This window comes from Crocodylus siamensis, chromosome 5, assembly GCF_052110815.1.
Source record: "Crocodylus siamensis isolate JL-2025a chromosome 5, ASM5211081v1, whole genome shotgun sequence".
NCBI lineage: Eukaryota > Metazoa > Chordata > Crocodylia > Crocodylidae > Crocodylus > Crocodylus siamensis.
This window is the reverse complement of record NC_143399.1, coordinates 16,812,202-16,956,380: the sequence shown is the minus strand read 5'-3', so window position 1 is coordinate 16,956,380 and position 144,179 is coordinate 16,812,202. Positions and strand designations below refer to the sequence as shown.

At 45.0% G+C, this 144,179-nt stretch overlaps 2 protein-coding genes and 1 non-coding gene across 9 annotated transcripts; all 3 read right to left on the bottom strand.

Moving 5' to 3' along the window:
* Nucleotides 1-24,169: 24,169 nt before the first annotated feature.
* LOC149863550 (small nucleolar RNA SNORA35) lies at nt 24,170-24,301 on the bottom strand. Its single transcript, XR_016442828.1, has one exon. It is a non-coding gene; the product is annotated as a small nucleolar RNA SNORA35 (small nucleolar RNA).
* A 2,596-nt stretch (nt 24,302-26,897) lies between these two features.
* On the bottom strand, nt 26,898-34,357 carry LEPROT (leptin receptor overlapping transcript). Of its 2 annotated transcripts, XM_090049640.1 has the most exons (4): nt 34,155-34,290; nt 33,972-34,047; nt 31,854-32,040; nt 26,898-30,708 (listed from the first exon to the last, which is right to left on the bottom strand). In XM_090049640.1, the coding sequence occupies exons 1-4, from the start codon at nt 34,168-34,170 to the stop codon at nt 30,592-30,594; spliced, it is 396 nt and encodes a 131-aa protein (XP_089905766.1). In that variant the 5' UTR covers nt 34,171-34,290; the 3' UTR covers nt 26,898-30,591. The 2 variants fall into 2 exon arrangements, with proteins under 2 accessions (XP_089905766.1, XP_089905764.1); XM_090049638.1 differs by having other exon boundaries at nt 33,972-34,357.
* Nucleotides 34,358-39,909: 5,552 nt separating this feature from the next.
* Nucleotides 39,910-141,503, bottom strand: DNAJC6 (DnaJ heat shock protein family (Hsp40) member C6). Of its 6 annotated transcripts, XM_090048644.1 has the most exons (20): nt 135,244-141,503; nt 101,949-102,132; nt 73,030-73,180; nt 72,092-72,141; nt 71,822-71,970; nt 69,724-69,846; nt 66,940-67,073; nt 65,728-65,922; nt 65,189-65,306; nt 63,595-63,674; nt 61,151-61,344; nt 60,959-61,039; nt 59,626-60,072; nt 54,413-54,565; nt 51,939-52,007; nt 50,882-51,016; nt 48,729-48,995; nt 48,122-48,267; nt 43,132-43,308; nt 39,910-42,150 (listed from the first exon to the last, which is right to left on the bottom strand). In XM_090048644.1, the coding sequence occupies exons 2-20, from the start codon at nt 101,959-101,961 to the stop codon at nt 42,049-42,051; spliced, it is 2,784 nt and encodes a 927-aa protein (XP_089904770.1). In that variant the 5' UTR covers nt 101,962-102,132; nt 135,244-141,503; the 3' UTR covers nt 39,910-42,048. The 6 variants fall into 6 exon arrangements, with proteins under 6 accessions (XP_089904770.1, XP_089904769.1, XP_089904768.1 ...); XM_090048643.1 differs by lacking the exon at nt 101,949-102,132; XM_090048642.1 differs by lacking the exon at nt 135,244-141,503 and having other exon boundaries at nt 101,949-102,192.
* Between the last annotated feature and the right edge of the window lie 2,676 nt (nt 141,504-144,179).

Genomic DNA, 144,179 nt, shown 5'->3' with positions numbered 1-144,179 from the left:
CAAAATAATTGCCCGCCCTGGACTAGATACGTCCCGGTCACTGCTGGGGTCCCGGCTCCGGTGCAAGACGTGTGGCTGTAAGCCCGCTGCGCCCCCGTGAGCCCAGGGACCCCAGCAGTGACCCCAGGACCCCTGACAAGCCCCAGCCTGCCGGCAGGTAAGCAGGGGCCCATGAAGGGAGGGATCTAGCCAGCTGGGAGCAGGCTAAAGTGGACAGAGGAGGGTCAAGCCCCCCCAGCTCCTACTTGGCCCAGCCCCCCAGGGAGCTGTGCGACTCCCCTGCAGGTGCACGTGCCAGGTTAGGGGGAAGTCACCCACCTGTTCCCTCCCTCGGTGGAGGGGAGGGACCCCCCTTAGCCCCCCAAAAGCACTGAGACGCCGGCCGGCCCTTCTGCACACGTGCGCAGTTTTAAAAGGGCCCGGCAATGGCATAAGCCTCATTAGTGTCCCAGCTCCTGTGCGAGACACACAGATGTAAGCCCGCTGCATCTCCATGAGCCCCAGGACCCCAGCAGTGACCCCAGGACCCCTGACAAGCCCCGGCCTGCCAGTAGGTAAGCACCAGCCCATGAAGGGAGGGACATAGCCAGCTGGGAGCGGGCTAAGTGGACCGAGGAGGGTCATGCCCCCCCCAGCTCCTACTTCGCCCAGCCCCCCAGGAAGCCATGCGACCAGAGCCTTGCGAACAGGCCACACAAAACAGGCACACTCCTGAGCCTGGCATGCGAGTTAGCACGGGAGTTTGCGCAGGAGGGCCCCCAGAGTAAGCAGTCTCAGCCGTAGCCAGCCCACCAGCAGCATGACACAGATGGGCATGTGCTGCACCCCAAGGGTCCCCTCAGGGTCTGCGACCCCTCCCCTGGCACCTCAGAGATGGCTACCCAGATGGAGCCCATCGTTCCGGGCTTCACGCAGACAGAGCCTTTGGCTCTCAGCTGCGGGGGCTGCCTGTCCCTTTTTCAGGCTCTGGGGCCTGGGAGCATGGCCACCTCCCCTTGCGGGGTCTGCTCCCTACTGGGGTCTCTGGTGTGCTTCAGGCCACTGCATGCCATCAGGGACTATAAGCAGGAGATAGATTCCTGCTGCCAGGCTCTTCTCCCCCAGGAGGCAGAGGGTAGACCACAGTCTCCCTCCAGGACAAGGGAGGGCTCAAGAACCTCCCCTTCTGTCCAGCCGTGGGGTTGAACCAAGGTGGTCAAAGGCCCCAGGGCCCGCCGCACCAAGGCCCTTGCCCCACTGGAGCTTTGCAACAGGTATGAGCCTCTTGCAGCCCCAGCAGAGCCTGCTGAGTTGCCAACTCCCACAGGCAACACAGAGGACATAGTAGCTACCATCCCTACTCTCTCCAAGACCAAACACAAAGTGTTTGTTGTGGGAGACTCCATCCTGAGGGGGACTGAGGGGGCAATCTGCCTCCCCGATCCCTTAGCCCGGGAAGTTTGCTGCTTCTCGGGGGCCCGCATCCATGACATTGCGGAGAACATATGATCCCTAAACTCCTCCAGCCCACAGACTGCTATCCCATGCTCCTCATCCACGTGGGCACCAATGACATGGCTCGGAGTGCTCCTAGCTGTGTCATGAGGGATTTGGGTGTGGGGCTAAAGGGTCTGGCGGCACAGGTGGTGTTTTCTTCAATCCTCCCAGTCTTGGGCTATGGGCTGAGGAGGGAGAGGAGGATCCACATAGCCAACCAAAGACTGCGGCGCTGCTGTCATCGGGAAGGCTTTGGCTTCCATGACCACAGTCCGCTCTTTGGAGAGAGAGGCAGCGAGCTGTTGGGAAGGGACGGCCTCCACCTCTCTCCGTTGGGAAGGAGGCTCTTCTTAGCTAGACTGGCTGAACTACTCCACCGGGCTTTAAACTAAGCCCACCGGGGGATGGGGGGACTACTGCCGCTGCTGGCCCACTGAGTGGCAAAGCCAGCAGGCCAAGGCACTTAAGGGATCCCACCCCAGCTCCAGCCCTGGAACAAAATGTAGGCAAGGCAAGAGCCCCTAAGGGGACACTTGCGTGTCTATACACAAATGCCAGGAGCCTGGGGAATAAACAGGAGGAACTTGTAGTTATTTGCATTTAGGAGGAGAACAATGTCATTGGGATAACAGAGACCTGGTAGGAGTCCACCCATGACTGGACCACGGGTATAGGCGGCTATACCCTGTACAGGAGGGATCAAGTGGATAAAACGGGTGGGGGCGTAGCTCTCTATGTCAAGAAAAGCTACACGACCCTGCAAGCTGACATTGGCACCCATGGTGGACGACTTGAGACCCTCTGGGTTAAAATCCGTGAGGAACACAGTGCAAGGGATACTATAGTGGGGGTCTACTACAGACCCCCTACCCAGAGTCAAGACCTCGACCAGGAGTTCACCAGGGAATTGGCTGAGGCCTCACAATCCCGGTGTATGGTTGTCATGGGAGACTTTCACTACCCAGATATCTCATGGGAGGAGCCCTCGGCCAAATCCGAGCAGTCACAAAGCTTTCTTTCATGTGTGGACGACCTCTATCTGATGCAGGAAGTCTACAGGCCGACAAGAGGTAAAGCACTGCTCGACCTCGTACTGGCAACTGGGGATGACCTAATTGGCACCCTAACAATCAAAGGGAAGCTGGGTGACAGTGATCATGAGCTGATCACCTTCACCATCTGCCATAAAGCTGGCAAGTCAGTCAGTTGTACAGAAGTCCTCGACTTCAGGAAAGCTGACTTTGACAAGCTAAGGAGGCTTGTCAGAGAGGCCCTAAAAGGCCACAACCCAATGGAGAGGGGAGTTCAGGATGCGTGGATATTCCTCAAGGGAGCAATCCTGGATGCGCAAGCAAAGTCCATCCCATGGAAAGGAAGCAGGAGGGCACAGAAGCCCCCTTGGCTCTCCAGGGAACTGGCAGACCTCCTGCATCTTAAAAGGAGGACCTATAAGGGATGGAGGACTGGAACTGCCATGAAGGAAGAATACCCTGCATTAGTCTGGACTTGCAGAGAGCAAACCAGGAAAGCCAAGGCTGCGATGGAACTCCAGCTAGCTACAAATATCAAGGAAAATAAAAAGTCCTTTTTTAGATATGTGGGGAGCTGAAGGAAAAGCAAGGGCAACACTGGACCCCTGCTAAACCAGATGGGGCAACTGACACCCAGGAAAAAGCAAACTTGCTAAATGGGTGCTTTACGTCAGTTTTCTATCAGCCCCATGGGACGGCCCTTCCCACTGTGGGTCAGGGAGGCCCAAGTGAGAGAAATTCCTTGCCCTCCATCGAAGCTGACCTCATGAAGGAACACCTCAACAGGCTGGATACCTTCAAGTCAGCCAGCCCTGATGGGTTGCATCCAAGGGTACTCAGGGAGCTGGCAAGCATCATAGCTCAGCCCCTGGCACAGATCTTTGAGAGCTCTTGGTGCTCTGGTAAAGTGCCCAATGATTGGAAGAGGGCCAATGTTGTGCCTATCTTCAAGAAAGGGAGGAAAGTAGATCTGGCCCACCAGCCTGACCTCTATCCTGGGGAAAGTCTTGGAAAAAGCTTATCAAGGAGGCCATCCTTAACAGACTAGCTGAAGCCAATATCCCGAGGAATACCCAGCATGGGTTTGTTGCGGGTAGGTCTTGCTTGACCAATCTCATTTCCTTTTATGACCAGGTGACTTATCACCTGGACAAAAGGGAAGAGATTGATGTCATATACCTCGACTCTAAAAAAGCCTTCAGTCTGGTATCCCATGATCACCTCTTGGTTAAACTGACTAACTGCAGCCTTGATGTCACCATGATCTGCCAGCTGGGGAACTGGCTCTGTAGTAGGACCCAGAGGGTGGTGGTTGACAGGAGCCAATCGTCTTGGTGTGCTGTGACCAGCGGGGTCCCACAAGGCTCTGTCCTAGGGCCTATACTGTTTAACATCTTCAAGGATGTGGACACTGGTGTCAGAAGTGGACTTGCCAAGTTTGCCGATGACACCAAACTCTGGGGTAAAGCATCCACACCTCAAGACAGGAGGGTGATCCAGGCAGATCTGGACAGACTCATGAAATGGGTGGATGAGAACCTGATGGTGTTCAACACCGAAAAATGCAAGGTTCTCTACCTTGGGAAGAAAAACCTGCACCATGCATATAGGCTCAGTAGTGCTGTGCTGGTTAGCTCTACAGATGAAAGGGACTTGGGGGTCATGGTTGATGAACATAAGCCTTCAGTGTGATACTGTGGCTAGTAAAGCGAGCAAAATGCTGGCTTGCGTCCATAGATGCTTCTCAAGCAGATCCCGGGACATCATTCTCCCATTGTACTCGGCCTTACTACTCCAGCTGCAGCCTCACAAAGTCCAGTTTTGGGATCCCCAATTCAAAAAGGATGTAGAGAAGCTTGAGAGGGTCCAGAGGAGAGCCACGCACATGATCAGAGGTCAGGAAAACAGATCTTATGATGAAAGGCTGAGAGCCATGGGGCTATTCAGCCTGGAAAAGTGCAGGCTCAGGGGTGATCTGGTGGCCACGTATAAGCTTATCAGGGGTGACCATCAGGATCTGGGGGAACGACTGTTTACCAGAGCCCCCCAAGGGATGACAAGATCGAACGGTCACAGACTCCACGGTGACCGATTCAGGCCAGACATAAGAAAGAACTTCTCTACTGTCCGAGCCCCCAAGGTTTGGAACAGCCTGCCACCTGAGGCAGTTCAAGCACCCACTTTGAATGCCTTCAAAACACATTTGGATGCTCATCTTGCTGGGATCCTATGATCCCTGCTGACTTCCTGCCCCTGGGGTGGGGGGCTGGACTCGATGATCCTCTGGGGTCCCTTCCAGCCCTAATGTCTACGAAATCTATGAGATACACAACACACTTACAGCAGAGCAGCTGACACAAAGTAAGCCCTCCCCTCAACACTAACTCAGTAGAATTTATTTGTCTGTTCATGCCCTAAAGAACTTAAGTTTAAAAAAAAAAAAAAATCAGGTCCTTCATTAAGAGGATAAAAGCTACAGAATTGCCGTAACTCCATATATTGTTCATTTTTTCAAACCAAAGAGAGAGTGCATTTTGAAGGATTGTTTTTAATCAAGATTCTCTGAATTATAAACTCCGTAGGCTAAATTAATCTTATCTGTACTTTACTAACAGTGGCATCTCTGAATGATTAGTTAATGATTCACCTTCTCCTCCTTGTATTACAACTAAGATGCCTGAGGGTACATATCTTATGACAATAATGTACCATAACTCTATGTTCTGGGCTGCCAACATTTATATTTCTACTTCGTTTATTATTTCTACAATTTGGTGTGATTCCAAAAAGAAGAGTATTTTTTTTAAATTGCAAATTGAAAGGTTTTTTCTTAATATTTTAAAACCAAATGAGGCAAAATCCTCCTCTAAGAACCACCTTCTTTTTCATAAACTCCTAGAAAATTTCAGACTCGTTTCATTATGTTTACCTACATGTTCTGTACCTTCTAGCCCTTGAAGGACAGGAAGTACACTTGAGTAGGATGAACAAGCTATTCAGGGGAAAGTACACATATGGCCCAATCTAAAGGTGCTCAGCAGGGTTTGAGCATTTAGGATTAGGCCCTCAGAGCCTTCAGTGGAGGCAGTGGCAAAATTCTAACTTTAATAGGATAGTGTATTTCCATGAGCCAGTGCGCTGCAACTACAACCACATTTATATTGCGCAAAAAATATTTTTATAAATTGAGGACTGGTAACAAAGGTTCCTACTGTGTTGTGAAATATCAAACTCAGGCAGAAATGAAATGAGTAATGAAATCACACCACCAATTTAAAAAGTCAAAACAAAGGGTAAATGAAACATAAATGTCACAATCAGTCCTCCAATTCCAAGCACAATATATACCCCTTAACTTCTCCCCAAATTCTCCAGCAAACAACATAAGAAAAACAAATGAATTGCTTTGCCTGGATTTTAATATTGACCAAGAAAATACCCTATAGGAGGAGTGAAATCCAAACAAAGCAATGCAAAACAAGATTTAATCATAGATTTCAATGTTAAAAGGGACCGTGTTGTGATAATCTCATTTGACCTGCAAACCAGACTATGATAATCTAGTTTGACCTAATAGGGCCCATAGAACCTCACCCAGAGATTTCTGCATCAAGCCAACAGCTTCTGCTTGAACTAGAGCATATATTTTAGGAAGATACCAGTCTCAGTATAAAGACTTCAAGTGAAAATGAACCCACTGCTTCAGCATCAAAATACTCTAATATCCCTACTGGTTATCAAACTGTAAGCATTCCCAAGAAAGTTAAACTAAAACTATGGTAATTTATACTATTAACTGAGAGACTCATTGCCATCCAGCCAATTAGTAAATAAACAGCTAACAAAAATAAGGCACATGTACCAATCATAAAATCACTGTGATTGCTGTAATATTAATTATTTGCTTTAAAATCATCATTCTAATTATGGTAATATTACATAGCTCCTTTGTCAGCATTCCTTTTCGTGTACTAGATTTACATGACACCCTCCCCAGAAAGGCTCAGGGCAGTTTACAATAAAAGATAAAACAGATAGGCTTTTCAAATAAAATAGTATATAAAGAGACAAAGTCCCCAAACAATGCCCTGAAACTTAACTCTGCCTGCTCAAAGCCTAGCCTTATATCACCTCTGGAAGAGGTCCAGGCTAGGCTCTCATGAGCTTCAAGGGGCAGAAGAAAGTACCAGGAACCTCCCCCGACTCCCATTTTAATTGTATAAATTTAGTGCACAGGTGGGACACGTAGGAAATTGCTCTGAGGCAACCGTAGGTATCACAGTGGGACACAAAGGAAGAGGCAGTCCCTGAGGTACATATTTTATTTATCATTAAAGAGACTATACACTGGGAGCTATGAATTCTGCAGCTAAGCAGTACCTCTGCTTCATTCTCCTTATATTTCTCACTGTCTACTCAAAATTTTCTGTTGAAATCAGTAATCCCTGCTGTCACCAGCCCCAGTCATCATACTTGTGGCAGATTCACAAATAGCCTGAGAAGTATTTGAATACTGAGGACCAGTAGACAGAGAAGATGAGAACCAATGGCCTTTGTGGAAAGAGATGTCTGGAAACTATATCTACAGCCAGGCATTAAGTGAGAGCAAGGTCTAGGGAGAGTTCAAGAGATTTGACTGGTGCCCAGAGTATTTGGCAAAATGTAGAACTGATCTCCAAATAAAATACCAGTGATGGGAAATAAGAAGCCACTGGTGACAGGCTGGGATAAAGGCACAACTGTGGGTGCTTGTACACATGATGCTCGTCACTATGTACACACGACGCAAACGTCATTTGTGTGGCTTAACTACATCAGGATGTAGTTTAGTTTGCAACAATGCATTGCAGCTATCAGTGCATCCCCAGCCGCAGGAGAGGCAGGAGGTTTCCTCAGAAAAAGGGATCAGGCCCCTCACTCCTCCTGCTTTCAGCAGGAGCCTGCTAAAGGGAGAAGTGGCAAGGGGCCCAATCCTTTTTTCGGCAGAGCCTGCCCACCTCTCCCACAGCCAGGAGGCAAGCTGCCGGTGGGCTGAGTGGCCCCTCAGCTGCAGGGGGCACCAATTCTTCCCTGCATGGCGGTGGCACCCACTGGGGCTGCCCAGGGGTGCTGCCAGCAGGCCAGGTACTGCCCCAGCTCAGAGGCAGCACCCAGTCCAATCCAACTGTTCCCTGAGCCCACCCACTGGAAGCCTACTGGGCACCGCTCCCCAGGCAGGCTCAGGGAACAGTTGAAAGTGGGCCAGGTGCTGCCTCCAAGCTGGGGCAGCACCCAGCCTGCTAGCAGCCCGCCTCGGCAGGCTTGGGGGGCACCGCTGCTGTGGAGGGAAGGACCGGGAACCCCCCGCAGCTCAGGGTTGCTTGGCCCACCAACAGCTTGTCCTCTGGCCACAGGCAGGCTCCTTCTCTGACAAAAAACAAAAGGAAAAGGATCAGGCTTCTCACCATAAAGTGCCAGAAAAAATGAAATGGTGGGTTTCAATTAAACCCACAATTTCAATTTAGGAGGCATAGAATAAAACCCTGAGGACTAAACCCCCATCACGCATACAACCACCCTGTGAAAATTATCCATCTTCAAAAGGACACTGTGGCAGGTCTGGTTTCAAGCAAAAGTTGGCTGCTTAGGATGTGATCAAGGAAAACTTGTGAAGACAGCTTGTTCTGAACGTCTCATAACAGCCGTATTGATCTCCCCAAGGAAGCAAATTGAGATTCTTTTCGTTAATCCAGGAGAGCAATACTGGGAATCTCCAGCTATTCCACGGAACCTACATGGAAGTGGCAAAATCTCAGAAAATCAAAGAATCGATGAGCATTTTTACGTTGGCTCCAGGGTAAGGGGGAGGGGGGCATGTTTTAATTAGGGTGGCTCCCGAAAGCCACTTTAATTAAAATGCCCTCAGCAACTCATGTATTCAGCTCATTCTGCAAGCCTTAGTTAAAGTGCCCCCCCATCACCATTCTGAAATGCGGGGATGCTGAATACCCGAGACACTGAAGAACGCAAGAGCACTCCACTTAGATACCTCGACCAGACTCGATTAATTGAGTCTGCTCCACTGCGTTCCTATCAGAACGTGGCTGAGCACACGTATAGGTAGGTGCCCCGTGGAACAGACTGTAAGTGGAAAGGGCTTCAGATTGCATAATATGTAAAGGAGTTGGCTTGATCTTATGCTTAGGCTCCTACTGCTGGTGGTTCATCAAGGAAGTGCACTCTTAACAACAGCTTAGTCTCTGCAGTAGATGCCGGGGGAGAGCCAGCCTAGAGTTCTTGAGGATCGTAATTCTGCCGCCAGTGCATGCAATCCTTTGTTCTCGAGTGTAAATGATCTTGAGCTCCCATAGTAAAAGTACTTTTATCTGTAGAGAAAAGGCAGAAGAAGGGGGCAGGGTCACACAACATCAGCCCAATAAGGGTGGATTTGGAAAAGCAATTTCTCTAGAAAAAACTCTGGAAAATCCTTGAATCAAAAGATGGCTGAAGGGAAACAGGAAAGGCAGAGATGAGACGGAAAAATACAAAACAGCCCATTTGACCCTAGAAGACTTTGGAGATATCAAAATCCTCCATGGAGGCACAATCTGACAGAAAGAAAAGTACAGAGAAGAAATTGGGGGCAGGGGTCACATACCTGGAGATAAAAGGTGAAGGGAAACCTGCAAGCAGCAGTAAATCTTCAAATTAAAACTAAAATGATTGAGGAAAAGAGAAGGAACTTGCAGAGAAAAAAAAATCGAGGTTATAGAAATTCATGAGGAAATAAACAATATACCAATACAAGGACTCCCAGAAGATGTGGAGAAGGGAGATCAAGCAGAAAATTTAAAGCAAGTCTTCCACTCCTTCCTACAGCTGAAAACAAAGGCAGTATCCTTGTTGGCAGAGTACAAAGAGCTCCTTACACTTACCCCAGTTGAAACAAAGCAAGAGACATAATGCTGCGTCTGCTCTGTTTTGAGCAAAAGCAGCAGCTTCTGAAGGTTAGAGAGACTTCTGATCCTGCTCAGAGTGGATATAAAATACAAGTATTTCAAGATGTTACAGGCACCACTAAAAGGAAGAAAGGAACCGAGTAAAATTAGTCTAAGAAGCAAGTATAAAAAACAAATGGGTCTTTCTTTTAAATTTTTCTATACACACCGAGAACAGCAGTACCTTAAATATAAGAAAAAAGAAGATCTTAAAATTAGAGGTGCATCAATACAACGGTCTGATATCAGATTGGTACCGATTATAAAGAAAATTTGCTGCATTGGATATTGGCCTGATGGGGCCATTACTTTGGCCGACAAATGCCCGTGCTGTGCGCAGCCCCCAGGCAGCGAGGAGCAGAGCCGGCACCAGCTGGTAAGTGTGTTGTAGTAAAAGGGGAGAGGGGAGGGGGATGGGAAGCGACGTGAGGGGAGCAGATCAATGCCCCCCATGGTGAGGGATGGGGCAGGGGCAGGCACTGCCCAGGCGGGGGAAGAGGAGTGTGGGACGGAGCCACAGCTCATGGGGCCTGGGCAGCTACCGCCACTGCTTGCACCCCAGGAGGGCAGGGGAGGGGGCGCAGGTGTCCCCGGATCTGTGCGGGGCAGGCTGCAGCCGGGGCTACATGGGGTTCATCTCAGCGGGAGCAGGGCTCAGAGGGGGCGCTGGCAGCACTGGGAGGATACTGCATCCACCACACATTATGCTGCAGCTCTGCTGTCAGCGCTGCTGCAACGTGCCCACCTGGCACAGCTCTGCTCTTCCCAGTGTGTGGGTGGAGGCGGGACACAGAGCCAGGACTTTGCTGGGCGGTTGGTGGCAGTGGTGCTGGGAGCGGAAATTTGGATGGCTGCAGCATCCTTGCAGTGCTGCTGACTTCCACTCCGAGCCCAGCCCCTGTTGAGAAAAGCCCTTTACAGCACCGGCTGTTGACCACCCTATGCAGATCTGGGGCACCCCCCCCCCCGCCATGCCCTCTGGGGTGCAAGCAGTGGTGGGAGCCACCCAGCCCCCCACAAGCCACGGCTCTGTACTGCACCCCCCACTCCCGCCCAGGCAGCACCTGCCCTTGCCCCCCCCACACCGCGTGAGGCGTTGATCTGCCCTCCCCCCCCACAAACACACTGACCACCCTGGAGGCAGCTGTATCGGCTGATATGCCTCCTTAAATATTGGCAATCAGTATCGGCCCCCAAAATCTCTATCAGTGCACCCCCACTTAAAATCCTTTCAAAACTAAACTTCATGGAAAACAGCCTGACATCTCAACCTGAGACTGACACAGACAGCAAGAAGCAACACCATCATAGTTAGTAGGATTGGAAGGGACCTGAACAGATCAAGTCTGAGCCCCTGCCATGGCAGGAACGAGTACTGGGGTCAAATGACCCTGGCAAGGTGTCTATCTAGCCTCCTTTTGAAGACTCCCAGAGTAGGAGCCAGCACCACTTCCCTTGGAAGTTGGTTCCAGATCCTAGCCGCCCTGACTGTGAAGTAGCACCTCCTGATATCTAGTCTGAATCTACTGTCCATCAACTTCTGGCCATTATTCCTTGTTACTCCCAGTAGTGCTCGGGGGAACAGGGACTCTCCCATTGACTGCTGGTCTTCCTTGGCCAGTTTACAGGTGGCCACCAGATCCCTTCTCAACCTCCTCTTGTGGAGGCTGAACAGGTTCAGGTCCCGTAGCCTCTCCTCGTAGGGCCTGCCCTGCTGCCCCCTGATCATGGGAGTGGCCTCCTCTGGACCGTCTCCATGCTGTCCACATCCCTCCTTAAGTGCAGCGCCCAGAACTGAACACAGTACTCCAGCTGTGGCTTGACCAATGTCATACAGAGGGGGAGGATCACCTGCTTGGACCCGCTCGAGATGCATCTGTGGATGCACAACAAGGTACGGTTAGCCTTCCTGACTGCATCCCCACATTGGCGGCCCATGTTCATCTTGGAGTCTATAATGACTCTAAGATCCCTTTTTGCCTCTGTGCTGATGAGAAGGGTGTTCCCCAGCCTGTAGGTATGGTGCTGGTTCTTCCTCCCCAGGTGCAGTACCCTGCACTTGTCAGTATTGAATCCCACCTTATTCTCCTCCACCCACCCACGTAACCTGTCCAGATCCAATTGCAGCCCGTCCCTCCCTTCTAGCATCCCCACTTCTCCCCATCTCTTAGTGTCATCTGCGATTTTGAACAAGGTGTTTTTCACCCCCTCATCCAAGTCACTGATGAAGATGTTGAACAGTGCGGGCCCGAGGACTGAGTCCTGGGGGACCCTACTGCCCCCACATCCCTCTGGGTGTGAAGGAAGATAAAAAGGAAGGATCAAAACACAAGTTACGAGTAGAAAAAACCAAGGAAGCAGTCTAAGGCAGCCTTGGAAGCGATGTCCTGAGAAAAGCCAAGAGAGAAAAAGCTGTTTGGGTTAATTGTTAGCTGAAAGGGGATGAAATTTTGATCAGATAACTTACCTCTGGTGGTTTAATTTGTCCTGCATTCAGGGGAAGGGAAATTTGAACATTGCAAATAAACCTGACTGCATTAGAGAAGCACTTGACACTAACAACAATTTCTCCCCACAGCTGACCTACAGGATCATGACTTGTGGTTTGCTGTCTGGGTCCTAAGTGGTAAACACTATCAATACAGCTGGCTGTTACATGGGAACACGTAGAGGGAGGTAGAACGTGCTGGCTTCCTGGTGTTTTAATGGATTATTTCTCTCTCTTGTATTAGCTGGCCATAAATTTGCATGCAATTACCTTAGCCAAGGGATTACACTTTTAATGTCTCTGACAACCTGCTGGAGAGTCACTGGACACAAATAAATATGCCAAAAAATCAGGATAGGCATCTAGGGGGATTTGCACAAGTGCCTATGGGAGTTAGGTGTTTTTGTAAAATCCCACTGGGGCCTGTCAACATCTCCAAGTCCATAAATGACTTGTAAGAATGGGCCATTGCCCACTGATCCTACTCTTTTCATTCTGCTTAATGTAAGCTGAAAATCAGAAAATGGATGCAACAGTCCCTCCAGTTGCCATCTGGAATGGCAAACTGTTAAGCCCAAGAGAAAGGTACCAAAGTACAAGGACAAAGAGACTGGGAAGTCACAAAACTAGGGGAATTCAAGAGGATTTGAGTGGGAATGAGTGCTAGTATAAGAGATAGAAAAGGAAAAAGATGGAAGGGGAACTATCACAAAGGGGAAAATAAAGGTAAAACAGCAACTTTGGAAACCACAATAATTAGGAAAATAGGGAAGTAAAGACATATTCTAAGACAAAGTAAGGGGGTAGGGAAGGAGAATAAATATAACATGGGAAGAGACTGAGGAGAGGCCTGCAATCTGATTCTGCACGACTCCCTCCAGAAAGCAATATCTGACTGTCACAGAGCGGGGACCTAGGAGCAGCCGTGATCTCTCCTAGCACCCCCTACCGTGCCAAATGGGTGTCCGTGCACCCTTGTTCTCACCCGCCACGTCTTTGATGACAAAAGTATTAAGGGAGGCTGCCTTTTGCCCGCTTGGACACGGTATCCCTGATGTATCCCAGTTTGTGTCCCGTCTTAGCGGACCCCATGAATTAAAGCCTCAAGGGCTATGCGTGGCTCCTACCACCCGATACCACGCCCCAAGCCTCTCAGATGTACTGGACATTGTCTTGTCAAAATCCCTTGCCGCACCCTCACGGCACCCCCTTGCTTGCCTACTATTGCCCGCGTCCTTGCGGACGCCCTTTGGGCTCGTCTTAATTGCCCACCCTGGGGCCTTTCTCCATGCTCCCCGTGGACGCTTTCCAGCCTTCGTCACGGCCGCACCCTCACCGGGGCTCTCTCTCTCTCGCCTGTGCCGGGGCCTTGCCCCACGATTCCTACCAGCACTGGGGCCTGTCTACGATTCCTGCAATCAAGGCTCAGGTGACCATAGCCATGCCTGGCCCCCAAATTCCCTCCCTGGGGCTTCTAGTCCTGTGTGCCCTCCCTGGGGCTTAACACAAGCACCTTCTGGGTTCCTTGCCGGTGCCCACTCTGGTGCTCCTCACAGTTGGGGCTCAGGTGGCCGTAGCCATGCCTGGCCCCTAAATCCCCTCCTCAGGTCTACGATTCCTATATGGCTCAGGTGGCCTCAGCCTTACCTGGCCCTCAATCCACTGGGCCCTTTCTCAGGGCTGGGGCCAGTGCACCCCTGACTACTGTGCCCTCTCTGGCACCAGGGTAGAGCCCCACTGAGGCCTCCTCCAACCCCTGTTAGCCTCACCCAGTCCTCCGGTGTAACCACAAGCAAAACCCTAAGCCAATCGGCTACAGCTCAAGAACGAAGCCACCTGGCTAAACGTAAACTCTAAGCCCTCTGGCTACTCATCAATCAAATCCCCTACCCGGGCTGTCTCCTCCCAGTATCCTCAGGCCTAACCTCTTCAGGCTATCAAGCTGCCTACTCCAGCAGAGCTCCTTCTCCCATGGATGTTAGTGGGGAACTGCCTGCTTAGCCTCAGCCTAGACTGTTTATATAGGCCAGGCCCTGCCCCCTTCCGGTCATCTGACCAAACTGCGGTTGCCCCGGCAACCGGCACCTGTAACTCTTTCTAGGAGCAGGCACTTCAGTGCCCTGCGACACTGACAAACTATAATAAAGCACCATGACTCCCCTAGGGTGGGAGTTAGACACCTCCCAGGAAGGAAGTCAGCACTCGGGTGTGTGGAGGGACTACATGGTCCTCTCCACCTGAGAGGTAGGGCGAATCTCCACATTTTAGGAAAGGAGTAAAAGGTACAGAAATAAGGATAATTTGGGATCCAAAAGGGAGGGAAACTGGACTGGGGAAATAATATGCGTGGGTCGGAAGCGAGGGCATCAGTAAATAAAGTGAACTTTAGGATAAGAATGTATAAAAGAATACACAGGGACCAAGGAAGTACTGCAGGTATGTCAAGTAGACCAAACAAACTAAGTGTGCTTTATTTCTTTTTTTTTTTTAATATTATAAAGAGATGAAGGCGATAGATACATTCACCAGCCAGTGTCTCTAACCAGACTATTTGAATGTTAACATCTTCTGTACCGTCAGCATATGGCATTTTAACATGTGCTCCGGGGATGGGATGCTTTAATTAAAGCAGCTCCAAACTGCTCTAAGTGCCTGCAGTGCATCCCCACACTTCAAAATGGCAGCGGAGTGCTTTAACAAAAGCTCATCAAACGAACTGCTGTACATTACTTTGTAAATACGTAATAGAACCCATGCAATTCCTACACAGTGCTCCAGTGTTGGGATTTCTTTTCTACAATGGCCTGAATAAAAACAAAAAGGTTAAAAGGAAAGGCAAGGCAAAGCAGAACATTTAAAGCAGCAAGATTGTAGGTAAAATATACCACCTTTCCAAGGCAGCAGATCCCCTGCCTCAAATGCCTCAGAGACTGCAACTAGCCTCAGCCGTGTTATCTAAGCCCAAAGGATGTTCACAGAATCACTGAGTGGGAAGGGACCTGGACAGATCATCGAGTCCAACCCCCTGCCATAGGCAGGAAGGAGCACTGGGGGTGGCAGGGGTCATAAGACCCCAGCCAGGTGCCTATCCAGTCTCCTCTTGAAGATTTGCAGGGAAGGTGAGAGCACAACCTCTCCTGCAGACTTATTCCAGGCTCTGGCCACCCTTACAGTGAAGTAGCTCTTCCCAATATCCAACCTAAACCTATCCTCCCTCAGCTTGTGGCCATTGTTCCTGGTGACTCCAAGGGAGGCCCTGGTGACCAGACTTTCCCCGAGTCCCTGCTGCTGGCCCCTGATAAGGTTGTAGGCAACCACAAGATCCCCCCTGAGCCTCCTCTTGCGGAGACTAAAGAGATTCAGGTCCCTCAGCCTCTCCCCACAGGGCTGGCCGCGGAGGCCCCCAACCATATGAGTGGCCTCCTCTGGGACCCTCACCAGGTTCCCCACGTCTTTCTTGAAGTGTGGCGCCCAGAACTGGACACAGTTCTCCAGCTGTGGCCTGACCAGCGCCCCATAGAGGGGGAGCAAGACCTCTCTGGACCTGTTAGTGATGTCCCTGTTGATGTATGACAGGGTATGGTTGGCTCTGCCTATTGCTTCACCACACTGGCAACTCATTTTCATCCTGGAGTCAATGCTGCTCCAAGATCCCTCTCTGCCTCTGTGCTGCTGAGAGGATCAGCCCCTAACCTATAACTGTAATGCTGGTTCCCTCTCCCCAGGTGCAGCACCCTGCACTTGTCCTTGTTGAACCTTATCCTGATCAGATCAGCCCACTTCTCCAACCTATCCAGGTCTGCCTGGATGCGGTCCCTGCCTGCTGGTGTATTCACTTTACCCCACAGCTTGGTGTTATCAGAGAACTTGAACAGGGTGCTCTCCACACCCTCGTCCAGGCCGCTAATGAAGATGTTGAACAGCACCGGCCCAAGGACTGAGCCCTGGGGGACTCCACTGCCCACACCCTCCCAGGTCGACATCGACCCATCCACCACCACCCTCTGGGTGCGCCCCTGGAGCCAGTTTGCCACCCGTGTGACCGTGCATTCATCAATGCTGCAGTCCCTCAGCTTGCCCACCAGAATTGGGTGGGACACTGTGTCGAAGGCCTTCTGGAAGTCCAAGAAGATGACATCGACTTCCTCCTTCACATCCAAGCTCTTTGTTACCTGGTCATAGAAAGAGACCAGGTTAGTCAGGCAGGATCGGCCTTGCACGAACCCGTGCTGATTACCCCTCAACATCACTTCCCCTGCAGGACACTCACAAATGTGGCCCTCGATAATTTTTTCAAAGTCCTTCCCCAGGATAGAAGTGAGGCTGACTGGCCTGTTTTCTAGACAGCACACTGAATATAAAGCGTATTTTCCTGTTGCTGCTCTGCCTTGGTGATTTCTATTGCGAAGCCTTTGCTGTTCTTTCTCCTTCCATGCCACCTCAATCTATCCAATATTCCTTGTGGACTGAGTGCACCTGATTTCCAAGAAGTCTATCTCTGCCCTCAAAGTCCATCCTCATTAGCTGCTTCTCATCTACCCCTTTTTACTGCTAAAGTGCACTTCAACAGAAATCAACAAGACAAAAAGCATAAAATGAAAATGCTGCTAGAAACCGCTTCCCTGAACTGTGCTTAATTAACTAGCTATGCCTTGTGTCAATGCAGCCACAATTCACTAGCCAACACTTCTTTTTCGTATTTTATCATGAGTGTGTCCCTATAATCCCCTCCTGTGTGAATTTGTCATGTATTTGCAGGGGCCATTTAAATTAATCAATTAACTATTAGTACCTGGTTTGCATCCAGATTAATAAAATAGTCTTTTCACCTACTATCTTAAATCAAAAACAATCCCTGCAGAGAAAACAACGCCGTATCCGAGTCCTGCTGGGTTAAGAACCGAGATCTCTAAAATGATCCCTGTAACATTTTACATAATTTTTAATTTAATATTAAATGTGTGTGCTGCTGACTGTTGGGGGGGGGAGTTGTTCACCATCATTTGCTTCTGTGTAAATTTACTGCTTTTCAAATATGAGACACTTGCAGCGTTTGGGGGCAGGATCTATGCAAGCTTTCTGCAGTCATGTCTAGATGCGAAAGTTGAATGGAGATTTACACTGGTTTAACTGTATCACTCTGAATAATATTCCATGTATATTACTGGAACGTTTTCAGTAACCACAAATCCCTGTGTGGTTACTCAGATTTAACACTGGAACAAGGTTGGTAAGGGAATACATTTATACTAAATTGAAACCTAAGCTCTCTTAAATCCAAGTATCTACACAAGGGATCACACTGATTTACCCATATCAGTAGGGAAGAAAATAAACTCAATTGGTGCAACTTTCCATGTAGACACCACTGCTAGCTCACCTTGGCCCAGACCTAGAGGACTTGGGTGCTTTGGGAATCTCCCAGCGTGTAATCCAGAACCAGAGTTAGGGAAGTGGTCTCCTAAAACACTATGGTGGGAAAAGCAAAGCGTGATTGGAAACAGCTCCCTGCTTGCCAAGTTGGCTCTCTCAGGTTTGCCAACAGGAAATGCTAAGCACAGGCTTGATTGATATCCTGCGCTGCACAGGACTTAAGTGCCTGAGCCTGGGCTTTGCGCAGGTGCCTCTATCTCCTCAAGGTCCAGAGAGCAGAGGCCGACAACTATGCTTTGAAAGAACTGAGTAGGGCCCCGTTTTCTTTTTCAAAAAGAAAAGTGCCAGCTCCTTCCAGCCCTGCACTGCAGTTAAGCCTACAGTCTCAGGACTGAAAGAAGCTATGCAGTTATCCAGGATATGCACTTACCTGAACCCTACATAAGCACTCAAATATACAGACCCGCCAGTGGACAAGAAGCCTTAACAGAACTGGGTTTAGGGAAAATGGTGCCCTGGGCAAACTTGTATTTTGGTGCCCCCCAACTCCCCCTCTCCCAAGTCAGCAGTGCTGCTGCAGACAAAGGCAGAGGCAGGTGGACAGGAGCACGGGGCACAGTCTAGCTGGGGAGATGGAGCAGCATGGTGATCCAGGCAGGTGGGTGAGTTATGCAGGAACAAGGCAAGCAAACTGGAGCAGGCACCACCCCACCCACATGTGCCCAGCTCCCTGGGAGCAGCTGGAGGCAGAGGGCAGGCTGGGCTGGGCACCACACCTGCTGCATGGGGCAGGGATTGGCTGGGGGAGATCACTGCTGTAAGCACGAGCTCTTCACATGTGTATGCATGTTTGACATCCCCATATACAAGAAGCCCACCGACCAACATACATATCTACACAGAACCAGCAACCACCCTAAATGCACCAAAAAAGCTGTAATTTACAGCCAAGCTCTCCAATACCACTGAATTTGCACCGAGAATGCCCTCAATTGTCACCTCACACATCTCAAAAGGGCTTTCACCCAACAAGAACACTCCTCCAGAGAGATGGATCGCAATTTCAAAAGAGCCACCTGGATACCACACAAAGAATTGCTGCAGTACAAAAAGAAAATTCCCATGAAATCGCACACATACCATCCTTCCCTGGAACCTATACAGAAAACACTAAAACAATTGCAACCCATATTAAGAAGACCCAATTCTTAAAGACATCTTTCCAGAACCACCCATCCTAGCCTTTAAAAAAGCACCAAGCCTTGCTAATCTCATCACAAAAAGCAAATACTCTGTGACCAAAACCACACCGAATGGATACAGACCATGCCAAGACATCTCTGCCAGTCCCACAATAATTACACCCCACAACAGAACCATCACCATTTCTGGGTCTTACACCTGTGCCTTTATAAATGTAATCTCTCTCATCCAGTGAACCAAATGCCCTGATGGAAAAACTGTAGGAAAAACCAAACAACAACCAAGTACCAGAATGAACACACACCAAAAATCCATCAAAGACAAAAATATCCAATTACCTGTGGGTGCCCACTTCTCACAAGACAATCACTCTCTCCCCAACCTCTCAGTTCTAATCCTCAAAGGGACCTTATAAAGCACCTTTCGCAGACAAGCCTATGAACTTCATTTCATAAATCTACTGAATATAAAAAATCATGGACTTAATATAGACATTGGATTTATGATACATTACAACCTGCCTGACATCTGATTTATGAGGTACCTGCCTGAAGCTGACCACTTGCATTCCTTCACACAATTGTTACCCTTTTCCCCTCCTATCTCTGTCCATTATCTTCCAAACTTCCACCCATTTACATTTTCACAGGCTTCTTGTCACACGTTTAGCTTCTTTCCTACCTTTGAGAACTCAGAACAACAGCAGAGTCTCTCAATGCCTGAAGAAGGGTGTTTGGTCCTGAAAGCTTGCAAAGAACTTTTTTCCAACTATTTAGTTGGTCTAATAAAAGATATCACATCTACCTAAAGAACCTTGACTGCCAACAACCCCGAAAAGAAATGCAAGTTTCATAAAATTGAAGAGACATTCCTGCTTCCTGCCTGGTGATGAGGACTTTCACCTGATAGGGGGAAGTCCTGGGTGCCAATCCTGTTCACAGGACTGATTATATTTAACATGGAAGTAGCCAGAAGTCCATCTTGTGAGCAGTACAACAGACCTGCCAGCTAGCCCTGCACCGGAGCACCCTCAAGCCCCACCAGCGCCTCCACAACATGTTGAGCTGGGTCACAGCAGCACCAGACTGGCAGGCTGACCCCAGGTCCTCTGCGAGCTGGGGCTACTCTGACCCAGCTCAGTGCGCAGTGCTGCTAGGCACACATATAAATGCAGTAAGCACTGGAATTGATTGCATCGTATTAATATGCAAGTGCAGATGCACTCTGTGAAAATCAGCCAGTACCTGGAAAAAGGTCTAGGTGATCTTTCCCTTTCAAAATGGTCTACAGGATGGAGTTGAACTTGTATTTTGGGTTTGCTTTAGTTAAATAATTAGATACGGTATAAGATACAAATATAATACAATATAAGAGAAAGCCAGTTACCTAGGAGTTTGTGTGTTGTTGTAATATTTCATTTTTACCTTATACAAAGGGGCACTTGGTCTGTAAAGTCAGAACTAGTGAAATTATAGATAACGTATTTAAATTCATTGCATTTCTGTCTGAAACAAAGCAGGCATATTTTATAATGGTACAATAAAAAGACTAAAACAGACCGCCAAAACCAAGCAACAGCCAGAGCTTAGTAGAGGAACAGAAAATCCCATTCCTGTTTGCCAACCCAACCTCCTTAACCCCCTTCCAGTCACGTCAAGACAAGGTTCCCTCATGGTGCATACATGCGCAGCTACCCACAAGTAAAAGCCTTGCCGCGCACAAACTTTTTAAGGCTGCTCACCTGCCAGGGGAGGAGCTGGGCTGCAGCGTGGGCACTTACTGAAGGTAAGCTCCTCCCCGGGGCGGGATGGAGGTGGGGATGGGGGCAAGGGCTGGGGCCCGGTGTGGGCTCTGCTGGCTCTGGGGAACTGCTCCACTCCCCCACTTCACCTTGGGGAGCAAGGAGCCACGTGCCATCAGGGCTGGGGAGTGGAGCACTTCCCCAGAGCCAGTGTAGCCCACTACAGCCCCAGCCGCCATCCCTAGCTTGCCTCACCTCAGGGAGGAGCTGCTGCTCGCCTGCCCCAAGTGAGGCTCCACCAGCTCTGGGAAAGTGCTCCACTCCCCAGCCCTGACTGCACGTGCCTCCTCACTCCCCGAGACCATGCGAGGGAGTGGCACGGAGCAGTTCCCCGGAGCCAGCAGAGCCAGGCCCCTGGCCCCCAGCCCCCACTGCCTGCCCCAGGTGAGGAGCGAGGAGCTTACCATCAGTAAGTGTCCCATGCCACACTGAAAGGGGGAGGTGGGACCAAAGCAGCGCACTCATGGACCGCTACTCCTTAGAGGGAACATTGCTTCAAGACCTTGCTGTACCTTAGCCACCTGGCCTGACCCCAACGAACACTGATGTTTTTTCCCAAGAAATTTTATTTTTAAATATTCACTCTGGCTGAAAGTGATCTGCATGAAAGAAGCCGACACACGTTTTTGACCTTCATGCTTACCCTAAGGTTGGGAATGTTCTTAAATAATGCAACCTGTAAAAAGTTAAGTCTGAATCATAGAAAATTAGGGTTGAAAGGGACCTCAGGAGGTCAGCTAATCCAAACTCCTGCTCAAAGCAGGACCAGCTCCAATTGAATCATCAAAACCAAGGCTTTGTTTAGCCGGGTCTTAAAAACCTTCAGTGATGGAGATTCCACAATAGCTCTGGTTAACCGTTTCCAATGCTTTACTACCCTCCTCATGAGAGATTTTCCTAATACCTAATCTAAACTTCCCTTGCTACAACTTGGGACCATTTCTCCTTGTTTTATCATCTGCCACCATTGAAAACTGTCTAGCTCAGGGGTGGGCAAAATACAGCCCGCTGGCCAGATCTGGCCTGCAGAGGTGCTTTGTCTGGCCCTTTGTAGGTCCCTTGGTCCTGCCTGGCCTAGGCACCAGCCAGACATGGCAGAGCCTGCTGCTCCCTGGGACTGACTGGGGCAGCTCTGTGGCTGGACTGGCTTTCTAAGCAGCCCAGGCAGCAGCAGCTTCTTCTGGGTGCCACCGCTGCTGGCCTCAGCCCTGTGGTACTGGCACGAACCCACACATGCAGCTCCGACCTGGCATGCCCCACACCTGCTCCAGACTTGCCTGTCCAGGCTCAGCAGCAGCAGTGGCAGCTGCTGGACAGAAACTATTGTTGGGTGTAGGGGAAAAGTGGCCCTTCCCCTTTACCGCTCCCAGGCAGGTCCTGGGGCAGCCGCTCAGAGCCTGCACCTGGACCGTCCTGCACTGTCATTGCTGTCGTGCTGGGCAGCCCAGCGGCAGCAGTGAGAGCGGTGGAGCTGCGGAGGAGCCCAGCGCAGCTGCACCAAGAACTGCCTGACAGCAGTGAGGGGGAGGAGCTGCTTTTTCCTTGTACAGACCAACAGTTTCTCCCTGGCAGCTGCCACTGCTGAGCCCGGATGGGCGAGCCCAGAGCAGGCATGGGGCTACAAAGTTGGCAGCAACAGAGAGGCACCACAGGACACACGGGCACTGGGCTGCTGCAGGGCAGGTGCTGACTAGCTTGGGGGGAGGGGGGGCCTCCCATACATACCCCACCGTACCCTCAAACCCTCCCCCACAAGCTGCACAACCCCATCCTGCCCCGCACACAATCACCCCCCACTGACACTGCACCCACCCACATCCTCCCCTCCACACCTTTAGCAGTGAGCAGGGCTCCCCCCCCCACACACACCACAGACACGCACCTACATAAAGACCCCCAGCCACCCTCCCCTTTCACACACCACAGCCCCCCATAAATGCCATACCCACCCACACATCCCCACAAACCCCCCATACCTACACACATCCACAGCCTCCCACACACCCCCAATATACAAAAGTAAGACTTCATTTTGAGCTATCCTGCAATCACCTCTATATATGCAACACAAACACATGCAAATCAGGACAATATTTTTTTTAAATAAAATTAAAATGCTATTGTGGATATTTGATTTTTAGTATATAACTTGTTTATTTTTCCAGTTCCAAGACAGCAAATCCACTTCCCAAAAGGAGTACTTAAGGAGGCAAGGGGACAGAGCTCCGGTGGGAAGTCAGGGGTTAGGGGGCAGGATTTCCAGTCCTCAGATGGTGACCAGCTGTGGGGGTGCTTGCCAAGGGTCAGGGCCATCCTTGCAGCAATAGCTCACCAAAACTTATTAAGCAGCCCTCCAGCTGAAATAATTGCCCACCCCTGGCCTAGCTCCACCCTCTTTGGATCCCCCCCCTTCAGGTAGTTGAAGGCTGCTATTAAATCATGCTCCGAGTCTTCTCTTCTGAAGACTAAGAAAGCCCTGTTCCCTCAGCCTCTCCTCATAAGTCACATGCTCCAGCCCCCTAACCACTTTGATTAGCCTTTGTTAAGTCACTTTGCTCTCCAATTCTCCATTGTGCTGGGTCGGAGTCCAGGGCGCACACATATGCTTGCATGCATACATACACCTGGTGCCATTTCAAGGTGGGCACATGCTTGCATTTAAGGAAAAATGAAGTCTGTGCAAGTAAGTGGGGCTCAGCCTTTCAATGTTGTGGGCAGGATCATGCCTTGTGCCATCTCCACTCAGCTCCCAAGTGCCCATCTTGGCCCTGCGTGCCCAGTCAAGCATGCAGGCCCCAGGGCTTTCCATGGGTCCAAAAATCTGGCAGCAGGGCCACAGCTCGCCCATTGCCAAGTCTCCAGGTCCATGGGAGGCCCAATCGGCTGCTGACATATCTGCAGGCCAGATTTGACCTACAGGCCAGGGGCTAAGCACCCCAGGTACAACTGGCCTCATGATAGAGCCCTGTCTTTCTGAAACTACTAAGACATTTACATCATGAACTCATTTAGAAGTCCCACCCTGCTACTTCCATCTCAAGGCCAGCAGGGCTCTCCTCCCTGCAATGCAGTTCCTGCTATGCCAGTTGGTCTCAAAACACTTCCAGGCTTCAGGCCCCTTTTAAAATGATGTTCTAAGGTTGGACCCTAGTCTGCGGCTAGGACTCCATAGCCTGAAGGGGGGAGAGGGTTATATAAGACTATCATTCATATCTACAGAGCAAGGCTTTGTATAGTGCAATTGCAGCAACATCTCCAGCAGCCAGATGTGAGGCGTAAAGGCCTGGTGGGGTTATGCTATTTTTCCTTCAGAGCCCTGCCAGCAGCATCACTAGGTCCTGCTGGGGAGTCTGCTCCGTTCTGCTCGAGGCTGTTCTGTCCAGAGGAACGGGCACTTTCCTAACCACAATTAGCAGCAGTTTAAGATAAACAGCTCTCAGAAGCAGAAGAGCATGGAGCATTCAAGGCAGAGCCAGTGAGAGACAAAAGGCTGCATTTCAGTTAGAATGGGAAAACACTGCCAACAGCTTCCTCCAAGCACTGGCAGGTAGCTGCCCCAGGAAGGCACATTGAGGGGGAGGGTCACAGCACTCACAAGGGAGTTATCTGAAGGGAACAGACTCCTGCAGGTACAGAAAACAGGTTAATGGGACCCCCCACTCCCTTGCCCCAAAACTGGAGCTGCTCTAAAAGCAAGCCAGGGCTTTCCCCTGCTAACAACCACACTGCATTTCCAGCCTCACTCAGGCATCTTGCATGGCATACCCAGATACTCTTCCACAGCAGCACTGTAGCCTGGGGAAGGTGCTGAGAAATGCAGATCTGTACCCACCCATCAAAAGAGACAGAGCCACAAAAGAAGTCCAGCCCTTCTGCTGGGAGCGAGTTCATCTCACACTGGAATGAGACTTGGGAAGCTAGGGAGGGACCGACCAGTCAATTTGCAGTGCAATCAGACCCAAGATACATACTTTATTGAGTCATCTACGAATAAACTGCTTGTGTCTCAATGTAGTGAATAGGGAAAATGGTGCTGGCTAAGTCCAGGTAACAAATTCTACTTAATGAAGATACGGTCAATTAGCAAAGAGTCAAACGAGGTCAAAGGTGTATCTGAGCCTCGGTGATCCATCAGGCTATTGTGGTGAAAACACAGAGGCTTCTCCAGCCAACAAGACAACAATGCGGCTTTAATTATGCAGGCAGACACTTATTGAAAGTTTAATCTGTAGTTGGGTTAAGTGGAGGTGTCCTTCAGTACAAGTTCAGAACTCATGCCAGAGTCTGCAGCCAGATGCTTAAAACTTGAACCTCTGCGCCACCAGGCCACTGTAGTATTAATGGTAGTCAAATTAAATACTTGCCCTCAGTAGTAACGCTTCACCAAGGAACGGGGTAGGGTCAGGAGGTACCAAGACAAGTAATTTCAGATGCAACAGGAAGCAACAATGACAGCAATATTAAAATCGAAAAATCAAGTATGCAGAAACTAGGCGCTACATTTCAGATGAAAACTCAACCACCTCTGTGTTTACACAGCAAGGCATTGTCCCACTAAATCATTGTGAACTATTAAGTCATGCATATATGCTATAATGCACAACATTAAAAACAAAAGTTAAGAGTGTAAAATATATGGTTTGGCTAAGGCTTATACTTCTCACCGGAACTTAATTTGTTCAAAGAAAATGTTTCAACATAAACATTAAAAACCTCCATTATCATTCAGCCACTATTGGCCAAAAAGACCAAACAGCTGCCCTTTCACACCAACCACTGCCTACCAAAAATACGATTACTTAAGTAAATCATTCTTTCATTATGTTTTAAAAGCAACCAAATAAGGGGTTTAAGGTCCACAGGTATGACCTGCTCCTAATTATCCACCCTTTGGAGTTCTGAGACAGACAACAAGGGCATTCGAGATGGCAAAGTGCCACATGAAAAAAGGCAGTTCTGCTTAGCTATTGAGAAATGACAAAAATTCAGATCTTTAATTACTATCAAAAGCGAAGGAGGAAGACAGTGCAAATATAATATAAAATCCTGGCTACATGACATGGAGAACACTTTGACTACCTGCAGTCCACTGTGAACCCAAGGACAGCAGGAGACTCAGCAAGCTCTTTCCCTGCACCATGTATAGCCCATCAAAGAGAGCAGTCAGGATGCTTCTTCCTTTAACAGGGTTTATATGGGGCTTCCATCACTTAGTAAGATCTGAAATCCCACTGAAGGTCTACTTCCCTGCAGCATGTTTTACAGGGTGTTTTCCATAGGTTGGCAGATTCCTAAGTGTTGAGCTAACACTAAACTTACTCACAATCAGTACACGTATAGCACATGTGGACTTACTGATGCACCATCAAGTTCAAGTTCTGGGTAAAATTTCTCTCACACAAGACATTTGCAAGCTTGCAACATGGTCCAACATGCAGCTGAAGACTCTCGCACTTGATGTACAGAGACACTCCTGGCCACGTGGGTCCTCTGGCACCAACAGCAGATTGGTGCTGAATCCAGACTCTATCCATTATCTATTTATAGATAAGGATTTTCAGTCAGTGTGAGTTCTCAGAAGGGAAGTGTGGCTTGAAGAGAAGTCAGGCTTGAGTGCTGACTGAAGTCTTTTCCATATGGCAGAATATGTGCAAGGATATCTTCTGCATGAGTTCTTCAGCGGGTGTTGAGTTTGCAGTCTTGGGTAAAGATTTTCCCTTGTGCCAAATCTGTAGAGTTTTGTTCCAGCACAGGTCTCCCAGGACTAGGAAGAGGCCCTAACAACAGCACCCCAGAATTTGCAAAGAAGCTTAATTGCAGAAATGATTACCTTTCTTATCTTCCAGGGTCAGCACATGCACCTCCAAGGACCTCAAAGCTGGCTCTGACAAATGCAGAACACCTGGCAAACACAATGCGAAGGAGAAAATAGGAGTCCACCTTTGATGACCTAATGGCCTCTGGGCCTGTCTGGGGATTCAGTAATCATAAAATCTTAGGCACCCACAGACAAATCCCTATTTGTTCATCCTTAAAATGGTTCAGTGGTTAAGTGCTGCTAGGATGCAAGCATACAGAATAATTTCAAAACATATTCTAGTTCAGGTGGAAAGCATTACCATGCGACAGTAATTGTTTTATGGAGAATGAGATTATGGGCTCTAAAACTTGTTCCACCATACCTTGACCCCATGAACACTTACCACTACCAGTGCATTGACTCCATCACAATGCAAACTATGCAGTGCTTCCCTTACATTTAATAGAAAGGGCAGACACAGTTAAAACATTCAAATTCAAACTAACAAAAGAAAGAGAAAGAAAATCACTATAAAAAGGTACATTTAAGCAGTTTTTATTAGACAACTTGGAAAAAAAACAGCATGTTTTAAATTACAAGTGTTTTAATACTTTATGATTTCAGTAACCTGGCAATTATGGAAAATACAAATAGTGTTTACAAAAGTTACAAAAGCTGTGCTGCATTTTAAAATAGAGAAAAGGTGATTAGTCAACAATAAAGATTTATACAATGTGGTTTTTTGTTAAACTGATTGCAAAATATATAGTGTTGTTTTTATGTTAATGCCTTCTCCACACTACAATAATCTTGAGGCTAAGGCACTTTGGATGTACACTGCCATGTAGAAAAGCTGTAAGAAGGAAACTGTAGTAAATAAATGTTAACAGACAGTTACGGTGTGCCTGTTAGTGCACTCTTATGAACAGATGCAGCTCCTTATAAATTAACTGAAGGCTACTTCTCCCCTCCTGTGGAAACTTAGCTGAAGATTCACTCAAACAAGTTTACCTTGTGGAGGCCAAAAGAAAATAGCAAGATTTAAGCTGTACGTATTAATTTGAAATAACAACAAAATTTCAACTTGAAATGGAAAACTGATGATAACTTCCTAAAGATTAATATTAAATTTAATGTACTTAATTTTCAGGGGAAAAAATATTGCTTTCCTTACTCAGTATGTATCTACCAATATAAGATGCACCCATCACAATGGCATCCACAGAAAACAGGTCAAAGCTTAGAGCCATCTCTTCAGGATCCCAGTTTTTCTCTTCTTTCTTAAACACTTGTTACTGGCGCTAATGAACTGAAATCTCCTTGCTAAACCTGGAGCTACTGCCTATTCTAAAAAAAACAGAAATTTTTTTTGTTATATTTATTGCTCTCTCATTCTTTTATTCGAACTTAAATACAATTTTCTATGCCGCCTCAAACAGATTTCTTTGTAGCTCTAATTTGGTAAGCTATGCAATCTTTTAGTGCATCCCTCTCTTGTGTAAAAAAGACTGAATTGTAAAACACATGTGAAATTTAAACCTTTAAATAAGCACTTATTAAAACTTTGCTTCACTGAATTTACTTGGATAGCAATGCTGAGTTTAGATACTTGCAGGCTTGTGCACTTAAACTGCATTTTCAACTACACTTATTCTTTACTGAATAAATGGCAAAGTGAAATGACAGCAGTTAATGATATACAAAATTTCTTCTTCAAAAATCCAGGCAAAGCCTATCAGCTGACACTGCCTTTGCAGCAAACATCTCAACCGGTTATTTGAACAGATAATTTTCCTAAATAATGCTTTACACTATTCAGATTCTACATTAAAATCATGCATCAGTATGGTTAAAAGTTATTTACCTACAGGATGGCAGCCTTGATTTAAAAGGCAGGAATAAGAACATCTGATGATGTCTGACATCTTTGCAAATATTTTACTGCATAATATTATGCAGTAAAGACAAGAAATAACCATTTTGAAGAAGCCAAGAAAAAGTAAAAATTTGCTCAAAGGCAAGTACTTCACAATAGCTGTTTCACACACACTTCAGTCTGAAATTCAACAGCAACAAATGTTGCCTCCATTCCTCACTACAGAAGCTTACATCAAATTGCTCTCTCAACTTGCAAGATACAGTGACAGTTTGTTTAAACACAAAACACAACTGAAATATCGTAAACAATTTTTTCTATCAGTAATTTAATATTTTAGTGCACTGCATTAGTTGTGTTTCAAAATTATTTCAATTTACTTTTTCTCATTGACAAAAAGATAAACTAAAAGATCTAGAAGACTAACATACTATGAGTTAGTTTTCAAACCCTGAATAAAGATGGAAATCCACAGGACTTCAGTTTGTAGTGCACCAGTATTGGAAAAGCATATTCTGAATGTCAATGCACACATAAAGCAGAACAGTATTATCTTAAATCGGGGTGCTCAACCTCCAGCCCACAGACCAAATGCGGCTTGCGGAGCCTTGGAATCCAGTCTGCAGGGCTGCCAAGGGTTGGGAAATCTGGCAGCAGGGAAGCAGTGGCAGCTAATACTGCTACCTCTCCCCAGTACCAAAATCCCAAACCCTACTCAGTGGGTGGAAGCCAGGTCATGACCCTCCTTCTGCATGGCCAGACTGGGGCGTGGCCACATCCCCTTCCCTCCACATGGCCAGGTTGGGACCAGGCCATGCCTCCTTTCCTCCTGCCTGGCCAGGTCGGGGGCCAAGCCCAACCTCTCCCCCTAGTGGGGCTGTCATGTACCGTTTCCCCCTGCAGGACTGGGCCAAGTCCCCATCCTCCACATGGCTAGATTGGGGCTGGACTACCTCCTATCAGCCACATCTGACCCACAGAAGAACCAGGCGTCGCTGATCTGGCCCAACAGACAAAAAGGCTGAGCACCACCGTCTTAGATTTTTATACCACACTCTTTAAAATCAACAACTCCCCTCCACACTTTCACAGTTAGTCCTTAATGGGCTGACAACATTTCCTTATGAACTAAGCTGTAAATATGCAGGCAGAGAAGTTACTCAGTCTCAGTTTGCTGGTGCTACTAAAATATCTGCTCAATCAAACCATTCAATGTCTTACTTCAAAGTGCAGAGGTCAACATTTGCTAAGCCCATACTTGCATGACAGAGTAAATTAGAGCAACTGTTTCCTTGCACCTTTTCAGCGGTACCAAACTATTTTATATTGGCTTTCTGAGGTTAGGTTTGTAGCAGAATAAACCTCCACATAATTAAATGCCTCCTTCCCAATATAAAAGATTTGCTATCTCAGTGTAGTAGTAAAGTTTGCTAATATAATAAGGTACAAATGGACAAATGCTTAACAGAATAACAGCATTTAAAATATGCTATAACATTGGAATGTGATTACCTTTTCATACAAAAAACAGTTTGCGTAAATATATTTTTAAAGTAACAAGAACAAAGATACCAAATCCTACAGTACCCACTGTATTATTGATCTCTGATTGGACTAATTAATTTCTTTATAATTCAGGCATTTCACACACAAGACTATAGAGTTGTTCAATGCATACTAATAATAAATTTCTTGATACCAGTTCTTATAATTTTTCAACGAATAAGAAATGTCAGTTCTTAACATGGTAAAAGTTATAAAAATATATTATTAGATTCCACACACCCCTTGCCCCACATCCACCAACAATTACTGGGAGAACAGGAATAAAAACATTTTTTTTAAAACTTTCATTGGTTGAACGTTGAATAAAAATGGAGGAAAGGGGCAAGAGCCAACCTGATATTCCCTGACTTGCAGAAGTGGGCTGCTCAGTGTAATGTGGTGTACAATGAATCTTAATGCCAAGGAGAGCCTCAAAGCTTAGAGAAATGTGAAAGCAGCCCCCTAAACAGGCATTGTTTTTTTCCCCTCTCCTTACTATGGATCAGGAAAGAGGGTTGACAATGGCTATTATGTAGATTTGACTTTGTTTGAATTCTTGAGAAAACAAACTACTGAAAATTACAGCTATTTGTTCCACTCCTAGTCAAAGCAGAAGTCAATCAAGTCAGAGAAGCCACATAACTAAGAAGTATTTTGATTATGCTGTTAATGCCAGATATGTTGGCTGATTTCCAGCACATATCAACAGCACTACTCTATTTAAAAATATTGTTAATAATGTACAAATTGTGAAAATGAATAAAATGGTTCACATTATTATGTAAACATATCTGGGAACAGATTTAGCCATTATCGTTATAGCTTACTCTGTACACATTAGAAAAAACCATCAAGAGGGCTCTTCCTCCTGTGGCTGACATAAAAGTATATAAAAAGTGTATTATGTTTTGATAGTGCAAGGCTATGTGCATGCACACACATACATTCTAACATGCACAAAAACATATACACAATATATACACAGACAATGTGCTCTGTTCAGCAGCAGCACAGTGATGTCCTACCACTGTTCCCAGCTGAAGTCATCCCCCCTACCAAACACAAGGAAGAAGCCTAGAATGGTAAGGAAAATTACTGCATTGCCAGCTAAGACAAGACCACAGGCTCCCCACATGATCTGAAACACAAGATAAAAAGAAAATAAGAAAAACTGCATTGGTTAATCTGTATATACAGGTCTGTATTATTTGTATGCATTAGATAAGCTAAATGAAATACTACACAAGAGTGCTAAAAGCATAATGTAAACTACAAGAAAAAAAACTGGTTACATTATTTGATTAGCAACCACTGAAATTACTAGTGCGGTACTTATACATTTTCCCCTTATTAGTCAGCCTTTTTAATACACTAGCTATTAGAACAAAACAGACATCTTAAAGCAGAGCCCTCTTGGTAAAGAGAACAAATAATACAATTCATTCTTACAAGACTGCCATACTCAATGCTCTCTCAACTGTAAAGTATTTCAACAAACAAATGCAAGGAATAACCGTGCAGTAATTTGCGATGTTAAAATTTCAATAGCTTGCTGGATCCAATCATATACAATCTTACAAATACATTACCTTTTGGTCTATTTCTAGGGTTGAGAGTACCCTCTTGTGGACATTTCAGATTTGACAGTAGGCAAAAATCACAAATATTTAATACAACATTTTATACAGGACCCTCGCATACAACAGTAGAAAATACTTCAGAAGGCTTAGGCAAAAATATAGGATTGTAAAACAATATTAAAAGAAAACAGTGCATTAGGAGCCAAAAAGAAAAAAAAATAAATGTGAAGGAGGCTGAAATGCCATCAGGTATGGAACACAGAAGAATGCAGCTAGTGGGTGGATAAGGCAGGAGAGAGCAAATGCACAGAATATTTTGGAAACAAGGAGAGCAGTTATAAGCCCATGGCTTATTTCATTAGGCAAGAACACATTCTGGTCACAGATGTTTGGGTCTCTCTAACTGTAGAAACAAGACATTTAAAAAGAATGAAAGAGTTGCAATAGGCAAGGCAGGAAGCGATACAGGCTGTTATTAATTTCAGCAGAGCCATTATCAAAAATTTTGGTCAGATTCCAGATATAGCATTAGACAGACAAACTTAAAGATAATAAGGAATGAACATAGACGCTTACAAACAAAAGTGACTCCAAGAACTGAGCTAAAGATACCATCATTTCAAGTAGGCTTGGATATAAAAGCCCATCAACAAACATGCAATGCTTTTGTTTCTTAAAATGAGAACAAGTCAACAGAACTTACTACATTAACACGTGCAAGGATGATAGGAAATCCAAAGGCAGAAACAACAATTCCAGTCGTGAAGAAATATGCCAGTTCTCTGCAGGCGCTACTGGCTGCATCCGTGTCATCGCTTATTCTTTTTGCAATGAAGTGAGGTATAGGACATACGATGTAAAATATCAAGACAAACAATGGCCAGTAGACCCTGTGGGAGAAAGAGCCCCCGATAAGAAAACAAAGTTATATTTCACACAGTAATCAAACCAGACAGACTACTTTGTCTTCAAAGAGAAAACAGGACTTCCATAATTACCGAGGCCCTAATCCAACAGAACGTTAAGCATACAAGTAGTCTATTGATTTCACTAAGGCAGTGATTCTCAACCAGGGTGCCGCAGCACTGTAGGGTTGCTGTGAGATCCTTTAATGGTGCTGAGCAACATAAACACTATTAGGTTTGTACATGATGTATAAGATAAACCTAGTGATTTCAAATCCGAATCCGTAGTGTCAAAAACTTTCTAACCTGCTGTGGTGTTGCCAAAAACAAAGAAAGACTACTGCTCTCCTACTGTTCCACAGTCAAAAAAAATGGCATTTTTTAAGGACTGACTTGAGTCTAAAAAGATTTAAGAAACATTGTACTAAGACTTTCAAATGCAAAGAATTAAGCATCTGCATCTTTGTAAGATCAAGCCTGTATTTGTATCAAATAACTGAAATTAAATTAATTGATCTCTGATGATCAGAAAAAAATTAATCTTTAAGCATGCCTGATGTTTCTCTGCAATCACTAACAGAAAAGTGTGTATTTATCACTCACCTTAAATCTTAACCAAGTTTTCAAGTATGTTTATATAATCTTGCAATACTAAATTTCTCAAATGGTATTTATAAATTACTCACTGTTTGTGCAAGTCAGATGTAAATTTCCTTCTTTTATCAGAATCATGTTAGAATCAGATCAACAAAACACCAATTAAAAATAGTGCTAGAGATTTTTTGTAAAATTAAAGAGACTTAACAAAATTATATTGCATCTGGAGACTACATGCATGCTCCAGTATATTTCTTTTCTTTTTTTTTTTTTTAAGAAAAAAGTTTTATTCCATTCAATTTAGGAATTTTAATAAAAATATTTAAGTGCCATATCCATATACAGGCAACCCCATTTAAAGCTGTTTTGCTTAGTACTATTTCACTACAATGCTCATTTTATATTGATACCTGATTCCACTTAGTGCTCAGCAAGTTTTGTTGTAATACTCATGGTCGCCATCTTGGTTCGTCAAAAACTTCCCATTTTTTTTAATGTTATTTCTGCTTAAAGCTCAGTTTTCCAGGAACCAATTAAAAGCACTAAGCAGGGGTTGCCTGAAGCATTGTTACCCAGGGTTGGTGTTCTAGGACAGTAGGATTTCGACGCTTGAGAGTATGGAGTTAAGCACATCGCAGAGCCATCCAAAAATCCTATCTGTGCAAATAACGCGGCAGTGAGGTTCCACAAATAGTAGATTTTATTATAAAGGTGCCCTGGGCCCATTTTGGATGGAGCGGCATAGAAAAAAAAAACCCAGCAAGCAGTCCATTAAATACCTTCTCGCTCAGTGGCATCAAACACCTGGCCCAAGGAGCCGTTTCACTGGCCTGCAGGGATGAGGCAGGACTTGGGGGACTTGTGAGGAAAGGCTGAAAGAACTAGGGTTATCTAACCTGGAGAAGAGAAGATTGAGGGGAGGCTATGATAACAGCCTTCGAATACCCAAATTACCTCAAGGATGGAGACAGTTGGGACCATAAGAGGCAGGACTAGGCGCAGCAGCCTCATGCTTCAGTGGGGGAAATTGAGGGGGAACATCAAGAGAAACCTTCTGACTACAAGCGAGGCCAAACACTAGAACAGGCTCCGGAGAAGTTTTGGACCTTCCTCGCAAGCGCTTATTATTTTTGTAACTGGTCTCCCTTATAAGCGCTCAAATTTTAGACTCTCCTTCCTTGTGCTCAAGCGCAGGGTTAGAGCAGGGGGCTACGCTAGGTGAGCTGGGGCCGCCCCTCCCAGCCCTACGACGGGCCCGACAGCCACGAGCTCTGCAGGGGGCGGGTGCCGGGCGGCCGCGGGGCCGGCGCCGCGGTTACCTGTAGAGCTCCAAGGCGCAGCCCAGCATGAGGAAGGTCAGGCCGATGGCGCCGCTGAAGGACAACGCGACCAGGGCTGCGGAGCGAAAGGAGGCTGTGAGCCCGAGCCCCGCTCCCCGCCGGTACTCGAGGGAGCCGGGGAGAGGAGCAGGAGCGGGAGCGGGGCCGGGGCCGGGGCGGTACCTTTCACCCCCGCCATATTTCCGCGGAGAGGGGACCTTTCCGCGGTGCCGGGCGGCGCGAGACCTGAAAAGTGGCAAAGGCGGCACCAGAGGCCACTTCCTGCTTCCGGCGCAAGCCGCGCCCCTAGTCACGAGGCCATAACCCCGCCCCATTGGGGGTGTGGTCGCGTTCGCGCCCCGGCACGTCATAGCTCCCGCTGGACGCGTTGTTGGAGCGGTGGGTTCGCGTCACCGGCTCCTCCGCAGAGCCCGGGGCCGCCCGGCGCCCAGCGCTCCCGTGGGACCGCCCTGCTGGCTCCGAGCAAGCGCCTGGGCCGGAAAGTTTCCCAGTACTTTTGTTTTCCCGTGGGAGGTTGTCCACTTCTAAAAATGCATGCATGGTTTCATAAAAATCGGGGATCCGGCTTGTAGCTGCTTTGGTCTAAAGGGAAAGGCAATCAGGACTCGTGGTAGAGATGATTTCTTTTATTAGACCAACAAGGTTTTTTTGGCAAAAAAATTCTTTAATTGCAAAACTTCTGGGCACCAGCACCCTTCATCAGGCATCGGAGAAATGGTGGTAAAGGTTCTCCTGGGTAGAAATGTGAGTTGGTATTTCATAGGACTTTACAGAGGAGTCAGTCGATGGAAAGAGGAGTTCTGTTTTATAAAATTCATTGATAATGAGCAGATGCCAATACGATATTGGGCAAGTTTGGCAGTTTCAAAGTTGTAATGAATGTTTTGCAGGTGATTTATTTCTAGGACATGTGAGAGAATACACGTATGTTGTATTGAGTTGTAAACAGGAGGGTAAATACAGTCCTATAATAATCCAAACCCAAAATCAAGTTCTGAACTCACCTCATTGGCTGTGCAGGTCAAAGGACAGCAGATTGTGCACAGTTCTTTGGGTGTGCTAAACTTGGTGTCAACAATTTTCAGTGCCTTTGGGGTTTTTTTCCTCTGTAAATTTAAACAAACAATGTTAGGAAAGGACGTGCTATTGTGCGGGGGAGGCGGGAGGGCACAGAAAGCTGCCAGCTCCCCACTGCCCTGCCACACTTCCCGTGCAGGCGGGACAGCTGGAGGGGGCACAACTCTGCGCTGTTCCCATGCACACGGGAAGTGCAGCAGGGCAGCGGGGAGCTCGGAGCAGGCAGCTTTCTGCATGCCCTGCTGTGCCTGCCGTGCTGGGTTCCAGCGGGGAGGGCAGCACAGCAGGAAGCGTTGCCGGTATGTGCTGCCTCCCTGGAGCCCAGGGCTGGCTCTGGGGCTGGGGCCAGGGTGGAGAGGCAGCAGATGTTTGCAGCTGGTCCAGGTTCTGGGACAGCCACAGAACCCAGGCTGGAGGCAGGGGCTTTGGGTGGAGGGCAAGGGCCACGAGCAGGGCATCCTGCCCTGTACCCCTGACCTCATTTTGTTTTTCTGGCACCTTCCAAGGTAGGCATTGTGGGGATTTCTCCAGCCAAAAAACATTGCCTACCCCTGGTGTAGTGTCTTTACATTTTTACAAGCATTCCAATAAAAATATTTTTTTTCAATATATAAAGCTTTTAATTTGTTTGACTATAACATTTAAATCACATTCAGTGTGCTGTTTAATTTTTTTCCTAATCTAACATGGGGGTACTTTTTTAGTTTTGTTTACTAAATGTAAGTCAAATAAACTTTCCAAATCAAATCATGCTGTTTGGAGCACTCAGAACTTTCTGGAAAACCCATGTCTCTGGCCTGTGCTAGCCACTTTCACCAGTGCCCAGTCAGGGCCTATTTGATGTGCTCTGAGGTCACAGGCCCATCCCTGAAGGGAGGCTACTGGGGACACATCAGTGGATTACTTAGGACTAAGGCTGCCAACTCTGACTGGAGCTATTCCGGGAGATATTTTTTCCCCAACATAACATAATGGAGCGTCAAAATATCCTATGAAAATCTCCTGGATTGCTTTCAGAAGTCACCAGGAGATCAATGCCAGTTCCGGTAGATTCCTGGCCAGTCCAGGAGGGTTGGCAACCCTCCTTGGGACAATTAAAAAGAAAATAGGAAGGGAGGTAACTGAGGTCATAGGTTAGTAACAAGGGATCCGGAAGGGGACACAAAGCAGATCACATTGGACAGCACCCAATGCTCCCTGCATGAATCGAGAGAGCCTGTGGATGCCAACCCATAAAACTTTGGGGCTAGCCAGGGAGGCTGCAGCCAGAGGAGCAGCATCAGGAGTGACAGTGGCATGGGCAGATTTTGAAGAGGGGGAGTAGGTGCCTTGTCGCCTTTAAAATGCCACCTGTTTTTCTGCAGTTAGAGATAGGCCAACAGCCCTAGCAACAGGAATGGACCCTGGGCTGCATTATGCAGTTTAAGATTGAAACAAAAACCAAAAGAACTTCATTGGAATGAGTTAAACCCAGTGTAGTCTGCAGGGCTGTGAAAGAGGAGCTTCCTGACCAGGAGGAGAGACCAGACAGCTGCAGGGCAGAACAAGGACTAGTTCCATGGGTGGGACATCCAGGCCACTAGAAAAAAGAAGGGGTGGGTAGCACCTGTGGAAGGAAGAGTTAGGAAGGGAGGAGGTAGATCAGAATAAGCCATGGAGTCAGTGAACACCCTCAAGCTGCTGCCTGACTGGAAATGCTGTCACCGCTCCCAGGCTGTTAGTGTTAATCTTCCGGTGGAACAGGAATCAAACGGGGCAGGGATGCAAGTGCACCCCCCATCCACCCCTGAGCAGGGGGATCTGTCCCACATCAGACCTGCTCCCCAGTCCCTAGCCGTCATAGGGATCCTCCTTGCTGTACATTAGCAAACACCAATTCACTGTTTACCCCCACCACATCTTACTCCCCATGCCAGAGGAAGTGAAGTACTTCCTTTTCTCTTAAATCCACTTCCTGATGATTCCATCTAGCGTCCCCTAGTTCTTCTACTAGGAGTCCTAGTTTCCTGTTCATTTTTCTCTGGGTTGCCTGTGATTTCATAGATCTTTATCATATCCCCCGCCTAGTCTAATTTCTGAGCTGAAGAGATGTAGTGCCGCCTCATGCAGAAGTTGTTCTGATCATTGTTGTTGCCTTCCTCAGTCCCTTTTCTAGTTCCGGTATACATCTGTTCTCATCGTTGACTGGTGCCACCTTAGTCAGGGCAGGTACATACCCCCCAGCAGCCAACCTCACCAACAGCAGGTGGGGGTCCCCCCTCAGCTGATTACAAAGCAGCCACGGCAGTACTGCCTGCCCCCCATCTCACACCCTGGCTGGCACTCGCGCGGGGGCATCGGCACTCCCCCCGTCCCCCCCAGCCACTGCCTGAGCAGCGAGTGCAGCTGGCTAGGGGGTGCACCCCCTACGTGTCTCCACCATCTGTTCTGAAATCACTAGAACTGCATGCAGCATCCATAATACAAGAGCACCAGGGACATAGATAAGGTAATGATGAGGTCTTCCATATTATTTTTAATTCCTTTTCTCATAATTCTTTCCCTTTTATTTGCCTAAACAATCATCAGATTAGAGGGAATGTCCCTTCATGGATTAAAAGTTAGCTAGATGACAGGAAACAGAAAGTGGGACAAATAGTTTTTCATTGGAAGGAACTCCAGGAGGTCACCTACTCCCACCCTTCTCTCAAGACAGGATCAGCCCTGACTTAGACAGCTGCTTGAGTGAGATAGTTAACCTGTACTTAAAAACTTTCAAGCATGGAGATTCCTCAGCCTCTCCCAATGCTAACAATTTAATTAGCAATAGGAAAGCATTTGAGGTCTAAAAAAAACCCACTCTGGACATGGGTGGTCCAGTGGCTTAGAACAGAACCTGACTAAAAAAGTCACATTAGGTTCAATAAGGACAAAGGGTAAAGTCCTGCACTTACACTGGAACAATCCCATGCACTGGTATAGGCTAGGGCCTGGCTGGCTAAGCAGCAGCTCTACAAAAAATGACCTGCAGGGTTACAGTGGTCAAGCTGAATACAAGCCAGCAATGTGCCCTAATTGCAAAGGCGGCAAACGGGGCTGCATTAGTAGGAGTGTTGCCAGCTGTTCAAGGGATGCAATTCTTCCCCTCTATTCAGCACGGGTGACGCTACATCTGGAGCACTGTGTCCAGTTTTGGGCCCTGCTACAGAGAGGATAGTAACAAGTTGGAGAGAGTCCTGTAGAGGACAACAAAAACGGTTAGAGGGCTGGGGCATATGATTTCTGAAGAGAAACTGAGGAAACAGCTAATTTAATCTGGTAAAGAGAAGACTGAGGGGGGATGTAATAGCAGCCTTTAACTACCTGAACCGTGGTTCCGAAGAGGATGGAGCTTAGACTATTCTTAGTGGTGGCAGATGAGAGGACAAGGAGCAGTGGTGTCAAGTTGCAGCAAGGGAAGTTTAGGTTAGATATTAGGAAAAGCTCTCGCACTAGGAGGGCAGTAAAACACTGGCACAGGCGACCCAGGAAAGTTGCAGAATCTCCACCCTTGGAGGTTTTTACGGCTAGACAAAGTCTTGGCTGAAATGATCGAGTTGGGGATGGTCCTGCTTTGAGCAGGGGGTTAGATTAGGTGACCTCCTGAGGTTGCTTCTAAACCTAATTTTCTATGATTTTATGCTTTATTTAAAATCAGATCTTTATTAAGTCACTAGGAATGGTGGATTAAAATTAACAGCAATTCTTTAATATGATAAGCCTTTTCAAAGTAGTAAACAGTAGCAATAACTACAGGCAAAGTAGGTAGCATCTGCAATAAATACTACAACTATCACTGAATAAGTTAGACATGTCCCAGGCCAGACAAAGCTAGTTGAAGACCTGCTATTATATAATCTGTTTGCTTTATGCAGTCGTTTTACCAAGTCAGACACCAAGTTTTAAATAAGATTTTATTTAGGAGGTGTGCGGGGGTAGTAGTTACCTGGTAAAAATCATAGCAAATAAAAAAAAAAAAAAAAAAAGAGAGAGAGAAATGCAGGTCCTGATTTGAGACATGCATACAGAATATTGTAAGACAGTGGTCTGTCTTAAAGGTACCCCTCAGAAAATGCTAGCTCTTAGCTTTCACTTTTTCCATGTTCAAGAAACATAGAGCACTTCTTCTATTGTAGTCTTTAATAACTACTTTGCAACAGAGCAGAATATTTTTGATACTATGAATTCTTTAGGTTTCTTTGCAATCATGTATCCATACCTAGCAGTGCTAATATTATGCCGCTCCCCTAAAAAGACCACAGCTATAAATACAAGAACTGGCAATTTCAGGCCAGTTTTGGACAAAGTTGTTTTTCTTTTTTTCCCTTTAAAGTTACTATATGGAAGAGCATTCTCTATGCAACACCCCCGCCTCAACATTTGCAAACGTGCACTTCTATTAGAGGTATTTTTGCCTTCCTAGAAGTAAATGCCCAAGTAGCTTATCCTCCTACTTCAGCTTGTTTGCTTTTAATGAAATGCAACTCAAAGCATAAGACTCTTAGCAGCACCACTGTTCATTTGTTTCTCCAGCTAGCATGAGACACTTTCAGGTATATATATCGCACTTTAGGGACAATCAAAAGGATACAAGCTCAATCAGTATAAAACCATGCAGAAAACATTTCTATTTGATATCAGTCAATCCCCCACTGCAGAAAAAATTTGCCGTTTTAAAATCCTCACCTCTCCCTCAAAACTCAGGTTTTAAAAATATGAGCCTGGCTATATATTCCCCCTTTACAAGCACAGAAAGGATACCCAAATGTATTAATTTGAGTTTTTTAATACATATATATACAAATGGTTTAGACCAGTCACATTTCATTGAGTATATACTATATTTACAAAAAAATATTACAATAATTTAGTCAAACAGTAAACCTGAACATTGATAAGCTCTGTCACTACCAGATGACAAGAAACATTTTATAGTTAACTAATTCTGAGATACATATGTCCTAATACTTTCATGCATCCATAAAAACATTGGGAATGGTAAATAATCAAAATTTAGTTGGGTAGGATTCCTTCCGCTAGATTATAGAAAGTTTAATGAAGGTTTGTATTGTGTGGACATTTGAGTTATCCAGAGCCATTTGCCATGACACACTCGATACAAAGCCAGTGTCATTTTCATCATATTAAAAAAAAAAAAAAAGTACGTTACATGAATGAGATCTTTTATTATATAGGCATAGGTCACAAGATCTACAAATGCAAATGAGAAACAAAATAAATCAACAAGTCACAGGAACATGATTCACATTCCAATTATCTTTTAAATAAGACAAGCACATACTGGATCAAAACATTTCATAATATGTTAATAAATAACATCCAGTTTGTTACTGTTATCTTGAACATCTGAAGGTCTTCTATGTAAAATTGAGACCTGTTTGGTGGTGTCGCATTGTCAGTTAACAGTAATAAATAATGGACCAATACAACAAAAAGATGACTTTATACAGAAAGCAGTGTACTCCGACATGCTGTCTTTGCAGTAAAAGTTTTGCCACTAGAAAATTAAAATGTAAGTTTCATAAACAAAGAGTGGATTGTCTTTAAAAACACACATTTTACAGAGATTTTCACACCAGATATAGACCCTTCTTGTTACTGAATCAATATGGAAGGAGGCCTTGCTGCCCATCCTCTGCATAAACCGCACTGTCAAAGTTAAAGCAGATACGAAGCACTGGTTTAAAACAAACAAACAAAACAATCAAACTGTTGTTTTAGTTACTCTACAAGGGGAGAAAATAAGAGATCCTAGGTGAAAGCATAAAGTTGGTCTTGTAACTAGGTTACAGGACTTCTACTTTAAATCACAGATGCCTCTCGAAGTTATTGCTTTGGACCAATACAGCTTTAAAAATTAGCAGATGTCATTCTCGGTAGCTCAAGGACCAGACAAATTCCACACGGAGCTGGACGACCTCGCACACTAGGGTCTTACCAAACAAAGCTGTAACAGAAATGTAACCAGCCAAGAGCTTTTGCCCAAGTGCTCTGGAAAAAACTTTGAACAGTTGGCTGGACTGAATAAAACCAGAGGGATGTAAATGGATTAAGAGTCTTAACATTCACAGAGGAAACCAACTAATCTAGGAATTTCCTAGAGCAGCATGACTGACACTTTATTTAAATATTAAGTGCGTCTTAGAAAGTGCAGTGCGCATTCACTTTTACAGGTGTGGAATCCTCTTCTGCACCTATTCAATTCACCATTTCCCAAACAAGACATTTTGAATTTATTCAGACAAGGACAATGTCAAATACTTGCTCATCTAATTTGAATTACTCACTGTGATGCTATAGGCCATTTTGCTGCCTTGTTGTAGTTCTAATATGAAGTTTAGCACAGTACTATGCTTTAAACAGCCGTAAGTTGCCATAGAGTTATCCAGTGCTCAGCCCTGCTTTATTCAAGGATAATCATACAAGCAGTTAGAGATGCACTTAGAAGCAAATCATTGGATTGGAGCAATTAAGTTTGGAAAAACTGTTCCAAAATCTGAGCTTTGACAGTTGGACCCTTATCCTTCTTAAGTGGGCTCAATTGCAGTGTTGTCTTTCAAATCATCTAAGATACAGCTGACTTTTTCATTTTACATGCCTGAAACAGGACAATTCCACCTTCCCTCCCACCCCCAAAACATTGCTCCCCTCACCCTAACCTCATTCTAAAAAGAAAAACCCTGGGTTTTAGAAGAAACTGTAGCTATGCAACTCCCATTAGGAACCATGGCAAGAATTCCTCTGTGCTTTCAGGATTCTCGTTACAATTATGAGGAAACCTCAGCTTTGTTCTTCCTGATAAGTATTAGGCTCACAGGTTATTCTCTCAACTTCAGAATTTTCAGCCTGAATTTGGTTTATCTGTGAAAATCTCAAGAGTTGTGACAAGAGACTATACAAGCACTAGCACAGATCCGCAGCAGAGACTGGAGACAGTATGTCAATACAGGGGTTTTTGACCCTGGTTTTCAAATTCTGACCAGGCATCATTAAGCTCCATGAATATCATCTTTGCATATTGTTCATATGGCTGCCCTGTAGCCTAGAAGACAAACAAAATAGTAAGTAAGACACAAACTATATATACAATCACCATTTAAGTGAACTTGTTTAAGCAGTTAGCCATTTACTTAAATACCTGAAGAGCTACTCTTTGAAGAGAACTGCCTGCCTTTATGAGATTGCTCTCCATCTACAGCTGAACAAGTTTTGTGGCCTTTCAGCTTCTCCACAGCCTTTCAGCATACTAAGGTTCCTCAGAGCAAAGAGCCCTGCACCCCCAGGGAAAGAATGAGGGTTTTAAGCTTCAGGTTTGAGCAAGGTTGCTAAAACTGGCCTCTCTTATACGCAAGAATAGAAGCAGCAGCCTTGTCCTAGAAACCTCACTTCAAAGATGGGCGTGTGAACTGCATCCTGCCCCATCTCAACCCTATTGCCGCAAGCCCAAAGTTGGAGGAAACTCCAAGCATCTGTGCTCTCAAAGATGGAAGCATAACCTCTCCAGCTCTCACAGGCTGCCAGCACAAGTGCAACGTGGCAAATTTGAACCTCATGTCTACTGTCAGACTGATAGCCTGGGCTGAGATCCTTCCCATTTAGAGAAGAGAAAAGAAATTCCTTAGACACGTTCCTCCAACATAATTTCCATCATAAATTAATGCTTTGAGGCGGCATGATAAATGCTAATCATATAGACAAAGACAAGACAAATGATCTGATCATGTCTAAAGTAAGAATGAACCAGAGCCTTACATATGAACACCCTCACATCTTGAAAAAGTTTGTACCCAGTATGAACTGGGAGCTGGGGGGGGCGGGGGGGAGATTGAGCCACATGAGGAGGTTAATTTAAAAAGGGATTGGCCTTTCAAGAGTTAAGATTCAGTCAAATTGCATAAGTTTTGTTATTGAATGGTTTGCATTAGTTAAGCATTAACATCTTATGCCAATATCTTCCATTTGCAATTGGTTTTCGTGTGAACATTTTAGACAAAACAGAAAAAAAACAAACAAACATACTTACTTTGTCGGGATGAACAACAAGCACCGCCTTCCGATAGATCTTTTTTACTTGTTCTGGAGTTACAAGATCTGCCATGCTAACAGGTTTCCATTTAGTCTCCCCAGCCCATAAGACTGTGTGCATTGTAGACAGCAGGGCTCTTATGTTTCTCTCTTTCCCCTCAATCCATTCTAGAATCTGGCAGGGGAAGGAGGAGGAATTAAACACACACGCAAAGAGGGATTTCTCAACAAGAACATAAAGCTGGTAAATCATAAATTAGGTACTGAAGCTGTAAATACTCCTTTCCACCCTCCATTCTTTATGTACAAGTCAAAAGTTTCCTAGCAGCTCTTCCACACTTGCCTCCAGGTTTTAGGAAATATTGGAGGCACAATCTTACTAAAAGTAGTCCCATCACAACATAAAAGGCAGTTATATTTTTTATAATAAAACAAGAGGTGACTGGAAGCCTTAACATCTTTTAAAGTTTGAGGAAACCAGGGGATTAAGTCTTACTTATCCATTTTTTGATGGATGGGGTGATTTTCTGAACATGTTTATAACCCCCACCTATATCAAAAGCATCATGGTTTATAATTTACCTGACAAATAGGATTTTTGAACGCAAGCATGTCAAGATCTTCAGGGTCACGGCAGTCCATTAGGGCAGTTTTACCATGTTAAGCCCAAAGGCTGCTTGCAGATGTTTAAAAAAAACAAAAACAAACCACCCCACAACAACCCTGTGCTTTACCAGCAGCAGCAGCGCATTACTTCAACCTGGCTCTGCAGCATCTGAGCTGGGTTGAAGTACTGCAGGCACTCAAATAGATTTGTGACAATTCAGTGCACAATGATATAGGTTTTGCGCCATCAGGTTAAGAAAAGATATTGCTATATTTTAGCATGCTAGTTTACATGGGAACTGCAACAATATGACTTTCAGAAGAAGTCAGATCATACATCGATATAACCAGTGTTGTTTCCCACCCTTGCGTGCTATAGGGTGTGCCCCATTCCATTTGTCTTCTGTTCTACTGTATTCCTCCTTTTTCTAGATGGAAATTGAGAGATCTAGTGTTTACTCCGTCTTCTAACATACCTCTCTTACAATTGGTACCTCCAGAAACAGATTCTACTGGATAACAGCCCAAGGGGCAAACAGCCCAGACTAGAAGAAGTTGACAGATGCTTACAACTCAAACTGTTCCTAGAGTCAGTTCTTTGGTGTTAAAAACTCAGCTTTAGTGACAGTGAGACTAGATTTAGGCAGGACATGGTGGACCTACTTAGTGCCTACTACTGCTCTGATCATGGTAGGGAGTACTGTAGCAGAGTGGGTGATGCCCACACTATCCACTGAAGCAGAAGTAATGCAACTTCCTAGTGCTACCCACCAATAAGCTTACAGGTTCACCACCACACTAGCTCGTTTCTGGCAGACAGCATGCACTTCACAGTCCCTGTCATAAATCAGTGCAGAAAAAACAAATAAAGGCTTCATTCCAAGGAACTTGTGATTCAAGGCTAAAACAAGAGGCAGATGTGAACACAGGGAGACCAGAAAACAAGATGTTATAGGCATCCATGCCAAGATCACCCATAAGAGTAGTAGGAAGTCTAGTTTCAATGGTGGTTTTGGGTGAAGGTCTTCATTCAATAGTTTTCTAGTATATTACTCAGACTGGAAAGTTATTGGCTAATATATATATATATATATAATATAATTTTACCACTTCTGACAGGATAAGAGTTGGATTAACTACATGGACAAGAATAAACACCATTAGTCCCTAGAGCATCCATGTAACTCAACTGGACACAGATCTTTTATAGTGTGCTGGCATTTTGCCTCCACTTAAAAAGAGTCTGCACAGGTACAGTCCAGATGTGTAGCAATGAAGTCAAACCATGCACAAAGGCAATTTTCTTCCTAATCCTAACATACTATCAGTTCTAGGATGGATTTTTCCATTTTTTTTGTAGGCAAATAGGTAGGAACCACCATACCTTCAATATCTTCATCAGTGACCTGGAAGATGGCATAGAGTGCACCCTCAACAAGCTTGCAGATGACACCAAGCTGAGGAAATAGTAGATATGCTGGAGAGTAGGGCTAGGATTCAAAGAGACCTCAACAAATTGGAGGGTTGGAACAAAAGAAATCTCATGAGATTCAGTCATGACAAGTCCTGCACTTAGGACAGAGCAATCCCATGCACTGGTACAGGCTGGGGACTGCCTGGCTAAGCAGCAGCTCTGCAGAAAAGGACCTGGGAGTTGCAGTGGACAGTAAGCTGAATATGAGCAACCAGCGTGCCCTTGTTGCATAGGTTAGTGACATACTGGACTGCATTAGTAGGAGCAATGCCAGCAGATCAAGGGAAGTGATTCTTCTCCCCCATTCAGAGTACTGTGTTCAGATTTGGGCCCCCAACTACAAAAGGATATGGAAAAGTTGGAGAGAGTCCAGTGGAAGGCAACAAAAATGGTTAGGGGGCTGGAACACGTGACTTGTGCACTGAGGGAACTGGGCTCATTTAGTCTAGAGAAGAGAAGACTGGGAGGGGGGGAGGATTTAATAGCAGCCTTCAGCTACCTGAAGGGTGGTTCCAAAAAGCTGGACCAGGGATAGGCAACCCCCGGCTGCCAGAGCGTGACACGTGAAGGCATTTTGCTTGGCACACACATCTCGGAGCAGACAGCAGCAAAAGGGTCTGGGGCTGCACTGCCACAATAAGGATCAGGCCCCTCACGGCTCCCATGCCATCTGCCCCTGGCATGACAACAACATCTTACATGTTGATGTTGCAGGTATTTTTGGCACTGTGCCCAAAAAATGTTGCCAACACCTGAGCTAGACTGTTTTCAGTGGTGGAAAATGACAGACGAAGGAGCAATGGTCTCAAGTTATGGCAAGGGAAATTTACATTAGATATTAGGGGAAAAAACTCTCACCAGGAAGGTAGCAAAGCACTGGAAGAGACTACCCAAGTGGTAGAATCTCTATCCTTGAAGGTTTTTAAGACTCAGCTAGACAAACCTTGGCTGGGATAATCTAGTTGGGAATGATCCTGCTTTGAGAAGGGGGTTTGACTAGATGACCTCCCTAGGTCCCTTCCACCCCTAATTTTCTGATTCTATACCTATTAAAAAGCTACCCAACCCCAATCTCAGCACCGATATACACGTTTATGACTACTTTCCTAGATACTGTATTCTAGTAGTGGAATCAAAGGCAAGACCAGGGAAGTGGAGCCATCGTGCTCCATAATTCAGAAGAGCCACTTCTGGGAGCATAACCCGTCAAAAATTTAGGTCTTCCCAATTCTTTCCAAAGAGCAGAAGTACAAAGGTTGGCCATAAAGTTGTTTTAAACATTTGAAGACTTGGTCTTAAAGACTTCCCTTCTGCTGACTAACTAGAAATTTAATCTAGTAGCTAAAATAAATTACACATGGTCTAGGCAGTTTCTCAGCTTCTGCCAGTTTCATGCCTAATACATATTCCTATTACTGTGAAAGAAAAAAAAAGGAAATAGTTTAATTACTCTGACATGGATGACTCACTGAGGTTACATACAGAAGAGGAAGAAAAAAAAAGAGCCAGGGACCATGGGGTTTGGAAATCAGTAGTAATTTCAATTGTTACACAAGTCACTGGTGGGAAGACAAATACTGCATACTTTAAAGAGAAAAACCATGCACGTTACCATGGTGTAGCCTATGGACTGGTATGGGTTTTTACATAATCAGCATGAAGAACATCCAACCACCTGCAATCCGTGACTTAGCGTCCAACATTTGTGCTCCAGCCCCACACCTGTCCCAAAGCCTACCGCTACAGTTTTGACACTCATCATATTCTGTCAAGACTGCTTGGCTTCTGATTAAGCTGTTCTCACCCCCTCTCTTTGTAACTGCAGATGGCTACAGATTTAGTTGCTGACCTAGTATTTCCAAGCCCAGATGAGATGTTGGCATTCAATCCATAGAGGGAGTGAGAGGAGAAAGAAAGATTCAGTAGAGAACTAATGCAACCCTGAACTGGCAGACTACAGCACTAGTACTGATGAGCAACTGCCTTGTTTTTCACGGAGACTGATCAAAACAACACCCCACCCCACCCATACTACAAGATGGGAGTCCAGAGGTGCAGGAATATTCAAGGGATGTTCTCTTCCTTGAAGACAACTGAAGAATTTCTGCTACTGAACACTATCAAGCTGCCTCCTTCCCTCATAAATGTGCGTTGAGAAGATGGAATAAAACTTGTTTCTAGTTACGGAACAAGTTTGACAGAAGAACAGATAGAGCACACTGCACTGGATTGCTTTGGTTCAAAAGATATTTGCACAGATGTACTACAGAGCAGCTTTTTAAAGGAAGAATAGTCACTTTAGGGAAGCTATATACAAAACATTTTGGGAGATATCAACTATAAAATTTAAGATTGTGGTACTGGCAAATACCAAGTTTGATGGTGGGTCAGAGCTGATCAGCTCTTTCCATGCAGGTGTTAGTGATGCCTCTTTATGCAGGAAACTTACACCCCCAGCTAGAAAGATTTTGTTGTTGTCTTAAATTAAGCAGTAATAATTCAAGCCTTTACCTATGGAGGTTGCTGGTTTGAACCTCAATGTGTTTGCTAAAAATGGCAGCTATTGTTATGGAACGTGACTAGAAAACTAGGTGGGCTCATGAGACTGTACTTAAATGCAATTCCACTAGAGAGAGTTTTAGGGTAGAAGCTCAGCTAGGCAACAGTGTTCAGTGCAGTATATTTATATAGCTTGGGGTCCAGGAATGAGACAGCTTAAACCAGAAGAAGATGAATGGTTTCTGGCATCAGGAGGTTTGATAGGTCAGCCCTGTTTGTCCTTAACATTCAAGAAAAAAAAAAAAAATTCTACAAGTTCAGTATTTAAATGCAATCCCCATTTGACAGTGGATTTCCCTCTTAGCAATGTCTGCACAATTCTCAAAAATGAAAAAGCCACACAGCTTACTTTTAACTTTTCAGGGTCCATCTCCTTGGCCATTTCTTCTTTTCTCATCTCAGCTATTGTTCTGGGTCCCTTTTTGTCCTTGTGGGCATTAAAGCCTTGACCAGATAACAGGTCTTCAAAATCAGCAGACACTTTTGGTTTCGAGTCTTAAAAATTAAAAGACCAAAGCTCTTTACTTGCAAGAAATAAATGGATAAGTAGACATCACCTTCTTCACACTGCCACCAAAGCAATGTTCTTATACAATGACTAGCTTTTTCATTCTGATAAGTAATCTCTATTTGGGTTTCATCTTCTCCCAGCCCTCAACAAAAGCTACAAAAACCAACTCAGACTTTCAGGAGGTTTGATAATATCTAGGGTCAAGTTTCCAGTGTCCCAAGCACTCAAGTGAAAAGAAAATGCTATCGTTCTGGCCATTTTTGTAACTATGGCTGCAGCTTCTCAATCCTATAAAGTTTCATAATTGTTATTTCCCCAGAAAGCAAAAATGTAGCTACCCCATAAGATCATGAAAGAATCAATTTGGAGAATGTGCAGTTCATCTGTTTTTAATTGAGCTACATTAGCACCATTAATAGTTGGAAGCCAAACATTAAAAGCTCACCAGAATTGGCCATTCCTTTTCCACGGTCATTTTGACTGCCAGGCATCGCTGAAAAACTCACATTGTAGTTGGGCCTGTTCTGGGGAGAAGAATGTGGCATGCCTGGCTGGGGCTTGGTCTGCGATTGCTGCCAGGAGTAGCCAGGACCTTGCTGCCAGCTGCCACCACCCATTGGCTGGGGAGATGGCTTCTGTGGAGATCCCATTGGAGGGAATCCTCCACTTAGTCCTGTTGGAGTGGTGGGTTTGCTAGCAAATGAAGCACCACCTACAATATAAGGACAGAAGGTTAGTAACTTGTTCCAGTCAACTGGGCACTGGCTTTTAAATCAGACAACTGGGGTATGTTTCCAACTCAGTCATTAATTTGTTGTGAAACCTTGAGCATCTACCTTGACCTTTGTCCCAGGCGACCAGCAGGGAGGTCAAACTTCTAGGGTCCCAATGCAAAGTTCAGTGTTGGGCTTCTCTTTTAGCAGACAACTACACAAAGCCAATTTTCCTTTTTTCACCCCTTTTGTTTTGTTTCCAAGCTCAGAGACAGGTCTTGTCCTTTGGTAAGTTTGCATAGGGTCCTATTAGGTTTGCTGTACTTAGTTGCCCTCCAACCAACAAAAGAACACATACCCCCCAGTGTGCTACCTATGCCTTACAATTGGAAATCACAGTTTCTTGTGGCTAATATATGTGGCACCAGTTTTACTAGTTGCTTTTCTGGACTAGATTCAGTAGATGTCACTTGTCTATGGACAAGAGCCAAAAGTCTTATAAGCTGCAATACTGCAAAGTCCTCTATACTACCAAAAATAGTTAGTTTTTGATGTATATAAGACAGGCTTGAGTGTATATAAGCATAGCTGGGTCAAGTTCATGTGACCCAAGAATTTTAACTCTACTTAACATTTAAAAAAAAAAGGTACATATATTGTGGATTCTGAGGGTTTGTTTCTTTTTAATCCCTACCTCTCCGCTGCAAATCCAGCTAAAGAAAATACCACATTAGCATCTCTTACATGATGCCTGGTGTGTTCTATGTTTTCCTCCTGTAGGGAAACTAGCAATCCAGCAGAGGGAACTGGGAAACCTAATTCCAGAACCATGCTGATACTGATGCAGATGAGGAAACAAACGTCAGATAAAGCCATGTCATCCTGTGCTCTTCAAAAAGCAAAAGTTATGAGAAAAAGAAAAAAAAAATGCTGTGTTCCTCTTCCACTGAGATAAGAAGTTGGAGAATGAAAAATGTACTCAGCTTCTAACAACCTGAACTGGGGGAAGTTAGCTTCTTACAACCAAAACCTAAACTCAGCTCATTTGCGGGGATAACCCAGCTGGGAACACTTGTCTGGAAGGATACTGTGCTGTCACTGGTAGGCAGGCTCTGATTAGGTGTGCGTGCGTGCGTGTGCACGGGGCGGGGGGCACTCTAGGCCCAACCCTTAGAGGAGACATGCATGGAACAGCAAGTCAGAGGCAGAGCTGTGTATGACATGGGGTGGTGTTAGTGCAAACCTTACAATTGCTCAAGGCTCTAGGGTGTTCAAGTTATGTTATGGATTATGGATTTGTGTAGTTGTCTGCTAAAAGAGAAGCCCAACACTGAACTTTGCATTGGGACCCTAGAAGTCTGACCTCCCTGCTGGTCGCCTGGGAAGAAGTATCAAAGCCTAGAAAGAGGAAACAGCTTAAGAGGCAGAATTCCAGGGGCTCCAAAATGCTTCTGGAGGTCAAAAGAAAGAGACTTCGTTCACCCCAACCCTACTCAAACTCAATGGCAACAAATCTTTAACCTCTTTCCCCACTCCCATACACACACAGGACACCAGCTCTTCAAGTTAAAACCTAAAGCCAGGCTGTTGGAAAGTAACTTCTGCCTTGTGCCGTTATACCTTAGAAGCTCACATGGTCTGAGGTCAAGTCCTGACCGACTCTTCAGAAAGTTCAGATAAGTCTTAGCTTTACATAGTTGTGAAGAATCTGGCCTCCTTCCCCTCTTAGGATTGGTTTACAAAAAGCAGCCTCAAGGTGCAAACATGGCAAACTGATGCAATCTGCCTTAAATACCTGTCCATCTGCCTTAAATACCTAGTTACTCATCTTCTCTCCTCAAAGCTGACCAATTGCATGGGCTTTATCATTAAAAAACAAGCAAACCTGCTAAACTTGCACCAAGAGTCCCCAGATCAGCAAATGGATCCAGAGTTTGTGGCTTAGGCTGATGAGTCGGAGTGCTATGAAGGGAACCCGTAGGACTGGTAGCAGCTGACTTGCTTCCCATACTTCGGCCACCTGAAAAAAGGAAAGTGAAGAAATCCCATTTTTAATACAAACAGCTCCATTGTGTTAGTGTGCACATTGAGTGAATTGCACTTGTGCACTGTATATGCAGAGCATCCTAATCAAACAAAAGGTTCCAAAACGCTGACCACACTCACCTACATTTGAGATGCTTCTTTTACACACCAGCCGTGCAAAAGCATGGTTAGACAGGAAAGACACTGTGCTCTGACTGCTTCCACAGCAATTGTAAGCAAGCAATGAAGCAAGATGCTTCAGAGGCTAAAAGCTTGGAGTTTGTTTTGTGTAGTGGCTTTTGAAGACTATGATTTTGCTAGAACAGTCTTAGTGTAGTGTGTTTCTCTAACCTAGATATCAGAACACACAGCTAGGTCTCTAGAGTGTTTGGAGTTGACACTTCATTTGGCTGCTTGAGAAGCTTGCAAAATTTCCTAGTTTCTGTTCAAAATCAAGGCCTCATTTAAGCCAAGACCATTCACACATCAGTGTAACTGAAAACCAAGGTTTTTTTTGAGATGTTAAATACTGCAGAAGCTGTGCTCACTTCTCATAATGTTGTTTTTTTTTTTTTGCATAAGTTGGGTAGAAGATAACACAACCTCTCCATGCTGTGAAAGTGTTTGCACAGCTCTTTATTTACTCTAACTAGGAGTTTCAATTCTGTCCTCTTCAAAACTGACAGCTATTTCAGGTGCTTAACATCCCTCTTGTGCAGGAAGCATGCTTCCCCCGCCCCCCCCCCTAGATTTCTAATAGGTCCTTTTCTGAATCAAGGAACCTTAGCTACTTTTGCTCCATCAGTGCAACAAGGCAAGTATTGTATTGTATTGGCAAACAGAAAAAGAACCAGTTTTCCCTATATCCTCTCCCCTACCTACCAACTCATCTTCATAGGAGTTCGTAACATACCAACCTGGCTTACTGGGCCAGTCCCAGCCCCCTGAAACATCTGGTTGTATAGAAACAGTTGGTGTACTAGATGCTAAAACAGAAAAGAAAAAAAGGAATGTATCAAGTAATGAATTAAAGCAGCACTGTAACCCAACTTCCAAAGAATAAGAGAAAAAGCCCAAAACCATGATTTTCAAGATGGTTTTCACTACCAAATGGCCAATGGGGGCACAAGTAATTTATTGATTACAAACAGCTATTAGAAGTCTAACCTTTTCCTTTCAGCCACCCCATGACATTGTGAGGGAGGCAAACAGACCTAAGCTTTTCATGTTATTCCATTGTATGAACTACGTATTTTTCTACAGCTCTCTCTGCTTTGGTTAAAGACTGTACAGAGTCATCGTGACCACCTGTTAGGATCTTCAATTGAGCACCTGCAGCAATTGAGCACAGGGTAGTTCAGTCAGTTTGCCCTTGGTTTTTTAGAAATTAAGAAGTGCACCTGTTTTAGTTGCCTATCACAAAGAATCTCTGAAATAGTTCAAATGATGTCCTGTCGAGCTATATTGCACTGTAATGGTGGGGAGAAAGGAAAAAGGTGCAAAATTACAGCATGATACAAGGCAGGTACCTTTTCTACAGCTAGAAAATGCCAACAGTGAAATGTCGTTTAAAAAAAAAAAAAAAGAGCATTTGGGGATTTGTTCAATCCCAAATTTTAAATAGAGTGGCAGGATGTCAACTAAAATTTGCACACAGGGTCAAGTGGAGAGGCATAGCATTTGAAACAATGGGTTTTGAAAAGTTTAACAGTAGCATTTCAGCTGCAGACAGATACAGCCCCGTCTCAACTCTTTCAGCTGGAGAGTTTCAAGAATTGCCAGGGCTGCCCACAGCAACATGCTCTCCAGCCAGGGGACTCTGGCAACCTGAAGGGTAAAAGGGAACTGGTGGAAAAGAGCAACACACTGGGGGATGCTGGAGGACTTGGCCCACCATACAGACGTAAGAAGTTAGATTTTTAAAAAAAAACAAAAAACTATGGGCTATCATATTTGGTTATGCAAAGTGATTTATCCCACACATTTGTCTGAATATTGGCCTTCTGGAGGGTTTCAAAGTCATTCGAAAAGTTTCAAGTATCACCTGTGTCTGCTCCTTAACTTGGACCCAAGAGATCAGGACCTTTCTCCATTTTAAAAAAAAGCTCATCCTCACCCTCTTCCCCCCAGCACCCTCCTCACTATAATCCCTTCCATAATTATAGAAAGCAATCTGTATTACCCATCCTCTACTCCTCAGAGTTCATTCCCTATAATCCCATTTCCTCCCTGGGCTCTGGTAGTTTTTCCAGCATTGGGAATGAAGATACAATGGAGATGCTGCATTTGATGTGTAAGGAATAACTGGTGTGGGACTTGACAGATTTGCACAGGTCTGAGCCACTGTCATACTGTGTTTTAGTAAAAGAAACTGAGGGCACCCCACTATTCCAAACCAAGCATTAAGATTTCGGTAAAACATTTGGTGCTCTTGAGGACAGTGCCAAAAAGTACTGAAATGAAAACAGAGCAAAGAAAAAGGGGTCAGCACATTTTTGATGAGAGAGAGCAGGAAGTTCTCTCAATAAGGAGTACATATAAATATCACACCAACAAAAGATTTTGCTTGAATGCAGCATAAACAGATAGTTAGCGTCCTCGACCGAGGTTACTCACCCTCTTCTGCCCGATTCTTCTGTTATTTCTAGGCCCTAACAAATTCAGTTTAGTACACTACAGAGTGAAGAGGGAGCTTAAACTTCTTTCATTAGTCCAGTATGCTCTAAGTGGGACCAAAATACCTCAGTCAAAATTAAACACCCAAATTTAGTCCAAGCCAAGATAGTGACAGATATTTAAGAATCACTGCTTATAAAATTTTGCCTTTCCTCCTACCATGCCCTGCCTTACTTGCGTGAGTTTCTGAAGTTTGAGGGGTGTGTTTCAGTCAGGGAAGGCTGAAAATCCTCAGTATGAATTGGCTCAAGGCTAACTATTTGACAGCCCTTGCACCGAAAAAGTGAATAATATGGATGTGGGCTGAAGCTTAACCAAAAGACTGATGCTTTGACTAAATACCAAGGGACCTATGGTTTCTTTTGCAGCCTTAATGGGCTGTGCCTTGTTTAAACACAATTGGTGGTAATTCAAGTGAGACCTCAAGCACATGAGCACAACAGCAGGGACCACCATTTAGTGGTCTTTTATTCATGTACACAAATAGCTTGTTAATTAAATATTAATTGCTAGTGCGACAGAACTTTCTTAACCATACTTCAGACTATGAATAAGCCGGAAGACTAGAGACTGAAAGCCCTTTCTACTCTCGAGCAGGCAGCCGCGGTTTAGTGTAATTGTTTAAGGGATAAGTACATGCTTGTTCCCAACGGCTTGCTCTGGCATTTGAAAGGGGATGTAGTGCAAGTACAATGCAAGACGTTGAGTTCCTTACCCATCTGAAAAGGATCACTGTGTACTGTTGGCGAAGGACTTCTTGTTGCTTGAAGGAAAGGATCACCAGTGACATTTGATGAACCAAGAAAAGAACCAAGCAGATCTGGACCAGGCTGCTTAGGGCTAGCTCCAAATGGGTCAAATGTTGTTGCTGTAAAAATGCACGCGTGTCATTTTCTCCTAATCATACCAAGCTTTCCCCAACACCCACCACAGGCCGTGCAGTCAGGGAAAGAAACTCTCAACCAACATTTATTTCACCAGTGCATACAACTATTCCAGTCAAGGTCTGCAGAACGTAGAACTAGCTGTAGGCTACGACTGTGGCAACAGATGCAGATCCCATCTGTCATATCCAGGGAAGATAACAGCTCCTAGATTTCAGCAGTAGTAGGAAGCATGTAAGAATTGGGACACGAATGTTCTGCAAGTAACAGATGGGGACAGTCCCACAACTGGAAGTAGCATATAGCTCTCCCCTGCCTGCAACTGGAGGTCTCCAAGATTAGAAAGGTGGAGGCCAGGTCTACACAGCAAGCATACTGTGGCACACACCAAACATACCATGCTATTGCTTTTTCACAGGCCACCTTCTAAACAAAGCACCACAGCCACATCTGCACATCACTGTTATGGCTGGGAGGATGATGCCAATTATCCTGTTGCCATGTTAAATCAGCCCAGATTTACAAATGAAACTCACCCTATAGTAGTGCCTTCAAGAACCCTGCATTGCTCCACACAGTTTTCCCCCTGCAACAGTTCCTGCAGTTTCCCCACTGCTGAACTTCTTCCAATTTAAAAGGCAGCCCATGCAGAGCAGCATGGCATTGCTGGGGAGGGGGGAGTTGCTGTACAACAGGATAAGGTGACTATATAGATATGGCCTTAAATATATACTTCCATCTTTCCTGCACGTACGAAGTTTCCTTTCCCTACCTGTTACCCAAAACTGGAGGTCAGCTCTTGCATAAGCTTCATTTTTGGTATCTATGCAATTCATGGCATTGGGTATTTAAAAACACTACCCTCCCTGAATCTACAGGTTTACTGCTAACTTTTAGGAATACTGAGAGAGAGGACATAGCATCAGCAATGTTCAGACAAAGCTACCGTAATATTGTGGATGTAAAAGATTAGGGAAGACCACCTGCAGCTCTGTGCACTGCATGCTTAGGAAGTCATTTGGCAGTACCAATACTTATGTTTCTCAATTCTCTATTACTGGTTTCTGGTGCCTCTCACATCAAATGCGAGCTCTTGTTCTTGTTTTCAGGGCTCTGCCCTCTCGTATCCCTCTCCTCTTAGCATGGGTATGAGCAGGGGGTGAAGCATAAGTCCTCTTCTTAGCAGAATGACCATCTTTACCACACAAAGTCACTCCAACTAGCTCTCCCCTCCATTACCTCACCCACCGCCTCATCTTTAAGTCTCACGTACACCACAGACAAATCACAACAAGTGACTCATAATGAGAGCTCTGCTCACAAGTAATCCTGCTGGTGTCTACATGCATTAGTAAATGAAGCTTCCCTCTAGACTCGGAGCACTAGTTTCCTTTAATGTAATCTAGGGGTGCTCTAACCCTAGCCTGCAGCCCAAATGTGATCCAAGGAGCAATGGCATCTGGCTTGTGGGGCTCCCCATGGGATGGAAAATTTGGTGGTGGCAGAGCAGTGGCCAGAGGGGAATTTGATACCCTCCCTTGCTGCCAAATTCTCAAGCTCTGTGCGCCAGAACAGAGCTAGACCATGCCTCCCTCCTCTCCCAGCTACTCACTCATCAGGCCACCGGCTAGATCCAGCACACAAACAGACCAGGCACAGCCCATCGTGGGAAAACAGGGTTAGCACCACTGATCTAGCAGGCTTTCAGGATCTTCTGGAATGGTTTGTAATACAACAAAACACAATAGGTATTTTACTGGCACTAACTGTAGCGCTATCAGAGACTTGGCTCATCTTTCACACTGAAGATACAGCTTACATACCACATCAATAAAAAACACCTGTGGCAAGTGATTTTATTAACCAATTATTTGCCAAGATAACTTGGGAAGTTCACTACCAGATAGTCATTGAGGACAAAAAAAAGACTTCTTGAAATGATTCTAGTTCAGCACTGGGAAAGAAGAAAAAAACCCTCAGACTTCAAGGTTCTCCTAGACACCCCCACCTCCATACACACACACACACACACACACACACACACACTTCACTAATCGGTATGAGCCCCAGACCAGCTCCTTCAAACTTGCAGTCAAGTTAGGCCAGTATTTAGTTCTGTAAGCTCATAACTGGCAAGTCTCACCAAACTATTTCTTAGGTACTTCACTATCTTCCCATCTGGTTTGGGTTTCTCAGTCCGTCTCTCAGCACTTCCTTCATAGCATCTTTTCACTTAACCCTCCAACCCCCAAACAAGTACAGTCTCACTCCAATTGGGTCTTATGTTCAGCCAACAAGGAAGCTCCTGCATTCTGTTTCCAGTCTAGATAGTCTGCCTTGCACGTTTAAGCAGTCAAAAGAGAATCTCTCAACCAATATTTGCCTGCTGAAAGCACGAGAGATGCATGCATGTGTCCATAGGATAGAGGTGGACCAGAACAGAAACCCCAGCTGATGCAAGGCTCAGATCCAGACTGCTACATACATCTATCTATATCTACCATAGGCCAACCTCATCTCCTTCTATGAGCAGGTAACTTGCCAGTTGGATAAGAGAGTGAAGGTCAACATTATATACCTAGACTTCCAAAAGGCCTTTGATCTGGTATCCCATGATGTTCAAGAGAAAGTTGGAGGATTGTGGGCTTAACCATGAGACAGTTAGGTGGGTAGGAAGCTGGCTGCAGGGTAGGATCCAGAAGGTTCTAATGGACGGATCTGTCTCATCCTGGTGAAAAATGGCCAGCGGTGTCCCTCAGGGGTCCGTGCTTGGTCCAGTGCTTTTCAACATCTTTATCAATGATTTGGATGTGGGGGTAAAGAGCTCACTGGCCAAGTTCCAAGTTGGACAACACCAAGTTATGGGGGACTGTGGTCACGCTTGAAGACAGGCTGCAGATACAGGCAGACCTAGACAGGCTGGCAAGTTGGGCAGATTGAAACCAGATGAAGTTCAACACTGAGAAGTGTTCCATCTGTGGATGAACAATCCCCAACATACTTACAGGCTTGGTTGCACCAATTCGACTAGTACTATGACTGAAAAGGACCTAGGGGTGATAACAGACCATAGTATGAACATGAGCTGTCAGTGCAATGCTGTAGCCAGCAGAACAAACAATACTCTGGCATGTGTCAATTGATGCATCTCAAGTAAAACCAAGAAAGTGATTCTTCAGCTTTACTCAGCACTGGTGAGACCACAGCTGGAGTACTGCATCCAGTTCTGGACACCACACTTCAACAAGGATGTGGAAAACCTTGAGAGAGTCCAGAGAAGAGCCACCCATATAATCAGAAACTTGCAAGGCAAGCCATGAGGAAAGGCCGAGGGACTTGGGCCTATTCAGCCTGAAAAAGGAGAAGGCTGAGAGAGGACCTGGTAGCAGCTGACTGCTACATCCAGGGAATACATCAAGGGCTCAGCAAGCAACTGTTCACCAGGGCACCTTGAGATGATTACTCCTGGTTTTCCCCAAAACTCCTGGAAGACCATTTTAGGCTTAACTCTAGGAAAAAACTTCTTCAATCAGGGTGTCCAGTCTGTGGAGTAAGCTCCCTCCAGAGGTGGTGCAATCACCTACCCTGGAAACCTTCAAGAGGAGACAGGATGGTCACCTTGCTGGGGTCACCTGACCCCAGTCATCTTTCCTGCCTAGCGCAGGACCCAATGATCTTGTAAGGTCCCTTACAGTCTATGAATAGCATGTAGGTATGTGTGTTGATATGTGGGAGGGGGTGGGGGTTGGCGGGGGTGTGTAGGTGCATGTGTATGGTGGGGTGCACGTGTGGGACTCATTCTATGAGCGCACACACACACCCTCCCACTCCTGGCCCTGGGGTACCAGCAACAGCCTTGTGCTCCCATGGTCCAGTGATGCAGCCAGGGACCACGTGGTATTGGAGCAGCAGGCAAGCATACAGGGAAGCAGTGAAAGCTGTAGCAGGCAGAGGTTTCTGACTGGCTGGGACCGGGGCTTGGGGGGTGGGGGAGGGCCAGGCTGGCCTAACTACTGTGTCCTGCTGGCTTCCCCGGGGTCCTACTGCCCCTCACTCTTGTCATCTTTGACAGGCAGCCAGGAACAGATGAATATTAAAATTTTCTCAATTTTTTAGGGACCCTGTGGGCTGGTTAAAATGGCCTGGTGGGCTGGATCTGGCCTATGGGCCATATTTTGCCCATCCCTAGATCAGAAAAACTGGGGTTTTTGGAGCAGGGAGAAGACTGGGAGGTTAAGAGCAAGAGAGAGAAAGAAAGTGAGAGCGAGAGCAAGAAGTACCTGATCAGTCTTAAATATACAACAGGTTGTATAAAGAGGACAAAGATAAGTTGTTCCATGTCCACTGTGTCAGCTTGCTTTGCAGGACAGGCAACAAAGGTTAGATGTTAAACAGACAAAATACTGCGTACTCAAATCACCACTCTATTTGATAGCTGGCTCTATTCATGTTCTTTCATAATATCTAATAAAGTGAGCTCTGGCTCACAAAAGCCTATGCATCTCTGATTTAGTCCGTATATAAAAGGGGCATCTTTACCCTACCTACCATCACTATAGTTGAGTATTAGATGAGGCTACCTACAAATCCTTTTGCTAGGTATTTCTACCACCTCTTCCCCTTCCCCTGCCTCTTATGAAGCAAGTTAAACTATTGGTCTAGGATAATCTGTGTATACTTGGCCTTGCCCAAGGTCAGGGGAATAAGTTATGACCTCTTGAGAGCCCTTCCTAAGAATGTTGGGGTGACAATTAGTTCATATTTACAGAATCCTAACACTCCAACAGTACACACAGAATAGCAGGTACCACTGAAAACTGCAGCAGCAAAGACTCCCAAGAGCAACACACTGATGCAAATTGCCTCGATTTCCATGCTGGACCTCCAATATTCTCCAGGGAACTGAGACTATCCCCCCTCCTTCCTCCCCTCCCCAAAATGGTCTCTACAGCAAATCCAATAGCCCAGAAAGGAGCATTCAGTATTGTGAAAATAGAAGTGTAAGGTACCTTTGTGCCAATCAAAACACTGCATTATGCATTACCTTCTCCTACTCTCGGGGAGGGAGATGGGGAGGCTGAAGCTGCAGAACGCCGAGGGGTCGAATGCGCAGACCCAGTCCCACCCACATGAAAGACATCTTCAGCAGCTGACTGTCCACTTTGACCAGGTGCGGTCGGCCCACCAACCCCAAACAAATCACTCAGCAAGTCTGAATTAGAAGGGAGAGCAGTGGACTGAGTGGGGACGTTCTTGCTCATGGGACTACCATCTAGACCCAGCAGATCAACATCCACAGGTGGCAGTGGGAGCGGAGGTTCTTGCTGCTTCTTGCTGTGTTTTGGGGTTCCATGAGGTTTGTCGCTACTTGCATTACTGTGCTGACTGGAAAGGGACAAGAGTTCATCATCCGACTGTTCACTTTCCTCATGCACAAGCACTGCCCGATCCTCTGAGGTGGGGTGGGAACTGCTTTTGTCAGATTTCTGATCTAAGGGATCAAAATAATTCCTGTTAGCTGTTAGTTCCTTAGATGTAAAGGGGCAGCTTATTCACGTGACTGTTCATGTGCACCGTCCCCTCCCCCAAATGACAACACAAAAAAAAAAAATGCCAAAAAGGTGCTTAATTGAAAACAGAAGTCATTTGCAGAGTTCAGCTTAGCTTATAGTTAATAGGAAGTTAATGGACTTTAGGCAACTTATGAAGCAAATGCAAGAGCCCAAATGAAAACGGAAGGACTTCCTAGGTCTATTTGAGCATTTGGGCTAACTTAAGCCTTACAATGATGCAGAGCAAAGTAATAATCTCCAGTTTGTGTCATGCAAAAAGTTGACTAAACTTCAAACCACCCTCTCAGATGAATTCTCAGGTTAGGTTCTGCATGTGGCATGGCTGCTAAAAGGAGCCCTCCCCCTACACCTGCCCCCTCCCCATTTTAAACTACACTATAGGTGGGGTTCTGAAAGAAACACCCATGTTGAATACATCCTAACAGACCACTCTCTCCCCCTCAGTTAGGGAATCCAGTCCTCTTATGGGAATGATAGGAAACAGGAAAGTAATGATAGTCCAACAGGAAAGTAAAGGGTTTTAAAGCAACTATCTTTGTATATTTTTGGCTGAATCAGCAAGGTAAGACTTCAGTCAAATATTGAGCCAGTGGACACCGAGTACACCACCTCAGAAGGACAGGGGGCATTCATTTCAATTCCAACTGCAGCATCAGTATAATACGATCCAGAAAACTGGAGGGAATAGAAAGGTACCACCACCAATGGGATCCTTTGTGAATATACACTATTTCCCTTAGAGTAACAGGGGGTGGAAAGTGTCTTCCTAGTTCTAATAAGCGGTAGAAGGCCAAGACTACATACCTTGCCAGTTCAGAGAGGAGAAGAACGCACCCTGTCCAACATTCTTTATGTTATCCTGAGGTGCATCCACTGGGCCTCTACCTGCACCACAGAGCACCAAACACAGGCTAATATAAGCAAAGTCATGACAGCACAAATTCCAGCACCAATTTCAGAAGCTGAGGAACATACACAGCCCAATGCCATTCTCACCTGCCAAAGCAAGGGTATCCTGATGTTCTTGGTGAGAGGAGAAGAGAATGCTTGGATTGATGTCTTTTGTTGTGAAGTTCTCCCATGGAGGAGTTAGCTCGGTCTGTCTATCAGCAGACTGTATCTCTATCTCCAGCATAACATGAAACAACTGAGGATACTTGTCTGGAGAGTCGCATGCATCCAGTTCTGGCCTAGATGTCAACAGAGAGTTTGGTAAGTAACAAAGCAGTTTTTTCTGCAGGTACACAAGTCTTTAATGTGCACTCCCATTCATAGGGGGAGACAGCTCTCTTAGCACCTTTAATGAAGGCCTCTGGTCAATAAGAGTAGTAGGATGGAGTAACCTGCCAAATATATTCTTACTAATTGAATAGGAGCAACCATGTAGGCAAGTGTTATTCTTTAGTAATTGCCCAAGATGGGGAAACAGGAAGACAAGTCTTCTGAAGATTTCACTTCACCCTAGTACTCCCCAGAAACAAGAGAAGCCCATGTAAAAGGATTTGGGCTCCCACTCCCATTCAGCAGCACTGAGGCAGCTAGAGCCAGACACTCGCCCAGAAGCATAAGGCTGCTTGCAGTCGTTTAAGTGGTGCTTTAAACTCAGTGCATTCCCATAAACTCAGCACATGCCCAGAAGAGGCAATGCATTAGCTGGACCCAGCTCGCCCAGTGTCTGCATAGATAAGGCACTTTAGCGGGGCTCTCTTGGCACTAACCTAACAGCTAATTCAATCAGCTCTAGATAAAAGTGCCAAAAAGCCCCACTAAAGCACCATACCTCCTACACAGATGCTGCAGAGCCAGGTTGAAGTAACACGCTGCTTCATCTGGTAAAGTGCGTTTTTCTAGGAGTTTGTTTGGTTGGTTTTTTGAGGGGCAGGCAGGCGGGAGGAGGAGGTTGGCTGGGTTTTTTTTAAACTTCTGCAAACAGCCAAAAATGTAAGCGTGAACAACTCTCCAAATTAGGAAGTCCCAAACAGCAAAGTTGCCTCAATTTAACTGGAGTCAAATCTAGCCCCCTCCCCAAAATAATTTATTCTACACCTAGGCCTTTGTTTTATGGAAGACATCTTCTACTCATCCCGTGGTTTGTGTATCTGTATTCAGGGCAGTCTTCCCTTCCCCAGGGAATTTCTTTGCCTCCAATTACTTGGTTGCAGTCCTTGATGTACCAGCGCCATCCCAGACTGGGAAAGGAGATGTTCCTTTGGCTACCTGCCAACTCCAAGTTCATATTGATTCAAAAAGATAATGGAACAAAGGGCTCGAACCTCAAAATACTTCCTCCAACCTCAACTCTTCTAGTCTCTCCCTGCTGACACCACCTACCAGTTGCAATTCATAGCCAGGGCAGACCGTTACTCATCAATGCTTTGGCTCAGGTGGGATATCAACAGTTCTCCACCTTGGGAAGAAAAACCCGCAGAATGCTTATAGGCTCAGCAGAGCTACGCTGGCTAGCACTATGGACGAGAGGGACTTGGGGGTCATGACTGACCACTAGATGAACATGAGCCTGCAATGTGATGCTGCGGCTTGTAAAGCGAGCAAAACGCCGACTTGCATCCATAGATGCTTCTCAAGCAAATCCCGGGACGTCATTCTCCCCTTGTACTCGGCCTTGGTGAGGCCACAGCTGGAGTACTGCGTCCAGTTTTCGGGCTCCACAATTCAACAAGGATGTTGAAAAGCTTGAGAGAGTCCAGAGAAGAGCCACGCGCATGATCAGAGGTCAGGAAAACAGACCATACAACGACAGGCTGAGAGCTACAGGACTCTTCAGCCTGGAAAAGCACAGGCTTTGGGGTAATCTAGTGGCTGCCTATAAGTTTATCAGGGTGCTCACCAGGATCTAGGGGAACGTCTGTTCACCAGAGCGCCCCAAGGGATGACAGGATCGAATGGTCACAAAACACCGCCATGACCATTTCAGGCTGGACATAAGGAAGAACTTCTCTACTGTCCGAGCCCCCAGGGTTTGGAACAGACTGCCACCAGAGGTGGTTCAAGCGCCCACTTTGAACGCCTTCAAGAGACATTTGGACATTTATCTTGCCAAGAGCTTATGACCCCAGCTGACTTCCTGCCCCTGGGGCTGGGCTCGAAGATCTTCCGAGGTCCCTTCCAGCCCTACTGTCTATGAAATCAACACCTCACTTTAGATAATATCACTAGAGCTAGATATTACTACCTCTGATATATACCATCCTGACTGTTAGGAGCAGGAAAGAAAGCTATTTGTCACTGTTCCTTAGAAAAGGAGTTATATGTCAAAGCCATTAACAAAAAAACCTAACTCAGCAGCCATTTCTCATTATTGTGCCAACACATCTTGATCATTTATCACAACAAGCCAGCAGTGGTCAGATCACTCATCTATCTGCAAGTGACACACTTAAATGAAGCCAGATCTGCATGCTGACTTAAGTCATACTTACTTGGTGAATTTTAGTGTGGTTGTTCCTAGTGCTATGAATCCAGTATGAAATTGAATCTGGAATATTTGTGTATTTGTCATCTTAAAGAGAGAGAGACAGACAGACAGACAGAGAGAGATTAAACAGTTTATTAGTATATGACATGCAGCCAACCAAGCCAAGCCATTCTACCTCACTGTCACTATGCATGCATTTTAATGTACATAAAACTTGCAATGCCTGCCTCCTTTAATTTTCTCTCTTGTAGTTCAAGATAGCTTCAATGTTTAGGCCCCACACCCCTGTTTGAAAGTCTAAAAGAGCTTGAAATATCATTTTAGCTCCTTTACGTAATACAAGTGTTCTGACAGACGGCTGTTTTACCATTGTGATGATATATAGAGAGCATAAAAGTGTGCCATGAAAAAAATATCAGAGCTAATTTTAGTTCTGGAATCAACCTAGACAAAAATTAGCACAACACTAGCCTTGCAGCTCTGGTGCCACTAGGCTGTTTCCAGTACCTACAGTAGTTGAGCTATTTCTGCAAAGCAGTTCATCATAGTACACAGATATACTCCACATATGTTGAAAATATATTATGATCCCAGACAGCATACAAAACCTTCACTTCCAGCCTGCTCTCTCAAATGAAATAGAAATGGTACGTTAAGAAGAGAAATATTCCTTATAGTCACTCTGCAGACTGGAACCAAAGAGCCTCAGGCACAGATGCACTACCACTGAAAACTATTACGACTTTATGCCTATTTAAAACCAAAGACTGAACTCTGGTGGATAACAGGGGGGAGGAAGCCAGCAGGCTAAAATGTACATACCCATAACCAATTATGGCTGTGCTCCCCAAATTCTGTTTACAAGCCAACACGCACCTGCCTGTACCATCAAAATAAGGCACCAATTACAGCACACTGTGCTGTATAGTACAGTTGCCTCTTCTTTTGCATGCTTTGCTAAGCAAAGGAGTTGACATTTAGAGTGGTCATATCTAGCACACCCACAATGGGGTTAGAGACTCAACTGAGTTTTCAGTTTAGGTAATGTTGATGGTCAAGCTATGATGGTCAAGGAATTATGCGAGATAAGGATTTTTGTGGGCAATTATGTTTTATTGAACCAACTGCATGGTCAGGATAGACTTGGTCAAGCTTTTGAATGCAAGCCATTCTCCACCCCCCCCCCCAACAGGTCTGAGGTTTGTTCAGTTTCTGAACTCTAGGGCTTTCTGCAAATTCAGGCAAAAAGCCTATTCCATTGATTTTCATTTTCAAGTCTCTTTGTAGTCGCAAGGACTTGAGATGGACATAACTAAAGGCTAGTACAGATTCTGGAAAGCAAGGTAGTCACCATATGACACTGCCAGCTTGCTGAATTCCTACAACCCATCCTAATTTAGCCTATTCGTGCAAGAAGATTTGACCATTTCTTTCCATTTCGATTTCCCTACATGGTTGGGAGTCCTCTAGTTGTCTACTGCTAAACAGCTTCCTTGTACCTCAAGACTAGAGTGTCAGCCTTGACTCCACATTTGCACCTATTTGTAGTTATGAGTGGTTGTGTCCATCACATGAATCACTAGGCAAGCAAGCCATACTTTTGCTTGAAGCCGTCCCCCGATGGTTGATCTCATATGGTAGAGAGAAACAACAACATCACCATGGACAGTTATTCCCAGTGGAATTAGGACCTTTCCTTCTTGAACACGGAATTCCCTTTGGAGAGAGAAGTGAAATGCATTAATACACTCACTTCAGGAGTGCCATCAAAAAAGTCCAATTAACTTCACATATACAAATCAGTCTCCATTCAAGCCACAGGTAATGACTGGAAACAGCATTCAGTGCTTCTTAGCTGCTGATCCACACAAGACATAAACACTTCAATGAAACTGGCACATATTAAAATATACCAGGAATAAGCCCTCACAATAGGTGTTCAGACAATTGAATTTTAATATTAGGCATCAGGCTTCCGATAGCTGTTTCACTTCTAGTGCCAATTCATCAAGCAAACAGGAAACCTGCTGCTTTACCGTTACTGCCAGAACTGACTGCAGAGCTTAGAAAGTTGGATGCATTTAGTGATAAAAATATGGTTTTGCTACAAGGAGGTAAGAAACCCATAGCAACTCACTTCATTCTTTCATATTCTTGAGAGGTTGTAAAAATTCTGGTTTCTCCAATGAGAATGTCACAAAAGGGTCGACAGCCATTTCGCTGCTTATTGAAACAGGGGACTGGACTCAGAGTGACTGACTTTATTGTAAGAGGCTTGCAGTGAGGATGGATGGGCTTGTCTGCTATTAGATCACAAATATATCCTAGGTATCTGTAAATAAAGACAACCATTACCAAGAGATCCCACCATGCTGGATGACCACTGCTCAAAGTACTCTAAAAGCAGCTCCAGCAGAAAGTTGCAATAAAAGCCCTACAGTTTGTACAGTTCTAAGACTTGAAAGGATTTTGTATTTACTATCCAAGTTTGACATTACCATTCTTACATTCCTATTGTACATTTCTGAAGAGAAAGACTATCAGAAGGAGAAAATTTTACATTCTTTCCATGTTACTCCCTTCCAGCCTCATGTTTTTATACTGCACTTCAGAGAAAGTAAGAGAACAATGTGGCTCAATTCCAAGAAGGGCCAGTAAACAGCTGTGCTTCTTCCAAAGTCATCCATTATTTCACCTATACTTGTACAAGATAAGCATTTTAGTAGATTAAACAAATATTTCTACACATTTGTCACTGCAGTTCCTCCTGTTTCCTCAGAGAGTCTGCCAACACACTGTTTCTATTATAAGAAAAATCTTACTGAATGCAAGGTGGTTTGAGATTTGTCTTGATCAAAAATTAGAGAATTGTCATCCTTAGAGCAGGAAAGTCTAACTTGTGTTCAGGTTTTTGCAACTAAGAAAAAAAGCCCATTCTAAATATGTATAGCCTTCAGTTACTAGTCACTACTGTTGCAAGGACACATGGGTTAAATAAATTGTCTTAAACATAGAGCAAGCTAGCATTACTAGATCTGAGTTTTGTACTTAGAAATGCCCAGCTCTCGCCTCTTGCTTAATATTTTAGACCATACAAACTTCTTCATGATTGTTCAGACAACAAATATGGCCCTGTTCTTGGAAATGCTGCATAAGCCACTTCATGCATGTTAGTAGTCTCATTCAGAACTTCAAATGAAATAACTTGCACATTTGTGGACTACAAGCCTAAACCTACTAATGAGGTGGAAGCCACCCCCACCCCCACCCCCCTTTCACACATGCATCAAAGTTAAGTATGCTTAATGTTTCAGGTTTGCCTGATTTGCATCTATGTAAAATACACTACCTTCTGTGAGACGGCCAGAGTACTATCCCAGGTCTCTTTGAGTTTAGCAACTGAACAGCAGGGACTGGATTAGAGAAGAGATGGCAGAAACAGAACATTGCGCTGACCAGAACTGCTGAGGCTGCACGACCATCCTGTTAGATAAAATACAAACAGCAAAAACCAGAGACACCCTTTAGGTGGCTGGTAAAAATGCAACAAAGCCACAACACTGAAGAATGCCTTGCATTCAGAAACTTGTGTCTCATTTTATCCCAGCCATATAGTGAGTTCAATAAAAGATACTTCCCACAAAAATCCTTGCCTCTCACATGGTTCCTGAACTATCGTGGCTACAACATCACTCCAGCACTACCAAAATCACAATAAGCATTTAGAAAGATCCCTTTAATGTGTCAGCATTATAGCTAAGAGGAGCTTACACAAAGTCTTCCTTCAGTACTTTAATGCTCCAAAAAAATTGATTCAAGGTACCACAGGAGGTCTGATGTGGATCAGCTGAAGTAATTTGAGGCTCAGGTCTTCCATGGGGTGCCCATGAGCAAGTTTTATCTTTGAACTAACTACACATTCTGAAGCTGCGTTGCTTGCAATATTACAAGCACCCTATAAATCTTTGTAGTTGTTTGTTTAAAGACATCTGCTAAGCCAGCCAGCCAGCCATCATGTAGTATTTGCCATACCAGAAGCATGCTGGACCTTCATACCAGCTGAATCTGGACAACTGAACTCTTCAGACACTTCAAGTGCAGATTTAAGTGTCTTTCTGAAGAGGGACTATAGGTTTGTGTCCCATATCACAGTAAAATTGTCCTCTTCAGGACTTACCTGGTTGAGAAAGCTTATTGTTGAACATTATTCTTGGATTCCGTCTTTGCCTACAAAACCACTATGTCATTAGCGCCAGAAATAGATGGTCACTGCATGAAACAGATGTGCTGTGCCACATGTCATGATACAGCTCATTGGCTTCATTGGGTAAAATATTGCCCCTCCTCAGTGCAGGACAAGGGGTGATATGACCCCCCTGCTTCTTCCATTCAGCTAGACCTGTTCCTTTGATAACCGGACCTGCCCCCTGCTGAGCCAGGGACACTTCCCTTCCCCCTCCATGCTTCCCCCCATTATGGACAGGCACCCCAAGGTTTCCTAGGATACTTCTAAGTAGGGAAAGTGGGAAGGTGCTTCAGAGGGCTGATGGGCCCCCAATCCCCCCAGACCACCTGCCTAGAGAGTAGGAGCAGCTCAGACTTCCATACTCTCTCACCACACAATTAATGGACAATAAAGCACAATAAAGCAGCAGAACTGATTGCCATCTTTTGTTGTGCCACTGATGTTCTTTTGATGTGGTATGACAAAGGATAGCAACATGCCTTTACTCACAATGTGTGCCAGCATACAATTATTATGGTAGCACAAATTGAGATGTTAGAGGTCTTTTAACCCTAAGATCCTTTGAGATCCTAAGACTCCAAGACCTGTTATTTGTCACACTGCAGGAAGGCAAATGTGTTTGGCTTTCCCTTCAGGGAAGGAAACCTGCATGGTCTGGAGAGCCCAACTGTTTCCACGCAAGTACAGTTCTACTCTGAAAGGCAGAAACTTCCAGAGCTCAGGGTAGTTTGCACATGAAATCTGCCCAGATATTTCAAATTTATGCTGCAAAGAACCGCCAGCCCTGCAAATTCAACTGCAGAGAAACAAATAAATAAAGTAGTTCCTTCCCATTCCCCACTCTCAATATTAAAAGGTTCTACAGGCCAAACCATGGATCCCAGATTCACGTCCCACTCCACTGCCTTCCTCAACTTTTTACCAGTGCTTAAACCTCACATGGGTTTCCACACCTATGTGTTTGTAAAGGTTCATGAAACAGCAGCCCATCTCCTTCTGTCACAGAGCCAACAGGAGAAGCAGCCAAAATCCCCCATCCTTCCCCCACCACCTTTAGTGTTGATAAATGACTTGCATAGAAGCAAACAGTCTGAGTTTGCGAAACAGTCAGTATTGCACTGAGTTTTCAGCACAGACCCACAATATAATGGCAGGATCTTTTTTGTATCGTTTGAAGTTCGCTCCCCGTTCCTCCTAATCAGTCTCAAGCTAGAATCTATGACTGCTTGCACACTTTAAAAAAACCCAGAAAAAACACCACTCTCTTTACCGAAAGCAGCAGTGTATTACAGACTCTGTGGAGCCATGTCAAAGTATATCATGGGCTTCAGTGGGGTTTTTTTGTTTTTGAGATAATTCTGTGCAAGCTAATAACTGATTGAATCAGCTTTAGATAAAAGCACCAAAAAATCCCCACTAAAGTATCCCATTTATACAGACACTGGGTGAGCTGGATCCAATTAACATGCTGCCTCTTCTGGGCATGTGCTGGGTTTGGCGCAAAAGCACACCAAGTTTAAAGCACCATTTTTTGTTTAACATCTGCAAGCAGCCTACATTTAAAACATCATAACCAACCATGGTAACAGTCAAAGCCACTGCTGACACTATTTGCCATTACAGTGGGCATCATATGGTTCTCTAGCAATGAGCAAACATGTAAGGATACCGTACAAGGGGCATGGCAGTTTTAAACTTCCACTGAATTTCCAATACATCTTTATTCTATAGTTTAGGAATTGCATATTAAATTGCCAGCCCCATTGTCCTGGGATAAGACATCATTGCATGTTGGCTCATTATGTTTATTCACCATTACACATTTCTCATTATCCTTACAAGATTTTGCCAGATTTTTCAGAGGCAACTACTTACTGGCCAACTTACCATGCAATGGATGACACACACATTTTTGGGGTTCTGCTGTAGCCAGTTGTGCATATTCTTACATACAGCATAGAGATTGTGCAAACTGGGTGCCTGTCTCACTGGCCAGCTACATTCAGACACCTATGGGATCACAGATGAACAAGCAAAAACAAGATTCAGAAAACAGCTTACTCAAAGCACACTACCACAGACCTTTTCTGTCAGTCAGAGCACAGGCCTTTCCCAAAAACGCAGATTTGTGGTTTAGACTCCTTCTCCCCAACCCCTTTTTCTCATGCTTAATACTGCTCAATAAAAGGGAGTCATAAATTATCCAAGTGCACAAGCAGAAAAAAAAATCCTCTTGGCAGTAGATTTTTTAAAAAATTAGGGTCCAAGTCAGATAATCTTGATGGGTCATTTATCATACACACATCTCACCATTACAGTTTTTTTTTTTACAAGAAGTCCTGCACTAGGTCACATGGTTGAAGAGCTGGCAAATTAGTTCTCAAAGCCCAGTTGTGGCCTAGTTTTTAAAAGACATGCACATCTCTGTTGATCTACTGAAGTGGAGTTTGTGAGCTTACAGTACTGGCTAGTTAAAAACGAAGAGTGGCTAAATTCTCCTAACTGATGGGAAATTCATCACCGGGAAATTTTTACTGCAAAAATAAATTTGATTATAAAAGAATTGAGATGAAACCTGAGCATTTCAATAGAGTCATACAAGAAAGGCAAAATGTGTGTCAGATTGACAGCCCAGCATGGGCTCAAAATCCCATAATTGTCTGAAGAACAATCTTTGCAGTAGAATGCCGAACTGCGATCAGCCAGCGTTCCCCTTCAATTTAAGAGGCAGGGAGTGGGGGTGCAGATGGGTGTAAAATATACATATTTTGTAAAGATTTATTTACAGAGTGAGGGCCACTTATATCAAGTATCAGCTGTATATTCATTTGTAGAAAAAGATCACAAAACCATCTCTGTAAACATTTGTTTTCTATCCTAAGCAACTAGCTTTATGTCTATGTTGTTACTATGGCCTACTACAAAGTCTTATTTAAGACTACATCTGGTGGAATAATTATTCAGATTTGTCAGCGCGAGTGCTCATCTACTGAGTGATTGCGTCATGAAGTATGGCAAGTGTCTACTAGACTATTCTTTATATTGTAATCATGCAAACTAAAATGGATCCCCCAGATGCTTTTGCATCATGCTTTAAAAAAAACATGAAATAAAACCCGCACAGCCAGCAAACTGCACGTGCAATTCGTCCCAGTTGTGTTTTGCCATTCTCAGAGAGGCAGTTAATGTCAATACGACCAATGACCCTCACACTAAATATCTTCTAAGCCTCAATGCAACAGATTGTAAATAGTAATGGCTTTTCAGTTCTTATAATATGCATTTCAAGCAGTCCATAATTATGCACTACTTTGTCTATAATTACATATCTGCCTGCTGGTCTGTAATTAGGTTATTAAGTACACGTTATACAGCATTTTATTTGCATAGAGTGCTACCTTACCAAGTGCAACCATGTTCAAACTGTGCGTGTTCAAATGATTTGAAAAGGCAAGAGCCAGCAGCCCACTTTTTTGTTGTATGTTTGACTAATCCTCAGGCAGCACCATCAAAGAATGTGAAATGTTGGGGTCTATATTTGCTTTCACAGTTAAATCTGTATTTGGATTTCATCTCTAAGTTGTTCCCAGCTTCTTTGGGAGACTGTCAGGAAAGAACTAAGAGAATGGACCCTATCATCATTGCTCTCTTCCTTTTCCCCCCCTACCTACCCCCCAAAAAACACATAAGCAAACCCAACGCTAAAAATAATCAAGGCAAAACTTGTAGCCTTTAAAGTAGCTGGTTTCCAGATATGCTGGCTGCTTTTCCTCCTTGCAAATACTGAAGAGGTGAATGAACCGACAGAAAGAGTAGCACTACAGGGGATGGGATTAGATAGCAAAAATGCCATAGATTACACCACACTATTTTTCCTTTTGAAATTTTCATTCTCTAAAGTGGGGGTGGGGAAAGCAAGGGAAAAATCCACTTAAATACTGAATAAGCATCCCACCTTCCCCTCACTACATACATGTGCACTTACTCTATTATGAAACTTGGCACTACGATAAGACTTCGGTGACAAATTGAACACGGTGTAGTGGTCAGGATGTCTTGAATCCAAGAACGTCCGTACATCTTCGATATGATTTCTGAATCCTAGTTCAACGCCTTCAGCAGGAAAGGACATAACTGGCAATGAGAAAGAGAAAAGCAAGAATGAATACAGTTTGTGAGCATGTTATGATCCAACTCCTGAACCCTGGTGTGAGAAACACCATGATTTTATTTCACACCAATAACCAACACTTACCAATGATTCTTGAGGTAACATAAGAAATATCTAGCTCTCCCTTGGTGTAACTAAAGGAAAGAAAGTAGGAGAGAGAGATGTGTTAATGTATATACCTAGATACAGAAGATGAGCGATTACAGAAGGTAAGATGACAGTGAATCTTTGTGAGGAAAGATTTATTATTAGGAAAGAACAAGTGTTAAAAAGACAAGCTAGTTGCATGCTCTAAAGTCAAGTCTCTACAAAAAACTCTTGCTAAGAGTGGCCTGGTGGAGTCTCTCCTTTCTGTATTTGTGTGTCCCAGGTCTATCACACACTTTCCAAAGGAGCCTCCTCTCCTCCAAGAAAACTGCCTTGAATACATCTAATAGAAATGTAGGTCACTTGTAGAGTCAGTCCCTTTCACAGCTGCCTTCTGTATAATGTGGCTACATTGGAAGACCACAAAAACAGTTAGTGAGCACCACTGTGTAGTGTGAGGCTCAACTGATAAACGGCAACAGCTTGAAACAAATCCTCAGAATTATCTTTAAACCAATAGTCAAAAATAGGAACAGCAGCAGCTAAGTAATCAGAAGTGTTAGGAGAGGTGGTTGCTTTATGTGATAACAGATGGAAGAGAACAAAGGTCTAGGTGTAGCTCAGCAGATGTGGGACTGCAGAAGGGCAAAAGAGAGATGTCAAGATCTCGATAAAGAAGGTCTTATCCAAATTTGAGGTTGATGCGACTTCAAGGATGAATGCACAAGTTTTATTTTAATGGCCTCAGGCTCCCTGAGACCAAATATTTAATAATAGGACCAACTCAGTCAGAAAAAGGTACACCTAACACTGATCTTGTACCTGGTTATCTATACATTTTGTCCTTTACCAGCCACAAATAAGAGTTTCCAAGCAACACCCAATGCTATGGTGTTCATTTCAGCTGTGTAAAGTGATGGTTAGTTTTACTGTACCTGGCAACAGACTGCATGACTTTAGAAGAAGTATCTTTTAAGGTGTCCTTCAGGTTATCCTTCAAGTTGCTGAAGAGTCTCCCTGCTCCTCCTTTAACCATATCTAGTAAGCCTCCCCCATAGTTGGGCTCCATATCTGGCGATGAGGCACCTTAAAATAAATAAGTCACTATATATCACTTACTCAGAACAAAGAATATATTTCCAACAAATATGTGGACAGTAACAATGCAGCCTCATGCAGTACTTCACTTAAGATCAAGAGACTAGTTCTCACTGGTCTTAAGTCAAAATCAGAAGACAGGAAGATTTCTGTTTGCAAGACCAAGGAAATCAACCGATTGCCAGGCTAATGCCTTGTACTTTGCCAACTGAACAGTCACAATGTGAGCACCAGCCATTTCTGTCACTTTTTTTTTTTTTTTTTTTACCTCAACCCAGCCTCAAGGGGATAGACAGCCTTCATGCTGAACTCCATTCTTCAAAAGCAACCAATTTGTCTACCATGAGCCAGATCAAGTTGATAACACCCTTCACACAGAGACAATAGACAGCAATGCAGCAAAACTAAGTCAAAGGCTTCATCTTGTACTTATCAGAACCTAAGATTCTAGCACACTTGAAGGCTAAGGACAAGAGTTACACATAAACCAATTTAAGTAACCAAAAACTGATTTAAACCTGTAACAGAATAGAAGTTCAGTGCGCATAAACCAGTTTCAAAATGGCTGAAACTGGTTTAAGATAAACCCAGCTGAGTGCAGTATCAGACTTAACCGACTTGGGTAAAACCAGTTTAAGTCCCAGGCCCCTTCCTGGTTCAAGTTAAATCAGATCCCCTCAGCATCCGTTCCAGCCCTGAGCTGGGCTGTGCTCTCTGCTCCAGCAGAGAAGGGTTGGTAGGGGCTGGGGGGGGGGGAAAAGAGGAAAGAGGCAGGGATTGCCCCACCCACGCAAACCCCAGCTGAGGTCTGGGACCAGGGAGGAGCTCCCAGTAGAGAGCTACCCTGCCCAGCCAAAACAAACAAACAAACAAAAAAAACTTACTGCTGGCTGCAACAGTGGACTACAAATCCCAGAGGCACCTGGAAGCTGGAAAAGGAAGTGATGAACAACCCTACAGAGTCCTGCTGCTGTAATTCTGGACTGCAAATCCCAGAGACCTCAGGGGCAGCAGGAAGAGGAAGTAAACACACAACCCCTGTTGGCTATGTGCCAGGGAGCATGCTCTAGAGCCCCCACCCTAGCTCCTGGCTTGAGTCATTGCAGGCAAGTGGCTGTATTTCCACAATCAGAAGTGAATGTCTGTCTAGTTGTTTCCCAGTTTAATCTTTGTATCTTAGACTAACCTGCAAAAACTGAATCAATTCAGCCTCAGGCTTTTTGACCATCTGTACTTAGCCCAAGTGTACAAAACACAGCAATTTTCTCCATACAAAAGGAAACTGATATATACCTATCATTCCCATACTAACAGTTTGGGGGGGGGGGGAAGGAGGGCAGGAAGTGACCAAGTTATGTATTCAGGGCAATAATTAGTAGCGATCACTTATTAGAGTATGGTTTTGGGAAGAGGTGGAGGATATGCACTAATTTTTTTTAAAAGACTTACGCTGTTTGCAGCAGGAAGCACATCTTCCTATAGAATCCAGAATAATGGGTCACGAACCAAGCTGGGGTTTTGGAATACTAGTGCATATTATTACAGCCCCATATTTAGCACTACGGAAAAAAAAATCAAAACACAAGATTCATGTCCCCAAGGTAATTTTTAAGGTTATTAGATTGGGATGCAATATGCACTCAATAGACCCCTATTTTAAAATTAAATGATGTGGCTTTCTTTATTGTAATCATCAACTGAGTTCTGAAAGCCTTTGATATTACAGCAAAATCTTCTTTTTGTTAGTTGCCTTCCCAAATGGGCTTTTAATATATTCTCTCTGGAAAAGAGATTTTATTTTGAGACAGACTAAGACAAACATGACATTTAATTCTAGAATTAAGTGAATGAATCAAGGCATGACCCTAATAGAAGGATTTTTAAACCGTCTACTGTCTATAAAAAGCTAGCTCATGCCTTACTCAAACTGCACTCTGCTTATTAGCCTTAAGGCTCTGCTAAGGCCAAAAATAGTTAGTCTTAGTGCTTTTGTTATCTCACTTCACTCAGATTACACCCAGCACAAATAGAACCAAGTATAAAAGAGTAAGATTTAGACAAGCTGTCAAGAGTTTGCATGTGCCAGCATTGGGCTAGCTATCCCAACAAGGATGGCGATCGAAAATTCCGCAATCAACCAGGGATGTATTTGGTAGCCACGGTAGTCTGAGACAAAAAGAAATGCAAAAAATCTAGAACTCTGGGTTCAGAGATGATACCTTTCATTAGACCAACTAAGAAAAAAATTTGCAAAAAAAGAAAAGAAAGAAGATAATCTATCAGGGCAGATTTAGCCTTCAATCAGCATGCAACATGGGGAGAATAGACTGGGTGTGGGGGAGTTAATGGTGGCTAAATAACAAAAGTGGTGGGGGACAGCAGTAGTCTAGAGTAGATGTTGCTGGGTCCTTTTCCATGAGAAATATCAGGCAATAGCTGCAAATCTAAATGAAACAACCTTCTTTCCTGAAAAAGCATTCCTTCTTCATGGCACAATAAGAGTCTGGGAACACCTGTAAATACCTGGTAGTAAAACCTTGCTTTAACTTTGCAGTAGCAAAATCCATGCTGATCACTAAACAAGGAATGATATGCCAAGTAAAGTTGCAGGTGGTCGGGTGAGATTTCATGCCTTTATAAGAAAAACAATTTTAAAAAATGGAAGTGCAAAAATCTGCGGCCCCACCGGGGCTGAGCATGAAACATTCGTTAGTAACAGACTACCATCATCACTAGAGATTGGAATCCGAAGAAATTAAAGCTGTTGAAAGAATGAGGGAGCATGTTGGGAACTGACCACTGACACTTACCCTTATATTAACAGGAATTCTGCACAGTGCAACACAGCAAGGTCTTTCTAGACGCTTCTTTATTCTACAGACGTAGTATGTTAATACCATTCAGATCACAGTTTAGTGAGCTATACATGAGCACTGCTTCACTATTACCAAGTTACTATTCAAGGGGCATTCAAATATTAAATATGCTGGACAACGTACCCCTACTGAGTTCACTTCATAGATGCATTTTTTAGATTTCTATAAAAATCATCTATTATTCTTACATTGCACTTGCTGTTTACAATCCATTCAGTAATATTGCCAATTTAGTGCCCCAATGGAATGTGTAGTTTGAGCCATGCAGTTACTCCTCTTTAATTAAGGCATGTTTAATACATGGTACTTGTAAAACATCTAGGGTAGTCTTTGTAGAGGCCCTAGAGTTGTAGCTACTCACTTCTGTCTTGAAACCTGCTCACCAAGAATACTGTAACACTCCATGGCAGGTTTACACTCTTCTCTCTCACCATACAGACTTCCAAATCTCCATAGTTTTAGCAAGTGACAGAATAAAGTAGGATACTGGCTTTCAGATAGTGTCAGTTAGCTATAAAGGAACCAATGTGAGTATGGAAGAACAGTAGTAAGAGGCCACCACCTAGGATTTCTACTTTCAATAAGAAAGATGAGAGACAATCTTCCTACACTTAGGCTAGGTCAGACATTACACACAAACCAGTTTAAAAAGTGATCAGAAACTGGTTTAAACCTGTAACAGAACAGATGTTCAGTGCACATAAACCAGTTTGAGATAAACCTGGCTGAATGTAGTATCAGACTTAAACTGATTTGGGTTAAACCAGTCTATGTAATGTCTGTCCCAGGCCCCTCCCCAGTTTAAATTAAACCAGAGTCTCCCAGCATGCTCTCTGGGCTGGGTGGGGCCATTTGCTAGAGCAGAGCAGGGGTGGCCTTGCCCCTCTTCTTCCTAGCCAGAGCACTAATCACAGCTCCAGCTGGCTGAGGGACTGCAGCGGCTGCCAGGCTTCCCTCCCCACCTTACCTCCCTCCCCGATGACTGCTCAAATAGGGATCCCAGAGAAGGGTCCCAGCATCTGGCCATGCTAACTAATGCTAAGAGATGTCTGTGTGGGTCTCCAGTTTCACTGGAATAAAGGAAGACAGCTGGTGGCTTGCAAATGCAAATACACCCTGAAGATAAGAAGAGCTTGAAACTAATGAGGGCTTGATGGGCTGATAAACTGGGTGCAATCTGTCAGTCTTCAAGAAAGGAACAAAGAAAGGTGTTAAAAATGACCTGGTTTTCAGACAGTCTGAAGAAGCAAGGAGATGGAAATTGAAAAGTTCAGTCAGTATCAACAGATGCAGGGTCTGGCAATACTCCTGCCCCTTGAGCAGCAAGCAGGGCAAAGCCAGGATGGAGCAGGCAGGGTGGGGGTTTACACCCCTCTCTAATCAGTGTCCTGCTGGGGCCTGGCCATGCCCCCCTCCTCAGCTCAGCACTATGGAAGAGAAAAGAGGGCTGTTCTACCATACCCTGGCATCTAGCCTGAGCCACTGCAGGCACGTGCCTGCATTTTCTCAGTCCAGAGGGTATGTCTGTACAGTTACAAACCCATCCAGCCTAGACAGGTTACACTAACCTGCAATGATTGAATCAATTCAAGCTCAGGCTGAACCTATGTCTGTCCCTAGCCTTAAAGACCTCTTTTGGGGGTTTGTTTGTAGCACTGTTTATCTTAGGACATCAGCAGACAAGGTTCTTTGCATGGGTGGCTGGTGCCACGTTAGTCAGGGGGCACATGTGGGGGATCCTGCCGACTGGGGGGAGGGGGGGTCCCCCAGCGGCCGATCCCACCAATAGCCTAAGCAGCAAATGCAACCGGTCAAGGGGTGCACCAGCCCTCTCAGGGTGTGGACGTGTACTCCCACGTATCCTCTACACATCGCCACTGGTTCTTTGGGTAAATCTGATAACTTTTATTAGACCAACTCAAATAGCTGGAAAAATTCTTTGTGAGTTTTCTGGTGCAAATACCCTTCATCAAGCTGAGGAAACATCTGCAGTTGGTGTGTGCTTTTCCTGGAGTGTTCAGATTTACCTAAATAACCTTGTCTGCCTTTGGGGGTTTGTAGTTCACTGCTGAAAGGAAGGGGAGACAGTTAACAAAAGTATGTAGTGGAAGACTGTTTGCTAAATAGGTTTTAGAGAACTACAGCAACACACTGAAAAGGCTCTAAGACAAAGAAAAAGCCTGAAATCTCTTAGAAACTTGAGTTTTTAAAAAAGGGAAACAAAAATTAAGTATGATCCAAAGATATAGTGAATACAGAGTTATTCATTTATATAAACAGCTCCCTCTCCAGCACGGTCTCTTCCTAAGGAGAGATTCAAGCAGTCAAAACATTGAGATAACTGGTGTCAAGCATTTGAAGGGACAGAAGTAATATTAAAAGGTCAAGGACAGAAAGCTATCAAGTACCCATCCTAGCCACATTCACGAAGCCTGCTACCTACCAGCAATTGCTGCAACACCATAATACCTAGTGTTTTCTATGTGGTAGATTAGAACCACATCCAATGAAGGAACAGATAAAAGACAGAGTTTCCAGCTATCAGATATGGTACTGTTTCCTCAGGCTATTTACAAAAAGTACAAGATGTTATTTCATATCTGAAATACCAAAAAAAAAAAAAAGCATTGAGATCACATCGCTACTGCACATTGCATTACCATATGTCCAGATTTTCCCAGACACGTCCTCTTTTCTGGCCCCTTGTGCTATGTCCCAATGGGTTTTTAATATAAGATCAAATGTCCAGGTTTTTTGCCATTTCCTCTGCTCTCCCAGGCTGGCTGCTTGGGACTGGGAGCAGCAGGCAAGGTGATTGGCCATCAGGGGTCACATGCACCCCGCACAGGCCCTAGCAAGCCAGGTAAAGAGACACTGTGTAGGCGAGACACTTGGGCAGCAGGGCTGGGGGGCAGCGGTCTGCAGGTTGGGAGTGAGGGGGGCTGGCAGGGCAAGCGGCTTAGGAGGCAGAGCATGGGCATATCACTGCCCCCCCATATGATCATATGCTTCTCCCCCACCTCTCAGGTGTCTTCTTTTTTGCTGCTGGAAATATGGTAACCCTACACTGGATATACTTTCAGTAAGTGGAGCACAAAACACACCTCTGCTAAACAGTCTCCAGAAGTAGCACACGGCACAAAGACACCTAAAGGCACAACAAATCTTTCACTGAGCAGAAGTGGTAGAGCCTGCACATGCTTAAGAAGTGATAGATATTGAACCATCTCCTTGGTTTCAAAGCAAGTGCTTTATAGGAAAATGCAAGTCTTGTGACAGGTTTTACCCAACTCCTGGGAAATTCAAATTCCAGTCTTCTTGGCTTATAGCAGCAAAGGATTTTGCAATGTGAGAGGGAGTGTTGCTTCAGCAAGTTCAGAATTAGTTTAATAATAATAATTCGTATGACAGCCAGCCACCCATGCTATCATTCCAACAGTGAAACTATTAAAAAAAAAAAAAAAAAAAAAAAAAAAAAAGGCTTTACATAGCATCACAAACACTAGCTTCTTTCCCACTGGTACATCTTGCTGCAACTACCATTGAAAAGTTGGCCAAATTCAGCCAAATGAAGGTGCATTTGTCATAGAAAACTAAAGACTGTGCACAGAAAAATATATATCTTTAAAGGTTTGTTTATACTGTACAATCAGCTTCAGCAACATCTGGGAGAGTGCCAAAATTAGCACGTTATGTACAGTGGTCAGAATAATGTTCTACCTGGTAGCCAAAGAATCCATGCTAGGGTCAGCAGCACTGTACTTGTAGCTGTATGCAACTACCCACCTCTCTTGTGAGAATGCCAAACAGCATCCTGACTCCCCCTGAAATGTTTCCCAGGTAGAAATCAAGGAGGTTCAAGCCCAAAAGTGTCATACTGAAGCCACAGCCTTTGCTAGAATTCAAGTTAACAATAACAGTTTTCAAAGTTTGTTCATAGTGGCTAGTGAGAGAAGTTGCACATAAACTGGTTTAAGGGATCAGAAACTGGTTTAAACCTGTAACAGAACAGTGGACATAAATCACTTTCAAAATGGCCAAAACTGGTTTAAGATAAACCTGGATGGATATAGATTTAAGTGCTTTAGGTCAAACCAGTTTATGGAACTCCTGTCCCAGATCCCCTCCCAATTCAAGTTAACTCATGGTCCTCCAGCATCCTAAGCTTCTGTGCAGCCCTGGGCTGTGCTGTCTGCTCCAAGGGAGCAGGACTGGACCCACCCCCAGCCATCAGCAGGAGCTTTTTCTTCTCCCATAGCGGAAGCCAGGCTGATTCCCCAGCCCCTGCCCACTCCTTGGCTGGGCGGGGTGGGAATTGGGCTGGCTCCTAGCTTAAGTAGGGAAGTAAAACTGCCACTCCCCTGCAGGGGTCCGGAGCTGGGGGGGGGGGGGGCTCCCCTTCCCCTTCCCCCAACTTCCTCCTCAGCCAGCCAAGGAAGGGACACAGCCAGATCAGCCCAGCTCCTAGCTTCCAGTTCAGGCAGGGGGTGTGTAAGCCCCTAGTGTGGGTTTCCCCCCACCCATGCCAGGTACAGTCCAGCTGAGGGTCCAGAGCCAGGAGAGGGAGGGGGATGGGCATTTCCCCCCCACAATCCCTCCTCAGCCAACCTGCCAGCCCAGGACGGGGCATGGCTGGGTGATCGGCCTTGTTCCCGGCTCAGTCGGCGGCGGGGGGGGGGGGGGGGGGGGGTACAAAGCCCCCACTGTGGGCTTCCAGACCCCCAGCTAGGCTGTGCCCAGTGTGGGTTGGGGGGAAGCCCACAGTGGGGGCTTTACTTCCTGTGACTGAGCTGGAAGCTGGGAGCCAGGCTGATCACCCAGCTATACTCCCTCGTCTGCCAGCAGGCCTGCAAAAGAAGGAGGGGGGTCTTGCTGCCTTTCTGATTTGAAAAATGAAGTCAGTCAGTTCACTTGCTTATCAGCTCAGCCTAGGCAGTTTAGAGAAACCTCCAAAGACCAAATCGATTCAGCCTCGGGCTTTTTGAATGTCTGTACTTGGCTATAGAGGGTTGTCACTACTCCAGGTGTGTTTCCAGTGGTTCCCCTCTGCAATAAAGGATCATAAGCAAGTCTGAGTGAGTGGGTTGTAATCAACAGTGCCATCTGGACCCAAGATGTTAGTATCTGAATCCTTCCATACAAAAGAAAATAAACTTATAGTCAACTGGCAGCAAAATGCACTTTCAGCAGCCAGAAGAATCTATTAAAAGAAAAAACCTCCTATGATAAACTTAGAAGAATTACAAAAAATCAGGATTGTTTGTAGGAGATGTTTGCATATCCAGCATTACAGCTAGCGTGGGAAATGTAGCTGTAGGTTCTCCTCCAGTAAGGGCCAATGACACAGTATGCAACCATTTGCTTTTCCTTTAAAAGCAAGCTACAATTATTAATCCAACATCCCAGGAGAATAAGAATACAATTTAAGGTTAAAAAAAAAAAAGAAAAATTCTGGTAATATTTTATTCAACAGCAAAGCTAGGAGTTTTTCAGCAAGTTGGTATGGGGAAAGAAAAGAGCACAGATAAGAGTATTCCCCCATGGCTTTAAATCCAATATTCTACATATTCATGCAAAGCAATCGAGTTAATTTTGACCTTGTGTTAAATTGCTGTCTATTGATCTTATCCTTATTTGTAAAAACTAATTCTCGCCGAACACAAGATGCTTCCTGTTATCTAGGCAATAAGACATCTTTACTAATTTAATTACAGAATACTCATTGAAAAGAGTGAAAGCTCTCAAAGAAACACCACTGCTTGACAGCTTTTGCCTATATTTTATTCCTTATTTTAGTATAGTTTTTGTGGTGTTATCCATGCTTTTTCCTAGTAAAAATATGTTATTGCTATAGCATCTTTAATGCAGTCTCTCTCAAAACATATTAGTGCAAAAAGAGCCAGCACAGCTTTTTTACAAAGGCCTCATCCAGAATGGGAAAATTTTCAGCATCTACATTTCCAAGCCACTGACTTGAGCTGGTGTAGGAGGGGGGAAAGTAGGTGAAAACTCACTTTTCCTAATCTATTTAATTGACAGATTCAGCCTGGACGTCTTTATTACTTAGTTTTTAAATTTAAAAAAAATATATACTTCATAGATTTCCAATAGGTAGCCTCTCATTCCAAGGAGTCTGTTCCCTCTAGTTATCCTGGGAAGGAGAGGGACACTGCCTAAGCATAGGTATCTAATACACATGCATATATCACATCACTGAGACATCTTACTTTATGCATTATCAGCTTACTTCTAAACATACCTACAAGAAGGAATGTAATTAATAGTCTTTTCTGCTAATTGGATATGATGTTTCCTATTGCTTTCTCCGAGAAGGGAGCCCCTTTTAGCCAGAATAATCTCCCTGGGATCTCCAAATAAAATGCCACCTTCAGGAGAGTTTCACATTGTGCTTGCCCAAGAGTAAAGAGTTACACTAGTACTCCCAGCAGTGTCCTTTACTGCTGTTTAGAAGACAAGGGAAGGCACTCAGTGCTGCATAACAGCTAAAAACTGGGGGGAGGGAAGAAACCAGCAAAATGAGACAGACAGACAGACCTAGAAAGGAGTGGAGGATTTGCTACATTAAGCAGAACAGAGCAGGAAAAAAAAGAAACTGAAGAGTAGAGCATATTTAAAGGAAGGCACATGCCACACCTTAAAAGCTGCAGAAAAATAATACAGCAGCTCATGGAATAGTAGTAGCAGGAGTCTCAGTTCGCCTCCATTTCTCCGTACCAAGCCCTAGACCATCACAGAGAAACAGGCCACATCCACTCACTCCCCCTCCGAACACACCCAAGCCTGGTAACTGGGTAGAGAAAATGGTTTAGAGGGGGGATGGGCACATGTTTCAGCACCACAGTCAGTCATTCTCTCTGTCCAGAGCTCAAGACATATGAATAGTAAAACCAGTCTTTCCAGGCAGCTTGAAAAAAAAAAAAAAAAAAAAAATCAAACCAACAGTCATGAGTTCCCTAGGTTGACAGTGCATTTTCCCTCCCCCTGTGAGAGATCCTGTGCCAGTGCTCAGAGCAAGGGATGCACAGCTGATGATTTCACCCTTTCTTATGCTCTAGGAGACCCTAGACAGCAAGCCAACATTTACAACATGCTTTACAAGTAGCAGAGAAAGTCTGAATAATTGCACTGAGTACAACCCATAACTTGAAAGAGATGAAAAGGTAGGTGCAAAAGCAGAGGCCTAGAAAATGCAGTTCCAGGGTGTTCAACTAGACAATACCCTCACTTACTTGCTTCACTGCTCAAATGCAAAAGCAAGCATGAGTATACAAAAAAAAAAAAGAAAGGTAAGCTCACCTCAAGCTGTTCAACAGCATCTTTCATGTCAGAGCTCCCAGCCCAACAGCATTTTCCCCAATACTCTTTACTACTTTCTGCACTCTTTTGAGAAAGACTGACTACAAGCACCCAGCTTCAGCACTGACCCCACCCTAGTCTGCAGGTTCCTGTAATAAGGACAGGCAGCTGTGGTCTTCCTGTGGAGGAGCATGTTAACCCCTTTCTCAGTCCCTTAGGGTATCCCAAGCATCTTTCCTGTGACTTTTTGCTATAGATAATCAAACATTTGGTACAACGTGGTGCATTTCAACAGCAGGAGAAAAAACAACTTTTTTTGTTTGTTTGGGAGTTTTTTTGGGGGGTGTTAATTAGCTAAACTGCATGAGTAAGCAATCAGTCTGTGGCAGGGATGATTTAGCATTAGGAATATGCAAACAGACATTTACTCCACCAGAAGAGCAGAATCACCTTAACCCTCCCTTACAGCTCATTTGTGGTGGCCTCGGGGGTTTTGACAAGGCACTCCCAGGAGTGTGCTCCAGTGCCTCGTTCGACTGAGGAAAAAAAAGGCCTTGTTTCCCCTCACTGCAGACAGACGGTGTATTATAATGGACTAAAATGGTTGTGGTTCCCATAAATGGATGACAGAGTATGTTAAATTTACTGCAGCGAAATAAAATATGACTCAAGTCAGTGGGAACTACAGATCAATTAAAAGAATCAAACTATGGAAGATTTCCATTGTCTTTTAAACAAAAGGGATCTGTGCTGTGCTCATTCTGAAAGCCATAAATGTTTTTATGAATGCACTATTTCCTGTGAGACAGCACAAGTCTGACACTGTACAGAAAGGAGCTTGGTTACCTGTGTAGCTGGCTTTGTATATGTGCTCCTGTTCCTGATAGTTTTCAATTTTTTTTCAGGTTAATGGACATTTTCTCCTGAAAGATTTTACTTTATAGATCTAGCATTGTATTTCTTTTTTTCCTTAAGTCATTACCAGTGATGGCATTCAAGCAGGAAGCTATGTAAGAAACAAACATTTCTATAGTTATAATCTAGCACATCTTTGCAAAGCCACTATTAAGCCACACAACATCTCTGTGAAATAGGAGAAGAGTCTGAATTATCTGGGCCATAAGCACTTTTAGTAGAAGTGGTGAATTTGAGAGTGCTCCGATAATGCCCATTTCTAGAGTGGAAAGCAAACAGAAGTATTCAAAATGTTCTTTTGCCAAGGCCAAAGGGAGAGTCCATGAATTTTAGGATAGAAAACTTACTCACTCACTCCTTCTTTAGACGCTTACCTACACTTCACACTTTGTGCCTATCCCGAGGATCTCAAATCATTTTACAAACCTTAACAGAACTACATTATCCCAACCTACTTCAAATGTGTAGGTGGCAGGTCATTTGTAAGAAACATATCTGCACTGGTGACTCCTCTTCAGTCAGTCATAAAGGATAGAGTTGAGAGCAGTAAGTGCTACATTTGTTAAATGTCTGCAAGTGAGGCGACCAAAATCTGAGGGAATAATTAATCCATGCTGGATGTGAAGAGCTATGTGATGTGTACCTTGAGTTTTACCTAATTTTAGGAACTGAAAGCACCTACTTCAGGGCTTTTCAATTGGCTGCCTACCAGGCTAATCTGTTGCCCCCAAACTCTCCCTGGTGATCACTCTCCTCATCACTTTGGCTACTGTTGCTGCTGCAGCCAGGGTCTTGGGGCTCCCCTCCCTTCTCTTGCTTGCACTTCTTGCTGGCATCCCCAGGGGCTGAACAGCCTGGGTGTGCTCCTGGGGGAGACCCTGCCCCATTTCATAGTGAAGTGAGAGAGCTTAAGACCAAGAAGGTGAGCAGTTGCTTGCCTGTCCATGCACACGGTGAAGCAGTGATGGTGGAAGCTGCTCTTCCACTCGGGAGCTTACAGCTGAGTAGGCTAGGGGAGGCCAGGGCCCCCACAGCATGCATTCCCTGTATTGGACAGCCACTGACTGCTAAGAAGTTGGACAGCCCTGTCCTTATATAATGCAACACAAAAATCACCCTGCTGTGTCACAAGTGGCAAGTCTGTAATCACTTGACAAAGGAGATTTTCATTCCTGTGGCAAAGAGGCTAGGAGGAAAATACCACAGAGAAGATGTGCTCAGCAGAGTATGCAGGGATTTCATGTCTAAAACCCATTTGCATTAATAAAAGTTACCTGTAGAAATCCCTCAGGCATCCATGAGAATTACACCCTGAACAGTGGTTCTACATTATAAAGTGCAGAGGCTCTGCGATATAGTGGGAGCTGTTTGAGGGACAGTCGGTTAAATAGCCAACAGCTTGTGGTTATTTTCTAGTGACTAGTTATGTGAAGTATGCTGGAAAAGCAGTAAATACGTTGCAGTATGATCTAATGCAATATCTCCCTCTACTTCCCTCTTGATGTTTTATCCTGTCTGCAGGCAACCTGAAACAATGGGTCTGAAGTATTAACTTCCTCATTGTTCATAGGTGCTAACTCACATGCCGATGATACTCTACACTACAAGCATCATTGACATGGCTTCAGTACTGTTTAAGGAATGCAAAAAGGCCAGCCTAGTCTTATTAAGATGTATGCAACCTACTCATGGGAATTTTTTACAGCAGAAGTATGTTTACTTATATTAGCCTAGAATGTTTTAAAAGATTAAGAAATGCTGGTTTGGGGTGGGACACTGGACTATAAATCAGGAGACTTGGGTTCCATACCTAATGCTGACACTGACCTGCTGTGTAACCTTGACCAAGTCACTTCACTTGTGGTAACTCTCCTCCCTCCTTGTCTTGTTAGGTTTTGTAAAATCTTTGGAACAGATATAATCTCTCACAACATGTCTATACTGTAGCTAGTGCAATGGGCTCCAATCTCAACAGGGGCATCTCCTGTCACACAAATAAGTAAGGGAGTGAAGACATCTATAAGTCCCCCCTCCCTTACAAGGTCAAACTCAGAAATCAGCAAGGAAAGACTTAAATTATACAATCCATTTCCCTAAAATGAAGGATACAGTAGTGTTACCATGTTTCCAATTTCAAGAAGGAGGACACTGGTGGGGGGAGGGGTTCTATGATTGAGGAGGGGCAGCAATATGCCCCCTGCCTGCCCACCCCTGCCAGTGCCCCTCACACCTGACCCGCAGGCCCTTTTCCATTCCCCAGCCCTGCTGGCTGGTGCTCTTCATGCCCAACCTGCAACTCCCTGCTCCCCCCCGGTGCCCTTCACGCCTGACCCACAGACCTCTGCCCCCCCAGCCCTGCTGGTGCCACTCACTCCCAACCTGCAGCCCCTTTCCCACCCCCCAGCCCTGCCGGTGCCCCTCACTCCTGCCTCTCAGTCCCGTGCCCCAAAGCCCTGCCAGTGCCCCACACTCCCGACCTGCAGGCCCCTGCTTCCCACCAGCCCTGCTGGTGCCCCTCACTCCTGACCCCCAGCCCTGCCCATGCCCTGCACTTCTGACCGGCAGCCCCTGCTCCCTCCCAGCCCTGCTGCCCAAGCAGCTTGCACACACATACACATGTGTACACACACACACACACACACACACACACACACACACACACCTACCTTCCAGCTGCTGCCCGGCCCACATGGACCGCAAGTTATCTCTCAACAGCCAATCAGCTTCCCCACTGCCCCCAGCACAGAGCAAAAGCAGAGGCAAAGCAAAAACCTGGACATTTGCTTGCATTTTAAAAAACCCGCCCAAACGGGGGACAAGGGACCAAAAAGGAGGACATCTCTGGGAAAACCCAGACATATGGTAACCCTAGGATACAGTTAACCAGCTCTGTCATTTATCACTAAATTGATCCTAACTATTAGCTGAAAATATGAGGGTGAGAACCGGGAGTTACGGAGAAATTAAGGATGGTGAGTAGTAGTCAACTGTCAGTCCTCTGGATCATGGTGTACACATAAGAGGCCTAGTCAGATGTCTGATGGATCTGTTTGTGGCTGACAAGCCCAATTCAAGAGCGACACAACTTGTTACAAGTTTCACAGATCCATATGTTGTCTGAGTTGGAGTCCAAATTTACAGCATGTTGCTTTCCTCTTTTTCGCTTTGCTTCCATCCTCTGGATCAAAGCCGCTTCATCAAATAATATCTGAACTCAGTCTGGCCTTTGGACTCTGTCACAATGGTCTAAAAGGGGTGGGGTAGGTCTAGGGCATCCTCCACACTTCCATACTCTTGCTTAGGCATACACACTGAAGGACAGAGAGACACATATACCATAATCTAAAAATGTAGACCTAATGTGAGTTTTGTTCTTAGTTCTTAGAAAATTAAATTACAGATCTAAGGTACTGGGTGATTCTGGACAAGCCTTACACGTGCATTAATGCACCATAGGTATTGCATATTAAGTTTAGTACCTGTAATAATAATAATACTGACTGGCACACACCTTTTTAGTGATACTAATGCGCAGTAAACTAATTCTACTTTGCATTAGTACAGTAGCACAGCTTTTGCCATGACACGCTAATGCGCAGTAGAATTAGTCGACTGCACATTTAGCGACTCATGTGGACATGCCCTCTGTTATGCAAGTACTCCTAACTGAACCTTCAACCTCTGAAAAATAGAAAGTGAAGTAATGCTTTCTCCACTGGAACAAGGGTTTAAATTGTTTCGTTTTGTTTTTTGCTTTTAGCTTCTGCCAGTAATCACATAAATTGTTTCCATTCCCCTTTAGCTGTTCAGTGAAGTTGAAACATGAAGTTTAAAATCCCAAAACACATATAGTGTTAGCAGTGGATAAATTTCATGTATTTACCAGAGGATGGGAGTAGAGCTGGCAGGAAAGATTGATTGTTAGCTACTAAGACACAGGGAAAGGACAAACCAGAAAGAGCAAAGAGACAGCACCCAAAAGCAAAGACTGCATTCAGATCAGATTCCTCATTGGCAGTTGCAGTACAAGAATTGGAGGGGGAAAAAAGCTAAAATTACATCTAAAATAAGAAGGGGATCCAGGGATGAATTGGACCATATTCCCCTTTCTAACATTGAGAAAAGTTGCCATTGTCACTGATTTTACAGAAAGGAAAGAACACCTGAAAAGGTGGAGACTAGGGAAAGACAACACAGATTTGTAAGAAAGAAATCCAATCAATAAACTTTCCAGAAAAGTAAAGCAGTGGAAATTTTACTGAGACATCACAAAAGTTTCTGATGTCCTGCTGCACATTAAACTGGCAGAGATATAAGACAGCAAGGATCTGAAACTCCTGTGCATACCAGGTTTTAAAAAGAGGTCTTTGTCTTTATAACAGAGATTAGAGCTCACTGGATATAACTTGAGCAGTGAGACACAGACCGCAACACTGGAAGAATGTCGTGTCCACTTTCTATATATGCAGATGAGAGAAGGGAAATAGCAGAGAAGGCATTTGCATCTACAAATGTATACTAAATCTCTGAGGTGGGAGATTGGAGTTTGTGCATCTGCATGAGACATGGATGAATGAAAATTGAAGCCTTTGTAAAAAGCAGTAATCAGGCACTAAATAAAGAAGGGTGGGGAAAGTAAGGCTGCTATTTAGCAGGAACTTTAGGTTCAGGTTTAATATTAGCCAATGTTTAAGAAAACTAAGTATATAATAGTATATATGAAAAGACATTGGACCACAGATATAACAGGGCAGCCTTTTATCTGGAACACTTTTTTGAAATGTAATTTGGCTGTTTTGTAATAGGAAAAGAAAGTCTCAAATAGAAGAACAAAGGGTCTTGAGTATATGAGAAAGTTAGATCCGCTGGAAGAATCACAATAGAATAGGGTAGTGATTGAATTGCAGAGTTCACCCTAGTACTGTCCAGAAAGGAAATGTGTCTTCACCAAACTGTTTGAGAAGGCAAAAGGATCAGGAACATATAGACAGATAAAGAATATTCCTTTATTGAGTGGGTAATTAGCATAAGAAAGAGAGAGAGAGAGGCAATAACAGACACTGATTGCAGAAAGACTATTAGTCTTTGGAAGAGAACAGACTGCAGGGTACAAACACTGACTGAGAAGTTTGAAGAGCCAACTACTTGCAATCTGACACTGTGGAAACTGGAAAAAAACCACTGTGCCTTAAGAATGCATTTGCAACTTTTGTCATTGGTAGCCTAGCTAATGTACATTACCATGGTTGGTTGTTAGAAGAACTGCAAGAAGAGTCACTACTGCTAATGAGAAACTGGAACTCCAGTATCATCCTACCCTTTGTGGACATTAAAGTTGCCTTATATTATTCTATTTTTCTAGAGGACAACATGTTAAACTCTTCCTGCAGCCACACTGTGTCTCTGTCCATGTTCACAACCTCCTATCAGCTGCAGGAAGCTGTTGGAAGTTACACGACTCATGAGCGGTTCTATTCCAGAGGACCATGCCTGTGATTCAACCTTTAACTATCGCACATTTAAGCAGAATATTTGCTGTGCTAGGCCAGATTTTAACAAAATACCTGACCAGTCAACTTCTTCCTGCGTTAGCCAGCAATATGTTCTGTAAGTACCATAATAATTTAGACAGAAGAGTTGCTTCATGTATAGTGAAATCACCTACATGCATAAGATCACTTACTATCTTACATGGTACTGTGTAGCCAAAACTCCTAATCAGTTAGCTATAGTACCCACCAAGCTACATCTCTGAGAAGGTAACTTAAGAATTGAAATGGCTGTGGCTCCCAATTTTCCTCCTATTCCTGACCTGCCACATCCCTCTTTTATAGTTTCCTCTTGTTCCTTTCTCTCTCAAGAGGGATTTTCTTCCACTTTTCACCTTTTAGGAGTAAATCCTGTATAATGTTTGTAGACAAATTTCTCATCCAGATAAGGCAGATGGAGCCAATCCTATGACAATTCACCCCCAGCATTTATAACAATATAAATATTTGGTTCATATTTTACTAAACTTCCAGTCCCCATAAACTGAGCTGACACTCTTTTTTTGCTTCAATTTTTAACTAAAGTTGATAAAAAATAAAATTTTGAGTTATAATAACTGCAAAAGTAACTTCTTGCAAACATTTCCTTCTAACAATACCACAGCTGCTTTTGAAAAGTCTTTGGGCCTTTTCTCTCCTGCAGGGTATGAAAAGAAGAATAGGATTGGGGGGATAAAAGCATTGAAAGTTTATGAGATGAGTACACAAGAGTGCACTGGGGCCTAGGAAAGCAACCATTGAATACTGTACTATCTTGAGCAGGTCCAAGGAGGTGATCCTCCCCCTCTATGCGGCCCTGGTCAGGCCGCAGCTGGAGTACTGCGTCCAGTTCTGGGCACCGCACTTCAGGAGGGATGTGGACAGCATGGAGAGGGTCCAGAGGAGGGCCAGGAGGACAGTCAGGGAGCAGCAAGGCAGGCCCTACGAGGAGAGGCTACGGGACCTGAACCTGTTCAGCCTCCACAAGAGAAGGCTGAGGGGGGATCGAGTGGCCTGTTACAAACTAGTCAGGGGGGACCAGCAGGCACTGGGGGAGTCACTGTTCCCCTCTGTACTACCAGGAGTGACCAGGAATAACGGTCACAAGCTGGCAGAGGGTAGATTTAGGCTAGATTCAGGAGGCGCTACTTCACAGTCAGGGCAGCTAGGATCTGGAACCAACTTCCAAGAGAAGTGGTGCTGGCTTCTACCCTGGAGGTCTTTAAGACAAGGCTGGCAATCACCTTGCCGGGGTTGTTTGACCCCCGTATTCTTTCCTGCCATGGCAGGGGATCGGACTTGATGATCTGCTCAGGTCCCTCCTGACCCGACCAACTGTGAAACTATGAAGACGTGTTGACTATGCAATATGTACAAACTGAACAATGTACATACCACATTCTTGCAGGTCCCTGCTGTAAAGTGCACTCTAATAGCAACACCTGCATGCACCCACAGTATTGGCAAGGATGAGCTTTGTGCCATTTGTTTCGTGGTTACTGTTCGTATGTGGAAGGGGTTTATTCCCATCCAGGCATGGTCGTTCAGTGGCTAGAGTACCAGGAGACCTGGATTCTATTTCTGGCTTTGCTGAGTGACCTTAAGGTGCATCCCCTATCAGGGGTTGTTTCTACATTGCAAAACAGGGATAATACTGAACCCCTTTGCAGAGTACCTTAATATATTTTAATGGAAAGCACAGTCTAGTATTATTACTAATTTCTATGTGCAGATTGTCTTCAGCTTCTCTGAACTGCAAGTCTCTCCCAGTTTACACAAACACAGAGCTTTATAAATGTAATGGAGGATCCTGTGAGAAGCGAGGATTTTTGTGGGTGATGATATCTTTTACATAGCTATCTATGTACATGGGAAAAACAAAGTCAAGCTTTTGGGTACCATTGTACCCTTCCTGTTATCTTTCTTCATAATTTCATAATGCTAACACAGAACGATCACACAAGTATTTTTTTAATGATGGAACTCTAAGAATTTATCCCTGGAGACTGCCTGCAGATAAACTCTTCAAGAAAATGTTAAGACCTCTAGAAAATGTTTCTGTTCTTACTTCAGAGTCTGGTACATCTCTCCTGTTGTTTAAGTAGCATCCTTAAAAGCATATATATTTCAAGGAATAGCAGAATGTTTCAAGTAACTTGAAAAACGAAGCTGTACTGCAAAAAACATTTCCATTGGTCAGGCAGGTTTATTTATACCAAGTGAAATATTTTCCCATATTTGTGAGATTTACATGATGACGAGCAAAATGTGTTAGCTGCTTATGTGATAAAGTGTTGACAAAAGCCACAAAACTTTTTTTTTTCAAGTTTATACTAAAACAAAAAAATTAGAAAAAACTGTGTAAAGCTGCTGCCAATATCACATGCTATTCCAATGTTCAAAAACAAAGAGGCTTAAGAAACAGAACTTTCTTTTTAAAAAACAGCTAAACAAAACAAAACAGATATTGTCTGAAAGGCTTTGTCTGTCTGTGCCAGTGGCATGGAGATGTCGCTCTCCTGACTCAGACAGGGGTAAGCACCAATACAGAAGAATGTGTATGCAAGCTGAAAATGGTTAAAGAAATCCCAACTTCAATACTTCCAACGTAGTTAAACCAATTTCCTTTGCAGTTGTGCTAGACAGCTCCTCAGGAGTAGAAAAAGTTGTGCGTGTTAGTCTATCACAAATGTTTAGAAGCTAATTTGCAGATTATGCATAATTTATGGGTGCTGTACAAGACCAAAGAGAAGAGCAATTTCATTAGTTTTGTTAAAATACATTTTTGCAGTTACTCTCATATTTTTTCATTCCCCAAAGCCTCATTGTCTTTCAATATTCAGTTAATTAGTGAAAATAATTATCATGCCATGGCAAAAAGTAAAAAGCCCATTTTACTTCTTTACTGCTTGCTCCTTGTTTCATAAATGCACAAGGCACATAGGGTTTTTTTTATGTTTTGTGCCTTTCAATTTTTACCTAAATCTTCCATTGTTTTTTCTTTTCCTCCTTCACTCTGTCCCCCTTTCCCTTCTGTCTGGCCTACACCCCTCTGGTAGTTCGTCATGTGGACTGATCTTGCTCAAAACTGCATATAGAAGCCTTGTAATGGAAATCTTGTAATTAGTTTGGAACTACTTTATTTTTTAAGTGAATGTATGAGATGGAGGGTGGTCCAATAGCTCAGGACTGATTTTTTTTATTCTAGTCCACAGGCTGGTCTCTAGCTGCCATTCATCCCTGAGAAGTCATCCTTTACCCTTATCACCCTGTGTATTGACCACCCAGACTAATCTCTTGTGGCAAAAAAAACCTCTTACTACATATTTTCTATAACCTAGTACAATGAGGACCAAATCTTAGTTGGAGCCTCTTTGCAACCCTGTTAGACAAATGATAAGAAGCTACACCGGAAACAGCTAGAGATGTGTGCCAAGATTAAATTAGTCTCTATAACATATGCCATAGGGTATTATGACGTATGTATTAAAAACTATAGTTGCAGAAGTTAGAAAATGCTGGAATTTGTGCTGCCTCTGCAGTTCGAATTCAGACACTTATATGTATGCATTACAATATGGTCCTCAGTTACATAGTCAAATGTGCAGCATGGGGAGGGACTGAGCATGCTCAGTGAGGAAGAAATCTTGGAGACAGCTGCAAAACTCAAAGTTTCTATTGAGCATGTACAAACCATGATTTTTCAAACATTTATAACCTGGGCAAATTTAGGCAGGTTTTGGCAGGGACAGGAAAAGGCACATTTTTGCCTGCCAAATTTCAAATCCCTATCCCAAGGCATGGGGCTCAAGAGCTGGTCAACCTAAACATCTCAATATTTTTTTTTTATCATGGGAAAACATTGTACTTTGCCCCCGCCTCGTGGCTGAAATATTTTGCATGACACTGGGTAAGTAAACCCACCCCGGGCAGGTGCCTGCATATGTGGGGATGCCGGAGTAGATTTGCTGCTTCTGGCAACAGTCTGCTCCTGCCCCCTCCAGCCCTGCAGCAGCTGGGGGAGCTCTGTCAGGGAGCATGGGGCCCAGAGACAACTATCTCCTGGCAGGGGCTGGGAGAGTGCTCCCTGTCCCTGGGAGCTGCCTGCTGCTGGGGAGAGCTCTGCCACTGGAGCTCAGGTGGGGACAATGTCTCTGTGCCCGGGCAGCAGGGAGCCCCTGCCCTGGCTCCTCAACTTGGGGTAAGGTGCTTGGAAAGAGCTGCAGGGTAGGGGCAGGTCCCAGCTCCCTGCCCTGATCCACCAGTGGGGCAGCTATCAAGCTGGGCTCCTTGATTGCCTAATCAGGGCACAGGGCTGGGACCTGCCCCTAACTGGAAGAGTTCCTATCCCCTGCGTCATGATCATGGGGTGGGAGCTAGGGAGCTTGTTCCCAGCCCCACTCTGTGATTGTGGGGCAGAGGCTGGGAACAGGCTAGGAACAATCTCCCTGGCCCCGACTCTGCAGGGGCTGGGAGCTCCCTGCTGCCCGGCACAAGGACATTGTCCCCACCTGGACTCTGGTCGAAGAGCCTACCCTGGCAGCAAGAAGTTCCTAGGGGCAGGGAGCACTGTCATGCCACTGCTGCCTGGCTGACCAGGAGCAAGTTTGTTCTCGGTCAGCCGTTTACATGTCCTGTATGGTGCAGTAAGTAAACACAAGTAAATTTTCTACTTGTATTTACAGGCAGCATATTTACTCGTGATTCAAGCAAATTACTGTGCAGTAAGCATCTGCACATGTAGACAGTGATGCTTATTGTGCAGTAATTTGCTCTAATCTTGAGTAAAGCATCTCGTGTAGACGTGTCCGCTCTCTTTAAAAAAAAGTATCAATGGAAGGAAACATGAAGTATGGTGCTTTCAGCCCAAATACTGATTATTAGCAAAGTAATAAGCAACTGAATATGTGGCCATATAATGGGAACAGGTGATGCTATCAGCCTTGTCTGTCATATAGGAACTGTGAATAAAAACTATAAATCAAGTCCGTGAATCCTACCAATCAGCATGCATCATTACTGTGCATCAAATTCTGCCTTCATTGATACCTGTGCCATTCTACTGACTCATCCGTAAAATGTGAAGTCAGTAGGATTGCATATATGTGCACTTCAAGGTACAATTTGATCCAGCCTATTAAACTTATAAAACTTCCACATCCTATCATATTCCAGAGGAAGAGACTATCAAGTCAAAATCATTTAAATAAAATTCTATAACTTGTATTGTCAACTTCTTAAATTGTTCAGATAGGAAAAAATGGTTTTTGAAGCATGATCTACTTTTTGCATTTCACTCCGCTTGGCCACAGGAAATAAGCCAGATATTTTCTCTCCTGTTTTCATGTGGTATCTCAGTGTTGCAGTGCCTTAGCAAACTATATACATTACAGAATCAGTGCTAGGGGATGCTCAGATGCTAACACGACTTGTTTAAGATAAACTCCTATGCAACTCCTTTTACATTTTGGTATTACATTCATGTTACTGTTTGTTTAAACTGCATGTGTGTGTGCACATGTGCATGCATGTGTGTGTGTAAAAACCACAAAGTATTTTTCAGATGTACTTAAAGAGTCTAAATGTTTAATAATTGAATGCTTTAGAATTTTGAAAGTTTATTCTTTTGTTCTCTCTGCCTAAGTACCTGGGAAGTTTGAACATAGCCTTAAGCATTGTTTGGTTATTCTTATTGCAAGATGTTATTTCTGAGCTTGCAGGCCTATATTTAGTTACTTATAAACCTTGAAGCACTGTCACAAATAAGTCTTTAGTTATTCTTTTCTCTTTTAAAGATAGGGGCCACTTTATTAACTGAAGTCAGAAGTGAATTGACTTCAGTGTAGCTATACTGATTTCTATGAGTGTGGGCCCAGAATCTTCAAAGTTTAGCCCTCATCACAGTCCATCATCAATCTGATCTCTCCAGTTGCTCTGTACCTAACTACATCTACATATAGATTCTTCAGGGAGTAATGTAGCTTGCTTAATTGTGTCAAAATTCCAATTTTAAAAAAAACTATTTTTTTCACAGCATAATTTAAAATATAGGGCTACCTGCCACAAAAGTAATGTATCTCATACATCTAACATCATCTAGTCTATAGGAGCTACTCCCCCTTCCAAAAACTAATAATTCCCTTTGGCCATATGTGAATTGGGAAGAGAAGACATCCTAACTGGCAAACATAAAAACACCATTTCAATATAAAACCAGAGATTACTGAAATGCAAACTAGTCCGTGTTACAAGGTACATCTGCATTGGAAACATATATTCAGTCCTGGAATTATACATTAACTTTCTGGAACTATCGTCTCCCTCAGTCTTCCTCAGGTAACTGGAGCTGTATGAATATAATACAGATGCCACTAGGAGCATCCTTAAATGTCACACTAAGAAACCCTATCAGCAATGTAGAGCATGGCTGTCCAACTGGCAGCCTGAGGGCCACATGCAGCTCCCAAAAGATTAGCATGCAACCCACATTTTCCTGTCTCCTTCCCCACCCCCTACAATTTACTCCTGCTCCAAAGGCTGGAATGCCCAAGCTGTGCACACAGCAAACAAAGGAACCAGACTGCCCATACTGCAGGGGGGTGGTGGGCACAGCTGGGAAGGGAGGGATGCTGCACGCATAGCAGGGGGAGATTTGGACTGCCTGTGCTGTGGAGAAGCTGGAGAAGGCCTGAGGAAGGGCCAGGCCTATGCTATGAGCATGGCAAGAGAGGCAGGCACTGGGCAGCCCATGAAGTGGGAAAAGCTGGGGAGGGAGGGTACCCATCCATCTGGATAGTATGTGGCCCCTAAATTGGTGTCCCACTCAGCACACAGCCCCCACTGCATGTATCACCCTGCTGCCCAGAAGTTGTATGTATAGCATCAAAAATATGCACCCCATGCCATGGCCACAAGGATCCAGGCTCCACAACCTTAGTACAAGAATCCACCAAGGCTGCTAGTGTCCCAGGTTACTTATAATACCTTCTTTCCTAAAGCTCCCAGGCTCATGAAGCACAGTCCCCAAAACGCAGAGAAGACCATAAAGGGGTGCGGGGTCTGGGGCAAATCAGCCCATGTGAGGCCCCTTTAATACTGCGAGGGGTGGGGCTGTGGCAGCTCCCCCTGGCTCCCACTTGGCTCCACAGGGCCCAACAAAGCACGGGGCCCTGGGCAGCTGCCCCAATTCCCCCCCCACCACAAAAGGACAGCCCTGCCAAAACAGGTATGTCTAGTCAAAGAGCAGTATAGATGAGGTCAACTGGAAAATGTTACTGACAAGTTCTAATATGGTGAAGACAGAATGCATTGTACCACAGGTAAGAGGAATCTAGAGAAAGTTAGTAGTCAATGGGCATGTCTGCATGAGACACTAGTGCACAGTTATTACTGCACATTTATTTAGTAGTTGTATTAGCAAGTACTAAATAAATGTACAATAACAGGAGTTACAGCACAGTAGCACTGGCAAACGTGTTTTAGGTGACGCTACTGCACAGTAGCCTAATAATACTGTGCAGTAACATATTAACAGTGTCTGTGCTGTGACACACTCCTGCGCAGTATTTTTCGGCTACTGCGCAGTCAACATCTTGTATAGACATGCCCACAATCTAGTAAAAAGCAACTAGTAATTTTATACATGGGAAATTATGACACTGTTACTGTGTGCTACCCATTGGTAACTAGCTTAACTATATGAGGATTTTTGTTTGTCTTGTAGCACTTCACCCAGCTATCCATCCAACTTTGTACAGCATTAAAGCCAAATTTTGTAACCGTTTCTTGAATAATTCCATGTATAAATTAAGGGGAATCACATGTAAACTTTGAGGGGTGGATTTAGCTCTCAAATACACCTTCCCTGTAAAGGAAAATACATGTTTATTATCAACCAATGCTGATAATACTCTCACATTTATCAACAATAAATGCTTACTGAACAGGACAGGTAGAATGGACTTCAACTTTTAAGTAGAATATCATAGTTCATGTGGCATTCTTGGCCTTCCTCATAAGACCTAGCAATTCAGAAAGTAATTTTAACAGAAATAAATCAATACCAAGAAATACCTCAAAAGCCCAGTTCAATAGCCATATTAAAGATCATGGCATATATAGTGACTGCTATTGCTGTACTGCCAACTGCCCAGTTTTTTAAAATATCTGTGATGTTCAAAGATGATTAGGAGGCTGGGGCACATCACTTTTGAGGAGAGGCTAAGGGAAATGGGCTTATTCAGTCCAGAGAAGAGAAGACTGAGAGGGGATTTAACAGCAGCCTTTAACTACCTGAAGAGTGAATCTAAAGAGGATGGAGCTGGACTGTTCTCAGTGGTAGCAGATGATAAAATAAGGAGGAGTGGTCTCAAGTTACAGCAAGGGAAGTTTAGATTAGATATTAGGAAAAACTCTCACTAGGAGAGTAATACAACACTAGAACAGGCTATCCAGAGATATTGTGGAATCTCCATCCTTAGATGTTCTTAAGACCCAGCTAGACAAAGCCTTGGCTGGGATGATCTAGTTGGGGCTGGTCCTTCCTTGAACAGGCGGTTGGACGAGATGACTTCCTGAAGTCCCTCCTAACCCTCATTTTCTATGATTCTATGACTGCAAAACATTCCCAGTGAGACTAGCTGAGTGAACTGAAAGACATGAAAATGCAGCAACGGGTAATCAGATTTCTCAGCCATTCAAATTTGATATAATGGTGTGGCAGTGCATCTTTGGTGCCTGCCACTGCAAGGGCAGGATCAGGCAGCCGCCAGGTGCCTGATGAGGAAGGCCACTTTCAAACATAGGCCAGAGAGGCAGCAGTCTGTGTTGGGCACCCAAGGAGGCAACACCAGACTGAGTTGCTCCTGGAACACCTGGGAGGTAAGGGTGAAGGTATGGGGGCAGAAGAGGCCTCAGTGGTCCTGGACATGACCTGAAATTGTACCTGCTAGGCTAGGGAGGCCTGGTGGGAGTGCCAGTGGCGTGGCAGCCCCACTTAAATACCAGGACTGTGAACCTCCCTGGTATAAGGCAGGTTGGGGCGCCTAAACCCCAGGCCCCATCTTCGGGTGGGTTACTAAGAGGGACAAGTGGGGCCAGGCACAGCTGCAGCCACCTGAGCCTGCAGGGGTGCAGTTGTGTGGCTCCAGAGGGGGGACATTTGAGAGAGCCTGAGAGAGCAGGGGTGTCAGTGGGCCTGCCTAGAGTAGGGTGACCTGAAAGAGTGGGTGTAATTTGGGGCTGGGTAGGGCTGAACGGACAGTTTGAAGGGTAGCCCCAGGGGGTGTGTTGAGTAGAGCTGAAGGACAGCCAGAAGGGCAGCACACAGGCCAACCCCCCACAAGGTGAGGGTGTTGTGTATAAGGAGCCCGGTGATGGACTAGGGTGAAGTTGGCCCTCTGTTTGATGAGCTGGCTGGCACTACCCAGCTGAGGATCACGTGAGAGGCCCAAGAGACTGCATGTCACAAGCCAAGGTGTGATTTGGATAAGCCTGATGGCCAGAAGGGTTACTCCAGGAAAGAGCAGAGCAGAGTGGAGGGGCAACAGCAGTGAGCAAGAGACCCTGTGAGCAGGGTTGGAGTGTAAGAAGCCCCTGTAAGAGGGAGGTGGTATGAGCATGTGTGTGAGACCGGGTGGAGGATTAGGTTTGGTCCAGCTTGTGGTTGGGAGTATGATAACATTTTGGATGCCATCTGCAAGGCATGGGCCACAGTGTAGGGATGATATGGAGCTGTGGATAGCGCCCCCTGGCATCAGGGTATAGAATGGGCAGCCTCCCACATTAACCACCAGTTTATTGTAATAGCAAAGTTATGGCAGGCAAGGCTGGGCAGACTGCCCTACATAGACAGGTGGGCGGGCTGACTTGAGACTCGGCCCCAAGCTTGCCCCCTATCACAAATGGGTCTGAACACAAAAGTGTTTGCAAGTCCTGGAAATGGCATTTCATCAGTTCCATGTATTTGGGAAAATCACAATCTAGAAGTGTGCAGTAGGGAAGAATGAAGTTCACAACCCAGGGGATCTTGACAGGTAACAGCAGAACTTTTAACATGGCTGAAAATTACATAAATACCTGTATATATAAAGATACTTTGTAACAACCCTAGCAACACTTCTTTTTAGTAACGGAGGAAGGACATAGTGAGAAAATAATACAGCAGAACAATTGCAAATTCAAATAATGCCCAAAGTGAACAATAGACGATACCTACCATTTGGTTTACCTAAAGAGTACCTGGCCACACCTGGCTAGATATAAATACCACCATCTGCAGCACTTAATTCTCATATTTCTATTATTCTAGTCAACTCAGAGACCAATTGCTTTAATACTAAATATTAAGTGGCCCATAATTTCTCAGAGGGTGCTAAATAAGAATCTAAATAGCTAAAATATGCCAACCTGCTGTAAATAAGCATCAGCTGAAATGCTGGGTGCATTAGTATTACAAGCAAGTTTAAAAGAGACATCGCAGTATTGAATTAAGATAGATTTCTAAATTCTTGTAGCGTGACTGGCAGACTAATCAGTTATAACACTAGAAAGTCAAACACTAAAAAGTGACAAGAAAAAACCTGCATATAACTTAACTTTTCCACATATATTCACTTACGTAACTGTTTCTAAAGGGGGTGCTCTTAATATCATCTGTTCTTTTCCTCAAGGACAATGGTAATTGACTTTAAAAAGAATTCTTTTCAGTACTTCTAGTGTATCAGAAGCACACTAGAAGCAGTCTTAGTCTGACTGCTGTGTTTGGGATTGAACTCTTCCTTTGAAAGAGTGGTAAAATATGAACTTCCCCACATCAACATAAGAATGCTTAGACTTCAAATTAGATCTTTAGAGCTACACAGGGCAATTTTCAATGAAAATTTGAAGTTTTCTTTAAAGTTCTCTACAAAGACTATGGGGTGGCAATTGTGATATGAATACATGGCATACTGGCAACTGGACTGGGACCAGTTCATTTCATTAGGTCACTGAAAGCCAATTTTCATTCACTGGTAAGTGAGGCATATTTGAACCTGTGAGCAAGAGGTGAGAGGCTCTATATACCCTTACCAAGTGCATAGGCCACCTGGCTCCCGCTTATCCAAGATTCAACAAAAATGAAACCCTATGGCTCATGCCACATACATCAGACTTCATTAGGTTTAATTCTGTAACTTTCTTTTAGGACAAAGTGATTCCCAAATAATAAAAATAAAGCAGTAGGCCACATTTAGGGGCTTTCCCTCTTTTATTTATTAAAAACAACACAGACATAGCCCTGACCACCCACCTACTTCGGTTTCCCAACATCCGTTGCTTCTCTTTGGTGCAATCACAAAAGAAATCAGTGGCAACAACCATCATTTGCCTTTCATGCTGTAAACTGTGGAAAGGGGGTCACCTTTCACCTCTCTGGCACTTCATTCATTCTGGGGCTTCACCGCCACCCCAGCTGGAGAGGTTGTGACTGCCTTGGAAAGCTGCGAGCCTGGACAAAGGACTCCTATTGTCCCTTATCAGAAAGGCGCATCATCCCAGTGCCTTAGTAAAGACAACTCGACCATTGTTCAGCAAACGCATGACTACAACATAGCCTCAGCCTCACTGGGGTCCGGGTGTTGCTCCGTTTAGGGCATTTCTCTTGCAGAGGCTGAGCTCCTTCCTTCGCTCCCCAGGCCAGGTCCCAGATGGAGGGGATAGGGGCCTTGTCTCAAATGAAGGGGATAGGGGCCAGGTCCCAAATGAACGGGATTGGGGCCAGGTCACGGATGGAGGGGATAGGGGCCAGGTCCCAAACAAAGGGGATAGGGGCCTTGTCTCAAATGAAGGGGATCAGGGCCAGGTCCCAATGGAGGGGATAGGGGCCAGGTCCCAGACGGAGAGGCCAGGGGCCAGGTCCCACATGGCGGGAATAGAGGTCAGGGCCCAAACGAAGGGGGCGGGGGCGGGGGCCGGGCCCCAGACGGCGGGGACACATGCTTGCTTCGCGGGGTTTGCGCCGGAGGCTCGGCGAGACCCGGCACGGCGCAGGGCAGGGCGGGGCAGGGCAGGGCAGGGCAGGGCAGGGCAGCCGGGCTCCGCTCCCGCCCCCGCGCCCGCGCCCGCCGCCGCCCGCGGTACCTGAGCTGTCCATGGTGCTGCTGCCGCAGTCGTGCTGCCGCTGCCGCTGGTGCTGCTGGGGCTGCGGCGGCGGGTGCCGCGCCGGGCTCCGGGCCGCCGCGCCCCCGGCCGGGCTCGCCCCCGGCCGGCCGCCGCCGCGCTCCCTGCCGCCGCCCGCGCACGGGTCACCGTTGCTGTCCACCAGCTGCAAAGATTCGTAGCCGTCATTGTTGGGCTTTTTCCGGTAGCTCCCCAGGAGGCTCATGGGCGAGCCCGGCGGAGGCCAGGAGCCGGGGACGCAGGACAGACCCGTGCCTCGCCCGCGCTGCCGGCAGCCGCCTGCCAGGCCCGGCCGCTGGGCGTGTGCAGCGGCCGCCCCGCCCCGCCCCGCCCCGCCCCGGCCCGGCCCCGCGGGCTCCGAGCCGCGCCCGCAGCCGGGCCGGAAGCTCCCGCGGCGCCGGGCCCGGGGAGGGGCTCGTGGCGCGGCCCGGAGGGAGCGCCGTGCCATCCTCCAGCCCCCGCCCGAGGCACAGCCCTGGTGTCAAGCGCCCGCCGCTTCCTCCCCTGCCTCTGCAGCGTGGGATGCCCGTGGCCGCCCCCCGGCCCCTCGGGCCTGCTGTTGTCTGGCCGCACCGCGCCGCGCTCAGGGCGCGGGGCGTTGGGGTGCCTGCTCACCTCTCTCCTGAGGCTGTTGACCCACCCGCCGGTTTGTGCCCACGGGAAGCGGGGAGTCGTGGGGCGGACCCTTGCCCGCGTGGACTGAGATCACCGCAGCGGTCTCCCAGAGACCCGGCGGCCACCAGCTGAGGCCAGCTAGGAGTACGAAGAACGTCCTAACAGCGAGGGCACTACACTGGGCCGCAGAAGATGTAGGCTCATATAAAAAGGGCTTTTGTGACACTGGGCAGGTCACTTTAATTCTTCTGTGCCTCAGTTCTTCAGCTATAAAATAGGACAGTCCCCATTTCACAGAGTCGAACTGACTGTGAGGAGCTCAACGACTTCAATACTGAGGGATGTAGAAGCACCTAGAGCAGCGGCTCCCGATCTGTGGCGCAGGTACCACCCGTGGTACACAGACAATCTGCCAGTGGCATGCGCGAACAGATTTATTACAATGGCTTTATATGACAAAAATTTGCTGATAGTACTTAAAGTTGTATCGTTTTAAATTGGTGGTGCGCAATCTGTCAGAGTTTGGGAACCGCTGACCTAGGGAGTCTGCTAAGTTGCACCGGCTGAGATCAGGGGCCCACAGCTGCAACGCTTGCCTTTTGTTGTTAGCCTGCTTATGATTTGCTCTGTTCTATTTCATTTTAGTTATGTATATGTAAACGAACTTTTCACTGTAAAACATGGAAAAATGTCCTTGAGCGATAGCCACATGCTGCTCTGCACCCAGATTTTGAGCAGACCTGGTAGTTTACATTGGGATCATCTCATTTTACACAACTGGGGAGCGTCCTGCCAGAACTGGACTCTAGCCGATTGAAAATTTTAATTGTAATTTAATTGTCAAAGGGATTTTGCATTTCATCTTCTCTTAGCAGATAAAGAGTTAAATTCTAAACTAAATGCTGTAATCTAAAAGCTTCAAACCTCACCTACAGAGTTAAAAAGAGTTTATAACCACCATGAAGTTGGTGTAATCTACCAAATGCGTCAAGTAGTCTTATTGCTGTATGACTTCAGCATCCCGTGTGTGGCCCTACTGATGATTTCATCATCATTTGCTCTGCTAAAGTCAAAACTTAGAAGAAAGCCCCATTTTTTAAGCAAAGCATTTTTCCAAAGCACCAATGCCAAAAAGAGCAATTCTGCAATACTCTCCAGAATTTGAGATCTTGAAGACAGTTGGCTTGAAATCTCATGCTTAACACCCCAGGATAGTGGGCATCTGGTCCAGTTGGACCATGTCACGTGTTATTGTTTATATAACACTTAGAATTTCATGTTCCAGAGTGGGTCATGCACACACCTTTGCAAGGAGAGCAAGCAACAAACAATATAAAGCAGATTTTCTCTAGAAGGACATAATATACAATAAAAAAAACAAGATTTTTTTTTTTAGCTGAAGCAAGTTTTGTTAGGCAACAACTTTTATTGGATCGGCTTCATGGCTGGGAGAGAAGTTAGACAAGTTTATGGGCACAAAATGAGGAAGGGTGTTTTGCACCTGAAAACTTGTCTAACCTCTGTCCCAACTATAAAACTGGTCCAGTAAAGAGCATTACCTAACATATCTTACTCCTTGCATATTCCCCCAGGCCATCTTGGCTACAACACGAGATTGTTTAATTCAATAGCAAAACGGTATAAATCAGTGCTATCCAACTGGCAGCCCATAGGGTGAAACTGTGGCCCTCAAATTCCCACCAGCCCATCACTCCCTAAGCTCCCTCTCTACATTCCCTCTCCCTCCTTGAGCTTCTACCTCCTGCCCCCACCCAGGGGCAAGGCATAGTGTGGCTCAGGGAGCTGTGGGTGAGCCCCGGGCCATGTGGTGCAGCTTTGGGAGGGGTACACACAGTGCAGCAGTCACATAGCAAACATCTGCATAGGGGGCCAGTACCTCCCCAGGTGCAGTCTGCAGGCATGCAGCACCCAACCACTTAGAAAGCAGACAGCCCTGGTATAAATTCTGCTCCTTTACTATGTTGTACTGTTGGATGCTTAGATACATAAGACTGAATGGAATGAAGTACAGATGGGAATACTTGCCAATATGAATATCTGCTTTGTGTAAGAAATATGAAGACAAGAAACCAATCTAAATATCCAGCAGAGCAAAACTCATGCATTTTTCTTCAGTTAATCTTGATGGGATCTGAATAATGCCAAGAAGTACGTCTCCCACTAAGCGGTCCATAAATCTTGAATGATTCTTACATTGTTCTAATGCAAACTATGAAATTCTGTAGAATCTATGAGGGTGGATATATTTTCTTTATTCAGAAAACAAAACACACACACACACCAATCTGGCATATCTGCTCAGATGATCAAGTTTTGCAGTGTTTTCAGAAAGTTTTCATAGTCATGTTATTCCTGGTGGGAAGCTAAACCATGTTATTACAGAACAGCCAAGGAGTCTGTTATCCCACTCCAGAAGGTGGCACACCTATTGTTTAAGCAGAGTAATCACATAATGTTGTGACCTAACCTGTGTTGTGGTGTTCTCCATTCTTAATCCAAGAGCGTCAGTCTAGGCCCCTACATCTTAACTTAACTCCTGGGCAAGGCTTTGAAAGTCTGTATTGGATACCCTATTGCACAGCCCCCATTCTAAAGGATAGTCAGAGTTTGACTTTGAAGTAGTTCTTCATGCAGTAATTTCAGTAGAAATGGAACTGGAAATGTAGCTTGTACTTGTCAATGTAATGAAACTGTGCTTTTTCTAGAAATTTTCCACTTTGTTTCCACTTTGTGTATTTCCTACTGGAAATACAATTTCGCAGTATACAAGTCCATGATCAGGACCCACTGAAATCTGTGCTACATGTTTTGGCCAAAAATGTACGTTTCCATCCATGTTGCCCTTATATTTGATAGAGCTTAGTCAAATATTTAGAAGTCAAAACTTAATTGTCTCTGTTTTATCCACCTTGCCCTGCCCCCCAATTCCTTTCTCTTTACATTTGGTAAAAGAGGGTGTGGGAGTCATATTCCCCTGATTCTGCACTCATATATGTTGATTCTCAGAAAGAACCATCTCCCATGCCTGCAACCTCCTCCTTGTCAATAGTATTACTATGGAGTCTAGGAACACCAGCAATGTACCAGATTCATATTGTGCTAGGGCCTGTATAAACATACAACAAAAGATGACAGCCACCTCAAAGAGCTTTCACTAGTTTTTAGTATGGAAGGTGTCAGCTACCTACAAAATAGCATCTTTAGTCCGACATCTTCCCTACAAAGATACCGAGAATGTTTCACAGGGTCAGGATCCAACCAAGAAGGCAGTGGCCCCATGTTAAATGTACTTGACCATGGGGAAGTTTCAACTCTGGTCCTTGTTCAACTCTATGAACAACTGAATATAAAGGTAGCACAGGTTAGGACTACATTTTTTGTTTGTTTTCTTTTCTTTTTTTTCTTTTTCTTTTTTAATAGGGATTTCCCCCTGTAGAATAAAGTACAGAAGGAAAGCTGTAATCAGCCCTCAGTAACACAGGGCCAAAGGAAAAGTGGATTTTTGATATATAAAGAGCACCACACAAGACTTAATAACCAACATCAGCACTTGGCATACTTACCAGAAACAGTAGCAAAATGAAAAAGCAGCAAGTTAGGAAAGCTCACTAATATCCCTCAGAATTTATTGAGCAATGGCTAAAGATATCAAAACTTTGAGATTGTATTCAGATTTGAATTCTAACACCCAGAATTGCCATCTTGATTATGGGAAATGGTAATAACATGTGAGGGAGGGTAACAGGCTGGCTGGGAGTCAGAAGAAACAGCCTGTATTCTTTACTGTGTTACTAGCCTGCTGTGTGACCCTGGAAGAATGAATTCACCTTCCTGTGCCTTCAGTTCTCTCTCTGTCTCATCTATTTAGATTACAAGTTCTTCAGACCAGGAAATGTCTTTCACTATGTCCATACGTTGCCTAATACAATAGGGACCAATTTCAGTTGTAACCCCTGGGCTACAATGTAACATAAACACAACAAAATATTACCCTCTCAGTTCTTCAGTGATACAGTCAAACTATACGATGTCATGGGAAGTATGATTCAATTTAACACAGGTGCAAGTATAACTGGACACTGAATCGGATATCTTAAACGATTTTTCTAAAAATTCAAGAACGGGTGTTTATTACCCATAACAAGTGATTCAGTCAGGTATGTTTCTGTGAACAGTGCCAACTTCAGAAAGGCTTCAATAGGCCAGAGGTTTCCAAAATGAAGTCTGGCATACATGTACTCTGGTAGAAAAATATCAGCGTACTAGCCAATCGCCCATCAAGAATGATGGGGGGAGGGGCTAGGATGGAGTGACGCCACCTAATGCCCCATGCTGCCACAGTGCCTCTTGCAGGGTGCAGGGGGGGAAGCCCAGGCCAGTGCTGCTGGCCCCAGCTCCCCCACCCTCAGCACGGCTTTGGAATCATGGCCGTGCTCCCCCGCGCTTGGAGCACGCCGACCGGCTGTTTCTGTCAGCCAATCAGAGCGCAAATACTGCATTACGGACAGACAGACAGACAGACAGTCTGACTGAGGCTTGTATAATATGAGACTTCTGTGCTGCCAGCATGGAAGTATCAAATGGATCTTTTACATGAGGCTGGGTTATGTTGTTTAAAATAGGCTCAATAAATAGACTAAATACAACCCAGCAGTCCTATTTAATTCTTATTGCATTCACTAAAAACTTACCCCAGCCTTCTCTCTCATCCTCCTCAAAGCACCCAACACTAACATTTTGCTATTAGCATTTTCCTCTACCTCCAACCACTGACTTGTCTTTTGTTAAAAAAGCAGCATTTGGGATTTTTCTTCTCTCTTGCCTCTGTACAGAAATGAGACATTACCCATACACTTGTGTTGCTACTAGTCATAACCAGTATTCAGTACAGAAGTGAAAAAGAATCTTCATTGATGCCAAGATGAACATGGGCCGGCAGTGTGGGGATGCAGTCAGGAAAGCCAACCGCACCTTGTCATGCATCCACAGATGCATCTCAAGCAGGTCCAAGGAGGTGATCCTCCCCCTCTGTGTGCCACTGGTCAGGCTGCAGCTGGAGTACTGCTTCCAGTTCTGGGCACTGCACTTCAGGAGGGATGTGGACAACATGGAGAGGGTCCAGAGAAGGGCCACTTGCAAGATCAGGGGGCAGCAGGGCAGGCCTTACGAGGACAGGCTACGGGACCTGAACCTGTTCAGCCTCCACAAGAGAAGGCTGAGGGGGGATCTAGCAGCCTGTTACAAACTAGTCAGAGGGGACCAGCAGGCACTGGGGAAGTCCCTGTTCCCCCGTGCACTACCAGGAGTGACCAGGAATAACGGTCACAAGCTGGCAGAGGGTAGATTTAGGCTAGACATCAGGAGGTGCTACTTCACAGTCAGGGCAGCTAGGATCTGGAACCAACTTCCAAGAGAAGTGGTGCTGGCTCCTACCCTGGGGGTCTTTAAGAGGAGGTTAGATGTACACCTTGCTGGGGTCGTTTGACCCCAGTACTCTTTTCTGCCATGGCAGGGGGTGGGACTAGAAAATCTACTCAGGTCCCTTCCGACCCTAGAAACTATGAAACCAAGTGATACACATATTGCTCATCACAATGGACTAAGGACAGTTGTAGGGGCAACAGAATACCCTAATACCTGATAAGTAGGCCTATGCAAATAGGGAACTATTCAATTTGGATTTGGCCAATTCGGATGCCAACGATTCGATTTGGAGATTCAAATTGCTTTTCCCATTCGATTCAGCCGAATCAGCTTCAGAAGATTTGGAGCTGATTCAGAGAGATTCGGCAATTCAGCCATAGAGTATAATGGGGAATCAATAAAATATCTATCACTTTGGGTTTTTTGGCTGATTTGGATAAAACTTGCATGGGTGGAAGCCTGCCAAGTTTCAAGGTGATAGGTGCAGAGGTTTCTGGGAAACTGCACCTCAAAGCCCTGAAAGCAAAACTCATGTCACGCATGTGTTAAGCCACAGTGGGGTGAAAACTGCAGGAGTGGTAGCCCCTGCTGAGGCCACAAAGCCTACCAAATTTCAAGGAGATAGGTGCAGGGGTTTTTGGGAAACTGCACCTCAAACTGCTGACAAGCAAAACTCATAACATAGGTGACACTGTGTGTGTGTTAAGGCACAGGGGGGTGAAAACTGCAGGCTTGTTAGAGCTTGCTGCGGCCACAAAGCCTGCCAGCTGTCAAGGAGATAAGTGCAGGGGTTCTGGGGCCCTACACCCCTGGCTGCTAACAGGCAAAACTCATGACATGGGTGCTTGTGCAACTGTGTCTCTCTTAGGGTGCAGGGGGGTAAAAAAAATGACTGCAGGCCTACTAGGCCCTGCTGCAGCCACAAAGCCTGCCAGCTGTCAAGGAGATAGGTGCAGGGGGAGTCTGGGTACTGGGGCCCTGCACCTCTGGCCACAGGCAGGCAAAGCTCACGACATGGGTGGGTAACACCATGTGTGTGTTCAGGTGCACCCTTCCTGGCACTGGGACGTCTGCACAACACGGCAGTGTGCCCCAGTGAGGCCTCTTCCTCCTCTACAGCCTTGGCTGGTTCACCACTGTAAACAGCACCAGGTAAAAATAACGTAGGTGACTCAGCAGTCAGCACCAGCAGCATCTACGGTAGCCAAACTGAACTGTCACAGAGCCTTTCTTTTTATAAAGGAATTGACAGCAAGAAGTAAAGATGTGTTGGATAAATGTTACTCGTGGTGTGTGATGGATTATTTTGTGTTTTAATGTTTGTATGTTTATTATGAAAAAAACCTGGAATAGTTAGAGAAATGCATCTTAGGAAGCTCTTAGGTTGAAAAACCCTTTGTCAGGCTGAGGAAGTATCTGCAGTTGGTCCTGGATGGAAGGAATAGTAAAGCCAGAGGCTGGCCTGGCACACGGTGCAGGCAAGAAAGCCAGTCAGTGAAAATAGAAATGGAGGCGTCAGGGGTGAGGGACAGGCTGGGGTTATGGGTGGGGGGGAAAGGGGGATGTGGCAGCGCAGGTAAAAGTGCAGAGGTGCTGGGGGGTCAGATGTCCGGCAGGTCGCAGCATGTCAGAACTCCACTGTCTGATCTATACTGAGTCCGAGAGTTTCTGCACCTAGCAGGCTGATGAAGTGCAGTTCATAGGCCCAGCCACTGAAAAGTGGTTTGTACATTCAAACAAGCACCTAACCTCATCACCAGAACTGAAGCCAACTTCCTACAGCTCAAAACACAAAACCTGCCAACGATCTCCAGTACCCCCGCAAACTGCACACCAGAATGTATCAAAGACAACAAAACCCAACTACCTGCGGGGGCACATTCCTCACCAAAAAAACACTCTGCCTCCAGTCTCTCAGGCCTGATCCTGAGAGGGAACAAATTACAAACCAGTTTTCACAGCCAGGCCTATGAACTGCACTTCCTCAGCCTCTTCGGTGCAGAAACTCTCGGACTCAGTATAGATCAGATAGCAGAGTTCTGGCACACTGCGGCCTGCCGGACATCTGACTCCCCAGCACCTCTGCACTTTCACCTGCGCTGCTACATCCCGTTTCCCCCACACACCCCCCCGCCCCGTCCTGTCCCTTGCCCCTGATGCCTCCATTTCCATTTTCACTGACTGGCTTTGTTGCCTGCATTGCGGGCCAGGCCAGCCTCTGGCTTCTTTACTATTCCTTCCATCCAGGACCAGGAGACACCAACTGCAGGTACTGCCTCAGTCTGACAAAGGGTTTTTCAGCGCAAAAGCTGACATCCTGGGCAGCTAAGCTGAGCTCACCAGGAGCCTCACAACTGCACTGCAACCAGCAAGCCTCAGGCCTGCCAATGATGCGACAGGTCTGGGGTTTCCCCAGCCAGGACTGTGTGCATGCATACGTTAGCTGGAGGTTATGGCGCCTCCTACCCACCTTTCACCAGGGGATCGTTGGCATTTATGGGGCTGCCGCACCACCAGCAGTCCCACCAGGCCTCCCTATCCTGGCAGGGTGCAGTTTTAGTGGTCATGCCCAGGACCTGGGGCCACCTCCTTCCCCATATCCCCAGCCCATACCTCCAAGTTCGTCCTGGCAGAGGAGCGAGCTCAGCAGGAACATGTTCTTCCCCTGCTGGCTGGTGATGCAGTGAGTGCCCCCTCCAGCTGAGAGCGGGGCATTAACTTTTTTTTTAAAAAAAGGAAAAATGGGAAATTGGTGCAGATGGAGTGAGGAGGGTGGCACTCAGTTTGTCTGTAGGTGGAGCTTGGGGAGCAGCAGGAGGTTCACCTTCAAGAACACCAGCTGCTCCACCAAACCAGGATCCAAGTGGGGGGGGGGGGTATCACAACACCCCCAGTAATGCTGAACATCCTCTCGCTTGGGGGACTGGTTGGTGGATGGGATGGGTGTTGCAGCCCTACCTGCCGGAAGCTGGGGTCTGATGCATTTGGACCCCAGCATTGAAGCCATGCCCTTGGCCCACATTGGCAGTGGCTGGCGTAGAGGAGACTGGCTGGTGCTAGTGCCAGTGCCGGGAGTGCTGGCACGGGAAAGAAGATCCCCCTCTTCCACATCCCCTTGCCTCTGCCCTTCGGCCTCCCTGACTTTGTTGACCAGCACCTGCATCCAGTGATCAAGGGTTTTGGTGCTGCCAATGCACATGCTCCCCTTCACCCTCGGGTCACACACGCCTGGCATCACGTGGACTGTACTGGATCCAGCTGTCTCCTGATGCCCTCCTTCAGTCGCCTCACCAGTGCCTGCATTTCTGGTGACAGCAGCCTGCCCCAGCCAGGAACATTGATCCCCCGGAAGGTCTCCATTTTGTTCTCAAGTTCCCTCACTATGGGGATCATCTGGCTGAGGAGGATATCACCAGCGCTAAGGGTCTCGGTGGCCTCGAGGAATGGCTTGAGGACCACCAAGATCTGGGAGATGGTACCCCACTCAGCTCTGTTCAGGGGGCCGCTGATCCCAATCTCCCCAAGTAAGGTTCTCTCATAAATGGCCTTCTGTTGCTCCACCAGCCTTTTGAGCATCAGGTATGTGGAGTTCCACTGAGTCTCCACATCCTGCATGATTTTATGCTGTGGGATGTTCAGCTCTGCCTGTTTCTCCCACAGCATCTTGCCCTGCTTGATGCTGCGGTGGAAGTAGCCCGCCACTTTGAAATCAGTTGGCTTGTAGCAGTAGTGGTGGTGGCACCATCACCAGCAGCCCTGCCCCCGCCAAGGCATCCCTGACTATGAGGTGCAGCCTGTGTGCCACACAGCGGATGCCAACAAAGTTAGCACCACAGACAGCGTTGACCATAGTGGCCACATTGTCAGTGACCATGAACCCGCGGGTGAGCTCGGCCTGCCCAATGAGCCACCCCTGCACCCTGTGGTTCATGGCCACCATGATCTCCCTTGCCCTGTGGGACTCATCCAGCACCTCAGCTTCAAGGAGAGCCCTGACTGATCACACCAGTGCCCTGTGAGGGAGAGGTAGGCATGATCTCCATCCTGGCTACTCCAGATGTCAAAGGTGAAGTGTAAGGCCACCTGAGGACCTGCCATGTGCAGCTCCATCCTCAAGAACTCCCTGCATGCCTCATGCATGAGCCATCTGAACCCTGGATGCTCAACAAAGGAGAAGGGCTGGCCATGCAGAGTAAGCACCTCCCCAGTACTCTGGGTGACCTCACTCACCTTGGGAATGTGCTCCCCTTTGTCTTCGCCTTTCCCCCACTGGTCCAGAAATGAATTGGAAGTAGACAGATGCTAAACTAAAGTAAGCTAAGCTATATCCTATCCAATCTTTTCTAACAGCAAAAAGTAGCAAGCCACAGACTAGGAAGCCAGGCCAGTAGCCACAGTACCTTTGAGACACTGTTGCTCAGGCAGAAACAGCTCAGGAAAGGGACAGAAAAGCCTGCACACAGAGGCTTTTATGCTGTTTCTATGTCCCTTCCACCAGACACTGTGATCAGAAGGGCAGTCAGAGAGAAGTCACAGTCACCGGCCAGCTAGACATGTCAGTCCTGCCCTCCTGCTCCCCCTCCCTCTTCTAAGTTTCTGTTTTCCCATAAGTTTCTGGTTTACAGAGGGCTGCATCTCTGAAAGGCAGCAGGTGAAGACTGTGAATTAGTTAATTTAATATCTGAATATTTCACCTGTCTCAAAGTCCCTTTTGTTAGGTTATTCTGTGATGTACATGAAAATTGCCTTGCAACATAATCCGTTTCTATCCTCATGTAGTTAATTTAATTGACAATAGAAGCTGCTTAAGATTTGTTTTTGTTTCTTCCATCAAAGTAGCTCCAAAACAGTTCCAATAAAGAGCTGAGAATCAGGACAAAACCGACTTCACTCTGTGTACAGGAACTTACAAAGACTGTGACCAAGCTTTATATTAAGAAGGAAAGACGTGAAAAAGGTGTGTGATCTAGGGAAGATAGCTATGCATCATGAACTACTTAATTCTTTAATTATTATATTCAGTTCATATGATAAATAGTCATTATTCTGTTTTACCATGTAACCTAAAATAAACACTTTTAGCCTATTGAAATGTTTGCAATTTATAAGAGAAATATGGCAGTCAGTAAATATTGGTTTAGGGTTAGGTCCAAGAAAGGATTTAGGTTCCTATAATTTGACACTGCAACACCAGGCAACTGGCTCCCAGAGTGGAATACAACGCCCAGAGCTACTGGTAAGTCCCAAGCTTCCTTTACAGTGCACAAGGAGAGTTAGGCACCTTACACTGGCAATCCTCAAAATCCTCATGCTGAATGGGGAAGGCTACACAAGGCTAACCAATTTGAAATACTATGCCTTGGCATATGCCTGTGAAACCCTGCCTGTCTCTGAGGTCTGAGACACTCAAGACAAGGCTGTGGTTAGGCGTTTCCTTCTACTCAAGATCCACATCCTGGAACCTCTCTTGAGATCAAATGCCTACATCTATCCTTTCAAGAAACTGGACACAGTTCACTCCTTTAAACAAAATGGTCAAAAGAGTTGCCACTCACTTTTTCTATAGTAACCCTGTGGTTATAGACTGTGTCCAGTCCTCCTCACTATGGCAGGATTCACAATAACGTTTCCCATCTCTCAGGAGAATACTCAAATCCCCAACCTGGAAACTTGACTGGAGAACATTACCACCATTCCTGCAGAAGCTGCTCCACAGTGTGTGAAAGAAAGTAAGATTCACAAGGCTATAAAGAGATAATAAGTAAAAAGAACCTTGTGTTTGCAGCCTAGTACTTAGGACACTCATCTGAGAGAAGGGTACTGGTATTATTTCTGTTTTTTAACCAGTGACTGTCTAATGTAAAACGCCTGAATACTGCTGGCCGTAGGGACCAGAACCCAGGACTCCACACTCACTGGGAGCATCTACACGTTCATTAATGCGCCTTAGATACCATGCCTTTAGTTTAGTACTTCCTTAATAAAGTACTAACTAAATGCACAGAACCTAAATTTACTGCGCAGTAGTGCTGGTGCACTGTTATTTAATGATGCTTACTGTGCATTAGCCTAATAAACTGCACAGCAGTAGGCTATTAGCACAATTTTTGCTGTGACACACTTACAGCGCAGTGTCATAAGCTAATGTGCAGTAAGCGTCTCATGTAGCTACGCCCTCTGTTAACTGCCTAACTACTGGCCTACAGTCAGGCTCCTTCTTGCTTGATCTTCTTCTGGCCCCGTGACCTTTTCATCCTTTGCTGCACAGTGGCACAACTTCAACAGGAAGAATGGATAATTCCCCTACCCATCCCTACGTCTTGTTGGTGGGGAGTCCTGGGGTCTTGTGGGTGGAAGACATGGTTTTGAACACACATCTCCCACTTCCTGAGCCAGTACAGTAACAACTAACCTACCATGCAAAAGGTAGGTACTGATATCACCACCTTATGCCCTGTAGTAGCATGCATTAAAAGAATGCACCTAAAACTGCATTTTGTGAGGGGTCTGATAATTCTGATGTATTTGGGGTATGCTATAAGCACACCTAACAGACTGGGTCCCTTGAGGAATCCTCAGTCCCGACTGAGCTTAAGCAGGAGCCAGGCTGTTCAGACTGCAGCAGTTCTGTACATACTGAGTGCATCTACACATGATGTTATGTCTCTGTAGTAGCATCTACACATGATGCTATGTCTCTGTAGCAACATGCTATGGCAACATAGCATCCATGGGCAAAACCCAGGACACGTAGCAACTCGCTCCCCCATTATAGCACTTCACTATGGTGACATAGTGCCTAAAAATAACCATGCACAGTACACATGGTACAGTATTGGCTGTTACTGCACCAACTTTTAGTACTTTCAAAAGGAAGTACTAAATGACAGCACAGCAACAATGGCACCTTAGAAGCATGTGTAGATGCGCCCACCCAGAAGCATGACTGCGAGTAGGTAGGCAACTTCAGGTCAAACAGGAAAATGCATGGTGACTTTAGGTGCCACCAAGCTTAGATGGCTGCTAATAGGAATTTCTAGATTGTAACGTTGGGTTTAAGTGCCTAAAGTCTGCCTAAGTCCTGGTTTAGGCACTTGGATCCTTTTTTAACAGGTATCTAATACTGAGAGCCTGATCTTGCTCCCATCAGAATCACTGATAAATGCCCCCTCAGTAGGAGTAAAAGCAGGCCCTAATAACTGGATCCAAAGCTAGACTTAAGTGGGCAGTGAGTCAGGCCCCAAGTGAATCTGAACAAATATCACATTGACTATATTGATACTTTTTTTTAAATATTAGCATCTCTATAAAGATTGTAGCTTTTTCATGTTGTGTCCTCAGAGTTTCCTCTGACACGGCTTCCCATGCTTATTCCATCACATCTCACACATTTCTGTCCATGTCCTATAAGCAGTGTAACCTGATGATGTGTTTTCACCAGGACAAGCCCGAGGGTCCCAATTGTTTTGGTCAAATGAGCATTTTTGTCCTGTTTTCACCAGGACATGCTGGGGCTAAAAATAGGACTGTCCTGTGCTTTGCACATCCTTCTCCTCAACACCCTCTGACACACCCACCTGAAACCAGAGCTGAGTGTGCCAGACAGCGGGAGGTCCCATTTTGAGACTAGGGAATTATGGTCACTCTAATGTAGGAAAGAAGCTCCCTAAGGTTAATTCAGATGTCCGTTCATCACAAGCAACCTCGGATAATAGTCCTAGCTTAGTTTCAGTAAATGAGGCCTAATGAGGCTTCTTCTATGGATTTATAATGTTGCAATTTCATTAACAAATGTATGAGCAAAACAAAACATGCAAATTCGTGGTCATTGAAGCAGTCTTTTTAAAGTAAACTATTTGCTGCGTCCCCAGGGCCGCTCAAACCACTAAGTATCAGCAGAAGCAGCAGGGCCCAAAGGCACAAAGCAGGTAGAAGTCAAAAGATGTTGGTAAAAGGTAGAATGCCTACTGCAATCCTACCCTGAGACAAAAGCTTTGAGACTTCAGAGTTCTTGACAGCTATACTTGGAATTCAACCCTGGAAATGTTACTCCTTGAACGCCTCCTACTCACAGGATTAGTGCTGTTGAACTCAGTGGGGCTATTCAGACAAACAGGCCTCATGGTAGACCTGGGAATCCAATCCTTGCATCATGCAGTATCATGCAATAGTGGGCTTCAAATACATAGTGGGCTTTAAATCTGATCTAAGCCATCCTCTAATGAAGGCTTCACTTGATGAGAACTCCCTTGTAAAAATAATTGGTTTAATAAATATCAAAGGAGAGCAGGGAGGATAAACTTCCCTGCTTTTAATGTTTATGACTTGGGCCTCACAGCACGGTTGCTAGAACATAGTAGAGGTTTTATTGCTTGTTTTATTAATGTGCTATTCTTCTGTTCAGAATAATTAGGCTGCAGTGATTTAGTACAATTAAGATACACCATTTTTGGAAGGCTAGAAGAATTCTGGCTAGAATTTAAAACAGTCTAATTTTTTTTTAATATACAAATATCATATACATCACTCTGGTATCTACATTTGTAGATTCCCTCTGTCTTGTCTACACTCCATTGCCTTCTGTATTCTGTTTCCCTTCCCTCTTCCGCCACCGTACCATTCCTTTGTCACAGCGCTACACACTGGCAAAGGAAGCTGGTCACCAGGCAAAGTCTTTTTAAAATTCTGAGCCATTTGGGATGCATGCAGAAGCAAATCAAAGTGATCTCACAATCTTTGGGATGACCATTGTGCACCTTCCTCTTACTCCTATCTCACATAGTGGACTCATTTTTCCATTTATTATCAGTAACATTTTCAAAAGCACCTAAGAACTTGCACTGAAAAATCACTCATAAAATGAGACTTAGCCTTCATGGTGAATTTGAAAAAATTACCTTATGTCTATATCTAGATATACAGATCATTGTGGGCAGGCTTCTGGGCCTACGTAGAGTCCCTTCACTTTTGTGGAGCTGCACAAGGATTGCTCACCCATATGCAGAGACAGAAGTGCAGCTCCCCCCCCCGTTTAATTTATGGTACTTTATAGAAAGCACCATGAGTTAGAAGACTGATCCTCCTGATCCAACAGACATTAGCTGTGGGGTCAGGAGGCTGAGGGATTGAGCTCAAATTTGGAGCTGATCCAGTAAGAGAGGCTGTGCCAACAACAGCTTTTCCCCCTAGCCCTTCCCCCCCAGGTCCTCTTTCCCAGCTCTCTTGCTGTCTCAGGGGGGAGACAGGAGAGGACAGAGCTTGGACTGGTGTTTGCCCAGCCAATGTCAGCTCCAATCCTCCTGCCCCCACTCCAGTGCAGGGTGGGTGAACACCAGTCCAAGCTCCCTCCCTTCCCTTCTCTCCTCCTCCCATCCTGAGTCAGCACCAAGGGTGGGGCTGGCCTCCAGCAGCCCAGCAGCCAGAGCAGACGCAAGTTAATGGTGCCTTAGAGGCCTTCATTTGAAGCCTCATACAAAGAAGTTTAATTGTTGCACGATAGGAACACTCTACAGTCATGCTTTTCTGTTACGACATGGCTGTAGAGTGCTTTCAAGGAGTCAATCGCACAACAAGTGTAATTTCTTTCTGCACCCCATAAGTTCTGAAAACTTGGCCATGGTCTTTGAAAGTGAATTCTTTAACCCGAGAGATTATACACCTCTGTGATGGTGTTTTAGAGATAACAAAAATTGTGATTCAGCGATAGGAAAAGCTGAATAGCAAACTACATCCAAAATAGACAGAGACCAGAAACACAAACCCATCAATTATATTATGTTATACTGTGCATGGAATAGGGAGATAACAACAGTAATACAGTCAGTAAAAGGGAGTTGGAATAGGCCGGGATTGTCTGTCCGAGTTTTGTTTGCAGTAGTCCTCTCCACGCAGCTGAGAATTTTCCACTCTTTCCTGTTTTCAGGATTCTGGTTTATTATTTTATGCTTTCCTTCCCCTTTGTTCCTTTCCTGTCATCCTTATTTTGTTTCTTACATCATTCCTCAGGTGTTTGTCTATCCTGAAACTACGCTGAGTTCTTTAAAGAAGGGGCATTTCAGAAATAATCTGTGAAGAACGACTGCGAGGCAGTTCCAGTCCACCCTCTCCCGTTCTGCTCTAGTTACCTGAGAGACAGTATTCCTCTAGCGCTCAGCTGTAAGCAAGGAGATGAATATCAGCAGTTGCTGTGCAATAGCTTCTGTCAAAACACAGCAGACTATAAAAAGGGTTTATCAAATTTTTAGAAGACATTTCCTGCAGAAGTATGAGAGCAACCCCATTGTTTTCTATGAACTGTTTCCACAAGTAACTGACTCATGTAACATGTTCCTCCTGCCAAAAGACTTTTACTGTACTGTGTTGCAAAAGTGAGCAGCTAAATTAAAGAGAGTATGCTGAAGTTTGTTCCAGGTCAGAGCTCCACCATGAACATCAAATTCATTCCGAATTACTGATACAGAGAATATCCTCGCCATCTCCTTCCCTATCATCAATCCACTCCACTCTAATAAGCCAAGTTTATCTTTATATGCAAATACTAGCCAATTGCCCGTCATAAATGACAGTGTTTTGGGAAGTGTTTACATGCCCCCTCCTCCCCACCCCCCACTCACCCTGTGGGGCTGGCCATGTAAGCAGTCCCACTGCCGCCGCCACTGCCTCCTCCTCCTCCTCCAGCCTCTGGCATGGCAGCTCCCTTCCTCTCCCCACCCGCCTCTGCCTCCCTGCCTGAGGCAGCAGCAACCCCCTCCCCCCGGCAGCCTCCACCACCACCTCCCTGCCTGGGGTAGCAGTGGCAGTGATGGCTCCCACCCCCCTCCGGCCACCTCCACCGCCACCGCCCTCCCTGCCCGAGGAGGCAGAACCCACGCAACCAATAGCTGCCGGCCCTCTCGGCGGCGCATGCGCAGTTGCCCACAAGCATTATAGACAGACAGACACACACACACACACACAGACTAAGCCCTTTATTTTATTAGAATATTACCATTGTATCGTGAAGCGGTGCATCTCTGCCAGTGGATGTGCTAGCGTTGAGGAGGCTTAGTAGCTTCCAGCATATTAATACTGGCTATGCATCTCAGCTCAGAACAGATCTATGTTGGTCGAAGCTAGCTAGCCTCTTTCTCTGCGAGAGAACTACCATTAGCAGAGTTGCACCAGTGGCAACGTAATGATGGGAAGTTAGGAAAATAACATATAGATACATCCGGTGTACTCCAGTGCCTAGGCATAATGGCAACAGCTCGTAAACCCCTGGATTTTTCTGATTGACCTTTTCTTCGTAACAAAAACACAACTGTACAGCACACATCATTCAAATGAAATTCTTAAGACAAAAACTTCCCTCTTTCTTACACTTTGTCTCCCTTCCTTTCATTCCCCTGGTTCATATAAGTTTTGAGGATTTTGTACTGAATAAACCAGAGAGAAACAATTTTATCTAGCACTGAGAGAAAGGTTAAAAAAAAAAAACCAAGCCCAAATGGCAGGTAGAGTGTCTGGCATGGCAGCTTTCAGTATATAGAGAAGGAAATTGAAAGCAACAGCTGTAGTCTATTAAGTCCCAGGACAATTCAATTTGAGGAAAAGGTGACAGTTTATTTAATGAGAACTGCATCAGTCCAGAAACAACACTGACAAACCAAGCCCAGTTCATCAAGAGGTTACAAAAGTACAGTACCTCCTTTTCTTCTCTTCCACCCTTACCAAAACTTTAAATAGCAAAATATTTACAGGTCAATCTCATTCAATTCTTAAAGTAGCGGGGGCGAGCTTCTATAGACTTATCTGTTATTCCAGACACTTACCTCACTGCATTCATTGTCCAAAGCTAATGTAGAAATAGAAGGACTTCTACAACTTGGCCTTTATAACTTTTCTTCAAAAGTAGATTCCAGATAGAATATGGCCTCTAGTTTAGGTTGAGATATCTCCATATACAAAGAGTTTCAGGAAGAATTTCTCTCTACCGGAGCCCTACCCAGAATTCTTTAGTCCAGTCCATACTTACCACGGGTTCAGGTTCTGCTTTCACTGAGGTATGTAGGGCTTTTGGATAGGATTCTCTATCCTCCCAAATGATTGTAACACTAACTTATGCTCCACTGAACATACAGCCAGCAAAATATGGATACCATCCTGTTGCAATTCACATCCAATATACTCTAAAAGCGTAAGCTATCCATACATAAAGATGAGGAAGCATGGTCTTAGGGTTCAGGTCCAGAGCAAGGAATCAGGCCATCTGGATTCTCTTCCTAGTTCTGGTATATTATATGTACGTGACACACTACACCTTGTGTCTCACTTTCCTCATTTTGAAAATATGGCTATAGACTCATGTGCTGACAATTTCATCATTTCCAAGATGTCATAGACTGGCCGCTAATATTAAATCTAAATGTTGAGAGTTTGTTTCTGGAAAATTGGGTGAACTGAATCCTTGCTTACCTCCCCCTAAAATTAAAAAACACTTGAATTAATTATACCAGTTTTACCCATCTCTGGTGGAAAGCAAATGTAAGCTTGAAAAAATGTTGCAGATTTGACTTGGAACATTACAGCATTTGGTTCAGCTATTAAACATTTATTTTCCCGTATCAGATGAAGACTTGAACATTTAGGGTTCATCCCCACATGCAGGGGCATGCAATTACCATAGCACAAATTTATGCCACTGCTTTTTGCCACTGCACATGCCTCTGCATGTGGGCTTGGTTTAGGACTAATTGTCCCAGGTAGGGTAGGGGAGGCTGAGGCCAGCATCTGTGCTGTCCCCAGCAGCCTTATCTCAGGTCCTTCTGGGGGAGCAGCAGCAACAATCCAGCCACTTGAAGCCTGGCCGGCAGCTAGCTCTGACTGCCCAGGATCTGTTTCTGGTGGTACACACTGCTGCCATACTGTTTTTTGTGGCAGTTTTTTTTTTAAACACTGGGATCTTGCGGTGTCAAATTCTGGTGCTGTGCTGCAAATCTGCAGCACAGTAAACAGGTGCACATGCTCTGTGTGTGGTTTGTAACACTGCAAACCACATGCGTTTGCTTGTCAGGACATGCCCCCATTGTCCTTAAAACAAGAATATTAAAAACCTGCTCATACTTAGAGATGCAAAAATATTCACAAAAAAACTTTGTTCAGTCAAAAGACATGGATTTTCTTGCATATGGGTATTTATGTCTTTATTAGCTTTTCACATTTGTATAAGCAAGATTTTAATAAGAATATTTAGTAGAGGTGCACCGATACATCGGTCTGATATTGGATCAGTACCAATATAAAGAAAACGGGCTGTATTGGATATTGGCTTGATGGGACCAATAATTTGGCTGATAAATGCCTGTACTGTGCACAGCCACAGCACACCCCTCAGACAGCGAGGAGCAGAGCCAACAGCGTAGAGAGATGCCTTCAGCTAGTAAGTCCCGTGTGGTGTGGAAGGGGAGGGGGGAGGGAAGGGGCATGGGGGAGCAGATCAACAGCCCCCACGGTGAGGTAGGGAGCAGGGGCAAGCACTGCCCAGGCAAGGCGGGGGGTAGAGCTGCAACTTGTGGGGGGGCAGCTCCCGCCACTGCTTGCACAACAGGAAGGCACAAGTGGGGGTGTGCCCCCAGATCTGCATGGGGCAGGGGCCGAGCTACAGCCAGGGCTGCATAGGGTTCTTCTCAGCAGGGGTTGGGCTTGGAGCAGGCGCCGGTGGCTCCGGGAGGATGCTGCATCCACCCCAAAGTTTGCCGCCGCTCCACTCCCAGTGCCACTGCCACCAGCCACCTGGCACACCCCGTTTTTTCCTGGCGCATTCGTGGAGGCAAGAAGTAGAGCCGGGGCTGCGCTGAGTAGATGGCAGTGGCAGTGCTGGGAACAGAGCAGTGGTGAAATTTGGGGTGGATGCAGCACCACCAGTGCCTTCTCTGAGCCCAGTCCCTACCAAAAAAACCCCCATGCAGCCCCAGCTGCAGCCTGCCCCCAGCCCTGTGCAGATCCAGGGACACATGCCCCACCTGCCATGCCATTTCAGGGTGCAAGCAGCAGTGGGAGCTGCCCCCCACCACAAGCCGCAGCTCCAGCCCCCCCATCTAACCTTGGCAGCGCCTGCTCCTGCCCCCTCCCTCACTGCGGGGGGCATTGATCAGCCCTTCCCTCTCCACCACACCGGACTTACCAGTTGGAGGCAGCTGTATTGGAAATCGGATTGGTATCGGCTGGTATATCTCCTTAAATATAGGCTATCAGTATCAGCCCCAACAACCTCTATCAGTGCACCCCTAATATTTAAAACTAAGCAAAGACTTGCTCCAGAACTTGTATGCAACTGTCTTGAAAGCAGTGTATAAGTCAGCGATTCAGACAGAGAGTAGAATCAATAGCACATGACTTAAGTGACCAGCTTCACAGCATGAATACTCAGCAAGAACTTCGGCAAGGAGTTCACAAGTTATCTGCAGCTGGCAATGTTTTCCTAAACTATTTATCAAATAATTGTGGAAACCTTTACTTCTATGCAAAGATGACTCATGAAAAGACCTAATTTCACAAGTAAATTCTGAAACTTGAAAATATTACTTCTGATCTGAAATGCTGTTCCTTTCCCTTATCAGCAGAGGCCTTCTCTTTGAGCCTTATCCCAATTTTTGTCTTCACTTAAACAGTACCTTGTGTTCTCACATTGAGTCAGGACATGCTCATAACTCCACCATAGAGCAGAGGTGGGCAAAATGGCGGATCCGGCTGGCAGCCAGACTCCATTTCCCAGCAGTGTGACTGAGGCTGGTTCCCATGGAGACCCCAGCAGCAGCCACGCTGTGATAGCGCAAGGCTGGCTTTCTGTGGAGACCGGCCCCAGCAGTGCTGGTAGGGCACGTGGCAGGGTGCAGAGCTGCTCTGGAACCCAACTGGGATCTTGTGGAAATGACAGCATGATCCAGAGCCAGGACAGAGCCACAATCTGCAGCCTTTATGCTCTGGGCAGGGACATGCAGGCAGCAGATGGCAGCTTTGCCCCACTGGGCTCCCTGCACCAATGACAGCGTGGGCTGGAGCCAGGGCAGAGCCACGATCCCCTGCCTGCCCACCCCTGCCCGGACATGCAGACTGCAGATCGCAGCTCTGCCCTGGCTCTGGATCATGCTGTCATCGCCACAAAATCCCTGCTGGGCTCTGGAGCAGCTCCAAGCCCTACTGCATGCCTGGTGGGGGGAAGCTTGGGGGAGCTATAGCCACTCCGAAATTCCCCATAGCTCTCCATAGCCACCTCTCCCAGTGACACCACCACCACTGTCTGCCCCACATAGACAGCAGCAGCTGAGCCTGCCCTTCTCCTGCCCACAGCACGGCCCTCCCCCCGTCCCCACACCAGGAAGAGGCTGGTACCACTGCTGCCTTCTAGCGCTGCTGGGGCCAGTCTCCGTGGAAACCCTGGCCCCACACTATCACAGCATGGCTGCTGTTGGGGTCTCCATGGAAACCAGCCCCAGCCACGCGGGCAGAGGCTGCTAGGAAATGGAGGCCACTGCTGGCTGGATCTGACCCGTGGGCTGGACTCTGCCTGCTCCTGCTGTTGAGGGTTCAAATGTGTTATTTTCCCCCCTTGTCATTAATTTCTCAACTTCCTGCCCTACTTCCTACTAGAAAAGATTCTCAAAACTTTTGTTTGCAGAGACATTTAGCGTGACAGGTTTTGGCATCGGAATTATTAGCTTCTTTCCCACCCGTTTTCCCCCCCCTTTTTTTGGTATTAGGTCACATTAACTGGTTTGTTCAGCTGAGACTTTTAATTGTATTTTAATCTTGTTAAAATATTATTTGAACTGCTGTGTGGTTTCCTGGTCTAACTAGAAAGACTTTGTGACAGAATATCTGGGTTTTCTTTACCAACTGTGACTTCTTGGTCAAGTTATTTAGACCCAGATTCTCAAAGGTATTCAAGTATCATTTAGTCCCAGCCTCTTCTCTCCAAGGATCATCACCTTGTCATGGTGGAAAGGCTTGTGTGTTCCAATGACCTCAAGAGCAATGCCGTCTGCAGCTCACACTCCTGGTAGGGCCACCCATGGCAGCAAGGTCAAGGGAGAGGTTTCAGACAAAAATGATTCAAGAAGTCTTCAACAGCAGAGCAAGGCTGCAGCCCCCAATGGCTGTGAAAGCGGAAGAAGGCTCCAATGGAGAAGTGACCCCAGTCGTCCTGGCTCACCATGCCACTGAACCTGGCCACCAGCCGCCAAGGCCTTGTGGGCCCAACTGCACTGGAGTCCCCACACTAAACATGCCATGCGCAGGCTTCCATCAGGTCCAAAAGCCTTGTGGTGATGGAGGATTGGCAACAGGGTCAGGGCTGTCATACCTGGAGGCCCCCAGCCAAGTATCTGCACACAAGCGGTGGATGCGTAACAGGTGTTGGGACAGGGGTGTCCTTCCACGACTGAGAAGTCCTTTATAGGATACCCTCTGCTTACCTCAATGGGGAGGGAGCTAGAAAAGGTGCCCCCAAAAATACAAAACATGCCCCATTGCCGAAGAATGTGTTGTATCCAGAATTGGGCTCCTCAGTCACCTTAGGACTCATCAAGCTTGATGGACGTCACCCTCAACTCCGAGGGACTGTCGCTGTCGCTGCCGCTACTGCCACCGCTGAGTCCCAGCCTCCCATTCAGTGGGAGGCAAGTGCCTAAATCCCTTTAAATATCTGGGCCTTAACTTTCTTTGGTCTCTTTGCACATCTCTAAGATGTATGTTACAGTGCACCCCTAACCATCAGGTAAGTTGCATTACAGTGAGACTTCCCAAAGCTTTTCGCATTCACCTGAAGAGAGGCAAGTTCTGCCAATGATTTAAATTGGAGTGAAGTTAGGCCAATATTCCCTGCTTTAGAAAATCCCAAGGTAACTTTTTTTTAACTTAGTTCTTCATCTCAGTATTCTGCAGGAGCGAGTGATCAGGTTTAAGTATCCAAGCTATGGGTAGGTAAAAAAATAGCTGCATATTGTGTTAGCAGGTTTTTGGAGTGCATCTAAAACAGTTGCATCAAAAATGTAAGAAATAAACAAGCTATCCCAAAATATAGCTTTTGGGGTGCACTTTTTAACACAGAATCATTTGCAAAGAAAAGTGGTGAGGAGAAACAATATGGACAAAGGAGTCAGATTGTTTTTTCTAGAAATATTAGCAAATGAGTCATGACGGGCACTTATGCTCATGCAGGGAGCCTGCTCTGATGCGCTGGAAATCCAGCACATTGGAGCAGACTCAGTTAATCAAGTCTGCTGGAGCACATAAATTGATGCGCTCTGACAGCCTCATGTGTCAGGTGTATCAGCAGTAGAGCATATCTCTGCGCTGAGAAAATGGCAGTGGTACACTTTAAAGTAAAACATGAAGTAAAACCCCACTGCCATTTTCTCAGTGTGGGCATGTGCTGTGTTGCTGATGCACATAATATGCAAGTGCTTTTAAATAGCGCAGCTCACTAATTAAAAGCACCCGCTGCCGCATTGGAAACGCATATAAAAATGCCTAATGGACAGTTTCACTTCCTAATGCTTTGGTGTTCAGCGCGTGACCCAAAAATAAACTAAAACAATTTTTTGTAGATTTAGCAGACAAATATTTAAAATATAAATACAATCTATTTTTAACTTTAAAAAAAGCCATTGCTTTTTCAGAAAAGCTTAAAAGCTAAGGACACAACGGCTCTCCTTTAGCATGTACATGAAATGTTTGGTCAACTAATTCATTCAAATCCTATTAAAATATAATTTGACATAATCAATACTGTGTGGCCAAAACCCTACTGGCCTGGTTTTCAGAGGTACAGAGATCACTGGCTTTAATGCTCAATACCTACACAAACAAATGAGGCCATCTGTTCTCGGTTAGCTATGATCATATTGAGGAGGAATGAACACTTAAATTTCCTAAATACTTTTTATGGAAACTTGGAGGAGAAATGGAATATAGCATTTGCCATATTGCAGATTCTTGTTTCATCAAGTCCCACATCCTCCTCCTTTCATTAGAAAGCAACAATTGCGCATATTTTGCCTATTTTTATTTGTGTCATCATATCCCCTTGAGATCCCAACTGAGATCAGGAACTCATTGTGCTAGAGTGCAATCTAAACAAGCATGAGGTTAAAAGGGAAACAAGAGCAAAAAGAGTTCCAGTCACTCAACAGCGTACTGGGAAAAGAAAACCTATGGTCCATTTTATTGCCCCATTGTACCTCTCAGGCTGTGATAACAATGAAACAATATCCATGAGTGTATGAAAAAAAAAAGTCTTCCTCATCCTTCTGTTTCATCACCTTCTCTGCCTCATTCACTTCATTTATTTTGCATAACTCTTTCCAATGCTAATTATCCAGTAAACCAGAGATGATTAAACCTGGTTCAAAAAGTGTAACAGGAATGGCCCAAGAGTCTACATCCCTCTAATCTCCAAAGCAAGCAACAGAATAAAAGACAACAAACTTACTAGGACACTTTAAAAGCAAAACAGAACAAGCAGTAGCAACTAGAGATGGGGCAGGAGGGAGATGGCAGTGGAGACTATGTCCACTAATTGTGTGCATTTGTCTTACACCCATCTGCTAAACCATGTTTTCCTTCAGGTTGGTTAAACACGTGCCGATTTGCATTCTAGTTAGAACGCTCCAGCATGGCCGCACACTCACCTGTATAAGAACCTGAACATTTTTTAATGGCTTCAGAGGCATTTTATCTAAGCCTCATCAAATGAGGTTTAAAGAGTCCTGCAGCCATTTTTAAACATGTAGGGCCTTGATACACATGACGGTGAGGCATTTTAATTAGAGAGACTCTTTAGGACCCGCTCTAATTAAAATGTTCCCCCACCATCACCCCTGAGCATTTGTATAGGCAGCCAAAATTTTCCTTTGCTTCCAATCTAGCCTCTAATACTCCAATTAGCAGGCATTTTCCTTCTCTCATGTTTCCTCCTGTTTGTCCCAGATCTCCTTCTTTTCTCTCATATAGGGATGAAGCAGATGTGAAACAGTTATTTATTGACCTTCTGGCTCATCATACTCCCAGCATCAAAAAAATCAGTGGTTAAAGTCACTGTAGTTTCCCACAAGAGGCAGGTCACATTTAAAGAGGCTTCATCATGTTGGTCTAGCCTCCAATGGTTAGGTTGTGTGAAGATGATTTTGGAAAAAGTTTCTGATTTTGGTCAGAAGTAGATATGATTACCATAAAAATTCCAATAAAATTGGGTTGTTTGTTTCCTTTGACTTTGGAAATTACCTGCCAAATTTACAAGCCATACAGAGCACCAGAACCACAGTGGAAGAGTGAAATACAAATAAAACTGCCTTAGCAGGGAATGTAGCAAAGCAGAACTTTTCAGTCCCTTTTTGAACATATTCTGTTTCAACGGTCTCCAAGCTCTGATTCTTGAGGGCTATAAAATTATTTTTAGAGGTTTGCACTTTCGGGAATTAACTTGTAAGTAAAATAGATATTATATTATAACAATGATCCAAGGGAATGGCAAGGGTTGTTAATTGGTTTCAAAAAGCCTGTTTGTGACAAAGTTTCCCTCAAGGCCCACCGTGTCTGGAACCAACAGATACAGTGTCTGAGGCCAACAGACAAGCTGGCATACACAGGCTGTGAAACTGAAGACATGTACCACTCCATTCCACAACATGAGATAAGATAGCATTGGGTCACAGTGCCCAACTGCAGAGTCCCTGGAATTTCCAATTTTGGTGAAGAGACCAAATTAGGAGGACCACTAAATAACCATATTAAGATGTGTGCATGTGATGGCTTTGTTGGAACAAAGAAATATGCTGACAGGACAGAACATGGACAGCATGATGACAGGGAAACCAATCAACAATACCTGGGAGTGAAGAGTCATCAGAGGGGACAAAAGATACAAAAGAAAGGATTTTCAAAGCAACAAAGGGTCCCTGAGAGGGGAATGTGTGGCCACCATGGACAGAAGGCACATCACCAGCCCATCTCACCCACCCACTGGGGGGGAGGGGAGGGGGTCTTCAGTTCTCAACCCCCAGGCTGTTGACATCTGGCATTCAAGAAAGAACCTCAGGGTGAAGCTTGTGTACTTTCCCTGTGTAACTGCTCTAGACTGGTAAATATAGAATTGGGGTAGGTTATTTTGTTTGCCTTGCCTGAATTATTCTTATCTGCTATATTAATAAAATGTTGCCTATTTTCAAATGGACAGGTTGTGGTCAGTCTGAGGGTCTGGGTCTGCCTAGAACAAGGTATCTGGGTCATAAATCCAGTGCCAACAAGGCTGTGATACGTGAGGGTGCTTCTTTGTGCTCACATAAGCCCCCTTGACTTGGCAGGTAGGCAGGCAGGCAAGTCCTCCAGGGGTTAAGCATACAGAAATGGGGCCTTAAATGTTAATAGTGGTCAGGCATTGGAATAGAATACTTAGAGAAGCTGTGGAATGTCCATCCCTGGAAATTTTCAATAGCAGGTTAGATAGACACTTGGATGGGATGGTTTAGTCAGGAATATTCCTGCCGTGAGTAGGGCCCTGGACTCAATGATCTCACATAGTTTCTTCCAGCCCTGCTTTCTTGTGATCTGTAGGAACATTACAATTTTCTTTTTTTTTCTCCACGAAGCTTTTACCACTGCCTTTTAGGATTATTATTTGTATTGAAAAGCACAAAGGAGCCCCAGTTGAGGACCAGAACCCCACTAGGCTAGGCACTGGACAAAACAGATTAAAAAGTTGGTTCCAACCTCAAAGAGTTTGTCACCTTAGCGCTCACCACATGCACCTCACCATGCACCTCTATCCTCATGGACAGAATTCTGGTTCTAAACTGCTACTGTTCTCTTCAGTATCTCCAAGTGAGTTGTTTAACTGGACACTTCTTTCTTACATGCAGGTTATTGCTGTCAATGTCAGAGGCATAACTATCAGGCTCCTTAGGCAAACCTTGCCGGAGCACTGAGGGAAGGAGAGGGGAGATGCTGCTGAGTGCCAGAGGGGACTCAAAAAAGTCCCCGGTTGCTACTGCTACAACAAGTTGTTCCTACTACAGCAGCAGTACAATGTCTTTGCATCTAGCTCCATAGGTACCAACTTCTATTTTTGCTGGGGGTGTGTAAGATGATGGACCTGTGTTCCATTTCAGGTGGACCTGTTATCCATTTCAGGTAACAGCCCTTTTCCTGAGAGGAGTCAGGCTTCTTGGGCAACCACATACTCAGCTCCTCTTCCAGCTGTTACTGCAACAACAGCAGTGTGGGACTGCTGCTACTGCTGCCAGGACATAAAATCCCTGGAGACATCATTATTTTGGTGCCCCCTACTAAGTTGTTTCCCATGAGTGATGCCCCGCTCGCCCAAGCCCAGTTACATTACTGGTCAATATGCAGGCATATTGTAGTTACAGAAGAATAACACATGCATGATTCAAATGAATAAACCTTTGAGTTCATTGAAATGGGAAGTGTGTGATGATGAATATCATGATTTAGATCACATATTCTGTCATGAAAGGACCATGGGCCTGACTCATTTCCACTAAGGCTCCTTTACATCATTCTGGTAGCATAAAGGATGTTAGAGTGCACTCTCTAAGAGCCCTTTATACTGCCATGCTGGAGTAAGAGGACTTCAGTATAAAGTGAACCAAGCCCCGCATCTTCCTCTGTTTTGTTGTAGGTTGAGCTTGTTGCTGGTGCTTAATTGACTTTTTTGTGGCTTATAAGAGTGCACCTTGTCACCTGTCCTGGAAAGTATTCCTAGATGTATTAAAGGGTCTTAATAAAAAGACCTCAACAGCAGACTCTACAGCAGAAGGGACTTGCAGCCTTCCACCCCTCACAGAGATGCAGTCACATGTATCCAGTTGAATAATACGGTTAAATTTTTCCTGAGCCACAGAGTTTGTCTATGCCTTTCCCTAAGCATGTAACAGTTAGGGATGGCTAAAAAGCTTGACTCTCAGAAAATCTCACACCCCATACAAAAATGCATGTCTCATTTTTTGGTCTCAGTTAGGATGAAAAATATTTACATTTATGATCACTCAGACTTACCCAAAGGATAGCTATGATTCACTTAGCTATAGTGGAGACAGGTTTTAAATGATCATGAACAATATAGCTTGCAATTTAAGGTCCCAGTCCTACAAATACATACCCAAATACTCATATGGATACCTAACCCTCTTACCCTGAGAAATCCAATGGCATTTAAGTTAAGCACCAGGCTTTCTGGATTGGTGCCCACAAAGGACTGCATCTTTCACATTACCTGATTTATATGTGCTTGCAAAAATGTTGTTGCTCTAAACTTGCAGCATTATCAGTTACCAGCTTTAACACAGGATCATGCGATCTTGTTTTAGTCGAGAGCAGAACAAGGTCAGGCTGCAAAACTGCTCCTCCCCCCTTTAATACACCTTCATTCCCTGGTTGTTGCCAGATCTCCAAATCAGATTCAAGCCACATGCAACTATGAATCAGGAAGCCAGGACTCGAGGTGAAACTCTCCTAGCCCCAGGAGTTAAGTCACTTGGAAAATACCCTGTTTCAGTTTGAAGCCTGTAGAGCTGCCCACAGAACTGAGATGATGCTCTGTTTGGTGGCCTGAGTATGCCCTCGAGAACTCAATACTGACTGCCACAAACACCAGCAGGAACTCAGATGAGATGTTGCTGCAACCCCTGTAGAATAGCAAATGAGTTTGTAATGGCAGAAACTGTCAGGGGTATATTTTTAAGGTCACCATGACTTCAGTACTGATAACTGTGGACAGAATTAATAGATTATTAGCAGGGATCCTGGTTTTCCCAGATTGAAAAAAACTGCAAATTCTGTGATAAAAACTCCAAAATCCGTTATTAAAATTAAAGACCCCCCACAGCCCCCCACCCCTGCCCTGCTGGTGCCCCTCACTCCCCCCACAGCCCCCCACACCCTGCTCGTCCTCCTCACTGCCCCCCAAAGCCCCCCCAGCTCTGCTGATGCCCCTCACTTCCCCTTCACAGTCCCCCCCAGACCTGCTGGTGCCCCTCACTTCCCCCTCCAAAGACCCCAGCCCTGCTCATGCCCCTCACCCTCCCCACAACAGCTGCCTCACTCTGCTTGTGCCCCTTGGCCCCCACCCCTAGCCCTGCCGGAGGGGGCCCACAGCTGCCCAGGCTATGGGGCCAGGTCCACAGCTTCCTTCCCCCAACAGAAGGCAGCGGCTGCTGCAGCAGAAGGAGCACAGAGCCGGCTCCCCTACTGCTGCTGCAAGCTCAGGTTGGGGCGGGGGCAGTGCCAGCTCCTGGTCCCCCCCAGCCACAATCCGCAACCCCTCAGCCCTGCCGGAGGGGGGCCCCAGGTCCGTGCAAGCCCCACTTATCTCACAGGCTTCAGGCATGAAAAGTGAGCCTGAGCTGAGCCGTGGCTGACTGAGAGCCTCAGGTCCCACCCTTTGCCTGATCTCCCTCCCCCTCCGGGCAGGGCTGGGGGTTTCCTGCCCCTTTTGCAATCAGCTTTTGCAGTCTGGAAGTCTGCCAGTCTGCAGAGCTCTGTACAAAAAGGGGAAATCCATGAGTTTGTCTGCTAAAAGGCAAAATCCATTTTTTCTCTGATAAAATGGGGAAAGCCATGATTTTCTGTTTTTCTGTGAGAAATGGAAAACCCAGATCCCTGATGATTAGAAAGGAAAACAATCTTGTACTTTAAGGCACTGATCTAAAGTCAGAAAAATATGGCCCTACCACATGTCCTTTTTATCAAGGATTCTTTTTTTACCACATGGAAAATATATTTGTTTTTACTATTAAAAAAAATGTCATGGCAAAAATTCAAGAAAATAAAAACTTCAACCAATTTCTTATTTCAGACAGACAGTACTTGTCTGTCTTTTGACAGAAAAGAGAATCTTAATTTCCCCCAGAAAACAGACACTTGTTCAACTGAAAATTCAATTTCTGTCAAATAAAGGCAGTTGCAGATATGGATCCATTCTTGAGTGTATTCAAAGGGGTTGTAGTGACACGGTCACATCCCCTTTTCAGACCATGGTGCAGAAGTGGCAGCCGGGACTTTTTGGCTAGGGACAGAAATTACACATAAATCAGTGTAAGTTCAAATCTGTAACACAACAGACTTTCAGTGCACATAAACTGCTTTCAAAATGACTGAAACTGATTTAAGATAAACCTGGATGGATATACTATCAGACTTAACTGATTTTGGTTAAATCAGTTTATTGAACTTCTGTCCCAGAACCCCTCCAGAGTCAAGTTAACTCACAGTCCCCCAGCATCCCAAGATGCCTTGCACCTCTCCCTCTCTCACTCACACACACACACACACCCCTGCTCTTGCTGGATGGGTGAGCTAGTCTTGGCCCAAGCTGTCTGCTCCAGCTGAGCAGGGAGGTGTGCTCTAGCACCTTCCCCCTGGCTTCTGGTCTGGGTCACTGCAGGCATGTGGCTGCATTTCTGGAATCAAAAGTGAATGTCTGGTCACTTGCTTATCAGTTTAATTCACACAGCTTAGACTAACCTGCAAAGATTGAATTGATTCAGCCTCGGGTTTTTTGACTGTCTGCACTTAGCCTTTAGGTCCCTGAGGCAAGTAAGAATTCCCATCCCATTCCCCTCTGTGCTCAGCAGCATCTCTTCCCCTCCCATTCACTGCCCCCAGCTGACCCAGGAGCAGGGGGAGCTCTAGAGCTGGAGTAGGGCAAGAGAGGCTCTGGAGTGGGGATAGCCAAAGGGAAGGCCAGGGAAAGGGAGGGGAGCAGAGGGGAGGTGCTGCTGAGCACAGAGGGGAAGGGAGCGGGTGCTGAAAGCAGGAAGCGGAAAGGATTCTTATCTGATTTCAGCACTTAATCAAAAGTCCCCGGCTGCTGATTCCATGGCATGATATTCCTGCCCTGGGTGGGGGAAGGCTGAGAACGAAGCATGCAGGCATCTCTCTGGCTCTAGTCAGTGCTCCTGCACTCTCTTTACAAAATTCTGGGCCCACTTACAGATACAGTTCCAAGTTTTGCCGCAACTTTCCTGTAACTGCCCGTGCAACTCACTTCACCTCTCTGTGCCGCCATGCCCAACTGTATGGTGGGCTTTTTCATCCAGTCTCTTTTCTACCCTTTATAATTCTTATCTGCTTAAACTGCAAACTCTTCAGAGAAGGGACCGCCTCTGGTTACCAGTATCTACATTGCCTGGGCCCAATGGAGTCCCAGCCTCTGACGGTGCCTTTATATGCTTCTGTAATATTAAGAATTCATTAGTAATAATAATAAGCATTCCTACAGTAATATTTACAGTATTTTTATTTGAACTACTTATGCACTGAGAGGGATTAAAGAGTATCTACACATCGTTTTAAAAATGAATGGAAATTATGCCACCCTATTCCTCAGCATTAGTTCAGTACATTTCATAACGCTTCCAGAGCACTGTAGCGTAAGATCAGTATCTCTTCAGGAATCATCGGCTCATTGGTCATGTCCATAGTATATTCTTCTGTACAGTACACATGCTCTGACATTGCTAAACAGAAATGCAGCAACCTACATAACATAAAGTCCTGATCTTGTTTCAAATATTATACCGAAAGCATCATCATTTATTTAACCATCCCTAGACTGTAGGACCAGATTGTTTAAAGTCTATCCAGAAATGCTCTGAACAGTATATCTCAGTGCAATTCTCTCTCTCCTCCATCAAAATGCACTGACTGGCTTTGACAAGCATTTACCAGTGTGCTAGATTGTCCCTCAAAACATATAGGATTTTAGCAAATCCTAATATAAAATACACAAGTTTCTAGCCAAAAGAGTCTAGGAAATAAAAACATATACCAGGCAACAGCATAGGCTTGAGGCCTACACTATCTGGCTACATCAAGGATTAATCTGCAGCAGGGCAAAGCTGTATGCGAAACAGATTAGTTCAGTCGGCAATTAAATGCTGGAGCTTACCCTACCAACAGCATTCAGTGAAAACCAGCATTCAAGGACAAAATATGGTTCCTCTTTAAGGCATACAGTTTCTCCGAAATGCTGCATATATCATCTGCTAACATTTCTGGGACTACAAACAAGCAAGCTGTGTCACAGCTGGCTAAATATAGTGCAGCCTATGTTGTCTTAATACTGTCTGTGCCATCTAAATTACTTGATACGGAGTCACAGAGGGCTATTTTTCCCTTGAACAACACTGTGACTAAGAGAAATCCCTCAGTTGAGGGGATTTTAAAAGATGGAGGCCCTCATGCGAATTGGGAATGTGAATAAAGGTTTATTATTTTCCATTCCTACGGGCCTGTGTAGTAATATGGGTCAAAATGCATCAAAAAGAAGTAATAATTCCTGCTTAAAAGTCTCAGCAATCTAGAAATAATACTGTGTACAAGATGTCCCTTAGATATGGGAGTTTAGCATCAGAAAAACAATTGACATTACCACCACTGCTGTTGTCTCTGCTTTCACCTCTCTGAACAGCCTTGTTTGTGGCTGTCTTAACAACAAGGCAAATGTATTTTAATATAAATTTTAGATTCTTTCTATTCTGAGCTGAAACATCATTTTCCCCATAAGGAATACAGTGCTATATTGATCTCAGAATATCAGCACAGACCGTTCTGAAGGTCAGTTTGACAACATATGTTCTGAAAAGACTGAGTACCTGTATTTGATAATAATATTTATAATTCCTAAACATATACCTCATTTATATATCCATAGCAAGCAGACATGCACTCAGATATCACAGCATATCATTATTCTTGACACTTGAAAACATCCTCTTATTTTTCTTTACTAAAGGTAATCTGCTCAGATGATGACAACATTCATTAAAAACACAAATGTTTTGATATGTAAGCAAAGCTTCAGTCGATCTAGCCTCAATATTCTAGGTATGTGGAAAGGGGGATAGCTTTTCAGTTATACAGATGCTAAATTCACAGCTTGCCACTTATAAAATTCAACATCTTAACCTACCATCAAACAGCAATATTTGATGCACTGAAATAAAAACAGGGTTCACTGCAATCTCTTTCCTCCAGCATATTATATAACAACGGTGGGTTTCTTTAACTGGGGTTTTTGCATCACAGATACAGAATGCAGGATGCATTTTTTTAAAATGGTTACTCAGCACCATGTATTTAATTATGCACCATCTTATTCCTTTTCCATTATACACAGTTCCATTTAGTTTTTCCTTACCTTTATTTTCAGATTGCTTCATTCTCTTCTTCCTCTTGCTGCAGATCAGCAGGAAGCCCAAGCTGATTTGTGAAACACTGACTTTTGATTTGTCATTCACGGCCAGTCATAGGTCACGGAGGCTACGTCCATCAAGCACCGGGACTGATGTGTAATAATTGTATTTAAGTGTGTATGGTACTGGGTTATAGTTGAGATTATACAGAATCGGAGAAGGACGAGGATGTAAGCAGACATAACACACTTCCTAAAATGTGGCATGGAGTAGGATCTGGAGTCAAAGGATTTTCCCCTAAATCAATTCTGCACCAAGTTTGTTTATTTGTTTTAAATCAAAATCCCTTGGACCAAATTCAGCAGGAAAGAAGTGCATAGGTAAGACAGAATTCAGTAGCAGAGCACTTGGAAATCGGAAGGAAGTTTGATTAGCGAGACGACATGCCCACGGATTAAAAATTCAGATACATTCATTTCTATTTTTCGGCATTCCCCTTGGGAACGACACTTGCTGTTATAAGCTGTAACCATGCTGATTCCTTCTTGTGTTAAGCAGCCACTGTAAATCCAACATTGTTATGGAAAAAAAGAGAGTAAATTGCAGTGGACTTGAAGGACTGTCTATCTAGTAGTTGTATAAATGCTACAGCTAACAAGTCCAGTAAACACTGGTGCTTATTAAAAATTCTTATCACAGTCCTGCTGTAGTTGTAGCAGCATTATCAGCCAGGAGTTGTTTCTTCAGGGCAAGATCTTATTAAATAAATTCAATGGGCAGTTCTACTAAAGGTACTTCTACAGCTTACATTCCAATAGTATTTGAATATCTCGTAACCTTTAATGTAGTTATCCTCACAACTACCTCTGTGTAGTAAGGAACCATAGCTGGCTAAATTAAATAAGGAGATTAAACAAGAAGTCTGGAATAGAGAAAAGGATTGAGCTGATGACTTCCACTGTAGCGCTAACTGTGATAACACTGCCCCTCCCAGAACCCAAGAAAGTCATCTGTAAAATAAATGGACTTTCCTGCTAATTTATGTCCTCTAATTAATCACTGTACCTTTCCCAGATTAAAAAGCCAATGTGGGGATGCTTCAAGGTGTGTTGCAGCACACATCCAAGCAGCACGTTTAACAGCACCGTGCAGGGAACTCACAATTCTTGAAACAGTTCACAATTGGCAGAATATGAAACTCAAAAGAAGTATTCCCAAGGTGATAACCAGCCTTAATTAATTAGTATGTGGGTAAATGGAACATGAACCAGTGCTCTAACTAAAATTGGCCTAGTACTATCACTGGGGGAATCCAGTATGAAATATTAAATGTCACTCATTAAAGTTGTTTGTATTTGACAACAGACTGGGTTCATCTCTATCCATATGCATATCTGCATGGTCGCTGAAGGCTTTGTCATTGTAATTTTTGCTGCTTATTTGGAATTGCACAGTGGCAGGGATGATAAAATCTGGACTCCCCACTCCAAAAATAAAACAAATCTTGCTTACCCTATATGGGATTTTCTTTAACTCTTAGTAGTATTAGGACCGTGACATTAATTTGAGATTAACTGTAATCAAGTATTTATATAAAACTCAAAGAGTTAACATTTCAGAAGCTTCAGCTCCCAATCAGCACAAAAATAGGTAGTCACATTTCAAGACAGGTCAGCACATTTAATGGTAAAATCTCTTGAAACTCTAACCAGATGTAGCTTAATGGAACTTGATTGGAGCTTTTTTAAAAGTTTGGCCCCAACTGTGAGTACTGAACACTTGAAAATCTGGTTCAGTATGTTCACAGGGTCATATGCATACACAAACACAGCCAAACGTTCCCTAGAGAAGTATAAGCAATAGTGGGAACAGGACCCATTTTTTTTAAATGCATCCTCTACCCTTTCTCGAGCGGGTCTAGATGACACTAAAAATGCCAGGGTCCTTGTTTCACTAAGGACCAGAAAGGGCAGTGGGAAAGTGGCAGGATACTTTCCGTAAGAGTTTATTGCCAGCAGGACCTCAGAGGAGCATAAAGGAGAAGAGACTGTTGGTGTGTCTACACATGCATTAGATCCAGGAGCAGTGTGCTCACCAGTAAACTACTCACACGTAAATGTTCCCATGCAGGTGTCTACACGTGTCGGACAGTGGGAGTAGTTTTGCTGCTAATGGTAGCAAATTGCTCTAGCTTCCTGGGGCCCTGCAATGGGCCCCTGCCACCACCAGGGGGAGCTCTAGGGCTGGGGGCTGACAGGGAGCACTGGGCCAGGAGCCAGTTGTCTTCTGGCCAGAACTGGGACATTCATCTCTGCCCCCTAGAGACTGCCTGATGCCAGGGTGGAGACAACGTCCCCCAGGTTGGCAGAGGAGAGCTCCCCGTCCAGGCTCCCTGATCGTGGCAGGGGACTTGGAAAGCGCTGCAGGTGAGGGGCTGGTCCTAGCCTCCTACCCCAATCCACTGGTGTGGCAGCTGGTAGCAAACCTCCAGCTGGAATCCCTGCCCAGCCAGGGGCTCACTGCTAGCTGCCTCACTGGTAGATCAGGACAGGAACTACTCCTCACCCAGGCTCTGGTGGCGAAACCTGCCCTGGCATCAGGCAGCTCCCATGGGCAGGGAGCAAACTCCCACCCCCTGGTGGCCAGCTGACTGGAGCAGAGTACTACTGTACCATAACTACTTGCAAGTACATTTTCTACTTGCATTTGCAGGTAGACTATGCTACTTTGCAGTAAAGCATCTCATGTAGATGCATCCTGTGAGGAACATAAAGAGTCAAAGTGGAAATATTCCAGAATCTGCCGGTGAAAAAGCAACCACAACACATTTTTCCTCCTACGTGCTATTCCTGGTCTGTGTCAGGGCACACCTGAAATAGGAGACAGTCACTTTTGAACACTTAGTCCCTGCAGTATACTGGGCCTTTGCTCAAGGGCGCTCGCCTCCTGACCTAGAAGTGAGATGCTGCATTGGCCAGACGGTGAAGTTGTGAACTCATCCGGGCCCATAGCACAAGCCAGTTCTACCAAATTCTCCTCTGACCCTGGCTGTCTTCTGTAACACGAATGCTTGTTGCAGCAGTCAGCTGCTTGTTAGTAATGGATACTAAATACGGATAAAAATACAACACAAGCTTCTCACCCTCTAGGATGAATCATGGAAGCTCTACTGTGAGTTAAGTCATTTTTCTACTTATTTTTCAGTGTTAAGCCAAAGTTATGATTTGGGCCAATTACCGGTTTCAAGATCCCTAAAGAAAACATTCCCAACAAAAACATATTAGCTCAGCATGACAGACATGATTTTAAATGTTGCTCTACATTTAATATTCATCAAGTTCAATGATTGCAATGTCAGTGACTGCATTCTCTCCTACAGAACATGCTCAGCTCTCAGTGCAAACCTCTTGACTTTGGACAGAGCACTGCAGCAAAAGTCACATGGCCCAGGTCTGCCAACCCCACCATTAGAGTCTGAGTCAGTTCACTCATGAATCATGCTGGCTAACAGGAGCATTTCGAGACTCAAAGTTTTAGTGGTATTGAATGCAACTATGGTGACTAAAAGAAGCATTTTATTCATGGTGTTTTCGTCACAGAGCCAAGGAGGAAGATAAAAGAAATTGAGGAGAAAAGTGGACTTGTACTGATACCGTCTGCCTTGTTTCCTGTCTGTAAACAGCTACTCTACACAACTTCCTTTCCCAATACTAAGTCAGCTGGGGGAACATTTGGTCTCTTTTCAAATTTTGCCCTACTTAGTATGTCTGGTCCAGAGCAGATTGCGCTATTTAGCCAGGTTTGCAAAGCAATTTTATTTCCAGTGTAACTGTGCACTTTTATCAGCCCAATATGTACTGGACCAGCATAAAGCTCTAGAAAAGGGTAGAAAGGTATCTTTTAAAAGATGACTCTTTCGACATCTCTAGGCTCAAGTGACCCTTTTATACAAGAGCATGTTGCTCTCAGTGAGTGCCTTCCAGCTCTCGGTGGCAGAAAACGGAAGTGAAGCTCCTTTGCAATTGATATCTTTTCATTTTCAAGTTTATTTTTTTTGCAAGGGGAAAGGGATGACACTATTTCTTCAACACTATTTTTTCAGCCAGAAGAAGAGTCACTTCTTGGTGCCCTCATTTTCCCACTGCATTGACTCTTTTATAGTTGCTCCCTGCCCAGTTCCCCCCAAACCTCACCTGCGAGGACCATCATGGCCAAAGGCAGCAGTGAATGAAGTACAACACAAGCAATAAAGAAAAATTACCAAGTGTTTCCTTTGCACTCAGCATGATTACACATAGGGAACTCCTACAGCAGATGGAAGCTGAAACCCAGTATTCTGCAGAGAGCCGGAATCTGTATATATTGGGTTCAGCTGAGCAACTGGAAGATCTTCATCTAAGCAGCCTTGAAGAGCCCAACAATGCTAGGAACCATCAAAGAAGCAAGTCTATGTTAGACTATCACACTCTCACTCCTGAAATTAAGGGCACTACTACAGCTCAGTTTTAGAGGTACTAGATGCCAGCAACTCCATTTGATGCCTGTGGAGGCTGCAGGGACTCAGTTGCCCTGCCAATTGGGCAAGATGCTTTACAGCCATGTTTGCTGGCCAGAGAAGAATCATACACACAAAGTGTGGTCCACAGACCAAGAAGCACGAGATGCAGGAAAGAAGAGACTTTAGTGAGGGCATACATACAGCACAAAACTTCCACTCATTAGACACCAATGTCATGAACCCACTGGGCTGCCACAGATGGCACCGCAAAAGGGGACGGAGTAAGTAAGGAAGCTGCTCCCCTGGAAGGAGTAACACAACCAGAAATAAGATGGGAAAGAAATAGAATTTGTAACCCAGTTCCTCTTTGGTGTAGTTCCCCTAAGGCAATGCCACAAGCTGCTGTCAGACTTGATCATTTTTAAGGACCCTGGGCCTCAGCTAGGGTGGCCACTGGTCTTGTTTGATACTGAACCATTCTGTTTTTAAACCCTTTGTCCCCTGTCTGTATCTGAATGAGGAAGAACTGCAAAAAGCCCTGTTTTTCAATTCTTTGGTAGAAATACATGTCAATCATTTGTTCTCATGATTATATAGGCTTTCCCTAGAGGTAGGGTGGTTCACAACCAGGAGGAGCAGGATGCTGAGACAGCCAGGGAAGGAAGTGGCCTTTTCATGGTGGCCCCGCCCCTTACTACTGATGGGCCAAGGAACCCAATGACACCACCCTTCACTGCTGATTGGCTGAGGTGGCAGCTCCACCCTTCACTGCTGACTGGGGAGTCAGCATTTTATTTTTAGTAAGGTTTTTTTTTTATTAATTTTTTGCAGATCTTGGAGACAACCCTGGATTTTGCAGTTTCTGTGAAATCCACAAAACTGTTTATTAAGTAGGTCCCCACCAATTAGTTAAGATTTATATCCTTGGTGAGGGGCATGTTAAAAAGTTGTATTCACCCTGCTGGAACATGCTGTTTTAATTCTAAACTGACCCCGTGTAGATGCAGCATTCAGCACTACAACACATTCCCAATGCCAGGGACAGGGGAGTTACTGTTTGCGTGAGTAAAGAACTCCCCTAGAACGCTGTATGGCTCACAACATAAACGGATAACTCTGACTCTTAACCCCCCTCTACACATTACAGGCATCACCCACTTAAGGTAATTAATTGCACAATTAACTAGTTAAGACCAGCCACACTTGCACAGTAGGTATCGCATCATAAAAAGCTCCAACCAGCTATAACATTAGACCTCAAAAATGGGTACAAACTCTATAGCTGGTTCCTACTCCACTTTAAAATGTGCACATGTAGCAGGGTCTTCATTGCAACTGATGGGGCAGCAGGGATGCATCACACTGGTGCAACTGAGGGGACTCCCAGCCCCAACAGCTGCAGACTCTGGGTCCTGGCAGTACAAGGACCCAAAGACCTGCAGCTGCGGATGCTGGCTGCCAGGACCCAGTTCAGTCCAGGCAGCTGGGGGCATGGCTACATTAGGGATGCATGAACCCCTCAAGGCTGGGAGATGGTAGCAGCCTCAACTGAGGGGGCTCTCAGCTGCAGGAACTTTCTTCTCGGCAGTGCAGGGGAGGCCCAGGATCAGGCTCCGCCTGCACTGGCAATAAGACACAATACGATCTAACGCACAATCCCATGCAGGATGGCAGGAAATGTGATTGTGTGGATCATGCATTAGATCCCATCACACCTTTACATGCATGTGTAGAAGGGCTTTCGTGAGTTAACATGGGGCTGGGCTGGGCTGGAGTTTTTATTGCACTGTAGCCTCACTGATGCTATCAAACATTTGGCAAATCCACACTTGCATTTTATCCCATTTTTTACTGTCTTTAACTCTCCTTCCCTTCAGTGCTGATTCTTGAATCTTGCATACTATTGAAGTCAGATTAATGGGTCTGTAATTGCCTGGATCATTTTTCTCCCCTTTCTTAAATATAGGCATTATTACATTTGCTATTCTGAAGACTGCCCTCAACTTGATAGATGTATTCACAATTCTGCAGTTTCATGTGTTAGTTCTTCCCAAATTCTGGGATAAAGATCTTCCCATCACTCTGCTTAAACACACATTAATATCTTTGAGTTTTGCTTCTGGCTTGGATATGATAAATTCCCTTATCCTCATTCCCATTAGTCATCTTGCCTTTACTTGCAATTCAATATCCTTGTTATTGCAAACTGATGCAAAAATATTCATTTATTTTCTGGGCTATGTTGCGAATGCTTTTAATTTCTACCCTACCCCCATTACACAGCAGCTCACTTTTTCTTTCTTTTTTTTGATTAGCATATGACTAAAGAAACTTTTATGTTTTAATTCCCTGAGCAAAGTCTACCTCAGCTCAAATTTTGGCAAGTCTCACTTTCTCCTTACACTTTCTGACCTCCAAGACCTAGCTTTCTTTACTGATTAGTCCCTCCTTGGGATTGAGCTCAGTTTACATCTTGTTTAAGGAGTTTATGTAACTAGAGCCTCATGCTACAAGTTGGTCTCCTTTACTTAGGTTACAAATTCCTGCCAGTTTTTGGAATATTTTTAAGTATAAGGTGTAATCTTCCTCCATCTTCAGTTGGCTGCATTTACAATTTCTCTTATTTTCTCACAGTTTGCTGCTTTAAAATAGAATCCTTAATTCTTGCTCTGTTGACAGCATGACTTTCCCAAAGCAGCCACTGCAACTGCATCACACCAGAGGCACATGAAAATTTCTGCACCGACTAAGATGCATCCATCACCAGAGGCCCTTCTGTTCTCTATGCTGGCAAATAAGCCTCCCATGTAGAAATTAAAAACAAAATGTAGAAGATAATTAAATTTTCAGGACAATAAATACAATCCATTAACACTGAACAGAACCGCATTGGATTGTGGCATTTCATTTCTTCCACTGAAATACAAGGCAGGGATTATAATAGAGCTGAAGGGTTCTTATATTTTGTTTTCCCCATTATTTTCAAAGGGAGAAATTAAATAGCGAAGCTCAAAATCATAACACACGTAACTTAAGAGGAGAAGGAACCTTGGGTCATTCTGTTTGTGGTGCTTCAGAACTAGCTCTTGTAATATGCCAAGTAGAAAGTCATTCTGGGACAGATCCAGCAGGAGACAGACTTGTATAGAAATGAGCCACTTAAATCCAAAAATCTCCCTCATACCAATCTAAACTGTGGAGGTAACTTCAAAGCTCCCCACGTGGCACAAGTTCTCTTTCTGGACATACCCAGAACTGTCCCAGCCTAAGCAACTTGGCCCCTCTTGTACACAAGCCCCATTCAGATCTGGACACTAGGCAGTCTTCCAGTTATGTCTTGACTCGATTCCTTGGGTATGGGCTGACCGTGCAAGCCACAGGGTGGTCATCTTTCAAAAGATGCATGGGTCACTACTTTTAAGATGCACCTAGATAGGAAAATGTTGTATAATAGAGTCTAGTGATAACCATACAAGGAAGGGGGAAACATGAGCTTATCCTCCTCAGACTGAGGGGACCAAATCTTACATCTGCCAGAACAGTACAGACAATGCCTTAACCAACAAAGCTAGAGGTGATAAGAAATCAGGAGCACTCTCTACTCCTGTCGAAGCTGTCCAGCAAAAAATGAAACATTCCTCAAGCGAGAGAGCTGGAGAAGCACCATGACTCAGTAGTTAAGACATACTGGGGCGGGGGGGGGATGTCAGTCCTCTTTTCTATTCCCCACTACCAGGGCTATTTATTCATTCTGTATTAAAACTTGTGATTTAATCCAATGTCTAAGAGCAGAGACTAGAAACCAGGACCCTCCCCTACTGATCAAGAGTATATACAGAACTTTATATATACACTTGTTCAGTAAGGGAAGGGTCCTGGTTTCTAGTCTCTGCTCTTGGCCTGGTTTAATCCAAAGTCTATTTAATAAATATAGTAATGTATCAATATATAATAATAAAATATATGTTTAGGCTCCATGCTTCCATATAAGAATTGGGCATCACCGGTATCCCTTGAAAGAAAAATTAGGCACCTACCTCAAAAAAACAAAAAGACTCCAGACCATAGGTGCCTAGTGGTTTGAGGCACGACCTTGCAGTGCCGGTAGGATGCTAATAATGTACAGAAGAGCAGAATTTTGTATCAGCTAAAAAGGACGGCTTCTTACTCAAGCTGCCAGTTGGTTTAGACTGTGTTCTGAGGTGCCAAAAGAGCAAGTTTTAAGTTCCCCTTCAGAGGCCAGGTACCCAACTACTCTAAATGCATGCTCTTATTACACATATAGAATTTTTTTTTTTTTTTTTTTTAAACATAAATGAGACCCTCCCCCTTTCTTGGTGGTGGGGATTGTGCAAAACTGTGGAAGAGGAACACAGTTCTGTCACTTCTGTATATTCTTCCTTGATGGGAGAGGGCAGCTATAGCCAAGCTTCACTGCCTTTG

Coding starts and splice junctions, on each gene's coding strand:
- LEPROT (XM_090049638.1), bottom strand. CDS start 34,342: ATGACGTGCCGGGGCGCGAACGCGACCACACCCCCAATGGGGCGGGGT. Junction 32,041..33,971: donor TGCGCCTTGGAGCTCTACAG/GTAACCGCGGCG, acceptor TTTCTCCCACAG/GGTCTACTGGCCATTGTTTG. Junction 30,709..31,853: donor TCCTTGCACGTGTTAATGTA/GTAAGTTCTGTT, acceptor CTTGTGTTTCAG/ATCATGTGGGGAGCCTGTGG.
- DNAJC6 (XM_090048642.1), bottom strand. CDS start 102,192: ATGAGCCTCCTGGGGAGCTACCGGAAAAAGCCCAACAATGACGGCTAC. Junction 61,040..61,150: donor GGATACCCTTGCTTTGGCAG/GTGAGAATGGCA, acceptor TCTGTGGTGCAG/GTAGAGGCCCAGTGGATGCA. Junction 60,073..60,958: donor CTCCTCTCTGAACTGGCAAG/GTATGTAGTCTT, acceptor TTGATCCCTTAG/ATCAGAAATCTGACAAAAGC.